We start from the raw sequence: 144,179 nt of genomic DNA on the forward strand, positions 1-144,179 counted from the left end.
GGGGGGAGGGATTGCATTGGGAGTTATACCTGATGTAAATGACGAGTTGATGGGTGCAGCACACCAACATGGCACAAGTATACATATGTAACAAACCTGCACGTTATGCACATGTAACCTACAACTTAAAGTATAATAATAATAAATAAATTAAAAAAAAAAAAAGAACTAGCATTAAAAAAAAAAAAAAAGAAAAGAAAACTCTAGGACACACTACACATATGGGAATAAATCTCAGCACTGTGCTAAGAATGATCCCAGAGCCCTCTAGATCCACCATGAAAAGCTATTCATGGGTGCCCAAACACTGCAACTAAGGATGAATTGAAGTGGGGAGCTAGCTCATCGTGGAAAAGGGAAATAGTAGTAGCTAACATTTATTGAGCTTAATACCATCCAGGCACACTTTACCGATGCTAGTTAGTTTAATCCCAAACAACCCTTTGAGGCAAATACTATTTTAATCTCCGATTTAGAAAAGAGGAAGTTGAGGCTCCCATAGATCATATAACTTGCCCAATATTGCTTCAACAATAGGAAACTGAGCCAGAATTTGAATCCAGTCGTACTGGACCCTAAAGCCCCTGCTCCCAATGGCAGCTTGAGAGAAAAGCTCTTGGTAAGACCAGAGATCTCACCAAGGTATCTTTCTTTAGGAATCAGAGGCACAATTCAGCCCGCCGTGCAGCAAGAGTGGGAATCATAGCTCTGATGTGACAAGCACAGGGGTTTGGCATCCAGCTCTCACAGCTGCCAAAAAGAATTAAACAAAGTCAATGAAAGCAAAGGAAAGGCAATAACAAAAATGCCAGCAGCAGCAGCAGGAGGGAGGGAGGGCCCAATTACTACTGGTTGAAGTGTGAAGAAAATTAAAGTTGGTGATGGTTCAAGGTTATGTTGAAATTCCAAGTCAGTGGGCTTGCATAACCATGAAACATGGAAATTAAAGCATTACTGATGTTCACACTGTTTATTTCAGGACTTCACTCTGTCTCATTTTGTCTCAACAAGTTTCAGTTCAATCATGTGCTAACCAGCACAGAGGAAGAAAAAAAGATGGAGATCTCTCTCTCTCTCTCTGTGTTTGTGTGTGTGTGTATTAAAAGTGTAAATAAATTAGAAATAGGAAAAAGTATAATAGAATATTGTTTGCTTCTGGTGATGCCCATTTATATTAAGTGAAGTGTAATAAATTGTGACTATAATTATGCCACCACAACTCTAAAACATTTTTCAGCCAAAAGCTTTCTGAATCCCCCTACCTCCTTGGCAATAACCATCACTAGATTGTTTGAGTATTTCCTATGTCCCAGACGCAGTTACAGTCAAGCCTCATCACAGTCTTATAAAATAAATTTGACGATTTCCATTTTGGAGAGGTAGAAACTGAGCTTCCAAAAGTGGCATAATTGTTCCCAGCTAACAAAGCTACTCAGAGGAAAGGACAAGATTTGAGCTGCTGTTTGTCAGACTTGAAAGCCACATCTCTGGGTTCCTGCATTATTTTTCCCCTGTGTACTCCACCCCTCTAGCTGATGATGTCTGCCCCGCCCTGCTCAATGCCTTTCCTCCCACTTAGTGCTTGTTACTGCTCTTTAGATGTAGTTTCAATGTATTGAGGACTAGCTGCATACATTTATTTTTCTCAGATTAAATATTTTTAAAGAATCAAATCACAAAATGCAACCCAGGCTTAATCTCACACACATTGGATTTCAATGCTTTCTCCAGTGGGATTGTACTTACAGCAAACAATGGTTTTTCCTGCAGCCTTTTCAGAGCAGAGTGATTACACAAACTCTCCACTAAGGCTCCTGTTCAATCTGCAGCACACAGTTCTCATTTGCTAACTATGGATTTACCAACTATAGTTTAAAGACAAAACTTTTTGTATCTGTATATTAAAATTTGATTTTATTCTGTTTACTTAAAAGAACGGGGAAAGAATGATTGCTGCACATCCTTCCCTTCTTTGTCGCCGAACTCGAGTAAGTCCCTGGAAGAATTGCAAACACAGAGTGGATAGTTTTTGTGCCTCATTCTTTCAGAATATAGATACAAGACTAGAACTTCAAACTCAGCCAAATTGCCTTTAAGTAATATGATTTATTTTTAATGATCAGACATTTTGTAGAGACTTACAAAAGTAATAACAATAAGAAGGCTAACTGGAAAACAATATACAAATTTCAGAGTCCAATCCAAATAAATTTGTTTTTATAAAAAAAGTTGGTTTCACCTATTATGATACTTTCTGACCATCTGACAAAAATGATAATAGAAAAGAGCTCTTTGTAAGCAGCAGTGCTAAATGTTCACCAAATCCTGTTTCATAGTCCTCACTCCTAGAAATATATTTTTTAAAAAGCTACATTTTTCAATTTTTAAAGGTAAGTGAAGTCAAATGATGAGTTCTAGCCAATAAACTGTGCATAAGAGTGATGAATCACTTCCAGAATGAGACTATGAAAAAGAAATTCAATTTTTTTTCCCTACCTCAGTGATCCAGGGGGTCTCTTATTGAGATGGTAGAGACATAAAATAGGCTGCATTGTTGAGTCACGGAAAAAGTCATCCTGGAGGGTCACCTAAACCTACAGCAGGTTTTGTGTGAGTGAGGAATATAATTCGATAGGAAAGCCATTTGGTCTTGTTATTTTCTTTGTCAAAAGGACTTGGTCAGATATACGATGAACTTGGTCAGATATAGGAGTATCTTGAAATTAAAGTATTACTGATGTTCACACTGTGTATTTCAGGACTTCATTCTCTGGCTCACTTTGTCTCAACAAGTGTTAATTCAGTCAGTCACTAACAAATAGGTTTATACAGGAACTTTGTTAATTTATCTGTTTTCAGTCCTTCATATTTTTCATTGATTTTTACTCATATTTATCATGTTTTCCTTACTACTTATTTTGGATTTGGAATTTTTTTCCCCCAGATTGCTGAATTGGAAAAGCTTTTAAGGACTATTCTGGTCATTGATTTTAGGCCTTTTTTTGAATATAAACATTTAATGTTCCATGTGCACTGGAAAAGAAAATGCACCTTCTAGTTGTTGGCTGGAGCACCTTATGAATACCAATTAGGTCAAAATGGTTAATGGCGTTGTTCATTGAAATATTCCATATCTTTAATATTTTTTTTTCTCAAGTTGTTCTATTGATTGCTTAGAGAGGGCTCTAAAATCTCTCACTACAGTTTTGGATTTTTCTATTTCTCCCTTTAATTCTATCAATTTTCATTTCATGTGTTTTGAAGTTCTATGATTAGGTAAATATTAATATATATCTGTGATTTTGTTGTTGTTGTTGTTGTTTTTTTTTGTTTTTGGATGAAGTCTTGCTCTGTCGCCCAGGCTGGAGTGCAATGGCCCAGTCTCGGCTCACTGCAACCTTCCACTCCCAGGTTCAAGCGATTCTCCTGTCTCAGTCTCCCAAGCAACTGGGACAACAGGTGTGTGCCACCACGCCCAGCTAATTTTTTGTATTTTTAGTAGAGATGGAGTTTCACCATGTTAGCCAGAATGATCTTGATCTCTTGACCTCGTGATCCATCCGCCTCAGCTTCCCAAAGTGCTGGGATTACAGGCGTGAGCCACTGTGCCCGGCCTATATCTATGATTTTTGTGTTGGTGTATTATGCAGAGGAAGTGACCCTTGCATCATTATGAAATATCCCTCTCTCTGGTTATCTCTTTGTCTTGAAATATTCTTTGTCTGATCTTGATATAGTCATTTTGGCCTTTTTGTGTGCTTTCAACGTATCTGTGTATTTATATTTAAAATATATGTCTTATTGATAGAATGTAGTTGAGTCTTCCTTTTAAAAATTTATTCGAACAATCTCTGCCTTTTGCTTGGAGTGTTAGAGCATTTATACTTAATAGCATTTTCGAGATAGTTGGTTTTAGATCTGACTTTTTTGTATAGTTGTCCTTTCAATTTTTGTTCCTCAGTTTCTTTTGTCCTGGCTTATTTTAGTTTAACTGATTGTTTTTAAAATTCTTTTCTAACATACCTATCGGCATTTTGGCTATACTCCTTTTCATTAATTTTAATGGTTAAGAGATTACAATATATATCTTTCAGTTTCAGAGTCTAGTATTAATATTGCATCATTTACTATAAAATATAACAAACTTGCAACCATATAAGGCTATTTACCTCTTTTCTTCTCTTATATACACATATATTACATCTACATACATTATAAAATGCCATAATAAATTATTGTTTTGCTTTAAAAAATTGTATTAAAAAATTAAGAGTAAAATGTAGAGCTTTATATTTATGATTTCTGTGGCTCCTTATTCTTTTTTAAAGGTCTGACTTTTTATCTGGAATCATTTTTCTTTAGCCTGAAGTATCCCCTTTATTACTTTTTATAGTATAGGTTTGCTGGTGACAAATTCTCTTATTTTCTTATAAAAAATTTTAATATATATTTTTAATAAAAATTTTCTTATATAAAAATTTCTGGGTTGAGAGGTTGTTGGGATTTTTTTCTATTTTGCCATTAAAGATGTTGTTCCAATATTTTCTGGCCTCCATTGTGACTGATGAGAAGTTACAAATAGCTTTAATCAAATATTTGCTCTCTTGTATGTAATGTGCCTTTTTTCCTCTGCCGGTTTTCAAGATTTTTTCTTTATAGTTGGTTTTGAGCAGTTTGACTATAATGTGCCTAGTCAATTTTATTTACATATATATCTGTCTTAAACATAGAACTTTTTGAATCTGAAATTAATTTATTTTAATTTTTATTAACTTATGTAATTTCAGTAAGTATTTCCTCAAAAACTTATTCTTTGCTATTATCTGTCTTCTCTTATAGAGCTATAATTACCTCTTGAAATTTGTTCAAAAGGTATCCTAAGACTTTTTTTGTTTTTTAAAACATGTTGTTTTCCACTGATTTCAAGTTTGGATAATTTCTATTAATCTATTTTCATGCTTACTACCTTTTTGCTCTATCATTTCCAAACTGCTGTTAGGCCCAGCCAGTGAACGTTTTTTTCTCCGATATTGTATTTTTTAGTTCTAGAAGTTCTATTTGTTTTTTCTTTTCTTTTCTTTTTTTTTTTTTTGTACTTTCTATTTCTAGGTTAGAATTTTGCACATTTTAATTGATTCTGAACCTATTTTTCTTTATATTCTTAAGCATAGTTGTAATCGCTATTTTAAAATGTTTGCCTGCTAATTTTAAATTTGGATTGTTTTCTGGTTTTTATTTGACTGTAAAATAATTTTGTATCTTTTCTGGATATTGTGAATGTTTTGTTGTGGAGACACTCAATTGTTATTTCCTTCACAGAGTATTCATTTGTTTATGGAAGACAGTTAAGTTGGCTGAACTCAAAATACAAGCTCTGTCTCCCCTGTACTTAACAATAGCAGACTCATTTCTGTTCTTTTAGCCTTTGCTATGCTGCTTGGAGCCTGGTTCTTGAAGCTACTTAGATGAATGCTTTTTCTATCTGTTTTCTTAGCCCTGAGAGATCAGGTTGGGGCCTGCCATCGGGTTACAGTTCTTTTACAATTCAGAAACTTACCAGTGCTGTTCCCTTCTCCTACCATTGACTTTTCTCGGGTACTTGCCTGGTTTGGTCACTTTCAAGTGCCTCCAGGTAGTTATTCTTTATATTTTGTGTTTGCAAATATTACCTGCTGGAGGATTAGTCCAATAAGAGCGATTACTAGAACCAAACCCTACCATAATTGAGGAATAAGCTTTGTGTGGTTAGCCACTGGTATTTGGAAGTGATTTGTTACTACAGCATGATTTAGCCTATCATGATTAACATTAGCTACCGACTGAAGCATTTGTTTTGATTTTAAAATACTCTGTTTGTTTCAGAAGCAGAGCCTCTTGAGCTTTTATGACAGTGTGTAAAAATACAATGCCATTTTTGTTGACTTTCATAAATTTTCTGTAGGGCATTGATCTTAAAAAAATAAATTTTTTCAGTTATGGTACTTTTTAGAAAAGTAAGCCCTGCAAAGTGTGAAAAATTATATAATTCATCACTGGTTTTCCTAGTATTAGTACCATACCCTCCTGCCTATGAAGATCCCTTGAGACATCCTAAAGAAAATTTTTTCCTCACAATTTAAATTACTCTAGACATTTTATATTTCCCCATACTGTGCTTTTAAGACTTAAATATTGTATCTAAACTAATTAATTCTTTGTATACAGGTTTTATTTTATTATAGAATATTGTGTGCCTTTTCTCCCCGGTGTTTTTATAATCGATGTGCATTTACTCCTTCCCGTTGCAGGAGTCTGGATTGAGAAAGCTAATTTTATTTCAAATCATGCAATAGAATTAGAATAATAATGAAATTGCTTTTGCTTTGAATTTTATTTAATTAACATTCACTGAGAAATCATTGAACTCCTACTATTTACAAACCCCTGAGGCTCACATATTCCAAACTATGAATAGAGAAAACACACATTGAGTTTAGAAAATTATATAAAATTGTTCAACTATGCAGATTGGCATTATATACTTCCCAATAGGAGAACTTACACAAAATTCTTACAACAAAAGAATAATGCTTATAACAAAAACGTTTTGATACAAGAATTTTGTGTAAGTTCTCCAATTGGGAAGTATACAACAAAATTCTTATAGCAAAATTATAACAAATATGTAACAAAATAGAACAAAATTCTCAAGACAATTTGGGGATTTGGGTAACTGATCAGATTCTTTTATGTATTCAGAGCCTCAGTCCTCCATCCTCAAAGGCCTTCTCGTCATTTAAGGTACAGAGAAGCTTTGTTCCCGTTCATCTCCTATCTCTTCCTCTATTCTTTCACCTACTCTAGGTCCTTTTTGTTTCTCACCCCTGAGTTCCCATGTTCTTCTCTGCGTGGTTATCAGTTCTGCCCCCAAGACTCCCCTACTGCGATGGCCCAGATTATGATAGGTTCTTTTTTGGAGAAGAAGAATATAAGGGAAAAGTAAGCTATTCTACTCTCAGCATGTGGGATAAATGAGAAAAAGTTCACACTACGCGGATTATTTGATAGGCATTATGCAACAGAGTCTGCACCCTTCTCATATCCTCCCCTTGGTATGTGTTCGAACCTGATAGACGAAAGGAGAGGGAAGAAAACCCCAAAACACTTTGTGACACATATTGCCATAGGTACAGTAAATCAACGGTGAATGAAAACTCAGCCTAGTGATAAATCAGGCTTCTACACAAATAATTCAACATAATGTGGAATGACCCAAAGCAGCATGATTTATGATGTAATCAAGTACCAGGAAAGGAACACTCATTCTGCTGCTTTGCCTGGAGGGTTTCAGGGGAGCTTTTTTTTTTTTTTTTTAAATTTATATTTTAAGTTCAGGGGTACAAGTGCAGGTTTGTGACATAGGTAAACTTGTGTCATGGGGGTTTGTTGTACAGATTATCTTATCACCCAGGTATTAAGCATAGTGTCAATTAGTTTTTTTTCCCCTGATCCTCTCCCTCCTCCCCCTTCCACCTTCCGATAGGCTGCAGTGTGGGTTGTTCCCCTCTATGTGTTCATGTGCTCTCATCATTTAGTTCCCACTTAGAAGTGAGAACGTGTGGTATTTGGTTTCCTGTTTCTGTGTTAGTTTGCTAGAATAATGGCCTCCAGCTCCATCTATGTCCCTAGGATGTGACATTTGGATAGAATTACACCTATAACCCTTAGCACTAGCAATTATTTCTTCCAGGGGCATCTCTCCCGAAATCTTTTGCATGACTGGTATCTCTTCTTCAGGTATGAGTTTGAGTTTTACGCAGTTAGAGGGGGCTTCATCATCACATCTCTGTGATGGTAAACTCTGTGACGGTAAACTCTCTGTGACGGTAAACTCTCTGTGACGGTCAACTCTCTGTGACGGTAAACTCTCTGTGATGGTAAACTCTCTGTGATGGTAAACCCTCTGTGATGGTAAACTCTCTGTGATGGTGGTAAACTCTCTGTGACGGTAAACTCTCTGTGATGGTAAACCCTCTGTGATGGTAAACTCTCTGTGATGGTGGTAAACTCTCTGTGATGGTAAACCCTCTGTGATGGTAAACTCTCTGTGACGGTAAACTCTCTGTGATGGTAAACTCTCTGTGATGGTAAACCCTCTGTGATGGTAAACTCTCTGTGACGGTAAACTCTCTGTGACGGTAAACTCTCTGTGATGGTAAACCCTCTGTGATGGTAAACTCTCTGTGATGGTGGTAAACTCTCTGTGATGGTAAACCCTCTGTGACGGTAAACTCTCTGTGACGGTCAACTCTCTGTGACGGTCAACTCTCTGTGACGGTAAACTCTCTGTGATGGTAAACCCTCTGTGATGGTAAACTCTCTGTGATGGTGGTAAACTCTCTGTGACGGTAAACTCTCTGTGATGGTAAACCCTCTGTGATGGTAAACTGTCTGTGATGGTGGTAAACTCTCTGTGATGGTAAACCCTCTGTGATGGTAAACTCTCTGTGACGGTAAACTCTCTGTGATGGTAAACCCTCTGTGATGGTAAACTCTCTGTGACGGTCAACTCTCTGTGACGGTAAACTCTCTGTGATGGTAAACTCTCTGTGATGGTAAACCCTCTGTGATGGTAAACTCTCTGTGATGGTGGTAAACTCTCTGTGACGGTAAACTCTCTGTGATGGTAAACCCTCTGTGATGGTAAACTCTCTGTGATGGTGGTAAACTCTCTGTGACGGTAAACCCTCTGTGACGGTAAACTCTCTGTGACGGTAAACTCTCTGTGACGGTAAACTCTCTGTGACGGTCAACTCTCTGTGATGGTAAACCCTCTGTGATGGTAAACTCTCTGTGATGGTGGTAAACTCTCTGTGACGGTAAACTCTCTGTGATGGTAAACCCTCTGTGATGGTAAACTGTCTGTGATGGTGGTAAACTCTCTGTGATGGTAAACCCTCTGTGATGGTAAACTCTCTGTGACGGTAAACTCTCTGTGATGGTAAACCCTCTGTGACGGTAAACTCTCTGTGACGGTCAACTCTCTGTGACGGTAAACTCTCTGTGATGGTAAACTCTCTGTGATGGTAAACCCTCTGTGATGGTAAACTCTCTGTGATGGTGGTAAACTCTCTATGACGGTAAACTCTCTGTGATGGTAAACCCTCTGTGATGGTAAACTCTCTGTGATGGTGGTAAACTCTCTGTGATGGTAAACCCTCTGTGACGGTAAACCCTCTGTGACGGTAAACCCTCTGTGACGGTAAACTCTCTGTGACGGTAAACTCTCTGTGACGGTAAACTCTCTGTGATGGTAAACCCTCTGTGATGGTAAACTCTCTGTGATGGTGGTAAACTCTCTGTGACGGTAAACTCTCTGTGATGTTAAACCCTCTGTGATGGTAAACTGTCTGTGATGGTGGTAAACTCTCTGTGATGGTAAACCCTCTGTGATGGTAAACTCTCTGTGACGGTAAACTCTCTGTGACGGTAAACTCTCTGTGACGGTAAACCCTCTGTGACGGTAAACTCTCTGTGACGGTCAACTCTCTGTGACGGTAAACTCTCTGTGATGGTAAACTCTCTGTGATGGTAAACCCTCTGTGATGGTAAACTCTCTGTGATGGTGGTAAACTCTCTATGACGGTAAACTCTCTGTGATGGTAAACCCTCTGTGATGGTAAACTCTCTGTGATGGTGGTAAACTCTCTGTGATGGTAAACCCTCTGTGACGGTAAACCCTCTGTGACGGTAAACTCTCTGTGACGGTAAACTCTCTGTGACGGTAAACTCTCTGTGATGGTAAACCCTCTGTGATGGTAAACTCTCTGTGATGGTGGTAAACTCTCTGTGACGGTAAACTCTCTGTGACGGTAAACCCTCTGTGATGGTAAACTCTCTGTGACGGTAAACCCTCTGTGATGGTAAACTCTCTGTGACGGTAAACCCTCTGTGACGGTAAACTCTCTGTGACGGTAAACTCTCTGTGACGGTAAACTCTCTGTGATGGTAAACTCTCTGTGACGGTAAACTCTCTGTGATGGTAAACCCTCTGTGACGGTAAACTCTCTGTGATGGTAAACTCTCTGTGACGGTAAACTCTCTGTGACGGTAAACTCTCTGTGATGGTAAACTCCTCTCTGTGATGGTAAACTCTCTGTGATGGTAAACTCTCTGTGACGGTAAACTCTCTGTGACGGTCAACTCTCTGTGACGGTAAACTCTCTGTGATGGTAAACTCCTCTCTGTGATGGTAAACTCTCTGTGATGGTAAACTCTCTGTGACGGTAAACTCTCTGTGATGGTAAACCCTCTGTGATGGTAGACTCTCTGTGATGGTAAACTCTCTGTGATGGTAAACTCTCTGTGACGGTCAACTCTCTGTGACGGTAAACTCTCTGTGATGGTAAACTCGGCCATTTTCTATCACAGCACCCTTTTCTTTCCTTTTTAGAGCAAATCATCTTCTTTATTGTTGTAGATATTTTATTATTTAATGTATTCATTCATTTATTGTCTGTTTCCCCTCTTGAATGCCAGCTCCATGAGGGTAGTAAGCTGAGTCTTGTTCACTATCACATTCCTGGTGCCTAGCCTCATGTCTAGCAGAGTAGATGCTGAATAAATAATTATTGACTAAATGAATTGCAGCATAGCTACTTAGAATAACCGTAATCATTTGTTATTACAAATAATATTGCAATATAACATTTGCCTGTATATCATCTTGATTATATTGTGAGCCTCTTAAAAAAGATTCCTGTTTTATTCATTTTAGATTCTTTTTTACTATGGCAATTCTTCCTGCTCTCTCATAACTAGTATGTATTCAATCAGTTCTTTCTTCATAAATAAATATATAAATTATTATTTATTCTTCCTTTGTCCATTGACTTTACTTGAAGGAAGGTAAGGCCATTACAAAGGAGACTTTTTAAAAAACCTATCAAAAAGTTTAAGGAAAAAAATAAGTTGTGCTGCTCCAAGTTGAGCAAAAATAATTCTGCCACTTTGCAGAAAGAAAAAAAAAAAACAAAGAAAACTTTTGAGATCATTTTCTAGATATAATGTGGATAAAAATTGTGACAAGATGAAATATTCAAGAATGTGACCACTAAATGGAGCCCTGTTGGAAACGGTTTTGATTTTTATCCTTGGACATATCTTGAGAGGTCAGTAGTCTACAAGGTGACCAGAAACGGCATTTCCTCCCTGCCAATGCTTGGTACATTCACTTTGCCTCAAATGTGGCAAACATCTCAGATTTATTCCTTGATGTCTCAATTTTAGCATGAACTCCTGAGGCCCTTTGAGTTACAAGTTGACAAGCATGAAGATTAAGCAATATCTGTTTTAAAAAAGAAAAACATAGACTTCATGGTACTAAAATTCCTTTTAATGTTATGCCCTAGCAGGACTTTTTAATGTAGTACCACCCCTTGTCAAAATAACCTTGGAGTCCAATTTATCCCTTTCTTTATCATGATTAAGTAAATTGCCATATAGGTTGATGGAATGATAATTAAACACTTGGCTGGAACTTGTGCCTGTGAATCAATTCAAAATGAAAAAATATTGAGTGTCTACTATGCACGCAGCCAGAACCAGGTATCGCTGGACCATCATTGTTTGTACTCTAGCTGGAGACACAGACATCGAAGCAGGGAATTTCAGTGTCATGTGGTATTAGTCTAAGGTATACATGTGGTGCCCCAATAGCTCTTAGAAGGAGTATCTCATCCAGACATGATCAGGGAGATCTTTGTACAGCTACATATCAAATGCCATAAAAGCAATCTTAATCTTGTTTTATTTTTCCATAAGAGTGTGTATCTTCAGAATAGCTTTTATTTAAGCATTGTCATCACACTTGCTGATTTTTGTTTGTTTAAAATATTCATTCTTGCTTGCATCAATATATCTTATGTCTAATTTATACTGGTGCTCACATAACAAAACCATCTCTGGGCTCCAGATTATGAGAGTTACATGCTGCTAAAAACATATCTGTAAAGATCAGTTTTGTCCTTTAATAACTAAACTTTAGTGTATGAGAACCAAGATTGAACTACTTTAATCTCCAGAGTAATTATGATAGCAAGTATCTGGTGCATCACAATTTTTGAACTGGCAAACTCTGAATTTATGCAGTGAATTAAATTTGACATAGACAAACAACTAATTTTCATAGTGCAGATTTTGTAAAGCATAGGTAAACATATAAGAAAAGGGAGGTCACATCTAGTTGATGCCAACTTCTGATATGGTAGGTCTAGGGAAAATATTGGCTATTGGAGATTAAAAAAAACCCACTGACTACCAAAATTACATGGCCCACTAGTATTGAACATTCGCTCTATTGTGGTTCACCAGGACAATTATAGTAATTTACCATATGTATTGCCTTAGACGTCTTTCTCCACTGCTAGATTGAGAGCTCCTTGAGAATTAGGATCAAGTCTTTGTGTCCTAATGCCTAATAGAGTAACATAACTTTGGTACATAATTCAGGTTTAATCAATATCATATAATTAATTGGTTGGCTCAACAATTAAAACCACTAAACCTTATGCAAATGTGAATAGCTGAGTGAAGGCAGCTGTCTTTGATTTGTACACTCTTTGTATTCAGAGCACCTAAAACATTAAATATGCTTCTATTAAATGAATGAGTATGGTCACTCATGTCTATATGGAAAAGACATAGTCTTTACAGATAAAACTCTGTTGGCAGAGTGAGCATCCTGTAGCTATCTTCAAGATGCTCAGGACCTACGGAGACTGCTTGATTCATATGTTCATATATTGGTTAGAAGAGAACAGAGGCCTGGTGTAGTGGATTGCACTTGTAATCCCAACAGTTTGGGAGGTCAAGGTAGGAGGATCACTTGAGGCCAGGAGTTCAAGAACAGCCTGAGTGACATAGTGAGAACTTCTCTTTCGAAAAACGGAAAGAAACTCCCCCACTTCCCCAATTTCAGAAATTAGGTGAGCATGGTGGTGCAAACCTATAGTCCCACCTACTCAGGGGGCTACGGTGGGAGGATCACTTGAACGTAGAAGGTCGAGGTTACAGAGAGCCATGATCACGCCACTACACTCTAGCCTGAGTGACACAGCAAGGCTCTGTCCCAAAACAAAAAGAGAATGGAAGCTTGTTTTCTTTTCTGGGTATTCTCTTTGCTTGCTCGCTCTGGTGGTGAGGAATGATCTTCAGTAATAAGCAGTGAAAAGTACATCTTGCATGAGCAGAAGAATAAGAAAAAGATTTTTTTCCAGACTCCAAACCAATTTTACTTATTTATTCCAACTGTAGTTTACTTATTTATAATGGAATTTTATTTGTACATCAAGATCTATCCTGCCAGGAATAGAGCTATGTAAGAAAGAAAGAAAAAGAAAATCCCAACCACCACACTGGCAAAAAAAAAAAAAAAAAAAAAAAAAAAAAATTTCACAGGTTAGCAACAAAGCAAAATATTTTTCATTCTCGCCTCAAATTTTTGGCACAACCAAGGGACAATTTTCTTGAGTAAAAGGGAAGAACAAAAAAGAGAATGGCGATTTGAAAGTGGACTGGTCTTAAACACTGGAAAGGGATGAATAGTGAAAACACTAGATGCTGCTCAGAGGCCTGATTTTTCTTTTTCACTGAAATGTGTGCTTTTTCTTTTTCACTGAAAGGCGTATTTTTCTATCCATCAAGTTTTATAGTTTTCTGCCAACTATTTCATTGGAACAAGTTTTCCCTTTAATTTAACAGTGCACATATTACTGTCCTATACCCACAAAAACTTATTCTGAGATAGTGCTTATAAATGCATGTCTCCAAGACTCAAGATGAACAGAAATACAATATATGCAATTTGGAACCAAAACATAGCTCTCATTTATTTATTAGCAAGTACATTGGTGGCATAGTTGTTTCACCAGAAGGTCATATTCAGTGAATTAAACATCACCAGGTTCTGACAACCATATAAACTAAGGGTTACTGAGAAAAATAAAATGTCACTGATTTTTCTGGCTCATTGGATCTTCTGTATGGCTTTACCCATTAGCTAGGGCTCGAAGAAGTATTCATCTTCATTTTCCCATCATTGCCAAACCCATGGATGTTGTGGCATTTGCCATAGCACACACACAAAAATGAAGGTTTAAAGGGGATTTAAAAAGAGAGAAAAATTCTTAATCATGCTTTCATAACTTTTGGTGAAGAGTTGGTTTAAATTTCCAAATAACTCATTTCAAAAGGATAATATCAAAACACATGCAAAAAATAAAAGTCTAAATAAAGCACAATAAATTATTTCACTGCTAAGGTATTAGATTTCAAAGAGAGAAGAGAGTACACATAAGGATATTAGAGTAGACTATATTGGATCTTTGGGAATTGCTGTCAGATATTGATGAAAACAGAGAGACTGTAGGAGATCAGATAAAAGAGAGAAATGATTACATTTGGAAGAACAATGTGAAATACGTGGCCAACAGAGATTTCAAATGTAAGCTAATAGCAATCCACGAAAGAACAAAGTTGGAGCAAGTCCCACATCTCTAACCACATTTACAATCATTCAGCATCTGTAAAAATTTTTATGTAGCATTTTTCCTCATTTCAAAATTTGCAAAATACATATTTAATAGGTTTAGCATGTCAGTCAGTAATTTTGTCCACAGGCAGTGAAACGGATTTGTGTTTTTCTAAAATGAGCTGGTTTTCTGGTGATGCTACCCTTCAGTCTGCCCCAGCCAGCTGCAATCACGGCGGCTTCACAGCCCAGAGATACTGTAAACAATGGTGTTCTGTGCATTTCACTATGCATGCTGGTGAGAAAACACAGCATCTTAGGCTTTCATCTCCTTTCTTCTGAGTTTCACACCCCCTCAATCTGGAACAGAGAGAGTCCATGTTCAAATTGCTTGCTTTCTTCTTTTCCTTACCAATCACCAAAGAGAGTGTGATGTGAGAAAGGTGTTCCCAAAACATATTTTCCTGTCCGATAGGAACACTTTAAACGGTATATTGTAAATGATCAAAGATTACTCAAACTGAAACAAAATTTGGCAAGAAAAATTTAAAAGCCAGCTGAGACAGTAATTGAGAAGTTGAGCTGGGTCAGCCAGTTCTCTACAATCAAGGTCGTCGGGTATACCTGGTACTGAAAGACCCCTTTGCAATCTCATTTTATTAAGATAACCTGAAGTGGTCACAGCACAAGTAGCCGTCTGGTTTATTTCAATCATACAGATGTCACTTCATGACATGACGAAAGACTTTTAAATGACCTCAGTTGTATTCTCTACTTTGTTCCTGTTTATAGTTGTCTGTACTTGCCTAGGGGAGTGATTAAAAAAACTGAAAGAGAGAGAAAAAAAGATACTAGATGTCAAAGGCATGCTAGTGGGGAATCCTGAATCAATTAATTAATACCATAGATCCTATCCCTTTTATATCTTGGGATCTATTACAGCAGTGATTTGCTTTCAGGTTGGGGCATGAGCACCTCAATTAGTAGCTGCTTTCACATTGGAAACCTTTCCTATCTTTGTGGGCAATGTCAATTTAAAAGAGAATTTGTAGGCGAAAACTTCTCAGAGCTACCCAAACTCCATTCTCATTCATGAGCTCTAAAGTGGTTTGGTTTCACAACTTTATTTGGTGGTGTGTACACAGGGGTTCAGAAAGGTTTTCTACCCAGCTCATTCATCTGACATCTGTAACAGCTCTGTATTTCTATGTATGTGATTCTCTATTCCAGAGGTTTATAACAGAACACTAGGCCTTGCAGCTGAATTACAAAAAGAATTCAATATAGTTGGTATTCCATGGAGAGTTCTCTTAGTGGAGATAGCTCAGGAAGGGGTTTATTTTCTTAATTTGCTTTCTCAGTTATAAAATCTTCCCAATTTCACTGGAAGTAGAAAACATATCTAACAGTAGTCCTGCATTATCAGAGAATTCACATCTGTTGGCACTTTTGAACAATATCCCTGGGACAGATTTTTGAATTTGTTTCAATCTTGATTATAGTCTACACAATGAACAAAACATATTTCTATACAATGGCAAATCCTAAGTGATAATATTGTTTTAGTTTGGGAAAAATTATTTTTCAAGTAAAGCTATCCACTTGGTATTGTGAAGGAAAAAAATGGTACTAGAGAGAATTAATTTCTTCCTCATAACAAGTTACATTTTCATCTGAAATGATTTACGTGGCATAATGGTAAAGATAAGAGCAAAATAACTTTAAATTACAATTTCTTGCAGTTCTATAATGGCTTGATGTCACAGCTCATGGGGCGTTTTCTTCCCTATGTCTTTCATTGTATTTTAGTTTCTAAGGCATGTAATACATTTAGTATTGTAGTTAAACGAATATGCTCTGAAGTTAGATAGCCTGGGTTTCAGTCCTTGAGTAATCCCTTGGTAACTTGTATGAACTTAGCAAGTCACTCAACTTTCTTGAGCCTCAGTTTACTTATCTATAAAATTGTGACAATATTTTTGGCATAAAATCAATGTAAAATGGAGATAATATGTCCAAAGTGTTTTACTCACTTCCAATGATAAGGTAATTGCATTATATTTATGAGTATATTGGCAGCATTTTTAATGTTTTTATAATAAGAGAGTGATTTTTTCTGCTGCCTTTAGTAATCAGGCTAAGAAAACCTATAAAACTTTGTAAAATGTGGGCACCCCTTTTTTCTTCCCCTCAGGACAAGACCCTTAACTTTCCAGCACATGGTTGCTGCTCATAAACTCTTCAAATCTAAGTTTGTTATTAGGAAACTATTATTGTAATAAGTCAAATTCCAAAGAAAAACAATGTCAGTAGATTTCACTCAATATATTATCAAACAATATAAAACATAGGCCTAACCAAACAAGTGTCCTCAGTCTCTGAAGAAATGCCTGTAGGTTGACCTGTAAAGTTAATTTCTTATCACTGACTCCTCTAAGGAAAATAAAAATAGAGAAACAGTGTCCCTGCTGATTACTTTTGATGGACCTCAAGGGATGAAGATGTTTCAGCTGTAAGAGGATTTTCAAGTGGGTGTTTCTAGTTGGTTTCTTAAGATTAAATTATACGTTTTTATTCACTTTGAAGATGTAACAGATGAAAATATTTGGCTTTCATAAACTCATAGGTATCAGTTATCTACTGTTATAAAAAAAACTACCCCAAAATTTAATGACTTAAAGTAGTAACCATTTTATTTGCTCATATTTGGGCTGGGCTCAGCTGGGAAGTTCTTCTGCTTATATCATGTAGGGTCACTTCTAAAGCTGCAGTTAGCAGTTATCCAATGGCTAAATTGGGACTTTACAGGCTAACTTGACTTCAAAGATGTCTCTAGAGTTGTGGTCACTATCAGCTGGGCCACATGTCTCCAACAGAATAGTCAGGACAGGTAGCCAGTTTCCAAGAGTGCAGGAGAAAAGCTGCAAGGCCTCTTGAGACTTAGATCACATCCCATCACTTCTGCTGCATTCTATTGGTCAATGAAAGTCAGCTGGATAAGCCCAGAGTTATGCATACTTAGAGGAGAATCATAGTAGCAATGCTGCAAATAATCTACCATACCACATAAAAACTTTATAAAAATAAATCATGTCATGTATAATTTCTACTTACCATCCTGATTCTTTTAGATTTTTTCTTTTAAACTATATACTGTATGACAGGTGCTAGAGATAGAAAAGAAAAAAGATACAGTTCTTACTCTAGGGAATTTTATATCTGATAGAAAAGATAGAAACTAAATAGACTTCCTAGATGGTTAGTGACTCAATGACCATGTGATGTGGTTAGTTGTGTTCAGCTGAACTGCTGAATCTGGTGAGGCATTCCAGAAATGTGTGCCATTCATCACAAAATGGACTGAGGAAGAAAGTTTATGTGTATTGTCTGTAAACCCAACCCCATTGCAACAAAATAATAGAATCAAGTAAGTCAAGATACATTTCTCACTGAAATTGAATCAGTGACAATGTCATCATACTTGAATCACAGTACAGTTTTTAGATCCCTTTTTAGAGGCAGATTAGGGTAGTAGTTAAGAGTTTGGCTGTCTAAAAATAGCACAGTATCTCAGTATCCTTACTGTAAAATAAAGGCTGTATAATCTAACTCATTTACTTATACTTTAGAACAGAGAACAACATGCAAAGTATGAAAAAATCATCATCTTCAGATATAAAAGCATTATTTTATAACTAATGAAAAACATAAACCCTCTTTAGAAATCTTTGAGTGAAGATTCAGAATTTGAACGTACTCAGGTACCCAGAGTTTCCCTCTTTTGCCTTCTAATGTTCAAGAATCTTGAACAAACAAACAAGAAGGTTGTAGAGATAGTATACTGATTCAAATTAGGAATCCATTTTCTCTTCCTGTAACTTGATTCACTGAACACAATATGAGGAAAAAGTGTGTATTTGTTATGTATGTATTTACTACTGATGACAGCAAATGACTCTTGATTTTGTTTCTTTCTGATAGAAACTCTGTTTTCTTATAATGGACATTTTTTAAATTCCTAACTCTCCAAGAGGTATTGAGCATGGAAGAAAGATATCAATTCGATGTGCCCTATGGTGCAGCTCTGTCAATCCAGAGGTAGGCACCAAAATTTGTGACATTAGAAAAAAGGTAATATTTCAGTGTCTTCAGCAAAGATATGCCAACAGCCTTGTATTTAGGGACATATTTCCAATTTAAGAAGTAAGTTTTTATCTATTCAAAAGTTATGATGTAGCACCAATTAAATAATGAAACACCTCTCTTCATTTATAGACACTACCAGCCAATGCCACAAAATTCTTGCAGCTCACAATGCCTGACTCTAGGTTGTGATTTTTGGACTTTAGTTGTTTATGTCATCACTTGAGCATTATTTAAATATGTTTCTCCTTTTAATTCAATTTCCTGTTTTGTTTTCTCAAAACCATAAATCGTCTCTTTAGAAATTTTACAAAATGCATATTGTTCTCCCGTGAGACCTGTGCTGCTCCTCAGCTGGGCATCGCCTGCCAAGCGACATTTTTTTTTTTTTTTTGAAAAGTTTTCCTTTTATTGGGTTCGCATAATGGTTGCAACAATTCTCAAGTAATGAAAAAAGAATGAAGAATGCATGTCCTTTCCAGTACATAGCCACAATGTTAATGTTAAGGCGAAGCAAAACAAAACAAAACAAAAACCCACCCTAAAAGTGGTCTTGGACACCCAACCCTCCTCTCAGCTCTCTTATTTGGATTCAAGATGTTTCCTATCTTCCTCCTCTTTTTCAAAATAAACTATTTATGCTCAAAGAAAATCTGTCATCTAGGGTATCTGTGATAATGTTCTTGTGGTCTGGGTTGGATCTTTGCTTCACTACTAACTAGTATAAAATTAATGGGGGACATGACTTAACCTTTCTGGGCCTATATTTGTCTCATTGGTAAACCAGGAATAATGGAGTTTACTTCACTATATTGTTTTGAAGATTAACTTAGAGAAGGCATGTAACAGTGCCTCACACACTGTGAATTGAAGCTACACATATTAATACATCTATTGTCTAATATAAGAATAAAAACACCATCCTCTGCCCCCATTGCATAGCTGATAGACAATGTATATGAATAAAACTGAGTCTTAACTCATTTTGGTATCTACTGCAGCACATAAGAGACACTAATTATTGTCTGCAGAATTTTTTACTGTCAACACACATGTAACATTGTACATAGCAGCAGATTATGTAAGTCAGTAAACTACAGCCTGTGGGCCAAATTTGGACCACTGTCTGTAAGTAAAGTTTTATTATGAAAGAGTCACTCCCTTTTATTTAAGCATTGTTTGTGCTATTTTTGTGCTACAATGAAGAGCTAAGTATTTTCAACAGAGACCCTTTTATTGCCCTCAAGGCCAAAAATAGCTACTATCTGGTCTTGGCCCTTCATAGAAAAATTTGCCATCCTTTGACCTACAGAATTGAGTACCTGTTTACTCCTGCCTCAGGACACAGTTTCCTGAAGAACTCCTTAGTTCCAGTGTTACAGACTTCTTTGAGGATTATGTTTTAATATAATTGCTTCATTTTCCCCCAGATGACATTAGTGTACTGCTTCTTTAAAAAAAAAGAAGAAAAAGAAACTGATTTCATTAAAAACGAAAAAGAATGGGGGCTTATGAGGTACAGAGACACGTTGCTAGCCACAGTGGGAACTTTGAAAAGATCAGCAAAGGATACTATAACAGAGGCGATGAACCAGGGGCTCTGGTCTCAGCCCCTCCATGCTGACTTGCAGTATACTGGCAGCATGTTATCACCACAAGCTGATGAATGCATACTACAGCTTTTGTTTTCATCTCTAGCCTTTCCCTGGGTCTGTGTGTCTACTTTAGCCTCACGAATAATGCTACCACTTACAGATACTAGACAACAATGTGACAAGAACAGACAGATTCATGGAAACATGAATTAGAGACTAGTTCCATTATTCATTTCACACCATGGCTAACACCCTTGCTTTTGCAGAATAGTATATACATGTGCCCCTAATTCTCCACGGTCACACTCTAGGTGCTGTAGCACATTGCGCAGCTGCGATTTGCTGACCCTAAGGGGAACTAAAGTAATGAATAATTGACTTGGGGTTCTCTCTTCTCTATCTGGCAGCTACTCACACTGTACTTACTGCACAAAAGAGGCCAAATTGGCATGGCTTTCGACTATCTCTGCAAAATCCATTTGGATCCATTTCTACAACTGTGATCTACTATCAACCTGGGGGGCAAAAGAGAAGTCAGCCCCAGGAGCGTGGAAACCACTATACTTAAAACTATATCCTTTGCTTATTTATTTCAAGTAAAAGGCCACACAGACACAGAAAATTAGAAGGCTTGTGAAATAAGATTTAAGTTCCATTCTGGTTACAGGGTCCTCCCTGATGTTCAATCCTAGAGGCTATACCTCCCACTCTTGAAGAATTTCCAAACCTTCCAGGCCCAGGAGAGTTTTCCATGTTGAAAGATTGCAGGATGGGACCCCATAACAATCCCCCAAAAGTTCAGGCTGAAATTACATGCAGGCCAAGTTTGTATGGTGCAGCCCTCTGTAATTGTTGGGTCTCTTCCAGAAGGCTCTCAACACATGGGACTCCGATGAAGTTCAGCATGTGGAAAGGGCTGAAGCTTGAAGCCTGTGTATTTGTAATGGAAACACAGCAGTGACCCCATGATCCAGGTCTGTATCTGTGCTGCCATAAAATGTGTTTCTCTAAACAGAGCAGCAGGAGTGCCAGTGAGGAGTGGAAGTAGGGAGGTTCTGGAAAGACTCCCTCAGGTAGGGAGGTAGCAGGGCCTCCTAATAAAAAACCATGCACTTAGGGAGTGCTATGTAGTTTGCAAAGTACTTTCACATTTAAGATTCTCAGGATAAGCCTCTGAAGTGGGTAAAACATTCTTTTCCTTCTTCAACACATGAAGCCACTGAAACAGAAAAGCCAGATGACTTTCTGAAAGTTTATTAGAGACTTTGCCAGAATCAGATCGAACATCCTTTGACATCCAGCTCAATATTGATCTATGTACCTATGTGACTATCTAAACTGGGGTAAATATTCTGACACACTATAAAAGATGAGCAGCTATCATTAGAACAGAGAATTTATCATGAATCAGGTTCGCCTCTGATATGGTTAGGCTTTGTGTCTTCACCCAAATCTCATCTTAAGCGGCAATTGCCATAATACATAGGTGTTGAGGGAGAAACCTAGTGTGAGGTGATTGGATCATGGGGGCGATTTCCCACATGCTGTTCTTGTGATAGTGAGTTCTCATGAGTTCTAATGGTTTTATAAGTGTTTGACACTTTTCCTTTGCTCATTCCTCTCTCCCCTGCTGCCATGTGAAGATGGTGCCTGCTTTCCCTTCCTGCTTTCCCTTCTTCCATGATTTTAAGTTTCCTGAGACCTTCCCAGCCATGAGAAACCATTAGTCAATTAAACTTCTTTCCTTTATAAATTACCCGGTCTTTTGAAGTATCTTTATAGCAATGTGAAATTGTACTTATACAGAAAATTGGTACTGAGGTAGTGGGGCACTGCTATAAAGATACTTGAAAATGTGGAAGCAACTTTGGAACTGGGTAATGGGCAGATGTTGCAAGTTTGGAGGGCTCAGAAGAAGACAGGAAGATGTGGAAAAGTTTGGAACTTCCTAGAGACTCGTTTGAATGGTTTTGACCAAAATGCTGATAGTGATGTGGACAATGAAGTCCAGGCTAAGGAGGTATCACATGAAAATAAAGAACTTATTGGCAACTGGAGCAAAGGTCCCTCTTGCTATGTTTTAGCAAGGAGACTAGTGGCATTTTGCCCCTGTCCTAGAGATCTGTGGAAGTTTAAACTTGAGAAGATGATCTGAAAATGGAACTTAGGTTTACAAGAGAAGCAGATCATAAAAGTTTGGAAAACTTGTATTCTGACAATGTGATAGAAAAGAAAAACCAATTTTTCTGGGGGGAAATTCAAGCCAACTGCAGAAATTTGCATAAGTAATGAAGAGACGAACGTTAATCATCAAGACAATGGGGAAAATGTCTCCAGGGAATGTCAGAGAGTTTGGTGGTAGCCCCTCCCATCACAGGCCCAGAGGCCTGGGAGGAAAAATGGTTTTGTGGGCCAGGCCCAGGGACTCTGCTGCTATGTACAGCCTCTGGACTTGGTGTCCTGTGTCCCAGCCATGGCTAAAGGTGTCAAGGTACAGCTTGGACCCTTGCTTCAGAGGGTGTAAGCCCCAAGCTTTGATGACGTCCACATGGTATTGGGTCTGCGGGTACACAGAAGTCAAGAATTGAGGTTTGGGAACCTCTGCCTAGATTTCAGAAGATGTATGGAAATGCCGGGATGTCCAGGCAGAGGTGTGCTACAGGGGCAGAGCCCTCATGGAGAACCTCTGCTAGGGCAGCACAGAAGGGAAATGTGGGGTTGGAACCCCCACACAGAGTCCCCACTGGGGCACTGCCTAATGGACCTGTGAGAAGAAAGCCACTATCCTCCAGACTCCAGAATGGTAGATCTACTGACAGGTTGCACCATGCACCTGGAAAAGTCACATGCACTCAATGCTAGCCTGTGAAGAAGCTGTCCAAGGTTGTGGGAGCCCAGCCATTGCATCAGTATGCCCCAGATGTGAGACACAGACTCATTGAAGATCATTTTGGAATTTGAAGATTTAATGACTACCATGCTGCGTTTTGGACTTATATAGCCCCTTTGCTTTGGCCAATGTCTCCTATTTGGAATAAGAACATTACCCAGTGCTGGTACCCCCATTTTATCTTGAAAGTAACTAGCTTGCTTTTGATTTTACAGGCTCAAAGGAAGAAGGGACTTGCCTTGTCTCAGATAAGACTTTGGACTTGGACTTTGGATTAATGCTGGGGTGAATTAAGACTTCGGGGGACTCTAGGGAAGGCATGATTGGTTTTGAAATGTAAAAGGGACATGAGATTTGGGAGGGGCCTCGGACAGAATGATATGATTAGGCTTTGTGTCCCCACCCAAATCACATCTTGAATTGTAATCCCCATAATCCCTAGGTGTTGAAGAATGAACCTGATTGGAGGTGACTAGATCATGGGGTCAGTTTCTCCCATGTTGTTCTTATGATAGCGATTGAGTTCTCAGGAGATCTGATGGTTTTATAAGTGTTTGGCAAGTTCCTCCTTCACTCATTCTTCTTTCTCCTAGTGCCTTATGAAGAAGGTGACTGCTTCCCTTTCTGCCATGATTGAAAGTTTCCTGAGGCCTCCCCAGGCTTGCAGAACTGTGAGTCAATTAAACCTCCTGCCTCTATAAATTACCCAGTCTCCATAAATTACCCAGTCTCAGATAGCATCTTTATAGCAGTGTGATATTGGACTAATACACTCTTCCCACCCAAACCCAAACCTCAAACAAAGAAAATAAGTTTGGAGATGCAGATGCATTACATTGTTTTTAAAACTGAAGATCAGGACCCACTAATAGACCATGACATACTCATGATGACAGAGTGAGAGGAGTACAGATAATACTTGTCAATCTTAAGGATTATATTAATAAATACCTTGAGAACATAAAGCTTCTTTCAGGAAATACAATCTAGTATAACTAAATGTTTTAAATGGTCCCTTCAAACCTTGTATGGGAATGATTTTATCTTTACTGATGAGTCTGGAGCAGAGCTAATTAGGCACTGCTAACCAGAAGTTCTGCCATAGCCATCAGTCAGGGTTCAAAAAGCTGTGAGTTGCCTAAGAGGACTCACACACTTCCATTAAGACATCAGTGAATAGGATAAAGTTCACACTAAAAGTGAAGCCCAAGAGAAAAGTTATTTGGTTAGAGGCACAGATGTGGCTCGTCCTGGCACACACACCTGCAGAGTCCTTCCATCACTCATGAAAGAAATTTCCTTGTGACTGAGTTCATCAAATGTGCAGCACGTCCCACTGCCAGCTCCTCCCACTGCTCCCAGGCAGCCTATACCTCACAGTTGTGCTTGGTGCCTCACCCACCTGTCTCCAATTTCTCTCTGCCACATCAACCTGCTCCAAAATATTAAAGACAAAATTGTAGTATTGCAGAATATCTTCATTCCATGAAGACTTACCTAGCGTTTTTGGACTATATGGCCCTAAAACACAAAGTCTATCCAAATCGCAAGCAAAAGACATGTGACAAGAGTCAGGCATCAAAGAAATTCATCCCAAAATAATGGACTTCAGTAACCAGACCCTGGTTCCTGCTTAGCTAGATGTTTCTACTAGTCTTAGGAGCATTGCTTCCACAGATACTGGCATTAATTATGATGCACCATGCATCTCCCTTAGAAAGTAAAAATATAAACATCTTTAACGGACTTTCTTTTTGTACATTTTAGTATGAGTAGAGCTCCAATTCATGTAATATTCACCAAAAATAAATGTCAACTCTTTCAGTCTCTCAATATAAAGGCACATCACGGGCAAAATAAAACCAAAGTTGTACTACATTCACCAGAAACTTCTGTTTTGTTTTGTTTTGCTTTTAATTACATGTTGAGGAAAAGAGGCACCTAAATGGCACCACTAGTTTTTAAAGATAATTGAATTTCTTCAAAGTATCTGCCTTCTATGGAAGTGTCCCAAATTGTTCCTCAGAGCCATGGTTCATCCAGCTCAAGATCTTGGCATAGGAACTTCATGAAGGAATATGGAGGCTGTCCTCCATGTTGCCACTTTTCAATTGTATGCCATACATATTAATAAAAGGGATCAAAGACCCTGCCACTCTATGCAATTGTATAGGTTGTGCCCTGCCTAAGAGGGACAGGCTGAAGACCACCTTGAGGCTGAAATCTGTCCTACACACAGGAGTTCACCTGGCACTCACCTGGAAGAAGAGCACTTTTTTGTTTCGTTAGATCAAAGGAGCTGCATGAGCTTGCTGGGGCCTGGCCCACCTCTGACTAAACTCACCCTGAGCACAATGAAATCAGGGAAGCTTATAAATCAATCAATAAACTTATCGTGTAGCATTTCCTTTGGGGAAAGGGTCATAGTGACACTGTAAGAGAATCAGAGTTAAAGAGACTTTAGCTAATGATTTAACAAGCAAAACTGATGAGCTTTGCCATTTTTATCATAGATGGCATTAAATGGCCATTACCTTCTGTGTAAGAATAGTAGCTTTTACTTTGTGGTGGCACTGAAAATTATTACTGGATCAATATCTGCAGATTTCCTTCTTCCAAACTTCTCCAAAAAGAAGAGTTTTGGGTTACTATGTCATAATTGATGCTTTTCTGTCACACTGAGTTCTGGCTAACAGAAAGATTCTCCAGATTGTCAGTGAGCGGCAGAGTGGAAAGTTGGCTCTCTGGCACCCAGTCTCAAAGGAACAGGGATAGAGCAGATATAGGGGGCTATTTGAGTAAGAACAACTGCGATAGCTGCTTTTAGCTATCACTATGAGTATGGAATTTCGGGGAAAGAGAAAACTATTTGGAGTATTTATAGGAAGTTTTTCCCATATTGCACAGAGTAAAACCCCTGGCTTACAAACTATAGGAAAAAAATCAACATTATTTTTTAAGACTTTTTTGAAGTAACTCCATTCAAGGAGGAAGTCATGCAGGATCCCAGTAATAATAAGCGGCATTATTCTTCTTCAGCATTTGGGACCAATAAGAAGATCTTCCAGTACTGAATGCTCATCATCACGATATTTGCAGATTGGCAAGCTTGAAATTTTAAAAAATAAAGCCACAAAAATTTTGACAAGCATTAGAGAAAGGCTTTCTAAGTATAAAGCAAAAAGCATTGAGGAAAACATTCATATATTTTAGAACAAAATTAAAATTCTCTGTATATTAAAAACATTATAAATAAGAAACTAGGGATGCAATATTTGCAACGTATATGGTAGACAAAGAGTTACTATCTGATACATTAAAAAAAAGTTCTTTTACATCAACAGGAAAAGCAGGAATTCTTTCATTGAAAAATAGGCAAGGAATACAAAGAGGCAAATTACAAAAGGAAAATAAACATAGAAGTTTAAATTCAGCTGTACCAGTGTCACACAATAAGTTCCATTTTTGGCTATTCAAATTGGCAAAGGTTAAAAACGGAAATGAATTCCCTGTGATGGAAGATTATGGGAAAGCAGACACTCTTCTGTTCTGCTGGTTCATCAGTATTTCTGTGTAGAGGATACAATAGTAAATGAGAAAGACAGACCCAGCCCCCACGGAACTCAAGGTCTGTGGCGAAAGCATCACAAACACAGATAGAAATAAAATAGGGTGGATTTTGGGTGTAGCTATCAGGTAGAACCCATATTCATTACCCAACTCTTCATCTGAACCCTGTGGTGTAGACATGGGCTAGAAATGCCAGAATCCAGTCTTTTGGAATGCATGCGGCATACAAGATATGTTTCCATAGTAGGGCTTCTCATTAAAACCAACCTACAGGTGGGGCCAGAACCAGGATTAGAGAATGGAGGAACACGTTTACTCTTTCTTAGCATTGAAAATAAAGAAACAAACAAGTGTAAAACTATTTCCACTTCTTGTTAAGAAGAGGAAACTGTAAATATTTATAATGTGATATGAAGATTAACCTGATGTGTTAGATGTTTTTAATTCCATGATCTCAAGCCAATTCTTCTCTTTAAAAATGACCTTCCTGCCATTTAAAGTAGTTTTAAACTGTCTACATCTTAACCCATTTACTCTAATTTTGGACTATATTCTAAAAAGTAATAATTAAAGAGAGGCTCAAAGTTGTATGTTTCTCTCAGTATTGTTTGTAATAGAAAAATAAAAATTAGAATACTCTACAACAACCTGAAAACTATTTAATAAAAGATTACTAGAAATAGTTAATACTTTTGTTTGCTAAGACTTTTTAATGAAGAAAAATGCTCTGAGCATATTTTACATAAATAAATGATTTATAAAATGGTATGTTTACTGCATCCAAATAGTTTTAAAATATATATATAATGATGAGAAAGACCAAATGTATGCATTAAAATGTTAATAGTCATTTCCCTGGATGGCTGAAATGCAAATATTCAAATATTTTGGCTTATATTTTCAAATTTCCTATACTTTCTAAAGTTTCTACAGAAATAATTGGGGAGGAAATGTATAATCCTTTCAAATTTTCCTTTTTGGAGTTATGCATGTCATTTAATTTCTCGAAATGATGAGGTACATAAATGATTACAATTTTTCTTTTTATAACCATGAATCATCAGGAAATCACGGTTAGAATTTTACTCTTTAATTTTAGTTTCTTGGTAGAAAAGTACAACCTGACTCCAGTAGTATCTGTTATGTTCATTTAGGAAACATCAAAGAGTACAATTACATCTCAGAACTGTGAGAAACTATCCACATTTCAGTGTTTAAGTGAGTTATTCCCAGGGGTGGTTTTGTGATGCCCCATGCTGTCATTTCCAATGACTATTTCTGATGTTATTTCATATTCCTCAAAGGATTATCACAATCTATGAACCATCTTTTGCCTCACCCACTCTTTAATCTTTCATATGTAATCTGTTGAAAGTTCTCTTTGATGCTTCTTTTCAAACCTATATGGTTATTTTGAATATTTTTTTGGAACATTTAAACTGCATTTTTAAATTTAATTCTTTTTAATGGCAAAATCAATTTCTGATCAATGTGGAAAAGTTAGAAAACACAGGTGAATCAAAAAAGAAAATATGTCTCATAATCCCACAGCCCAGAGAGGATGACTTTAAATCCCATGGTATATTTATGCCTTTTCTCATGCATAAATTTTCACTATACATCACACAAACACACATATTTTCACCAAATAGGATATTACGTATACATTTTGTCTTTCCACTTAGCAATATACAGTGAACATTTTTCCAAGTCAACAAAAATGTATCTACAGTATCATTTTGAAATGTTAAATGTATTCAACTATGTAATGTTTATCATTTATTTAATTCTCTAATAATAAAATTTTTAATTTTCGATTTTTAAATGTTTTTAATCATTATTGTCATAAAGTGCACTGCAATGAACAACCTTGTAGTTAAATTTGCATGTCATCTAGCTTGAGCTACATTTTTTATATATATATGTTGGATGCCAACAAATTTATCAAAGCATAGTCACAATTCTCTCCTCTACATGTGATATACAATAAAAATCAGTATTTCTTTCTTTTTTTTTTTTTTTTGAGATGGAGTTTCACTCTTGTTGCCCAGGCTGGAGTGCAATGGTGCGATCTTGGCTCACCGCAACATCTGCCTCCCGGGTTCAAGCGATTCTCCTGCCTCAGCCTCCCGAGTAGCTGTGATTACAGGCATGTGCCAACACACCTAGCTAATTTTGTATTTTTAGTAGAGACAGGGTTTCTCCATGTTGGTCAGGCTGGTCTTGAACTCCTGACCTCAGGTGATCCACCTGCCTCGGCCTCCCAAAGTGCTGAGACAACAGGCATGAACCACTGCGCCTAGCACAGTATTTCTTAAATTAAAAAAATATATATATGAGAATCTCTTTTAAAGAAAACATTTCTGCAGACCCCAATTTGTATTTAATTTTTTAATCAAGTGCCTTCTTAATATTTAGTAACATAAAGTAGGTATAAATTATTAATGTTTTACAGCTCTCTACAACTATAAAACCAAAATCAATTTACAAAATGGGTAAAACTTCAGGACCAATGCAATTCAAACAAACAGTTATTTAATATGCCAACTGGTGTTGTTTCGCTAAAAGTGAATTGCTGCTTGTAGAATGATGGCCAAGTTCACCTTCTACTAGGCAGACATGGAAGACTGTGTGTATCCTGTGACGGCTTTGTTCTCCACAAGCTTTTTTCAGCTTGAAGTATTGAAAAACATTCATTCCTAAGGCCACCTAAACACTGCTTAGCCTTCATTTTGCTGGTGTTCATCACTTGAGTGCTGACTGCCACTCACTCCCCAACCTCCATTAACCCAACAAAATAGTAGCACAACTTGACTTGGATTCCATCACCATCCTAAATATAAACGCAAATGTAGGCACTGAATTCACCAGGTTGTTCCTGGGTCTAAGGAGGTCATATAACCCAGGATATAGTTAGTTTTTAAAAAGTAGCACAAAAGCAAAATGTAAACTTTTAAAGTTTTGTTAACAAACTCCCTGATGTTGTTTGGATCTGTGTCCTCACCCAAATCTCATGTTGAATTGTAATCTTCAATGTCGGCGGTGGGGCCTGGTGGGAGGTAATTGGATCGTGAGGGGTGGATCCTTTATGAATGGTTTAACCCCATTCATTTGGTGCTGTTTTGTGATAGAGTTCTCATAAGATCTGGCTGTTTAAAAGTGTGTGGCGCCTCCCTGTTCTCTCTTCCTTCTGCTCCCGCCATGTAAGACGCCTGCTCCCACTTTGCCTTCCACCATGAGTAAAAGCTCCCTGAGGCCTTCCCAGAAGCAGATGCCACCATGCTTCCTGTACAGCCTGCAGAACCATGAGCCAATTAAACCTCTTGTCTTTGTAAATTACCCAGTCTCAGGCATTTCTGTATAGTAATGTGAGAACAGACTAATACACCCCTAAACCCCCGTATGCCCCAGTGAAAAAGGCAAAGAAATTGGGTGTCATTGATTCACAGCAGATTCCTTCCACCTTGTGTGGAGGAGAAACTTTTTTTTTTTTTTTTAGGCGGAATCTCGCTCTGTATTCCAGGCTGGAGTGCAGTGGCGTGATCTAGGCTCACTACAAGCTCCACCTCCTGGGTTCACGCCATTCTCCTGCCTCAGCCTCCCGAGTGGCTGGGACTACAGGCGCCCGCCACCACGCCCAGCTAATTTTTTGTATTTTTTAGTAGGAACTTTTGACTTTCCTCAAGGAAGAATAAATGTTTAGAGTACCAGAGAGATTTAGAAGGGGATTGCTCACAATCTTGACTATGTGAGGTACTGTATAACATACACTTATATACATCAAAAGGCTTAGCCAAATTCTGGAGGCAGTATTTCTTAGCAGTTATTTGAACAACAGGCTTTGGAGCCAATCAGGTTTGGTATATAATCCAGATTCTGTTTCTCATTTATTTTGTTCTTTGGAGTGTGTTACTTAAATTCTCCTACCTTCTTTTTATTTGAAACTGTAACCTGAAACTTTCAGGTGTGTTGTAACAATCAAATGAGGTTTTATGTGTAAAGAAACTCTAACACTGCTTAGTATTTGTATAAAGTCTAAACTTCTTGATATGGCCCACGAGTCACTGTCTCTCTGATATCATCTCCTCCCATTCTTTTCGTAACTTACGGTCAAACTTATTCTACTACGAGCATTTTTAGCTTCTTCCTGCCTGGAGAACTTTACACCAGCTGCTCCATCTGCCTGAGACATTCTTCTCCCAAAATTCACAAGACATACTCCTTTATCACTCTTCAGTCTCTGCTCAGACATCACTTCTGCCTAAAATAAAATGGTCCTCATCACTCACCCAGAATTCTTCTGCGCCCTGACTTTGCTTTATTTTTCTTTCCTATAGATGTTATTGCTCCCTGAAATTATGCTATCTGTTTGTTTGTCTGTCCTTTTTCTGTCTCCTCATTGAATGTTAAGTTTTCTGACATTAGGAACATTGTTTTGTTCCCTATCATATCTCCAGTGCCACAACTGTACTTTTCCAAAGTGAGCACTCAACATTTGTTAGTTGAAACTTTATCATCCCTGAAACAAAGTTTTGATATATTTCGGTATCAAGTTGTAAAAATTGTAAGTCTTTCATACAGACAATTATAAGATAAATTAACATCAATTACTAAACTCCTACCACATATTTAGCACCGTGGTAAGAGCTCTAAAGAATGGGAAACACATATAACAAGAAGTTCAAGCACAGAACAATTGAGATGATATAAAATAAATATAGTTTATTACCATATGCAAGACTCTAGACTTTTTCACTTAAATTACTAATAAAAGGAACTATGGAATATAGAGAACAAATGGAAAGAAGAAAAGCATAAAAACCCCCCCACAACCATGACACCTTGGTATCTTACTTTTATTGATTTTTTTTCAGGTGTTTGTATTTATAAGAATAAACGAAAACTTTAACAAGTAATTCCATAATTTCAGTGGCTTAACTTTCAACAATTTACAGTCGAATGAGGGACTCTGTTCTACACAGTCATTCAGTGACAAAGTTTCTTTACATCTTGAGGCTCTGTCATCTTCTATATGCTTAGATTCCTCTCAATTCAGCCAGTAGGTGAGTAAAGAAAGTGAGGACTGCATGTTCTATATAGGTCAGACATGGAACTGCTGTATACCAGTACAGGCTCCAGAATATTCTATTTATTCTGGAACCCAGTCATGTGGCAATACCTAAAGCAAGGAACCTGGAAACTACAGTCTTGCTGTGAGACTAAGAAAAGGTTATCATGGATTTCCTGAGCAAAACAGTCTCTATTACAGCACTAAAAAAATAGATAGTTGTAATATTATTTAATAATATTATTTAGTAGAAATCATAAATCTGGAGATACAGTTTAACAGAGACATTTCTGTTACATTGGGAATAACCGCACCAAATCACCAGTTTATTTCAATAATAAATTTAAAAACTTACAATTGTGTTTTAATTTTTATCCTGGTACCACTATGAAAGCCATTACCATGCTATATACTTTCCTAAAATTCATTTTGGTAGTCATTTAAAACATTTGTGACTCTGAGGTACAAATCGTTACAACTTTTGTGATAACAGTGCATCATAGCTGGCGATAGTCTTGTAGGTTCATCTATCACCTTTTATAATATTACTGTCATGGGATCCTTGGGGTGTTGCTTTGCCAACTGGAAACCTCTGTGGCTGGCAGTGCTTTCTGCCTGAGTATTGTTCACACCTGCTGGGCTCCTTCTGCCCACTCAGCCCGGCAGGCTGCAGTTGGCTCATGCTTCTGGTCCAGATCCCACACCTGCCAAGGGCAAGCAGGCACAAAGTGGTGAGGGGTGTGTGGGTGAGGCAGTGGAGGTCCTGCCACTACACACAACCAGGCACACTAGTGACTGCAATGGGGTGGGCAGTTCCAGGTGCCAGCACAGGTGCCAGCTCCATTCAAGGCTGTGGCTGGACTAGAGGTACTGCATGCAGCTTCTGCTGTGGGCACCCACATCTGGATGAGGGGAATGCAGTAGTGCCTGGAAACTTGGAGATGCCAGGAACCACAAAGCCCCAAAGGGGGTGTCAAAACCCTTACCTGAAGAGCCCCTAAGGTCTGGGATCCCTAAAGGGCTACAGCTCTTCTCTTCTCTCCTTATCATCTGCAGCCTGTCCCACATCCAGGAAGAATAAGTTCTGCAGACAACTGGAGGGTGAGCAAGGCAGAGAGGAGCTTCATTGAGGAACAGAACAGCTCTCAGGAGACCTGAAGTGGGTAGCTTCTTTCCACAGGCAGGTTGTCCCAAAGAGTGTCCAGCTCTGAGCAGACAGGAGACCTCTAGTCAGTAGCTTCTAGCACCTTTCCACAGGCAGTTGGTCCTGATGAGTCAAGGAAACCCAAAGTAGGTAACTCCTTCCCCCAGCTGGTAGTCCTGATCTCTGTCCAAGTCTGGCTAAGTCTGGGGTTTTTATAGGCTCAGAAGGGAGAAAATGCATGCTGATTGGTTCCTGGGCAGCTATGGGCAGCCCGGAAAAAGCACCATAAGCTCTCACTCCAGTCCATGAAACTGGCAGTCTGGCCACTTGGCTTCAGGTCATTCCTGGCTTGAAGGTGGGGTTTGACTAGGGACTTGCCCCTTTCTGCCCAGGAGCCTGCCTGCCTCCTGTTGCCATCAACCTGCCATCCATGATGCACATGGCACCCAGGCTGTTTGTGGTGAGGGGCACCTGTAGGCCCACGCTGAGCTGCCCTCAGCACCCCCTCAGCCTTCCTCCCATGCTTATCAGTGCCCAAAGTCCAGAGGGGTCCCAGGTGGAAGGGGGCTGGCATGTCAGCACTGCCCTAAGCACAGGTACACCTGGTCAGATCATGATAGCACCTGGACTGACCTCAATTTTGCTCCAAAATTGGAGTGGGTGCCAAGAGCAGGGAGAGGCCAGAGAGTGGAAGCAGGCACTATTGAGCCTGAGGGGATGGGGGCCTTTCTGGGTCCCTGGGAGTACACAGATGCCCAGTCTGCAGCTGTGGCTGGGTGGCTGCAGCTGCAGCTGGGAGGGCAGGGTTCTCGCCCCAACAATTCAGTTGTTTCTGGCCTGCCAGCTCCACTGAGTATGCAGCCCTGGCCCACACCTCCCCTGCTGCAGCTGGTGTTCCTGTAGCGGCTTCTTCAGATGGACCACCTGCTGTCATTACTCATCCTATTTTGAGCATTTATTTTCATTCATAGCACAGTTAAGGTGAACTACATCTTCAGGACATTTTTTTCAAAATGTTTATAACATATTTTCTGAACCCTTGCCTATCTGATGATAGTTTTCTATTGCTTTCACATAGGAAAAACTAGTTTGTGAAAAAACCCTTGCCTATCTGATGATAGTTTTCTATTGCTTTCACATAGGAAAAACTAGTTTGTGAAAAAAATGCTTATATCTCAACATTTCTCCTTGAAAAAGTATAATTATGGCAGAAAAATGAAAATCCAGCCTGTTTTTTGTTTCTTCTTGCTGTCTTATATTTTTACCCAAATAACATGCAAATTCTTTTTTATTAGTATTGCCAAGAATTTGCTGAGGTTTTCCAGTTTCATAAGTAAACATTTTTCAGCTCCACAAAATTTTCTGTAATTATGTTATTTCTTCTCTTCCTGTTATTTTGATTTCTTGTCCAGAAGAAAAGCCCAGAATCCTTATATTAGATGTGTATCTTCTGTCCTCTATATCTTTTATATTTTCTTTCATCACTTTCATCTATTTGTTTTATTTTATATTCTTGGAAAACTTCTCAAGTTGATTTAATTCCTGTTTTCATGAAACTATGGGAAATAAAATCATGAAAGGAGCAATGAAAATACAATGGAAGGGAAATTAATATAACTACATAAAATATTTTGTGAAACCACAATTGCAAGAATATTTAATTCTTCCTGAAGTATAGATCTGGGAAGATATCAGGCAGGAGGAACATGTGGCATACCGCTGGAGAGACAAGTATGTTTCCGTCAGTTGAACAAGTCAGCAAATGTTATTTTAGGCAGAAAAAAATAATGTATTTAAGGACATCATGTGTCATTACAAAATGTGCTGTTTTCAGGGGCCAGAGAGATGTTCTGGGGGACTGAATCTTAAACTCTCATGAGAGGAGTAGTGGTAGAAAGCTGATGTGGTTTGAGGCCAGATGGTGATCCTTGTGATATACAGGTGGGTTAGAGTAAGGCAGTGGATAAAAGGAACAGAGGAGAGAAGGAAGCCTCTACCATTCTAGCTTGGAAGAATGGCTAGATTATTTTTACATTTATTAAGAGAAATAAAGATAAAGGTGCATATTTGCTAGAAGATAACCAGCACAATTTAAAAATACGATATTTGAATGTCTATAAGGTTTTTGGATCACACTGTCAGTATGTGTTTATTACTATGAGCCTTGAACTAAGAAGAGATATTAGGATTCTGTGGAGATTTGAAAAGATATAAGGGAGTTACATTTCAGTGCTTGAGATTTCCCAGAGTAAGTATCTACAATGGAAAAAGAACTGGTATTGGACCACTTGGGAATACTTCTCTGTAATTTTCAAAAAAGTAAATATAATGAATGAGAAAGTGGTCAGTGGTACCAAATTATTCAGAGTGATCCAATAAGATTAATAATTTAAAATTGCCATTTTCCCGACTTGAAAATTAGAGGTGATTGAGACCAGGATGAGATCAGCTGCAGCTGAGTGATGTTTGGGGAAGCCAGAAGCCAGAGTGCATTGGGCAGAGCAGTGAAGACAAGGTGACAAAGGTGAGGCAATGAAGGTCTTGCTTAGCAATAATGAAGCGCATTGCATCTTTCCTGATTCACAACTACAAACATTTAGCATTTTTACTGTCACGAAAGTGTTTGCATAAGGGCAACTTTGCTGCCCATGAGGGAATTAGGCTGCCAATTTCCTCCTGCCTGAATATCATGTTATAAATAAAGCTATAATAGAGAAGAGAAGCACAAAGGTATGCATTACTCTGGAGTGCCTGAAATTTTGGAAAAGCATATATAATATATCTCTCTGTAATATTATATATATATGTGTGTGTGTATATATATATATATTAGGTCTTCTTGTTGAATTGACCCTTTATTATTATATAACGGCCTTCTTTGTCTTTTTATGTTTATTGTTTTAAAGTTTGTTTTGTCTGAAATTAGAATAGCAGTTCCAGCTTTTTCTGTTTTCCATTTCCTTCGTATATTTTTGTCCATCTCTTTCTTTGAGCTTATGAATGCCACTGCATGTGAGATGGGTCTCTTGAAGACAACAAACCATCGGATTTTGCTTCTTTATCCAACTTGCCACACTGTGCCTTTTAACTGGGGCTAGCCCATTCAAGGTTTGTATTGATATATGAAGACTAGATTCTGTCATTGTATTATTATTAATAATAATATTAATAGCTGGTTATTATGTAGACCTGTTTGTGTGGTTACTATACAGTTTCACTGGTTTATGTTTTTAAGTGTGCTATTGTAATGGTTGGTAATGGTCTTTCCTTTCTATATTTAGTACTTCATTTAGTTCTTCCTTCAGGACATCTTTTAAAGCAGATCTAGTGGTAATAACTTTCCTTAGCATTTGCTTGTCTGAAAGGGATCATATTGTTGCTTCACTTATGAAGCTTAGTTTCAATGCATATGAAATTATTTGTTGGAAATTATTTTATTTAAGATATAATTTAAGAATGCACAATATAGACCCCCAATCTCTTCTGGTTTATAGGGTTTCTGCCAATAGACCTGCCATTTGCCTGCTGGGGTTACCTTTGTAGGTGACCTGCCCCGTTTAGCTGCCTTTAATATTTTTTATTTCATTTTGACCTTGGAGGATCTGATGACTATGTGTCTTGGAGGTGATCTTCTTGTGTAGTGTTTTTCAGGGGTTCTCTGCATTTCCTGAATTTTAATGTTAGCCTTTCTAGTGAGATTGAGGAAATTTTCATGGATGATATCTTAATAATATCTTAAATATGTTTTCCAAGTTGCTTGTTTTCTCTCCCTCTTTCAGAGACACTAATGAGTCATAGATTTAGTCTCTTTAGATAATCCCATGTTCCTCAGATTTTTTTTTTCCTTTTTCTTTACTTTTTTTTCTTCATTTTTGCCTCAGTGAGTTATTTTTGAGACCCAGTGTTTGATCTCTCAGATTCTTGCCTCAGCTTGGTCAATTCTGCTATTAATTCTTGTGATTATATTCTGAAATCTTTGGAGTAAGTTTTTCAGCTCTATCAGATCAGGTTGGTTCTTTCTTAAAATGATAATTTTGTCTTTCGTCTCCTGTATCATTTTATTTTTATTCCTTAGAATCCTTGGATTGGGTTTCAACTTTCTCCTGAATCCCGATGATCTTCATTCCTATTCATATTTCCAATTCTATTTCTGTCCTTCCAGTCCCTTTAGCCTGGTTAAGAACCATTGCTGGGAAACCAGTACAGTTATTTAAAGGTAAGAAGACATTCTGGCATTTTGAGTTGCCAGAGTTCTTGTGCTGGTTCTTTCTCATCTTTGTGGGCTGATGTTATTTTTTGAAGTTGTTGTCCTTTGGATGGGTTCTTTTTTTTTTTTTTTTTTTTTTTTTTTTCCCTTTTAACCTCTTTTATGTTGTTGGGGGTTTGACTGTGTTATAAGGTGAGTTGGTTGACTGGGTTTGTTTATGGAATGGTTTAGGGGGCTAAGCCCCAGCTCAGGATTCCTGGGCTGCAGGCTTTAACTCTGGGGAGCTGGTATTGGGCCCCTGGCTTTGTTCTCTGTCCCCTTGAGGTTAGGGAGCTACCGTACTGTAGAGGCTGAGGTGTTCCCAGACCACTGGTCACAACACTGATGGGTGGTGCCAGCCAAAGTGCATCACTGGGTGATGGTAGTGGGATCTGTGATCATTTGCAAGTACCACCAACAGCAGCAGCATGGCAGGGTGTACCCTTGTTGACTGAGGCAGGCACATTGGTGCTGGCCTCCATCAGGGTGTTTGCAGTGGTGGTGGTGACAAACTGGCATGGGAGTGGGATGTGGGGTTTCTGGCATCCATGGGTATGTTTGTACCAGCAGTGGTGGTGGCACGGGGGCAGAGCACTGGCAGGTGTGGGGCTGGCACCCTCCATGCATGTGTTCATACCAGGCAGCCACTGGTTTTGACACTTGGGATACTGCTGTGAACAAGACAGAAGAAAGTTTCTGCCTCTGTAACAGGAATCCCTAGTTGGTCATTTTGGGCTGTTTCCAATTTTACACATTGTAACTATGAATCTTTCATGTGCCTATAATTATTTCTTAGTTATATATTCCTAGAAATGCTTGTATTTTATCAAACAGTACAAACATTTGTCAGGCTTTCGGACAAATATGCCAAATTACCTTCCAAAAGGTTTACATTTATATCACACACCACAAATGAACAGCGTGACTATTTCAACAGTCCCTGACAAACAGTATCCTCCTTTCTCCTTCCACTAAGACAATGAAATCAATCCTTGACTAAGCTACCAAAATAAGAGTACACAGGTTGAATTCAGATGTGCAACCAAAAATAAGCTCTTGTTTTCAGCCTCAGTACATTTATATTTAATGTAGGAAATTTAAATATACTCTTAATCATTATTTCTAAAACAGTATATCTAAAAACTTTAGATAGTCGTTATATACAAAGATTTCATTTAAAAACAGTGCAACTGCAATAATAATAAGAAGAAGAAAACAAAATCTCTTGGGCAAAATTAAGTCATTCTCATATGTTGGGGAAACTAGAAACCTGGCTGCCTTATGCAAGCAGTGATTCATTAATACTAATTGGTGCTTTTTTTTTTCCATGCAAGAGAGAAAATTGTTCTAGATCCTAATCATTCCTTATTACAGTAACAGCAGGCTGTATTTAATCTGCTACTCAACTTTTCAGTTACAGAATCAGCTAACCAATAATTAAAAGACATTTAGGTCTTAGAGGGAAAGAAAAACAAATCCTAATGACAAACAGATAGCAGAAATTGCCAACCATGCTTCCCTCACCTTGGGTGCTCCCACTTCTGCAATCCTGCTGTCAACTTCACTCAATTCTTTCCAGGGAAATGGAAAAACTGCTCCTTCTCCACTCTAAGATTAAAGAATAAGAATGAGCATGTGACATTCACAATTACACAAATGTCTAAATATGTTAGGATGGAATTATAATTTTCTCTTTATATTTAATGTTGTGTCTTTGAATATAAAGTTAATACCTATTTTTGTGAGAATTTTGAAAAATATAAAATATGTATGAAGAAGTAAAAAGCTTTGCTGCAGAGAGGTATACACTATTAATAGTAAGTATACTGTGTTTTCTTTCACTCTTTTTTCTATATTTACATACTTTTTTTTTTTTTTTTTTTTGATGGAGTTTTGCTCTTGTTTGCCCAGGCTGCAGTGCAATGGCACGATCTTGGCTCACCACAACCTCCGCCTCCCGGTTCAAGCGATTCTCCCGCTTCAGCCTCCTAAGTAGCTGGGATTACAGGCATGCGCCACTGTTCCCAGCTAATTTTGAGTTTTTAGTAGAGACGGAGTTTCTCCATGTCGGTCAGGCTGGTCTCGAACTCCTGACCTCAGGTGATCCGCCTGCCTCTGCCTCCCAAAGTGCTGGGATTACAGGTGTGAGCCACCATGCCCGGCCCATACTTTTGTATTAAACGTATACATACAATTTTGTTAATGATTAGAAAATTGAGGCAAGACTGTGAGTTGAAAAGCACTCAGGTTCTACAGTTGGACTGCATGGGGAAAAATTCTGATTATGTCTCTTTTTACATGTGTGTCTTTGGGCCAGTCACTTAACCTCTCTGAGCTTCTGTTTCCTCACCTGTAAACTGGTAGTAAAAATAGCAAATATCACATGAGGATATTTTACAGAATGAATAAGATAAATATCTGTCATGTAATAAACAATCAGCAGATGTCAGCTACAGTAAAGCTTTTTAATCTGATTTTTTCCAGTTGAACACATATCACCGTCATTGTCTCTGTAACTAAAAAATGTTGAGAACATCACTTTAAATAGGTCTATAATATCCTATTACATGGGTGTTCTGTCTTGAAAATTTCCCTTATTGGACATTTTAGATTTCATTTTTTCACTTCTATAAATAGTATTGTTGTGAACCTCCACTGATTATTATCTCTGATTATAAGGAGACTTATTATATTTTGAAATACTGAATTAAAAGGATTAAACTTTTAAAGCTCCTTGACACATATTACTCAAGTGACTTTCAAAAGTAAGTTCTCCTTCCCTCCAGTAAGCTGTACAGTCTCTGGTTTACCACATTTAACAATGCTGGTGATAATCATATGTCAACGTGTTTGATTGATTGGATATGTGAAAAATGTATTGTACTGATCATTCAATTAGAAATTACTTTATTATTAAAGAATCTACACATGTTAAATCACTTCAGAGTGTATTTCTATCACATATTTTTTTGTGAATTGTGCAGTCATTCATGTTCCTTGCTCATTTTTCTGTTGTAGTGTTGTTTTATTGATTGTTCAGTGAGATTTATTAAGCAAGCATATTTCTATTTTCCAATTAAATACTACAAAATATTTTTAGTGCTTTTTGTCTTTAAACCCTTGATTTTGATCTTTTTTTTAGGTAGTGAGTTTTGGATTTTCAGGTAGTTAAAACTATTCTTTTTTTTCTTTCCTTTGTGGTTTTTTCCTGTTTTCCATGTTGCAATGGCCTTTTTCATCAAACTTATTTTAGCCACCTCTCAGAAACAACCAACACAATTCATCAGTGTCATGAAGAGTTGTTTCTCATGCAACAAATATAAAACAAGAAATTCTCATTTTCATACAAATAAAAAAGTATATATTTCCATTAGTAAGTTCATATTTGTCAAGACAGTTCCAGGATTTCTTTCATCTTGCTAGTACCTTCATGCTATTTACTAGTTATGGTGGCCAATTAGAGTAAACTATGTCAACTTCCAAATATGAATTTCTTTGTAGAATTTCTCCTTTGAAAATTTTTATAATAAAGAAAGACCCCAATTTGTTTTTCTAATAATGTTAGGGATGAAGTTGATAATGGTGTGTCTAAGAATAGTTCTTGAATAAAAGAATGGCCTAGATTAAAAACAAAAGTGCACTTGTTAGTGCCATAATAACTTTATGGAATGAGACATTGTAAATAACGTTGAGGCTCAGCAAGAGTTCAATGGTGAAAACAGCTGTGACTGACTTGTCAAGGTTATCCTGGGAATGTGAAGCAAGGGAGAGGCATGTGTGCCCAGTGGATAGCCTCTTATTGGTTCCTTTTAGAATCTATTCTATTTCTATAGTTTTATAAAGAAAAGTTGTTTTTGTTTGTTTTGTTTTATAATGAACTAATGCTTTTAAAAATCCTAGACAAAAACAGACAATCCAAAAGTTCCCATGAGCTATACTCTTCTCCAACCAGCACTGGGGTACTCAATATGTGGCTTTTTGAGACTAATACACTTCCCTAAGCCTCCTTCTGGATTAGTTTCAGGTCTTATTAAAATAAGGACTCCCTTACTTGAAGTGTTAACTTCTCTGTCAAAATGGCAAATGCAGTTCTCAAATGAATTTTAGTAGCTGTTTACTGGGTTGTCAGATTACAGATCATATGTCAGAATGATGCTATGTGAGTCTAGACCACACTTAAAAAAAAAATTATAGACACATCCCTGGGTGAAGGAGTCAGAAAGGAATAGACTGGTGTTGGAAAATGCCTTGAAATCAAGTATGATACCCAGATGATGCTAAAACCATCTTTACAATATCTCCTTCAGGTAGTGATCTTGACCAGGCTTGAATACCACCAGATACTATGAGCTCTCATGCTATGAGAACTTGCATTTCTAAAACACCTGCCTTTACACAGAAACCCAGAAAAGGATTTTTTTTTCCTATTTAAAGATGGGAAAATTAGCTCAGAGTAGTTAAATGGCTGAACCAGTATTTGAAATCAAGTATGTACAACTTTTTAAACTGATGCTGTAACTCCCAGTGTTACCACCAACCTGAACCCCCAAATTTATGAAAGAATAAATTTCTTCTCTATTTGCTTAAGAACCTTGTTTAATGAATCAAAATTTATTTTACTGATTTGAATAAACTGAAAGATAAATCAATTATGCTTCATAAAAGGCAGTTTTTTTATTTTCAAACAGTTCAGGAAGTGTTTCTCCTTTACCCTCCAATATACTCATTTGACCTGTTAATATTGCTGCAAAATCAGTCTTAGCTTGCTTTAATGACTAGTCAAGACTAATATGAGTTGCTGTATTGATTGCCTATGTAAAATCTGCTAAAAGACTTGAGAAGTATTTTGAGCTTTTAAATAAGTGAAGCATCTCTAAGTTGCCTCAATCTTATTCATTTATTGAATTAGCATGGAAAACTCTATGAAGACATGGAATAATTTAGTTCCTTAATGTTTCCACACAAACTAGAATTTAAATACTATTCATTCCATGTTAGCTGATAGGTGCATTCTATAATATGCCCACACGGTTTGTATGTAATTCTATACTTCCAAAAAACTATAGTTTGGCCCACAGCTAGATACTAGCAAAAGGAAATTGAGCAGTAAGGCTTGTAATGACCAGTTTGCTCATGAAACTCCCTTTTTGTAGTTATCAAATGAAGATTTCCTAACAAGTGATTTAGAGCAACATTTGCCAAGTTTAGAACCTACTCAAACCTTGTTGATTTCAAGTTCTGGCCCAAACTGTAGTCATTGGTTTTGTTGGCAAAATGGAACTTTCTGTTTCTTAGAAAATCAGCAGTAAAAATCTTCTTGGACATTTAAATTACTTTACAAAACATTTTGATGAGTTAAGTATAAATGAAATAGAAACATAAGGCTTACATTTCCCTTAAACACACAAGAGATTGTAAATAAAGGGAAAATGTTCATGAAAACATGTTTGGGAATATGCTAAAACTTTGAAAAATACTTATGGACATTTGATGAGCCCAAGTGCAGCTGGATCTTGCTCAGCCATGACTTTTTTTTTAAGATAATGGATTATAAAGAAAAACATATATTAATAATTCACGTAAGAGATGATAGCAATGGAAGAAAAAATCCCTCTGCATTACTTATCCAGATGGAAAAATTCTGACAAACTTGAAAAAATAAAACATGAGAAAACGGAAAGTTTTATCTCTCACATAACACAGTTGCTTTTCCTGCAAAACACAACAGAATTACAAAATCCAGATGATTAAAACTGTGGAGGAATAACTGAGTATCAGGTATGGCTGTCAAATTGAATTGGTTTCTATTCTCAAACTGATCTAAAAACTAGAACTTTTCACATTGATATACATGGGAGATTATATACATATGCATACACGTAGAGAGGGAGAGAAAGAGTGAGAATCTAGAATTTAAAATCTTTAAAGAAAATACAATTAAAAACACTTAAAATGTCCACTGGGTGCAGTGACAAGTCTGTTATAGAGGAGGCTGAGTCAGGAGGATTGTTGGAGCCTAGGAGTTGGAGTCCAACCTGGGCAACATATTGATGCCCCTATCTCTAAAATAATAAAAATAATAAAATAAAATAGAAATTAAAAACCCTCTTAATCTGTACCTGTGTAAGAAAATCTGATGTTTGGACCTCTCCCGAATGTCTTCTTACTTGAATCAGTGCAAGGTTCATGCTTTCAAATACCTGTAGACTTGATAAGTTACAATGAAAACTTTGATGAAAAGCCTTTGGTGATTCTTAAATCAGGATTGAAAGTCCTGGGATTTCAGTAACCTGTTCTTTGGGAAACTCTTAAAGGACATTCAACAAATTAACATTCCCAAATATCATGTACATAGAGCAAGTTCAAATTTCCTCCCTGAAATAAACCACAGCTTAGTTGAAACTAATATAGCTCATTCACTCTTATATTCACTCATTTAATACATAATTATTTGCACCCACTACTGGTGCTAGTCACTATATTGGCTAGCCACTAAAAAAAATACACAGTATGATCTCTGTGGTACAATAAAAAATATATATTTGGTCTTTGTTTCTAGTTCTTGGCACAGAGCTTCTAAACCACTTGGAATTTTCTGGGTGATAAAAGTGTCTTCTGTTATTCATAGTGAGCCTGTTTTTAACATACCTGAGCTTAGGCTAACAAGGTGACTCGCAGTGGGGTCTTTGACAGTTTCCAGGGAGAAACTGGCCACTCCAGAAATAATGCCAAGCACTTGAATATAGAGTTGAAACTTTTAGCACCACTTTCTGGCCTCCGGGAAAGAGAAGGGGGCTGGTGATTGATTTCAAATCCCATGGCCAGTGATTTAGCCAATCATGCCTATGTAACAAACATCCAGATAAAACTCTGAAACAAGTAAGTTCAGGAAACTTCTGGGTTGGTAAAAATAATGATGCTCTAGGAAGGTGGTATGCCTACAGAAGACATGGAAGCTGTGTATCCCCTTTACTTCCTCAACAAATATCTTGCCCCATCTGTATCTTCCATTTAGTTATACGATACAGTGCTTTCGGTGACTTCTGTAAGTTCTGTGAGTGATTCTAGAAAATCATCAAAAGCGAAGGTAGGTCATGGGATCCCCTGAATATGGTCAGAATGACAAGTAACCTAAAGATGCTGGACTTGCTGCTAGTATTTGAAGTGAGGACAGTCTTATGGTGGACTGAGCCCCTTAACTTGTGGAGTCTGTGCTGACTCCAGGTAGTTGGTGTTAGAAATGAATAGAATTGTTGGACACTCAGCCTGTATAAGAAAATTGCTGTTGAACATACCCTCAAGAGCTTCCAGCTTAGTAAAGGTGACAGACACATTCCTTGAGGAAGAGAAAACTACAAACCAGTCTCACATGTGAATATCAATTTGAAAATCTTAAATGAAATATCAGCAAACAACTAGCAGCACATCAAGAATCCCACATTCTATTTAAGAAGGGTTCACTCCAGGAAAGCAACGGTGATATTAACTAAGGAAATTCATTAATGCAATCAATTTTATTAGCAGAGACAAGGATAAAGATCATATGATATATTCGTAAATGTGAACAGACATTTAACAAAAATTCAATACACATTCATGTTAAAAAAATTCAATCATATATATTAATGCAATATATATTTTACATTTCATTGTAAAATGAGTTTAACATGAATATTCATTAATGTTAAAAGGGCATATAGTTCGATTATATATCATTTTTTTAACATGCTGAGTCAATTTGTGTGTATACATATATTATGTATGTATGCACATATGTAGATATATGCACGACTAATATATATCAATAACAAAGAAAATTACCAGTCATGGAAAAAGGTACAAAACTACAACAATTTAATGAGGATACACATCAATACATCAAATGGATCCAGAAAAAAATTTTTGTTAAATTTGTAAATTAATTTAGGAAGAATTTTTGTCTTTATGATGTTGAGTATTACCATGCAAGAATATATTTAACCTTTCTATTTCTTCAAGCCTACTTTGTGCCATTCAGTGTGTCTTATGTAAATGTATGTATTTATGTATTTTTCAACCACAAGACCAACATCTTCCTTAATAGACAGACATTGGATTTTTTTCCAATAATGTCAAAGAAAATAAGGATGTTCTTTATTTTTCCTTTTATTTAATATTGTATAGATGTAATAGCCAATGCAAATAGCCAAAAGAAAGTAAAGGCAAAAAGTTAGAAAAAGGTAAAATTATCTCTACTTGCAGATAATATGATAGCATATATAGAAAAACCTGAAAGTATGAATTCAATACTAACATAAGCAAAATAATATAGTAAAATAAGGAGTTATGAAATTATAAAAATTAATAGTCTTCAATATATTAAAACCATTAAAGAAGATATAATGGAAGAAATGCTCCATTCGCTCTTGTCACCCAGGCTGGAGTGCAATGGCACGATCTTGGCTCACCGCAACCTCCACCTCCCCGGTTCAAGTGATTCTCCTGCCTCAGGCTTCTGAGTAGCTGGGATTACAGGCATGCGCCACCACGCCCGGCTAATTTTGTATTTTTAGTAGAGGTGGCATTTCTCCATATTGGTCAGGGTGGTCTTCCTAATTTACAAATTTAATGAAATATTTTTTCTCTATCAGTTTGATTTATTGATGTTTATCTTCATTAAATGTTGTAATTTTGTGCCTTTTCCCATGACTGGTAGTTTTTTTGTATTCATATATATTAGGTGTGAATATTTTGGGGGTACACATGATATTTTTATACTTATATAGGATGTGTAATTATCAAATTAGGGTAATTGGGATATTGTTGTCTCAAATATTTACTTTAGTTTTGGGAACACTACAAATCTCTTCTTGCTAGTTTGAAATATACAGCAAATTGCTGTTAACACAATCTTAAACATACCACTGGGCTTATTTTTCCCCTTTGGGGCTAGACAAATAAACTATGAAGTTCATTAGAGCGAATAAAAAAGCAAGAATAGCTAGGAAATCCCAGAAAAATAAAAGCGAGAAATGAAGAATAACTTAACCAGATATTAAAGCATATCACAAAGCCTTTATGGTTAAAATAGTGCAGTATCAGTACATAAATACACAGACCATTGTAACAGAAAAAACAATACATTGATCCACTTATGCAATCAAGAAAGGCATTATTGCAAACCACTGATGACAAGGTGTATTATATATATGATATATATAACTGGATAGCATAAGAGAAAGAAAATTAGATTCTTTTTTTTTTAAAGAAGGGAAGCACACTTTATTTGTAGTGAACAATAATTCTAATTGAGTTGAATTATATTACTGTTGATCTTAGAAACTATAAAGGCTTTACATATTTCTCAGATGCATAATGTAATCTGTAAGATGATTACTATATGGAGAAAGAAAAGGATGAAAGAAACCAAAATTGGAAATGGTGTATGATAAAGGAAACTAGAAGTGAGTATATTCCCACTAATTTTGAAATTAGAATAAAAAAATTAACTTCAGTTTGTTTAGCATAAGAGCATTTGCATTGCAGGTTTTTTTGATATGTAAGATAATGCCTGCAAAGTTCTAGTATTGTGCTCAATAAAAGTAATATTACTGTTGGATTTCATATCCCCTGAAATTCCCAAAATGATATGTATATATAACTCCTAACAGATTATATATACATGTATTTAAATTTTTATTTTTAAAAATCAATTTACTCCAGATAGTGAGATCCTGTTATAATTTATTTTCACTTTTATATAAACTTTTTATTTTGTAATACATTGGAACTTATAGAAGCATTGTGAAGATAGGACAGAGGGTTCAATGTACTCCACATGCCATTCCCCTAATTATTAACATCTTATGTTAGAATGGTAGATTTGTTACAATTAACAAACCAATATTAATATATTTTTATTAACTAAAGTCTGCATTTTATTCAGCTTTCTTTAATTTTTACCTAGTATTCTTCCTTCTTTTCCAACATCCCATATAGGATGCCACATTACATTTAGACAGTTATCGTGTCTCTTTAGGCTTCTAGAGTGTTTCAGACTTACCTTGTTTTTGATGACCTTGATAGTTTTGAGAAGGCATTTGAAGAATGTCCCTCAATCAAGATTTAAATTGTTTTTCTCATGCTGTGACTGAGGCTATGTGATTTGTCAGGAATGATTAAAAAGCTAAAGTATATCTTTTAATTACATCATATAAAGTGTATATGCTAATGTGAATTATCACTGTTAATGTTAATCTTGACCACCTGGCTGATGTAAAGTTTGCGTTTTCCACTGTAAAGTTAACATTTTTCCCCCTTTCCATACTAGACTATTCAGGAGAAAGTATCTACGTACAGCCCATACTGTAGGAGTGGGGAGTTAAGCTCCACCTCCTTGAGGTCACAGTAACTACTTTATATAAATTATTTGGACTTATTCTGCATAGCAGGTTTGTTTAATCTCCTTATTAATAATTAAATAATTTAAAAAATAATTAAAATAATGCCTTATTTTTCAATTATGTATTCATATTAGTATAGACTCATAGATATTTATCTTATACTTTTGTTGATAATTCAATACTCTTTCATTTATTTCATTGCTTCAATTGTTCCTCCATTGGAGCTCTTTCAATTGGCTTCTGCGGTCCATTGACATATCTACATCATTGTGGGATTTTCTTTTGTTTAGCACTTTTTTGTTTTCTGGCAATACAAAATGCTACAGGCTTACCTTGCATATTTTTCTTCCCCAGTTCTATGAATAACCAATGTAAATGAATCACCAATGTAAACAGTAAAATGACTTTTTCCAAAAAAATTTCCTTTTTACTGGAAAATGTTATTAAAAAACAAGATCTGGGTACTAGGTGGTATGCTTATCTCTACTGGGGTGTCATTGCTTCTAAGTCCTCTTAGCTGAAAAAGTAAGAGAAACGTGTATACCAACCCATATATATTTCTTCTTTTTTTTGAGACAGAGTCCCACTCTGTCACCAGGTTGGAGTGCAGTGGTGGAATCTCAGCTCACTGCAACCTCCGCCTCCTTGGTTCAAGCAATTCTCCTGAGTTAGCCTCCCGAGTAGCTAGGACTACAGGCACGGGCCACAACGTCCAGCTATTTTTTGTATTTTTAGTAGAGATGGAGTTTCACCATGTTGGCCAGGATGGTCTCGATCTCTTGACCTCGTGATCCACCTGCCTCAGCCTCCCAAAGTGCTGAGATTACAGGTGTGAGCCACTGTAGCTAATTAGGAGTTCATACTGCTGTCTCCAACTGTAATGCATTACCACAGGGATGATTATATCCTCATCCTCTTGCTTATATTTAAGGTTGCACTCCAACAGCAAGAAGCCTGGCTCCTACTCTCTTCTATCCATTTACTTACTTGTTCAATTACAATGTGTATGTATAAAAGTATCAGAACTCTTCATTTATATTCCCTAGGAAACCATTTCATCAGCTAGAGTACAATGCTTTATGTACTGCTCTTTAGTTCTTTAGCTCTTATTCTCACACACTACTCAGTTCCAAAATTACTTAGGTCAGCACCTTTTTGCTTACCCACTTCAGTAAGTTTGTTTTATACATTTATGATAGAGTTAGATTGTTTTGTCACATTCTGCATTTCATTCTGGTATCCTCCAACCCATCAAATGATTCTTTGAAAGTTTGCACGGATTAAGATGATATGCGTTTTGACAATGCATATTGCTATTTATTCATCATTATAGTATTACACAGAAGAGTTTCACTACCCTTAAAAATCTATACTTCACCCATGTGTTTTGCCTATCATTAGTTTTGAAAAGTTATCATCTATTTTTACTTCAAATACATATTCTGCTGCTTCTCTCTTGTTTTGGTATTTCAACTATGCATATGTTATACTTTTAAAAATTGCCTCATAATTTTTGGATATGCTGCTCTGGTTTTCTTTTCTTTCTTTTCTTCTTTTCAATTTAGGAAGTGTTTATTAACATTAATATATCTTCAAACTCCTTGAGTTTTTCTTTGCCCGTGTGCAGTCTATTAAGGAGCCTATCAAAGACATTCTTTTAAAAAAAATTTTTAAAGTTTTTTTACTTTTTTAAATTTATTTTTTATTTGTAAAGATGGTGTCTTTCTATGTTGTCCATGCTGGTCTCAAATTTCTGGCCTCAAGTAATCCTCCAGCCTCAGCCTCGCTTATTTCTGTTACAGCGTTTTTTATTTCTAGCATTTTAAAAAATTCTTTCTTTGAGTTTACACATTTCTGCTTACATTACCCATCTGTTCTTACGTGTTGTATACTTTTTTCACTAGATCCTTTATTATATTAACTGTAGTTATTTTGTTCCCTCCCTGAAAATTGCAACATCTGTGTCATAATAAAGCATGGTTCTGATATTTGATTTCTCTTCAGACCGTTTTATTTATTCCCATTTGTCATGCTTATAATTTTTTAAAACTAGATATGTTGTTTCATTTAATAGGGACTGAGGTTAATAAGGTTTTAGTGTGAGGATTTTATTTCCTTCTTTCTACTTACTCTGAGTTTAAGTTGCTCCTTTTTTCCAAGCTTCATAAATTGGAAGCTTATATTATTGATTTCAAACATTTGTTTTTTCAAACATACACATTTCAACTTACACACTTTTTCTAAGTAATGTTTTAGCTTCATCTTGCAAATTTTGATATATTTGTATTATTCAATTAATCATGTTTTAACTTTCTTAATTGTTTCTTTTTTATCTGTAAATTGTTCAGAAGTGTGTTGACTAATCTGCAAATACTTGAAGATTTCTATATATCTTACTGTTATTAAATTCTAAGTTAATTCTATTAACTTAGGGAACTCACTTTCTATGATTTGAGTCTTTTGAATTTTATTGAAACAGCTAAATACAGTCTTTCTTGCCAAATGTTCTGTATCTACATAAAAAGAAAGTTGCAATAGTGTTCTGGAATTATCAATTAGTTGATAATATTGCTCAAATCTTATATATTCCTACCACTTTTTTCTTCTTCTAGTTCTACTAATTATTTAGAGAAGGGTGCTAAAGCCTTTAATAGATACAATTGATTTGTTTAACTTTAGATATGTAAACTTTTGTTTTATATATATTTAAGTTCTATTATTTTGTTACACAGTTGACCCTTGAACAATATGAAGGTTGGGACACTGACTCCTAGTGTAGGTGAATATCCATGTATACATTTTGCCTCCTCCAAAACTTTACTAATGGCTTACTATTGACTGGAAGCCTTGCCAATAACATGAAAAGTCTATTAACATATATTTTGTCTGTTATATGTATTATAAAGTGTATTCTTACAATAAAGTAATGTAGAAAAAGGAAAATTATATTAAGAAAATCATTGGGAAGAGAAAGCGCATTTACTGTTCATTAAGTGGAAGTGGATTCTCATAGAGGTTTTCATCCTCATCATCTTCGTATTGAGTCGGCTGAGGAAAAGAAGGATTTTGTCCTGCTGTCTCAAAGATGGCAGAGGAGAGAAAAAAGTCTGCATAGAAGTGGACCCACACAGCTTAAACCCATGTCTTTCAAGTTAAAATTGCAATAATTTTGTTGATTTGATCTTTTCAATATTGTGAAATGACTCTCTTTATCTTTGATAATACTTTTGTATTAATGTCTCCTTTCTTGATATTTGTATGGAAATTATTTTACTATCTTTTTACTTTCAAACTATATATGTCTTTATATAAAAAGGACATCTGTTTTAGACAACTTACAGCTGAATATTGCTCCCATATCCAGACTGACATCTCTTTTAATTGTAACAATTTATTTACATTAGTTATTAATTTACCTTGGTTATTAGTTAGCTATTGATATGATTGGGATTAAATCTACATCTTGTCTTTGGTTTTCAATTTGTCCCTCTCTTTTTAAATCTTTTTTTCTTTTCTTTTCTTAGGGTAATCAAGCATCTTTTAGAATCCCACTTTTCTATCTATTGACTTTTTAGATATATCACTGTGTACTATATTTTCAGTTGTTTCTCTTGGAGAGCAATATGCATACTTAAATTATCATAGTCTACCCAGTATTAATATTGTAATACCTTATAAATACATAAAAACATTAAAACAATATAAATCAATTTATAGTCCCTTTTATAATTCTCACTGTTATTGTTATATATTTTGCTACTATATACAAATATAAATATACAGATATATGTGTTACATATATACATATTTTTCTGTTTATATATTATTAGAAATACACTGTTATTATTTTTGCTTTAATAAGCCAATCAACTTTTAAGAAATTAAACAAAAAATGATAGTTTAAAAATGTTTTATTTCTTTTCAGTGTTCACTTTTTTGGTACATTTATCTGACATAATTTCCTTTTAACCTAAAGTTTCCTTTTAGCCCTTCTTATAGTACAAGTATGCAACAATTCTTTATTTTTTTTTCTTTTAATCCAAACATGGTACTTCATCCTCTCTTCATTTTTGAAGGATATTTTTGCTGGATATAAAATTATAGGTTGACAGGGATTTTTATTGTTTTGGGTTTTTGTTTGTTTGTTTTTTGGAGGGTGGTAGCTTAAAAATATAGTTCTGTTTTATTCTGAAAGGAATGTTTCTCATGAGACATAGCCAACTTTTTACCATTGTTCCCTTGCAGGTAGGATGTAATAAGTACCTACCACTATCTCTGGCTACTTTCTTTTCTATTCTTTTTGAATTTACATATAATAACTCTACATATTTATGGGGTACATAGTGAGGTTTTGCTACATATTTTGTATAGTGATCAGATCCAGGTAATTAGCATATCCATCATCTCAAACATTTATCATTTCCTTGTGTTGGTAACATTTAATATCTTCTTTCTCATTATTTGAAACTAGATAGATGGATGGATAGATAGATAGATAGATAGCACAGTCATCCTCCAGTGCTATATATCATTACAACTTATTCCTTGTATCTAGCTGTAATTTTGCATACTTTAACAAATTTCTCCCCATTTCCCCTTCTCTGGGCACTTCCCAGCCTCTAGTATTCTCTGCTCTACTTTTTACTTCTATGAGATCCACATACTTGAGCTTCTGCATATGAATAAAAATATACAGTGTTTAGCTTTCTGTTAACATGCTTGCTTCACTTAACATAATGTCCTCCAGTTCCATTTAGGCTGCTACAAATGACATAATTCTATCTTTTTTTATGGCTGAATAGTATTCCATGATGTATATATCATGTTTTTAAAAATCTATTCATCTGTCGTTGGACACATAGGTTGATTCCATATCTTGACTATTGTGAATAACACTGCAATGAACATGGGGTTGTGCAGGTGTCTCTTTGGTATATTGACTTCCTTTCCTTTATGTTAATGGATTTTTTTTTTGTCTTTTTGATGGTAGCCATCTGAACTGGGGTGATATGATACCTTATTGTGGTTTTGATTTGCATTTCCCTGATTATTCGTGATGTTAAGCATTTTTTGCATATATTTGTTTACCATTTGTACGTGTTCTTTCAAAAATGTCTGTTCAAATCATTTCCCCATTTTTAAACCAGATTTTTTTTTTTTTTTTTACTGATAGGATGTTTGAGTTTATTCTGTATTCTGGGTGTTAATTTCCCGTTGGATGAATAGTTTGCAAATATTTTCTCCCATTCTATAGTTGCCTTTTCACTCTGTTTTTGATTGTTTTTTTTTTTTTTTTGCCGTACAGAAGCTCTTTAGTTTGATACAATCTCATTTGTTTATTTTTACTTTTGTTGCCTGTAGTTGTGACGTCTTCTTTAAATGTATTCCCCAAATCAATACCCTAAAGTGTTTCTCCTATATTTTTTTCTAATAGTTTTATAGTTTTTGGGTCTTACATTTAGGTCTTTGTCCATTTTGAGTTTATTTTTGTATAGGATGACAGGTGCAGGCCTAGTTTCATTCTTCTGCATGAAATATCCAGTTTTCTCAGTACCATTTATTGAAGAGATAATCCTTTCCCCAACGACTGTTCTTGTCACCTTTGTCAAAAATCAGTTAGCTGTAGACACATAGATTAATTTATCCACCCAATGCTCATAAACCAGAAAAATGAATATTGTTAAAATGACCATACTACCCAATCTACAGATTCAATGCACCCCTATCAAAATACCAATGGCCTTCTTCACAGAAATAGATAAAAATCTTAAAATTTGTATGGAACCAGAAAAGACCTCAAAGGTCAAAGTACTCCTGAGCAAAAAGAAAAAAAACTTGATCCATCATACTATCAGACTTTAAAATATACTAAAAAGTTGTATTAACTAAAACAGCACAGTACTGGCATAAAAACTGACACATACCTTCCTCTGCCTCTAGGACTTCAATCAAGTGTTTTTAGAACATTTGATACTGTCACACGGGTGATAAAGTGCTGTTCATTTATAAATTTTCTTTCTTTATGCTTCAATTTGAATGCTTTCTCTTTAACTGTTTTAAAGTTCACTGGTCCTTTCTTCTTCATTTTTTAATCTAATGCAAATTTAATGTATCTATATTGTATTAGTCCATTTTCATGCTGCTGATAAAGACATACCTGAGACTGGGTAATTTATAAGGAAAAAGATTTTTAATGGACTCACAGTTCCACGTGGCTGGGGAAGCCTCAAATCATGGCAGAAGGTGAATTCACATCTTACATGGCAGCAGAGAGGAGAGGAGAATGAAAGCCAAGTGAAAGGGGATTCCCTTTATAAAACCATCAGGTCTCATGAGGCTTATTTACTACCATGAGAACAGTATGGGGGAAACTGCCCCCAAGATTCAATTATCTCCCACTGGGACCCTCACATGACATGTGGGAATTATGGGAGCTACAATTCAAGATGAGATTTGGGTGGGGACACAGATAAATCACATCATATACATATTTGGGTCCTATGATTTCCACGTCATTCATTTTGAGTTTTTTATCTCTACTGATATTAACCATCACTTCAGCCATGTTATTCATTTTTTCCCTGCAGAACCCCTAGCAATTATAGTTATTTAAAATTCTTTGTCACCTAATAATTTTAATATTTACTGATTAATTGTCCTTGTGATTACTGGTTACATTTTTCTGTTTCTTCATGTATCTACTAAGTTTTGATTGTATATTAAGTAAATGTACCTTAACTTGTCTTTTGTTTTATTTTCATATAATGTATCCATTTTAATATTTTCCTTACTTATAGGACAAAACTTTAAAAGTGAGCATGACATAATTCTTGCTCCTAACACATATCAGTTTGCAAAAGTGTGATGTGTTTTCCAAGTCCCTCTAACTTGGTTGGAATTAATTCCAAACCCTTTGTGGTATGTGACTGTGACTACTAATTGTCTGCTCACCTCTATTAACCTTATTAACCTTCCAGCTGTTTTTTTTTTTTTTTTTTTTTTTAGTGTAGGCTTCTTGGTCTTCTAAAGTGCATTCACTATTATTGGTCAAAATGAAACTTGGAAAAATTTGCTTGCAGATTTTTCAGCCTCACAACATTATGAATCCCTCTTTTCAGGGATTTTTTTGTTTTTGTTTTGTTTTGTTTTGCTTTGTTTTGTTTCCAGACATTCTGGAAGCACCATATTCCAATCTCTGGCTTGTCAGCCAATAAGAATGACACTTTTTCCTTTAGCTTTATCTTCCGCACATGGAATAGACCAGGCGAGTCCTCACTGACAAGCTGGTTAAACGTGGATCTCACCTAGTGTAACTCCCCTTCTTCAAGTTTCTGCCTTTTATTGTTTTGTTTTGTTTTTGTTTTGAGACAGAGTTTCACTCTCATTGTCCAGGCTGGAGTGCAATGGCGCGATCTGGGCTCACCACAACCTCCGCCTCCTGGGTTCAAGTGATTCTCCTGCCTCAGCTTCCCAAGCAGCTGGGATTATAGGCATGTTTCATCACACTTGGCTAATTTTTGTATTTTTGGTAGAGACAGGGTTTCTCCATGTTGGACAGGCTGGTCTTGAACACCTGACCTCATGTTATCCACCTGCCTTGGCCTCCCAAAGTCCTGGGATTGAACCTGTGAACCACCATGCCTGGCCAAGTTTCTGCCTTTTTATTCACTCTTCCATTCCTTCAAAGAGTTTTGTTTTGTTTCACTTTGTCTAGAATCTGTAATTGTTATTAGCAAGGTTACTAGAAGCTAAAGATCTTTTTAAAAAAACTTTTATAGTGCCTACCATGGTTCTTGGTACATATTAGATGTTAGTAAATGAATAAGTGAATGGAGAATGGAATACTTACAAACTCTTAGAGGAATATCTACATGGAATATGACACAGGCTTTCTGTTGTTAGCCATTTGTTTTTCTAAAGTAAGTAAAAAATTCATGCTTTTGGCTCACATATAAAATTTGTCAACTCTCCTTTGCTATAGACATTAACCTCTCAAGCTAGAGTTGACATTAATCCAATTTTTTTGCTTGTTTCGTTGCCACTTCAGAGATGCAAATAGTGATTCATTATTACCTTCATTTGAGAATCAAAGAAAGTGTTTATACACATTTACTTTATCATATATTTGAAGAATATGACAATTTCAAGTATAATAAATTTTGCTTTGAGATTTTACTGTTTTATAACTAATCCACAACTTTATGTAAAATGAGGAAAGTCTGTCTGCATCATTAGAATATGGTACATATAGAATATATCAATGTAAATTTTCAAAGTTAAGTTTTTGGCTGAACCTTACATCACCTAAAAGAAGTACTGACTGTTTTATAATTTTTAAATAATTCCAGTGATAATTAGCTATTTGAACAAATTGGAAAATATACAAACATACCTGAAAAAAACAAAAACTTTTCCTATAATTAGAATTGTGGCGCATGTAAAATATACCAGTTTGCTTTTCTATAGTAATTTAAATATAAATGTCTTATACATGTCAGTTAGAACTTACTATTGCTTTCTTCGTGTAGTAAATATGACAGATTTATTGCCATGAGAGGGTTGTTGTAATCGTATACACAGAAAATGACTATATTTTATTTGAAACAAAATGTATTGTGCTTACTACAACTGTGAAATGTATAAATGAAGTATCAGCATAGTTTACAAGTTACCATAATATATTGATTAGGTAGTTACTTTTGTATTTGACGAGAGTTGCAGAGTTAAGAAAATAATTCTGAAACTATATAAATGCCTATTCACCATACTTTAATGAGAAGTTGGGGAGAGAAATTGAAAACCGATTTATAACTTGCTACAGGCTGTGTTTTTAAAAGTTTCTCAAAATGTATTGTAATGTAAAACAACAGAGCATCTTAACATGTGAAGCAAACTTATAGAATTACAAGGAGAAACAGTTGAATTCACTATTATAGTTGGAGACATCAACATCCCTATGTCAGAAATGACAGATCCAGCAGGCATTAAATCAGTAAAGACATAGTTGACCTAATGAACATAATCAATCAGTGGGATATAATGGATATCTCTAGACTACTTTATCCAACAACAGCAGAATATGCATTTTTCTCAAGTTCACCTGGAACATTCAACGAGATAGCCCACAATCTGGGCCATAAAACATATCTTACCAAATTTGAAAGAATGGTCATACAATGAAAGTCATACAATGTTTGCCCTCAGACCACAATGAAATTAAGCTAAAAGTCAACAACAGAAAGATAACTGGAAATTCCCCAAACAGTTAGAGATTAAGCAACATGTCTCAATAATCCATGGGTCAAAAAACTGTCAAGAAAAATTTAAAAACATTTTGAACTCAATTAAAATTAAAATGTAACATCAAAATTTGGGGGATGCAGCAAAAGCAATGTTTAGAGGGAAATTTATAGTATTGAATGCATATATTGCAAAAGAAAAAGAATGTAAAATCAATAATCTAAGCTCCCATCTTAAGAAACTAGATAAAAAGAGCAATGTAAATCAAAAGTAAGCAGAAGAAAAGAAAGATTTACAGCATAAGTTAATAAAATTGAAAACAGGACATCGAGAGAGAGAAAACTAACAAAACCAAAAGCTAGCTCCTAAAAGGTTTTTAGGAGTAAGGCTTTTACGAGTAAGGTTTTTTGTCCCCTGGAATCTTTTAATATATTTTCTTTATCTTTGATTTTCTGTAGTTTGAAAATGATATGCCTAGAATTTTCTTTTCGTTTCCTTTTTTCTTTCTTTTTGCTGTTTTTCCTACAAAAATAACAGGTGTACTCTGAGCTTCCTGCATCTGTGATTCAGTTTCTGAATTTATTTGGGGAACATTCTCAGTCATGGTTGTTTTAAATATTTTTTCTGTTTCTTTTTCTCTTTCTTCTTCTTCTGGTATTCCCATTATCCATAAGTTACACCTTTTCTAGTTTTCTCACAGTTTTTGTCTTTTTTTCTCTTTGCTTTTCAGTTTGTAAGTTCCAATTGATACATTCTCAGAGAGCTTTTCCTTAGCCATATCCAGAAACCTGAGTTCATCAAAGGCATGCTTCATTCGTGTAATGTTGTTTTTTCATCTCTAGTATTTCTTTTCAGTTCTTCCTTAGAATTTTTATCTCTTTCCTCATATTGCCCATCTCTTCATGCATGTTGTCTACTTATCCTTTAGAGTCCTTAGCATATTAACCATAGTTGCTTAGATTCCTGATCTGATCATTTCAACATTCCTTCCATATTTGTTTCTGATTATTTCTCTGTCTCTTTACACTGGGCTTTTTCTCCTTTCTCTATGCTTTTTAATATTTTAAAAGCTGGGCATGATGTACTGGGTAAAAAGAACTGTGCTAAATAGGTCTTTAGTAACGTGTGGTAAGTTTGGGGGAGAATTTGGTTATTCTATAGCCCTATGACTAAGTCTCAGTCTATTGGTGAGCCTGTACCCAAGGACTGTGAACTTCAGCAGTGCTTCAATTTATTTGCCTCACCTTAGGTGGAACAGGATGACTAGAATGGGTTGGAGTTGGGTACTGCCCTTCCTTCAGGTCAGTTAGGCTCCGAAAAAACCCTAGTAGGTTAAGTTTTGGTAAAACAGTTTCTCTTGAAGACAGGCCTTGTGAAAAACAGAGTGATCTGAAGTCTTTCAAATTGGGCACTTTCTCCTTCTCTCTGCCTGTGCTATAAGGGGATTTTTCTCCCAAATATTCTGCAAGAATCTGATCAAGCTTGCCGAGGTAAGACTCACAGAAGTGTGAAGGCACCCCTGTGACTGGAAGTCCTTCTCTTGAAGTTTTTAACTCAAACTTGTCCACACTCAGTCTAGAAATTCATCATTTACCATTTAGGAGCTCTTAACTCTGGCCCTGGTCCGTGGAGATTTCTGCTTATAGGTTTCTGTTGCAGTACCTTGTGACTCTCTACATTCACCTGACGCTCCCATTCCGGGGGCAGTAGTTTGCCCTGTGACCTCACTTCTCTGAGGGATCTACGAAAAGTTGATTTTTTTGCAGTTTGTTCAGCTTTTTACTTATTAGCACAAAGAGAGACTTTCAAGTTCCTTACATGCTTGACTGGAAACCGAAAATGGTAATCTATTTTATGTCACTCTCTTTCCTTTTTATCTTTTTCTGTTGTCTTCAGCCTCTGTTGATTAATCATGCAGATCATTACTTTTAAAATAAGTTTATCTGTTTCCTAGTAAAGGCTTTTCAGACTAGTTCTTTTCAGGAGTGACATTCATTTTCTACATTTTTCACCATTTTCCACCTTGAGCCAATTTGGTTTTCTTCTCACTTATCTAAAACTAAAGAGAGACCCTTCCAGATTCAATGTTTACCAACACCCAGTGTGGGGTTGACCTTGTCTTCATGCTCTGTGTAATGTGGTACTAGCAGAACCTCTTCTCCTGGTATATGTGAACAACACAGAACACACTTGCTTGATTGAACAAATTTTCAATTTGTGTAATTTTTCTAGACTAAGCCTCTTCCTGTACTCATTGTCTACTTCTTAAAAATAGAATTACTAATATTTATTGATACTTGAATTTCTGCTATCTTACAAAATATTTTATTTGTGAAATTTTTCCCATTCCCACCTTAATCTTCAGAATGTGATTTGCTCAAATTTGTGTCTTCCCAATTGTTCTCTGACAGGTAAATACTGAAACAGAGGAGGCAGGGAGAAGGTACTCTAGTTGGCAGAAAAAAAAATACTTCTTCTTTAGAGAAATTGCTGTCCATTTTTCTGTTTAGTAGAGACCTAAAGCCTCCATAGAAAGATACAAATGGAAAAAACAGAATATTATTCCAGGGTCACAGAAGATAATATAGGTGAGAATTATTTATTAGAAAACAGAGGAATTTTTTTAAGTTCACCATCATGAATGAAATTGAAGAAGACATGGTATCTCGAAAGAGAAAAAGAAACTTCATCAGAAAAAAAATGAGATGCCAGCAGGAAGATGTTTGGAGAATGAAAACAGTCCCCTCCCAAAGGACCTTTCACAGCTGGCAATTAAAACTGTTCCCAGCAAAAGAGCATGAAAGAAGTCTTCTGGCAAGCAGAAATTTCTCTCAGATCCTAGAAATAGATTTATGGTCAGTCCAACTGTTTGATGTTGAGGAACTGTTATATTTTTCACTGTCTGCATAATAATTTTAGTGGGAAATTAGGAGAGGCTGAGTTAGGGACTGCTGGCCAGTTGAGTTTGTGTCCATAAACTTTCTCTCTTAGTTCTAAACCATATCTTCAGGCAAAAGCAAATGTTTTTGCCAGTGGGAAACATGGATAAGACTCCAAAAGTTGCAGGGTTAGTGGTATATGCTTCTGGCCTCTTTCTTGACACTATTACTGTCTACTGATGCCAGATCAGTGTACTGATTCTGCAAATTCTCACAACTTGGATAATTAAGAATTGATTTCTTTTCCTCTTTGGATTAGTGGAAAGAGCCCTGAGGAGTAGGAACTTTGGGCCAGCTACTTTGGGTCTTGGTTATTGCATCTATGAAATTACAGTAACCCAAACTTTGCCATACCTATTGTCAAGGGTGTTATAAGCACAAACTAAGTTACTACTGATTTTGAAATTAAAAAACATAATTTAAGAACAGATTATCATTTTCTGGAACCCAGAATGTGGTATAAAAGTCAATTCTAAGAAGATGATTGGCCTATGATCTCATAGTCATAGATTGAGCAATTTGGTAAACAATCACACCTCAAGAATAAATGGGATGTCAGGGAACATTTTCTTTCTCATAAATATAAGTAATTCAAATATTAAAATTCTGATCACTAAATGAGCAAAATACATGTTGATTCAATTGTATTCACTCATCAATGAGAAAAAAATTAAACCCAGATGAAAATGTCTTGTTTAATAAAAAGTCCTCTAGGGTTGATTGTATTTTCCTATCACTTAAATAAGTGCTAATTTTTAGGATCTGGTTGTGTTTTGAATTTAATTATTATAGAAAATACTATGAGAAAAGAATGAAACACAAGATTATTAGACCATAGTACACAGCTTAAACATTCACATATTACGAAATTGTCTTGGACTGAGAACAGCTGCCAATATCAGTAAAAATGATATCTGATGTCTCAGAATAAGGTTTATTATTCTCACACCTGTGATTTTATAACATATTTGCCAAATTACATAAAACTGGCTGTTTTAGTTTATTTTCATATTAAAAGTATTATAATTATTTTCATGCTTTGATTGAAAAAAATTTTTAAAGTATGAGTAAATTCAACTATTCTCATCATTCTCAAACAAATTGCAGTACTAATAATTCACACACATTCACAAAAAAGATTTCTTTGTTAATTTTTTCTGACTTTTTCAGACAACATAATTGACATTAGGAGTACTGCCTATCATCACAATGAAAATCTAAGTTTCAGGCATCTATTTCCACTATATTTACTCATTATTTACTCAATAATGAAGCTAAATAAATGTTCAGGCAAGAAGATAACATATATTTTCAATGTAAAACTTCAAGGCTAGAGGAGTTTTTTTCAAGGTAACATCATTTCCTGCAAAATTATGACTGAGATTTTTATTGTGATTAATTCTTCAGTCCTTTACACATTTGCAATCACCACATCTAAACCTAAGACAAGACCAATATTCAATCATATAACCATATTATTTGTCTTTCTTTTTCTCCCCTCTTGATTTTCTCTTTTAGAATCTTGACATAAACACACACACACACACACATATATGATATATATATACACTATATATATATATACACACACACACACACACGATTACATCCCATAGTTTTCTCTTGAATGAGATTTTTCAATATTTCTAATTTCTAGATTTACATATTAAAGTAAGACTTTTAAACTTTTCCTGTGGTATATTATGTTTTAGCTGGACTTAGCTGTTTTTTCATATATACAAAGAACATTCTTTCATAATCTGCTTTTTAGTTTTTGTTTGTGTTTGCTCTGTGTGTGTGTGTGTGCGCGCACACACAAAACAGTCCTAGTACAAAAAAGGAAAAGAGATGTAATATTAAAGTACAGGTTATGAAGACTCAGTTTAGGAAGATGTAAAGAGAAGCTAATCATTAATCAGGAGAGTTGATAATTATTAATCAGAAGAGATGCTATACTCTTTTTGTAAGGAATCCTGTAAGCAGGCCCTTGTATTTTTAAAACTACAACATAAGGCCAATGTTATCCAGATAAAAAGTGGCAGGGACAAGATTAAATTCTCATTTATCAAAATAATACACAATCTGAGCTCTCAACTACTTTGCTGTGCTACCTCCCAGGCTTGGGGTAACAAGGTTAAAGGACTACTACTGATGCCCGGTGGCCTATTTGTCTTTCTCTGGTCCCTTATGTGATGGGTTTTCAGAGCAAAAGCCAATCTTATTCTTGGTTATAAGGTAAACATTTTCTTCACTTACATTCAACCTGTCTTATTAGAAATGAGCATCCGCAAACATGAGAGTGAGTGTGAAGATAAAATAAATCAGGATAATCATGTAAAAAAAAAATCATAACACCAAAGTTCAGAACATCAGAGACCTGCACAGAAGCAAACATCCTGTATCAACAATGAAGCTGTTTAGATTCTACCTTTTCTTCCTGGATAAGTAAAATTATTACTGTAATACCTATCTCAATGAGAAGCAACATAAATATTAAGTACTGAGTAGAAAACCTGAAGATATATAATCAGCATGTTTTCTTATCACACATATAGCTATATAAAATTATATAATTATATGATACATATATATTATATATGTACTACCTATATACACACACGTGCACACACACACACACACCCCCCAGCATATATAAACTGTAAGGAGACCTCTAGGGAAATGACTACTGTGGTATTAATGAAATTCAAGAGCTTACAATATGGGGGTATAATAACAGTGACAATGAACATTCTCTGCTGGATTGATATATCTTCAACTTCAGTAGGGAATATAAACAACATTTTGAAAAATTAAAGAAAATGATACAAACATATGAAGAATCCAGTCATCTTCTTACATTTTTGGATATTTAAAAAGTATTTATCCATAATTTATTTGACAATCCTACTAGGTGCTTTACAAAAATAACTAAATAAAACTTCCATTCTCCATGCCTAAAATAGCAATGACACAGATAACCTACAAGAGGGCATGAAAACATAAAATTATCTTCAAAATAGATGAACAAAAATAACATGGAATACTAAAATGTCCAGTTCTTCTGTATAATCTCTCTTGGTGCAAAATCTACTCCCTGGCTCCTCTTAACAGTAGAAAGGAGTTGAAACCACCTTGCCTTCAAAAAAATCCCTTTCCTGGTGTGCAAATACTTCATTTGCCAATTCACAAAGAGTTTGTTTAATGTTCCTGCTCAAATTAGAACAACCCTGACTTTTTTTTACTGTGATGTTATCATGCTAAGGATATGCAGCATATCTTCATGGTGAAATGACACTAGACTGAAACAAAACCAGAATTCATTGACAAACTAGAAATTTAATTTTATTTCTTGTCCTTTACCAAAAGTGATAGTTATAAAATTTAGAAGTTCCCTTACTGAATAAGATTTCCTTTTAGTCATTGTTTTGCACATAATCCAGAAAAGTTTGTTGGCTGCAATTCTTGCGGTGTTACTAAAATATTTCTTTAACATCCCAAGCTAATATTATGTGTATGAATAGAAGACTAAGACAGAAGCTGAATTTTTCTATTGTGCTTCATCACAGGTTATACAGGGATTCAAAATTTGGCAGGTTTTAGTAAATACTGCATACGCTGAAAGAGTTTAGAGTTTTGGTTCTTCTTATTGCCCCACACATAATTTCCCCACAGCCTCATATTTAATTAAATTTTCTTATTCAAGTTTATGCTTGTTCCAAACCATAGAATTCCACTAATAATTTACATGTTTTGGTAAGAAAATAGAACAAGCATATTTTCCATCAATTATTTTTGTCAACAGGAAAAGATGCAATTGAATAATATTGACTGATCTGAAAATCAAACTCATTCCTATGAAGCTCTTAGAAACTGAAGAGCTCTTATTCCTTTTTTATTTTTTGTCTAAGTCTACACCTTTAAGAGGCTTCAAAATATTTCTGAAGTAAAAGAATGACAGAAAATTCAGGTGGGAATTAGTCACTGCAGGTTTTTACCCAGGTTAAGGTGATACGTTTCATGAATGAAGATAAGGCTTGAACACATGTCTAGAGTTTTGCTTCTGAGCTTAAAGTAGCTATGACAATAATTTTCTATCGCCCACCCTCAAAGTTGACTGTCCTTGAGTTGACACAATGGAGTTCTCTTGAAAACCTAAAGCAAACACAGAGAACTTCAGCATAAATAACTTAAGGAATTACCTTTGTAAGAAAATACTTGTTTCTTATGATAATTTTAAATAAAAGTTCAATAATTGTGCCTGATTTGTAATCTATAAATGTACATCTTTTTACCTTAAACTATTTATAGACTTTACTAATTTAGAATTTAATAGGCCCTTTATATTTATGAAGAGTTAAAAAAAAAGGGTGTTTTAATGATTTACAGTCTTATAATGTTTGTATTTAAAGTAGATCCCCATTTAGCAGTGTTCCACCTAATACATTAAAAAGCCATATTCTATGTGTTCATTCAACAAATGCCAGACAGTGACTGAAAAACAGAACTTTCATGGAAATGCCCTCTATACAGCTTACCTTCTAATAGGGGGATAAGTTCATACCAGTCAATAGACCAGCCAATAACCAGCAAATAAATTAAGTATGCATTTTAAGGAATGTTCCCAAGGAACCTAACATTCTAAGGTAAATAATAATAATAATAATGGGGAAGAAGAGGAGGACCCACTTGTATTTAATAATCAGGGACTGCCTCTCTGGCAAGGCGACTTGAGCTATGACCTGGGAAATGAGATGCCAGCCATGGAACAAAGTTGAATATGAGTGTTTTAGGTCGAGAAAACTGTATATTTAGACCTTGAGATGAAGAAGAGCTTGACATATTGAATATATTCAATGATTTTTTTAAAAAAATAAAAACATATGGAAGAGCATGATGAACCAGAGGTTAAGGAGTAAAAGAATGTGTTAGATAACTAGTCAAAAGGTGTCTTAGAAATACGATGTCTTGAATTCATGTTTGACTCACTTCCTTCAACCCAAATGCAAAGCAGTAGATAATGAAGTAGGAAAAAATGGGAGAAAAAAGACATAGAGTGGCTCAAAGTATTAACATCTTTATGGAGTTGGTGAGTTTAGATAATACTATATAGATAATAGAATCAACTTATAGAAGTTGGGAATAATAAGGCTTACTACTTGGATCAAAGGACTGAGCTATGTGCCCTATCTCAAGAAAAGTAGACTAAAACAAAAAGTGTTAACAACTGCCTGAGGCTACAGCTTTTAATAAGCTGCATATCTAAAAATGTAGAAGACATGCACAGCCTCCTGCTCAGGAACTGAACAGTGCCCACTGGCAGAGTAATTGAATTTTTTAATATATTTAATATCATAAAGTAAGTGTCCTGAGTGTTTTTAGTTTGGACTTGCAGCACTGGTAAGCTAGGAAGGTGACCAAAAAGTTGTTAGAAAGTACACACAGAGAAGTTAAGACAATCAAAAGATATCTTCCACAAAAAATAAACCTGCAAACAAAAATTCCAAAATACATGAAGAATTGAACAAAATTTAAAGTTAAAAAGTATTAAAATCAATAATTAAAAGATATTTCACTTCGAATGAAATTGATTTTATAGATGTCTGGCAAATAATTTGAGACAAATTAATTAGTATCCTCACAGACAAATAATTAAAGAATAATTTCTGTTCAAAACAAGTAAACATTTATTATACAGCATAGGAATAATTGAGCAAAAACTTGGAAAAAAATAAAAAAACAAGCAAGGGATTATGAAAATGATAATTTGAATCATTGAAATAAAAAGAGAGAGTTTCGTTTCCAGATTGGCATGTAAGGAACTTGGAAGCTTTCTCTCCATTCTAACAAGTAAAAATCTGAACAAACTGCAAAATCAGTAACTCTTCCTCTAAGAGCTATCTACACCTCACAGAAATGAGGTCATAGGGTCAACTACTGCCCCCAAAACTGGTGAGACAGACAGGAGGTTACAGAGAATCATAACTGACCAGAGCTGGAACCTCACGGGAAGGAGAACTGAAGTAGGAAAATAAGAACTGTAATTGAAAAATAGAGATTTCATGAGGACAATTCTAGGAGTTAAAATCTCCAGGAAGATCTGGTAATGGGGGAGGGGGACAACACATTTTTGAGAGCTTTATCACAGGAAGCTCTGCTAGGTTTTCATCGTAAATACCAGAGAAAAATTCCATGTTTCCAAAAAGGGAAGGGTAAAAGTATTTTGAGATATGGCAGAGTATTCTGTTCTTTTTAATAAGGCCTGACCGCAAGACAAATTATTTTATCTGAGCCTACCTACTGCATTTTTATCAGTGCCTAACTGACTTGGAGGAAGGAAAATATTCAACTTTAGCCCAGTATCACCTTCCTTCCATCTGGGGGATGTAAAATACTCAAGTCCAGCTTACACCAGCCTTCCACATAAAGGAATAAAACTACCCAACTTCTGCCCCTACTAGCCATCCTTTCTCACCTAAGGGATGTGGGTTGGGGTGGGAAAATGAGAAGAACTGGTGAAGTTCTCAGTTTACCAGCTAACTAAAAGAATAAGACTTAATCATAAGACTATAAAATGCTTCCCCTACTCCCAAAGCTTACCATCACATTACTAAAGGCCTATTTACCACAGATCCCTTTACCCAGTACATTATGCTCAGCTTTTACCAAAAAATTAAAACCATACCCAAGAGGGAAAATACAATTTGAAGAGACAAAGAAAATATCAGAAACAGACACAGGAGAAATGCTGGAATTATCAGATTGGGAATTAAAACAACTATGACTAATATGATAAAGACTCTAATTGATAAAGTAGACAGCATGCAAAACCAAATGGGTAATGTAAGCAGAGGGATGAAAAATTAGAAAGAAACCAAAATTGCTATAGGGGAAAAACACTGTTTCAGAAATTAAGAATGCCTTTTGTAGACTTCTGAGATGACTGGGCATGGCTGAGGAAAGAATCTCTGAGAATATGTCAATAGAAACATACAAACTGAAATGCAAAGGAAAAAAGGCTAAGGGGAAAAAATAACAGAACATCTAAGGACTTCTGTAGTGGGACAACTACAGAATGTGTAACTTATACGTAATGAGACTACCAGAAGAAAAGAAACAGAGAAAGAAACAGAAGAAAAGTTTGAAACAGTAATGACTGAAAATGTCCTCCAAAGTAATGTCAGACACCAAACCACAAGTTCAGGATGCTTACAGGACAACAAGGAGGATAAATGCCAAACACACCCACACCCACACCTAGGCATATCATTTTTAAACTATATAAAATCAAACATTAAGAAAAAGTTTTGAAGGAGGTCAGAGGGAAAAAAAAAACACCTTACCTATAGGGAAACAAAGATAAGAAATGCATGATTTTCCTCAGAAACCATGTAAGCAAGAGAGTGGAAGGAATTATTTACAGTGTTGACAGAAAAACTGCCAACCTATAATTCTATATCATGTAAAATTATTCTTCAAAAGTGAAAGAGAAATAAAGTCTTTCTTAGACAAACTTGAAAGAGAAAAATTGTTGGCAGTAGACATGCTTTGCAAGAAATGTTAAAAACAAAATTCTTTAGAGAGAAGGAAAATCTTATAGGTCAGAAACTTGGTCTACATAAATTAAAGAAGAAATAAGTTAAGGTAAAATAAAACCTTTTTTTATTCTTAATTGATCTAACAGTTAACAACTTATTCAAAAGAGTCATAGCAACAGTGTATTCAATTAGGTATGCTTATGTATATGTCGTATACATATATATGCACATTTATATGTAAATGAAATGAATAATAGGAATAATACAAAGAATAGGAAGTATTAAGTGCAGCTGGTTAATATAAAGCACTCACACTACCTGTGAATGGTATACTGTCATTTAAAAGTGGGCTTGGATTGTGTTTTTTTTTCTTTTTTTTTTTTTTTTTTACAAATTATAGAGCAAGCATAAAACAAGTAAACAATGAATATAACTGATATGTTAAAACAGGAGAGAAAACAAAATTATATAAAATGCTCAATTAAAACCACAAAAAGCAAAGAAAAAATAATAGAAGACAAAGGCAGAAAAGTAGTAGCAAAGAATAAGAGTAACAAAGGGAAAAGAGTAATAGTATGATAGATATTAGTCCAAATATGTCGGTAGTCACTTTGAACATCAATAGCTTAAATACATCAATTAAAAGGCAGAGATGGTCAGAAGAGAACAAAAAATAAGATGCTACTATGTGCTGTCTACAAGAAGGCCACTTTAAATACAAAGACATATCGAATAAAAGTGAATAAATGTGGAAATATGTCATGCTAACACTAATCAAAAGAAAACAAGAGAATATTAATATTAATTTGAGACAGAGCAGACTTCACCACAATGTAAGTTATCAAAAGTAAAGACTATTACATAAAGGGTTCAATTATTCCATAAGACATAATAATCCTAAATGTATATATGCCTAATGACAGAACACCAAACTAAATGAAACAAAAACTGATAGAACTGCAAAGAGAAATAGATTAATTCATTGTGATAGTTGGAGATCTCAAAATGTCTATCAAAAATGAACAGATCCAGTATGGAGAAAATCAGTAAGATCACAGTTGAACTGAAAAACACCATCAATCAACTAAATATAATGGACATCTACAGAGTATTTTATCCAAGAGCAGCAGAATACACATTCTTCTTAAGCTCACATGAAACTTTTACCAATATAGATCACATTCTGGGCTATAAAGCACACATTAACCAATTTAAAGAAAAAGAAATCATAAAGTATCTGCTCACGGAACTCAATGGAATTAAGCTAGAAGTCTGTAATAGAAATATAACAGAAAATTTCCAAAATAGTTGGAGATTACACAACACACTTCTCAATAATACATGGGTCAAAGAAGAAATATTCAGTAAAACAAGATATTATTTAACTAAATGGAAATAAAAGCACAAATTAATACACTTTTTAGGATGCAATGAAAACAGTGTTTAGAGGGAAGTGCATAGCATTGAATGTACATATTAGAAAAGAAAAAAAATCACACTTTGGAAGAAGACAATAATTTAATAAAAATATGCCAAAATGATATTAGTGAAGATAGTGAAATAATGATCTCTAAAATTTGCCATTCTATAAAAGCAATGAAAACACTGGAAGAAACCATCAGAATACTAACTGGATACTAACTCTGGATAACTAACTCTGGATACTAACCAAAGGCTTATAGCATCCTTTGGAACATTTAGTCAAGAAATATTGCTGAATCTCAGTAAGAGCATCAAGATTTGTAGTACTCTAACTAACCTTCCTCCCATTTCTGCTACCAAACTCATCTGTCATCCTGAAAATTACACTCCAGATTCCTAAAAACTGAGGGAGTAAAACAAAGTTAGAGCCCTTTAAAAGACTCTTTTTTTCTTTTCTTTTTTTTTAGACAGTCTCGCTCTGTCACCCAGGCTGGAGTGGGCGATCTCGGCTCACTGCAAGCTCCACCTCCTGGGTTCACGCCATTTTCCTGCCTCAGCCTCCCGAGTAGCTGAGACAACAGCATGCACCACCATGCCCAGGTAATTTTTGTATTTTTAGTAGAGACGGGGTTTCACTGTGTTAGCCAGGATGGTCTCGATCTCCTGACCTCATGATCAGCCTGCCTCAGCCTCCCAAAGTGCTGGGATTACAGGCGTGAGCCACTGCACCCAGCCAAAAGACTCTTTTTTCAAAGAATGATTATCAGGTCTCTCTGGTGGTTCTTAGGATGACCCCAATCAAGACATGTCTTTATTTGACCCAATTCAAACCTGTGAGGTACTGAAGCCTCTCTTTGGAAAATGTTTGTTGAATGTTTTGACACCCATTTTTGCTTGGGACAATAGATACCAGTTCGGAAAAACTATAGAGTAGCCAAAAACTTTAAAGGAAAAGCTTATGTGTGAGATGTATATAAGAGTTTTGAAAAGCTCTGACTTATACCTGGGAATGTAGAAAACTGTGAATATGTAGCACTGTGCCAAGCTCATTAGAAATCTGAGAAGGCCCTAAGCCCTCACATTCTAATTGGCCTTGAGTCTCTGAGCAAAGGAAGTGGTGACTAAGGCAGAGTTGTAAACTGTCTGTCTGAGTGTTGAAAGCATACTTCATCATATATATAGGGCCCCTTAGCAAAGACTGCAAGATTGATTGGTTCCAAGGCATTCTAAGCAAACCTCTTCTAATGATTAGCTAACCATCAAACTTACTGAGTAGAGACTACAGTGCCTACAAATGAGAAAGATACAGACTTTATAGAATTAGTCCAGAAGTCACTATACAAACCAACAGTAACAATTAAACAAGTAGCTATAAAAAACTCTGCGGAAGAGGGTGAATCTGGTTTCCAGAGTTGCCACATTATATTATTTAAACTACTCAGTTTTTAACAACAGCAACAACAAAGTGAGACTTGCCAAAAACACAAGAAAATATGAACCATAGACAGGAAAAAAAAAGGCAATTCTTAGAAACTGTGTCTGAGGAGGCCCAGATTATTGACCTACTGGAAAAATAAGGTCCTCAAGTCAGCATTTATAATTATATTCAAAGACCCAGAGAAAACTAGTTCTAAAGAATTTTTTTTAAGTATAAGACTGATATCATACTAAATAGAAAATATCAATACAGAGATGGAAATTTTTTTGAAAAAATAAACACTTGGAGTTGCAAAGTACAATATATACCACTATGAAAAACTCAGGTGCAGAGATGGAGCAAAATGACCAAATATAACTCTCCAGTGATCATCCCTGTACAGGAACAACAAATAAAACCACTTTCCACGTAAGAAAGCACCTTCATAAGAACCAAAAATCAGGTGAATGATCACAGTACCTAGTTTCAACGTCCTATCAATGGGAGAGTCACCAAGGAGGGTAGAAAAGAAAGCCTTGAATTGCTGACACCACTTCTCCCCCATCCCTTAGCAATGGCTGCATGGCATGGAGAGACAATCGGTCTGTCTAGAGGAGGAAAAGCACAGAAATTGTGGGACTTTGCATTGGAACTCAGTGCTGCCTGTCACAGTAGAAAGCAACGCAGGGCAAAATTCAGCTAGCACCCAGAAAAGAGCATTTTGACTGGATCAAGCCAGAGGAGAACTGTCCATCCCAATGGTCAGAACCCGAGTTCCTGTTAATCCCACGATCACCGGCTACATTGTTCTGGGGACATATATAAACTTCAAAGGTCGTCTAGGCAACAAGAGCTGTAATTCCTAGGCAAGTCTTGAAGTTGTGCTGGGTTGGGATCCAATAAACTTGGGTTACACAGGACCTAGTGAGATGCAAGCTAAAGTGGCCAACAAAGTGCTTGCATCATGCCTCTCCCAACCACAGGCAATGCAGCTTTGGGAGAGATACCTTCTTTGGACTTGAGAGAGAATAGGGAAGAGTAAAGAGGAATTTATCTTTGCAACCAGGATACCAGCTCAGCCACAGTAGAATAGGGCATAATGTGGATTCTGAGGCCCCCATTCCAGGCACTAGCTCCTGAATGACATTTCTGCACATACTGTGGGCCAAGAGAGAACATACTGCCTTGAAGGGAAGAACAAAGCTCTGGTGGGATCCATCATCTGCTAACCAAAGAGCTCTTGGGCCTTAAATAAACACCAGTAGTAGCCAAGCAGTATTCACTGTGAGCCTTGTTTAAGACCTAGTGCTGTGCTGGCTTCAGGTGTGACCAGCTCTTTCCCAGCTGCAGTGGCCATGGGGAAAGCCTCCTTCTGCTCGAGAAAAGGAGAGGAAAGAGTAAAGGGGACTTTGCTTTGCAGTTAAGGCACCAGATCAGCCACAGTGAGACAGAGTACCAAGTGGGCTCCTGGCAACCCCGATTACAAGCAATGGCTCCAGGATAACATTTCTGGGCTTGACCTAGGCCAGAAGGGAGCCCACTTCTCTGAAGGGAGAGACCGAGGCCTGGCAGCATTTACAAGCTGACCGAAGAGCTGCTGGGTCCTGAGTAAACATCAGTGGTGGCCAGGCAGTACTAACCATGGGCCTGAATGGCAGTGCACATGGAAACAGAGTTCTTCTGCTTGAGAAAAGGAAAGGAAAGAGAGGAAAGGACTTTATCCTATGGCTTGGATGCCAGCTCAGCTGCAACAGAATAGAACACCAAGGAGATTTCTAAGGTTCTGCACTCCAGGCCTTGGCTCCTGGATGGCAATTCTGGATCTGTGCTGAACCGGGGAAAAGCTTGCCTTTTGGATGGGGAAGGACACAAGCCTGGCTAGGTTTGCCACATACTGATTGAAGAGCCTTGGGCCTTGAGTGAATATTGGTGGTAGCCAGGGAGTGATTCCTATGGGCCACGGTTGAAACTCAGTGCTATAGTGGATTCAGGTTGAACCAAGCACTGTTCCACTAGTAGTGACCATAGGGTTACTTGTGTCACCCCTCTTCCAGATCCAGGCCACTCATCACGAAGAGACAGACTTCATTTGTTTGGAGGAAAATAAGGGAGGAGAACAAGAATCCCTGTCTGGTAATCCAAGGAATTATCTTAGATTATATCCAAGACCCCCAAGGTGATACCTAATTGAGACTGCAAGAACCACAACATTACTAAGTTTGGGGTGCTCCCTAATGCATACATAGCTGCAGTGACCAAAAACTTAAGATTACCACACTCAATTCCCTTTGAATACTTGGAAACTCTTCCCAAGAAGGACAGGTACACACAAGCCCAGACTGCAAAAACTACAATAAATACCTAACTCTTCAATGCCCAGACATTGATGAACATCAACAAGCATCAGGACAATCCAGGAAAACAGACCCTCACCAAACAAACTAAATTAAACACCAGTGACCAATCCTGGAGTTACAGATAAATGTGACCTTTTAGAGAGAGAATTCAAATGAATTGTTTTGAAAAAGCTCAGTGAAATTCAAGATAACACAGAGAATGAATTCAGCATCCTATCATATAAATTTAACAAAGAGATTGAAACAATGTTTAAAAATCAAGCAGAAATGTCAGGGGCTGAAAAATTCAACTGGCACACTGAAGAATGCATCAGAGACTCTCAACAGCAGAATGGACCACACAGAAAAATTAAAGATCTTGAAGACAGGCTATTTGAAAATACACAGTCAAAGGAGACAAATGAAAAACAAAAAATGTAATGAAGCATGCCAATAAGATATAGAAAATAGCTTCAAAAGGACAAATATGAGACCTTAAAGAGGAGGTAGAGAGAGAGAGATCAGGGTAGAAGTTTTATTCAAAGAAATACTAACAGAGAACTTCCCAAAGCTAGAGAAAGATATCAAGATTCAAATACAAGATTATAGTATACCAAGCAGATTGAGCCCAAACAAGACTATCTAAAGACATTGAATAATCAAACTCCCAAAGGTTAAAGATAATGAAAGGATCCTAAAAGCAGCAAGAGAAAAGAAATAAATTATGTACAAAGGAACTCAAATGCATGTGGTAGCAGACTTCTCAGTGGAAACCTAACAGGTCGAGAGAGAGGCATTACATATTTAAAGTGCTAAAGAAATAAAACTTTTTATACTAGAATAGTACATCCAATAAAATTATCCTTCAAACATGAAGGAGAAATAAAGACTTTCCTAGAAAAAAATATGCTGAAGGATTTTGTTGACACCAGACCTGTCTTACAGAAAATGCTAAAACAAGTTCTTCAATCTGAACGGACATTAATGAGCAATGAGAAATCACCTGACAGTATAAAATTCACCAGTAATAGTAAGTATAGTAAACACAGACAAACACAGAATATTATAACATTGTAATTGTGGTATATAAATTATTTCTTGAGCAGAAAGACTAAACTATGAGCCTACCAAAAATAACAACAACAACAACTTCAAGGCATAGTATAAGATATAAACAGAAGCAACAAAAAGTTGAAAAGCGGGAGCATGAACTTAAAAGGTGGATTTTTTATTAGTTTTCACTTTCCCTGTTGTTAGTTTGTTTGTGCAATGTGGTAAGTGGACAAGAATTTAAAACAACAGGTTTTAAGATGTTATTTGCAAGCCTTGTGGTTACCTTAAATCATAAAACCTACAACATACACATAAAAAAATAAAAAGCCAGAAATTAAAACATACCACCAGAGAAAATCACCTTCCCTAAAAGGAAGACAAGAAGAAAGAATGGAAGGAAGAGAAAAACACAAACAATCAGAAAACAAATAACAAAATGGAAAGAGTAAGTCCTTACTTATCAAAAATAACATTGAATGTAAATGCGCTAAACTCTCCAACCAAAAGACATAGAGTGACTGAATGGATTAAAAATGTAATAGTCAATGATCTATTTCATATAAGATTAGTAACCAGAATATATATGCAGCTTAAACAATTCAATAGGAAAAAATCTAATAATCCTATCAAAAATAGGCAAAAGATCAGAATAGATATTTCTCAAAAGAAGACATACAAATGGCAAATACATATATGAAAAGGTGCTCAACATCATTGATCATCGGAAAAATATAAATAAGAACAACAATGAGATACTGTCTCACCCTAGTTAAAATGACTTTTATCCAAAAGAAAGGCAATAACAAATTCTGGGGAGGATGTGGATAAAAGGGAAACCTCTAACACTGTTGGTGAGAATGTATATTGGTACAACCACAGTGGACAATGGTATGGAGGAGCCTCAAAAATTAAAAATAAAACTACCATATGCTCAAGTAATCCATTGATAGGTATATACCTAAATGAAAGGAGATCAGTATATTGAAGAGATATCTGCACTTTCATATTTATTGCAGCACTGTTCACCAATACTGCAGGAAAGCAAGATTTGGAAGCAACCTAAGTGTCCATCAACAGACAAATGGATAAAGAAAATGTAGTATATGTACACAATGAAGTAGTATTCAACCATAAAAAAGATCCTGTCATTTGCACCGTTATAGATGGAACTGTAAATCAACTATGTTAAGTGAAATAAACCAGGCATAGAAAGACAAACTTCACACACTCTCACACATTTGTGAAATCTAAAAATTAAGTCACTTGAACTGATGGAGATAGAGAGCAGAATGATGGTTACCAGAGGCTGACAAGAGTAGCGGGAGGCAGAGAAAAAAAGGGGATGATTAATGACGACAAAATATAGTTAGATAGAATAATAAGATCTAGTATTTGATAGTATAACAGGGTGATCACAATCACGAATATGTACTTTTGCAAATAACTAAAAAAGGCCGAGAGCAGTGGCTCACACCTGTAATCCCAACACTTTGGGAGACCTCAGGTGGGTGGATCACCTGAGGTTAGGAGTTTGAGACCAGCCTGACCAACATGGTGAAGCTCCGTCTCTACTAAAAATACAACAATTAGCTGGGCGAGGTGGCAGGTGCCTGTAATCCCAGCTACTTGGGAAGCAGAGGCAGGAATATTGCTTGAACCTGGGAGGTGGAGGTTGCAGTGAGACGAGATCAAGCCACTGGACTCCAGCCTGGGCAACAGAGTGAGACTCTGTCTCAAAATAAATAAATAAATAAATAAATAATTAAAAGAGTATAATTTGAATGTTTGTAACACAAGGAAATGATAAATGTTTGAGGTGATATATATCCCACTTACCCTGATGTAATTGTTACATATTGTATGCCTTTATCAAAATGTCTCACTTACCCCATAAATTATACACCTACTATTTATCCATAAATATTAAAAATAAAAGTAAAAGAAAACGAGAAAAGTTTAATAAAGGGCCTGAGCAGCATATTTGATCAGGCAAAAAAGTCAGTGAATTTAAATATAGGTCAATTAAGATTAGGATAAGAGACAACGACAACAACAAAAAGAATTGAAGGAAAAAAGGAAGAACAAAAGGGGGGGAGCAATAAAGAAAGAGCATACCTTCAGAGAACTATGGGACATTATAAAAAGTATGTAAATATACATAATATGCATCCCAGAAGAACAGAAAGAGAAAAATGTTTGAGGTAGTAGAGGTCAAGCAGTAGAGACTCCATAGAATTAGTCTAGAGTTTGAGGAAATAATGGCTAAAAATTTCCCAGTTTTGGTAGAAATAAACAAACATTGGTCTACACATCCAAAAAACTCAACAAACTCTATGTAAGACAAACTAAAGCAAATCCACACCTGCATACATCACAATCAAACTGTGGAAAGTGAAAAAAAACAAAGATAAAAATCTTTTTTTTTGAGACAGAGTTTCACTTTATTGTCCAGGCTGGAGTCCAGTGGTATGATCTCAGCTTACTGCCACCTCTGCCTCCCAGGTTAAAGTGATTCTTCTGCCTCAGCTTCACAAGTAGCTGAGACTGCAGGCATGTGTTACCACGCCTGGCTAAATTTTTGTATTTTTAGTAGAGATGGGGTTTCACCAGGTTGGCTAGGGTGGTCTCGAACTCCTGACCTCAAGTGATCTGCCCGCTTTGGCCTCCCCAGATGCTTGAATTACAGGCATAAGCCACTGTACCCGGCCAAAGATAAAATCTTGAAGGTCACAAATAATTTATTATGGACAGGGATCTTTCATAAGATTGACCAGTTTTTTTCTCTTCTGGAACCTTGGAGGTCAGAAAGCAGAGAGATGACATATTCTAAGTGATGAAAGAGAAAGCTGACAATCATGAATTCTGTATCTAGCAAAACTATCCTTCCAAAATGAAGAAGAAATGAATACATTCCCAGATAAATATAAACTGATATATGTCCCTAGCAGTCCTGTCTTATAAAAAGTACTAAAGAGTGTCTTTCAGACTGAAATGACACAGCACATTGTATTAGTCAGCATTCTGCACAGAAACAGAACCAGTAGAAGACCTGAGTGCATGCGTGTGTGTGTGTGTGTGTGTGTGTGTGTGTGTGTGTGTGTGTGTGTTTAATTTATTATAGAATATGACGTTTGTGATTAGGAGGCTGAGAAGTCCCACCATCTGCTCTCTATAAGCTGAAAGCCAGTGGTGTGATTCAGTCTGTTTGAAGCCCTGAGAACTGGGGCAGCCAATGGTGCAATTCCCAGTCCAAATCCAAAGGCCTGAGAATCAAGGGGCAGAGTGGTGCACTCATGTAAATCCTGGAGCTTAAAGCCCTAAGAATGAGGAGCTCTGACGTCTGAGGGCAGGAGAAAGATGGATGTCCCAGCTCTAGAAGACAGAAAATTTGCTCCATCTCCACTTTTTTATTCTGTTAGGGCCCTCAATATACATTAGATGATGACCACTCACTTTTGGTGAGGGCAGAACATTTGTACTCAGTTTACTGATCCAAATGCTAATGTCTTGTAGAAGCACCCTCACAGACACACACAGAACTAATGTTTTACAGTTTATCTGGTCATTGTTTAGCCCAGTCAAGTTGACACAAAATTAATCATCACACATATTAAATGGTAACTCAAAACCACCTGAAAAACTAAAAAGCACAGTAAATGTAAAGACATAAATATCAAAGAATATAGAAATATATCTTCTGTTTGAAGAATGTATAAATATATCCTTTGTAACTTTTGCTTCCTATCTTAATAATACATGTTAAGTTGATGGACATACAATGTATATAGATGTAATTTGAAACAGTAAAGCATTAAGGTGGGGTGAAACATAAAAGCAAAATATTTGTATGCCATATTTGTTTGCTAAGGCTACCATAATAAAGCATCACAGACTGGGTGGTTTAAATAAATAAAATTTATTTTCTTACAGGTCTAGAAGCTAGAAGTCCAAGATCAAGGTGTCAGCAGGGCTGGTATCTTCTAAGGCCTCTCTCTTTGGCTTGTGAATTGCCATCTTCTCCCTGTGTGTTCACATGTTCCTTCCTCTATACGTATCTGTGTCTACATTTATTCTTCTAATAGTAAAATGTGACATCTTAATTTAGAGTCCACCCTAATGACTCCATTTTAACCTAATAACCCCTTTAAAGACCCTATCTCCAAATATAGTCATATTCTGAAAGACTGCGTGTTAGGACTTCAACATATTAATTTTGGGGAACATAAGCCCATAATATGTACTATTGAACTTAAATTGGTATTCATAAAAACTAGATTATTGTAAGTTAAGATCCTTAATGAAATTCCAAGGACAACCGCTAAGAAAACAACTGAGAAATATTTAGTAAAAGATGATAAGAGAATTAAATGTCAAAAAAAAATTAATTTAACAAAAAAATGGCAGTAATGAAGAAATTAAGGAACAAAAAAGACATGGCAGGTTGAAAGCATATAGCAAAATGGCAGATATAAATCCTACCATGTCAGTTATTACATTAAACGTAAATTGATCAAATACTACAATTAAAGTTAGAGATTGAAAGAATGGCTAAAACAATGATCCATCTATGTGCTGTTGATACTTTAGATTTAAAGATATAAACAGATTGAAAATAAAAGGCCAGAAAAAATACATATCAAGTAAACAGTAACAACAAGAGAGTTTGGAGTGGTTATGCTAATATCAAAAATAAAAAACAGATTTGAAGACAAAAAACATTGTTACCAGAGAAAACAAAGGATATTTTATAATGATAAAAAGTCAGTCCATCAAGAGGATATAACAATTATAAACAGAACAATGGAGCCCCCAAAATCCATGAAGTAAATAATGATAGAATTGAACAAAGAAAGAGACATCTCAGTAATCAGTATTGCTGACTTCAATACCCCACTTTCAATGCTAGATAAACAACTAGACAGGAGGTCCCAGGATGTAGAGAACTTGAATAAATGAACTGTAAATGAACTAAACCTGAAAGACATCTGTAGAACACTCCATCAACAACAGCACGATACACATTCTTCTCAAGTGCACATGGAACATTCTCCAAGACAGGCCATATGTTTGGCCACAAAACCCATCCTAACAAATTCAAAAGAATTGAAAACATACAAATTATGCTCTCTGACTCCAAAGAAAGGAAACTTAAAGTAAATAACAAGAAACTGAGAAATTCATAAATGCAGGGAAATTAAATAACATTTCTAAGCAACCAATGGGTCAAAGAAGAAATCATAAAGTAAATTAGAAAATGCTCTGTGATGAATAAAACAGAAACACCGCATACCAAAACTTAGGGAATTAAGTGAAAGTAGGACACAGAAGGACATTTCTCATTGTCTTAACACCTATATTAAAAAGAAGTTCACAAATCAGTCACTTATACTTCTACTTTATGAAACAAACAAACAAAAAAAGAAAGAAACAAAAGTCTAAACCCAATTAAAGCAGACGGAAGAAAACATCAAAGATTAGATTCTGAATACACAAAATTGACAATAAGAAAACTAGACAAATAATCAATGAAACCAAATGCTGATTATTTTGAAAAGATCAATAAACTGACAAAATGTTAGCTATAGAAACCAAGAAGAAAAGAGAGAAGGGAAATTACTACCACCAGGAATGAAAGAAAAGACATCACTAAAAACATCACAGAAATAAGGGAATATTATGAACAATTATATGCCAACAAATTAGATAATCAAGATGAAACAAATGAATTCATCAGCACATATAAATTATATACCATGAGTGAGATTTATTTTAGAATATATGCATAGTTCAATATATGAATATTGATCAATATAATGTAACATAATAAAATAAAGGGGAAAAACACATGATCATCTCAACAGACAGAAAAACTTTTGACAAAATTCAACACTCCTCATGATGAAACACTTAAAAAAATAGAAAAAGAGGGAAAGTATTGTAACCTAATAAATGGCGTCTATGAAAAATCCACAGTTAACTTCACCCTTAACCATGAAAAAACTGAACATTTGTCACTTAAGATCAGGAGAAAAGGGAAAGATATTAATTCTTGCCGCTTTCATTCAGTATTGTGCTGGAGGTTAGACAAAAAAAAAGAACTGAAAAACATCCAGATTGGAGAGAAAAAACAAAATTATCTCTATTTGCTATAGACATGTTATATAAAAATCTTAAATAATGCACATGCATACACTCACACATAAAACTGTTAGAGTAATAAATATTTACAGCAAGGTTGTAATATACAAGTCCAACATACAAAGTCAATTGTATATACACTAGCAATGAATGATATGAAAATAAAATTTAGAAAACAATTTCATATATAAATATCATTAAAACAAGTAAAATGCTTATGAATAATTTTAAAAAAGAATTACAAAACTAATACTTTGAAAACCCCAATTCATTGTTGAAATTCACGTTGGAAAAAAATGAAAAGTATCTAATAAACAGAAGGACATCACATGTTCATGGATTTGAAGACAAAATGTTGTTAAGATGGTGATACTTCTCAAATTAATCTACAGATTCAATGCAGTCCCTATCAAAATTCCATCTGTATTATTCACTGAAATGGAAAAGTTGATCCTAATCCATATGGAACTACAAGAGTCCCAAAATAGCCAAAACATCTTGGGGAAAGATAGACATATCCTATCTTTATGACAGTATCACACTATCAACCAAAGCTACAGTAATTAAGACAGTGTGATACTGACATAAAGATAGACATATCACTTCATGGAATGGAACTCAAAGTCTGTAAATAAACCTGTACAATTTAGTTTTGAAAAGGGCACTAAGGTCATTTAATCAGAAGAGAATAATTTTTCAACAAATTGTTTGGGGACAACAGAATATCCAGATGAAAAGAAATGAATTTGGGCACATAGCTCACAATGTATACAAAAATTAACTTCATATAAATCAGAGTCTTAAGACTATTAATTAAAACTGTACAACTCTTAGGAGAAAACAATGAGGAAAATATTCATGTCATTGGATTTGGCAATGATTTCATGGGCATAACACCAACAGCACAGCCAACAAAATAAAATATAGATAAATTGGACTTCAAATCCAAAACTTTGTTCTTCAAATGTCACTATTAAGAAAGTACAAAAACCCACAAAGTAGGATAATATATTTGTAAATCATATGTCTGATAAGGGATTAATATCCAGAATATAAAAAAGAACTCTATACAACTCAACAATTTAAAAAAACAAATAATCCAGTTTAAAATGGGCAAAGGATCTGAATAAACACTTCTCTAAACATGTAAAAATAATAAATAACCATATAAAAAGATAATCAATATCATTATTCATTAGGAAAATGAAAATCAAAGCCATAATGAAATACTACTTTACACACAGTAAAATGTCTATAATAATTTTTTTAAATGCTGAAATGGTGATTAAATTAGAACCCTCATGCATTGTGAGTAGGAATCAAAAATGGTTCGACCTTTGGAGAACAGTTTGGCAGTTCCTCAAAATGTTAAATGTAGAGTTACCATATAAACCAGGAAGTTCACTTCTTAGGTATATATTCAAGAAAACTCAAAAACATATATTAATACACAAACTTATACATGAATGTTTATAGCAGCAGTATTTGTAATAGACAAAAAGTAGAAATAATTCCATTGTCTATCAATTAATGAATAGATAAATAAAAGTGACACAGTCATGAAACATCTAATGCTCCTGTCAATGACAGACCACATATATGAGAGTAGTCGCATAAGATTACAATGGAGCTGAAAAATTCCCATTGCCTAGTGACACTGTAGCTGTTGTAGTATCATAGTACAATGCATTACTCATGCATTTGTGGTGATACTGGTGTAAACAAACCTATTGTGCTTCCAGTCATATAAAAGTCTAGCATATATAATTATGTACTTTATATATAACATTTGATAATGATAACAAACAACTATGTTACTGGTTTATATATTTACTATCTTATACTTGTATCATTATTTTAAAGTGTACTCCTTCTCCTTATTAAAAAAAACAGTCCAATATAAAATAGGCTCAGGTAGGTCCTTCAGGAGGTATCCTTTGGATACCTCTCCTTTGGATACCTCTCCATTGTTATCATAGGAGATGACAGCTCCATATTTGTTACTGCCCCTGAAGACCTGCCAGTGGGACAAGATGTAGAGGTGGAAGACAGTAATATTGATGATCCTGACCCTGTGTAGGCCTAGGCAAATGTGTGTGCTTGTGTCTTCATTTTCAACAAAAAGTTTGAAAGTAAAACATAATAATAATAATTTAAAAATAGAAAAAGCTTACAGAATAAAATATAAATAAATAATATAAATAGATATACAATGTTTTCAAGCTAACTGTAATTACAAAGGAGTCAAAAAGTTTTAAGAAATTAGCTTATAAAGTTAAAAAGTTATAGCAAGCTAAGGTTAATTCACTATTGAAGAAAGAAAAAATTTTAAATAAATTTAGTGGAGCCTAAGTGTACAGTGTTTCTAAAGTCTACAGTGATGTTTATTAATAGACCTTCACACTCACCACTCGCTCACTCACTCACCTAGAGCAACTTCCAGTCCTGCAAGCTCCGTTCATGGTAAGTGCCTTATACAGATATCATTTTTTATCTTTTATGCTGTAGTTTCACTATACCTTTTTTATATTTAGATACACAAATACTTAGCAATGTGTTACATTTGCCTACAGTATTAACTTCAGTAACATGCTGTATGAATTTGTAGCTTAGAAGCAATGGGCTATACCACATAACCTAGGTATATAGTAAGCTATACCATCTAGGTTTGTGAAACTACACTCTACAATGTTGAGTGCAGGACAACAAAATCACATAATGATGCATTTTCAATGCATCCCATTAGTAAATGATGCTTGACTGTTTATCCATCCAATGGGACATTACTTGATCACAAAAAAGAAATACAGTACTAATATATGCTACAACTTGGATGAACCTCAAAAATATTAGTTTAGGTGAAAAAATGGCCATATTTTGTATGATTCTGTTGATAAAAAATCTATAGAATAGAAAAACTTACAGAGACAGGAGATTATTTGCCAGCAACTCAGGAAGTAGTCACCATTCGGGTGTGACTGATAACACAAGGTTTCTTTTTGGGTTCATGAAAAATCTTCTGGAGTTAGTAATGTTTGCACAATCTTGTCACTATACTAGAAACCATTGAATTGTACAATTTTAAGTGGTGAATTTTATGGTATGTGAATTATTAATACATATTAATTTTTAAAATAGAGGCTCTGAAGCATAAATAAATTCTCAGGGAGATAAGGGAAATACATAGTATTCAGAGAAAGCATAAAAAATAAGTGAATATAAAAAGGAACTGTCAAAGAACAAAATATTGAAAACTTTTAGAAAATAAAATTTGATAGTAAATTAGGAAAAATGTCTCAAAACAGAGGACAGATATAAGTGAAGATATTCACAAAAAGTGGAGCAAAAGGACACAAATGGAAAATAAGAGAAAATTTAAAGACCAGATAAGAGTACACCAGCCAGAGACAATGAATAGAGAAAACTGCTTGGTAACCTCACTATCAATGAAATAATTCTAGAAATTTTTCCAAAGTCAGTGAATAAAATTTCAAATCAAAAGGCCTATGCTCAGGCACATTATAATTTTTCAGGACACTGGGAGCAAAGAGAAGATTCTCTGAGATTATGTATTGAAAATGCATAATATAGTTCTCAAAATACTAGGAATCTAATTTTTTAAAAATTTTCATCAACATTACTAAAACTAGAGATGTACTGAGTGAGATTTTCAAAACTCTGAAGGAAAATCATTTCTAATCTAGAAATCTAGACTCAGTTTAGCTAAAAATTACATGTGATGTTAAAATAAAGTTTTTTTAATTGTTTTTATTATACTTTAAGTTTTGGGATACATGTGCAGAACATACAGGTTTGTTACATAAGTATACAGGTGCCATGGTGGTTTGCTGCACCCATCAACCTGTCATCCACATTAGGTATTTCTCCTAATGCTATCCCTCCCCTAGCCACCCATCCCCTGACAGGCCCCAGTGTGTGATGTTCCCCTCCCTGTGTCCATGTGTTCTCATTATTCAACTCCCACTTATGAGTGAGAACATATGGTGTTTTCTTTTCTGTTCTTGTGTTTGTTTGCTGAGAATGATGATTTCCAGCTTTATTTGAGTCCCTGCAAAGAACATGAACTCATCCTTTTTTATGGCTGCACAGTATTCCATTGTGTATATTTGCCACATTTTCTTTCCAAATTCCTGAGAAAAGGTGCAGTGGAGATGCACTTTTGAGACCCAACTTGTTTAAAAAGATCTTTACCTTCTTTTTCTTTTCTTTATTTTCTTTTTCTATATAAAGATATTTTTAAACAAGTTGGGTCTTAAAAGTGCATCTCTATTGCACCTTTTCTCAGGAATTTACCAGAGAATGTTATCTACTAAAATGATAGTGTAAACCAAGAAGGAGGAATGCATGGATACAAGAAACAGAAGATCCACTTCAGAAGAAAGAGTCAAAGAAAATCCTAGGGGAGTGTTGAAGATCGTAGGTGACAGCTGGTGTACCAGAACAGATTGAGGACAACTGCAGATCAGAAAACTCTAAGATTACATTGGTAGAATAATTGATTTATCTGAATGTACTGCAAAAAGATATGGACAATTTGTGGGGTGTATGAGAATGATTTAGCAATTTAACAATACACAAAAAGTAAATTAAAAATATAGTAATTAATTACAAAAGAAAACAATCTGTACACAAAAGAGAGTACTCCAAGTATACTAAGTGGTATAGCTACGAAACATTCACTACATTTACACAGTCACAAAAATATAAGTAACACTGGTCTCACTAAAATTATTTTAGCATAATGATAACAAGAGGATAGGGAAATTGAGAGTGTTTGGTGAGGCCAGTGTGTATGTATTCTGGCAGGGAGGGTCTTCTGCAGTAGATGATTTACTTACTTTTCTTGTTGCCTGGCTCCTTTGATGAAGACTTGACCATATCATGTGCTTTGGCCAATGCAACATGTATAGAAGCAATGTGAGCAGAGGCTTTCTAATTGCCTGTGTGGTTTGACTTGACTGTCACATGTTTTCCCTCATAAGCAGAGCATGCCCTGGGTAGTTTACTAGCTCCAGAATGACACACGCAGCAGATCTGAAAATAACTCCACATCTTGAAGCAGAGCTCCTCACCCAATCTGTAGACTTATAATCAAGAAGCAAACATTTGTTTATATAACCGGTGATATTTAGGGGGTCCTTTGTCATGCAGTATTATTTCAGCAATCTGAAAAAATAGTCATCCATACTCAGCTCCTTGATTTTTAATTTTTTTAAATCATGGGAATACAACTGGTGATTAAATAATTTAAAAATCAAGAGTGTGTAGATTCATTAAAGATATAGTGCCGGCCGGGAGTAGTGGCTCACACCTGTAATTTCAGCACTTTGGGAGGCTGAGGCAGGAGAATCACTTGAGCCCACGAGTTCAAGACAAGCCTGGGCAACAAAACAAGACTCCATCTCCGCAAACAGTTTAAAATTAGCTCGGCACAGTGGCATGTACTTATAGTCCCAGCTACAAAAAAGGATATAGGCTAAATGACAAAATAATTATCTAAAAAAAATGAAGGTGTTTATTTTTGGAAAGGGAAAAAGACAGCAAGGAGAGTGAGTTTGGGTAGCTGCTTCTTTTTTCTTAACAAAGCTAAGTAAAATTATTTGATCCTTCATATTATGTGAATGTATAACTGACAAATTAATGACTTAAAACAATAAAATATGTACATATAATAGTAGTAATTGCTACAGCTAAAAGATAAAGCAAGATATTGTATCAGAATTTTGCAAAATTGAGTTGAAAATTGACCTGAGTGCTCCTTTTGGAAATTTGAATGTCAAGCAGGTAGCTTTCTGGGGGTTTGTTTAGAGTTATTTCAACTAGTTTTTACATTATTCTCTCTCCTTCAAATGATCCCTATTTGTCTTCTTAAATTTTGTAGACCACCTAATTTTCTATCACTTTTCATCCTTTAAGCACATTTTAGCTGTATATAACTGCATTATAGAAATAATAACTAAATAGATTAGTTATTTAAAGGAAGAATTGGGAGAGTATAGTTTATATTAAAATATTTCTCATAAATATTATCAATAACAACTATGCTTCATTGCTGATTATGACAGTGCCATCTAACTGGGAAGACATCAGAGTATCTGTAGTAATTTAGAAGAAATATGAAGCTGAGACTTTTGGCTAAGCATTAGGTTCTATTCTTCATTTATATTGGTGATCTTCTCCTACTCTTTAATCCTCAGAGATGTATGCTCAGGAAAATCAAAGAACAAGGTCATGATTTAATACAGCTGTATAACTACTCAAAGTGCAGTTTTAACAGCAAGCTTCTTGTCATTGCTCAAAGATGTTTAAAGCCTCAACACAAATGCTCACAAATTAATTGTTTGTAATGTCCTCAATCCCCTTCTTGAATCTCTAGAGCTCTCACACTTTTTTAACCTTCACTTCCTAATAAGTGCTTAAAAAAAGAATCATAGAAAAATGTCGTTAATTAGATGAATTCACAGCCTTATTTTCTTTGCGTAGTTGATTTCCACAGCTTCCTGTTTGCAGCCTTTTCTTTTCCACATTTTCTCTTAACATTTCCTGTTAAATTCTCTTTCCCTAAGATGTTTTGAGATGAAAAGTTCACTAGAACAGTGAGGAAGTGGAGCATTAGCCATTCCCTGACCTCTCATGGACAAACCAAAATGTACTAAAGGCTCTTCCGTTAGAACAGAATCATGCCATTGTCTGTAATCCTAATTGCTTAATTTGTGACAAAATTATTTGAAATGAGCTTTTTCGGAACTAAGATAAAAAGCTTCCTAAAGGCCAGGTGCAGTGGCTCATGCCTGTAATCTCAGCACTTTGGGAAGCCGAGGCGGGAGGATCACCTGAGGTTGGGAGTTTGAGACCACCCTCGCCAACATGGCGAAACACCATCTCTACTAAAAATACAAAAACATTTAGCTTGGCATGGTGGCAGGCGCCTGTAATCCCAGATATTTGGGAGGCTGAGGCAAGAGAATTGCTTGAACCCGGGAGCTGGAGGTTGCAGTGAGCTGAGATCGCATCACTGCACTCCAGCCTGGGCAACAGAGTGGGGCTCCATCTAAAAAAAAAAGCTGCCTAGAGACTAGAGAAAAAAATAGTGTAGCACTGTTTTGAAAGACATCTTTTTTAGGTTTGTGTTTCTGCCAGAGGTCCCTTCTATAGGTAACATATTTCAGTTCAAGATAGAAGAGTGTTACTTAGAGCATAATGCCCTAGTCATCAATTTAGGTTTGAACATTTCATACATTTAGAGCTTAAGGTTTCAGTTTGGGGTATTCCTTATGAGAGTCACTTTTTAAGAAAGTTTGGATCTGTTGGCTTTCTGAAGATTGAAAAGATTTCATGAAGCATGAATAGATTTCATGAAGCATGATGATGAGTTAGCTATAAAAGCATAAGGATTTATGGATTATATGTCCTATTAAAAATACACATAAGTTTAAAAGAAAGGAGAGAATAATATGCATTTCAGATTTTGCTGAATATAGAAATTTGGAAATGGCTTAAAGTGTTAGCCAAACCAAAATTCAGTTAAATTTATGCAGTTCTGGTTTATACCATGGATTTAAGTCCTCTTCACATTGGGTTGCTTCCCAGAGTATGCATTATTTGTTGATTGCTTTGAAATATAGATCAATTTTAGCAAAAAAATGATATAAACAGAAAGGAGTATTTTGTTCTCCTGCATCAAAACTGAATGCAATCTAACATATAATTTATGCTCTATATCATTGGGCTTGTTTTTTGTGTAGGCAAAAAAAAAAAATGTTTTTTTAAGTACTTAAAAAGCTATTACAAGCTATTGTTTTGTATTATAATAAAAACCCTATTGATGTGCACCTGTAAGAGTTTTAAATTTATTCTCAGTGTCATTTGTCCTAATGCCTTTGATCTTACTTTCAAATTTCACTTATATTACAGCTAATGAAATGTTACTTTAAAACTAAAAACTATACAAACATGTTGGCTTGTTAAATATCAGGCACACAGATTAATGTGATTTATTTAATTTCACCTCTAATAACTATAACAATAGTAAAAATCCTATGTATTTTCTCCATTTCAACTATAGTATGTAGAGCATATATTAAAGGTTCATAACTACACATTTGATGTGACTACCATTATGGTCAGTGCTCTCAAATAAATTTTTATCTTTAGGAGATAGACTGTAGTATATTGTATTGTTTGGTTTTAATAACTCCCATCAAAATTCAGATAAGTATCTGAACTTTGTTAACTGAACTTTACTCGAACTATCCAAACTTCCTTTAATTTGTGATTCACGTCTGAAAATCTCATGAGAACAGATGCTCTTGTAACTTTTCTTTACTTCCTGCTTCCATTGTGGGAAACAGGTTTCCACAGAAATTCTTACACACATTAAGTCTGAATGCATGATGCCTAAAGACTTTTATCCATTCAAATTCAAATTTGATATTTTTTTTTACCCAGTTGAAATTTCAGTTCTTATCTGAACTTATCTTCTCATCTGAAGAAAGCTTAGTATCTCTATTATGTTCTAGTAGTTTTGGTCGCTGTTTTCCCCTTGAAACTCTTTATTTGTTAATCCTCTGTGGCATTGGTTTTTCTCAATATTCCATCCAGAAATATTTCATCTCTTAGTGCTCCAGTTGCAGTTACATCTTCTGAATTTTTGCTTTGACCTTTTCTTACTCTGAATGATCCTGCATTACTTGGTATTTTCCAGACTTTTCATCCACATAGTACGTATACATTGAGCACATTTTGTGTGTCTGGCACTGTTACATGCACCGAATTTAAAGCAATAAACAAAGGAAAAAAAACCCAAATCCTGCTCTCATGGAACACAACTCATATTGGGAGTAAGCAGATAAGCAATACAAATAATTACAAGATTCAACATATTAGATAGCTGTAAGTGCTATGGGGAAAACTAAAGCAGAGTGATGAAAGAAAGTCCTGGGAAGGGGCATGATATTAGTAAGATTGGCAGGTAATTAAGACTTAAGGAAGCGAGGGTACCAAAAAGAGCGATCTGGAGGAAGGCCACTGAGGCAAAGGGAAAGGATCTGAAAATACTTGGAGACTGGTGTATGCCTTGTATATCATTTGGCTTACTTTTCTTCTCTCTCTACATCTTGTCTGTTGCTCTGAACTAAGTTGTCAACAAATATGCTCATAACTCTTGTTAAATAAAATGCATAGGAAGCCACTGGTTTGGACTGAGTTCCTGCACTTAGTCCCAACAGACCAAACCAAAATGGAAGCACTCATGCTAAAGTTCCACACCCCAAGCCAAAACTGACCTCACATCTGATGTTCTGAGAAACCAGAAGCATGAGAGATAATAGTCAAAACCCCAAACCAACCAGTTTTAACTGGCATGATGAGAAAGCCCTCCCTGCTTTTAATCTCTACAAGCAAAGTAACTTTGAAACAACCAATCTACTTTTTGTTTCTGATGAAAGCAGAAACATTTACATTACCTTACATTTCTCTCACAAAACCAATCTCCTCTACTAAACCCATTGTAACACTCATTCTATTTTATAGAATAAGGTGTTTTTAACTCTAGAATCACAAAAGCCAACTAAGATCTTGAAACTAAATTTATTGTCATTTTATCTATTATAGTTCTGGCAACCACGAAGGGACCCCAATGACATGTCCCTTGAGGAACACAACAGAGGCACTGCTGACCCCTTTTGAGGTTCTCTGTCTTCACAGAGTCTGGGGATTGCAAGTTTCTCTCAGGTCAAACTCTGCTCTTTTTTCACTGAGCCATTTGATCTTATGGCTTTCAAATCCAGGGTTAGCTTATGTTGTGAGAGGGTACTTGACCTTTGGGTTTGCAGGAGCTGATGAGTTACTGGCAAGAACTGCAGTTTTAAAGGTAAGCGACAGCAATTGCAGTAAGTGGTTTTTACTTCAGGAGGCACAAGCTCCAGCTCTTGGAATTTGCAGGCATTTGCAGGCTGATATGGTTTGGCTCCGTGTCCCCACTCAAATCTTATCCCAAATTGTAATCTCTGTGTGTCAAGGGAGGAACCTGGTTGGAGGTGATTGGTTCATGGTTTCCACCATGCTGTTCTCATGATAGTGAGGGAATTCTCATTAGATAAGATGGTTTTAAAAGTGGCACTCCTCACCTCCACTGCAGCGCGTGCTTTGTTTCCTGCTGCCATTTAAGAAGGTGCTTGCCTCTCCTTCACCTTATGCTATGATTGTAAGTTTCCTGAGGCTTCCCCGGCCACGTGGAACTGTGAGTCAATTAAACCTCTTTTGTAATTAAATTAGCCAGTCTCAGGTAGTATTTTTATAGCACTGTGAAAACGGACTAATACAGGTTTATCCTGTTTGCTTCTTTTTATTGCACACTTAGGTAAGGGAGTCTTCAGGTGTCTGACTGGGTCAGATGGAAACTGAAAAATTACTGGCTAAGTGGATTAAGGGGGTCTCAGAGCCAAAACCACAACTTAACTGGTAGGCATGAGTTGGGCACTTAATAGCTATAGAGTGCTTACCACCAAAAAATAAATCTCCCGTTTTAGGATAAACTGACACAGAATGGGGTACTGCCTGTGAGGCTCAAGAAAATGCCCTTGAAACAAACTACATTGTGAAAGCATTACACAACTCAACCCAGTGGGGTTTTCCTCTCAGATTTTTATCTTGGCTTTGACAGATCCAAGATTCAATGAAAAATTAGGATCCTTAATTTCTAAAGAACTGAGTACTACACTTTCCAGCTATTCCTGCCTTTACATATATAAGTATTAGGCATGAGAAGGTGCAAATACTTACAAAAATGATGAAATTTTACTAAAGATAATTTAAAATTTCAATGGACATTAGGTGGAATGTTCCAGATGAAGAACATTGCACTTAAAGAAGTGCCTCTAAAAATTGGGGTTCCCAAATTAGGTCCATCTGGGGTCATGCCTATTGATGAGCAGAAGCTTCTGAAAAGATTTCCAAATATTTTATTGCCTCTTTTAAAGGATACTTTTCAAAAGCAAATGAAAAGCTTAAGTGATTGATTGATAACAAAAATGGAATTGGCTAATCTTTTGCTTAGTTACTATCCTATCGAAGAAGGAGGCCAAAAGAATGCTAAAGTGTTTATAAAGGTTAGGCTGTCAGGTCAAGTGGGTTTGCTTCTTTATCAGAGCTAACCATGCTGAGTCCAGGCATAAAGAATGCTTTCTTTGTCCTTTTTATTAATGGGCTCCTCCCTGGAGTCATTAATCTAGTCAAGAAATAAACGAAATTGAAAAGACCACTCATGAAACTAAGTCAGTCTCCAAAATACACCTTTTTGGCATTTGGCTGGCTGTTTTGAAGGTTTTTGTAAAAATTTGCATCTATAAAGGAAAATTCTTGGAAATTTTTATATTAAAGAGAGAGTCTGGATCTAAACAAGCCTCAATTTTGACCATTTTGCCTTAACCAGGCTTTCTACCTACACCTTCCTTTGCTTAGGATAAATGGGCTCTTCAAAGAATAGATGATAATTTTTAACAAGTCTTGTGTGAGTATGATTAAGTCTCCTGTCCTGTGATAAAAGTTACTCTTCTCTGGTTCCTGTTACTCTCTGGGGAAAGGGTTGATGACAATGGACACCCTTTGGGAAAATCTGTCTTTAGGCAGATATGGGAAATTCAGAAAGACCCATCTTGCATTGTACTATTTTCAAGCATGTTTAGCTCAAAATAATATATCAAAGAAATATATTTTGGGATGGCATGTCCTGTGCCCTGAGCTCCTTCAATGGCTAGTTTTGTTTAAGAATCAATTCAAGTATAATTGTTAAGAATGAGGAAATTAGGTGGACATTATGGGATACATCAGTCCTCCTTTAGCCAAGGTTTTGCTTTCTGTGGTTTTAGTTACCCAAGGTCAACTGCAATCTGAAAATATTAAATAAAAGATTCCAAAAATAAACAAATTATACATTTTAAACAGCCTGCCATTTTGAGTAGCATGATGAAACCTCATGCTGTTCTGTTCCAGCCCACCCAGGATGTAAATCACCCCTCTGTTCAGCATAAACAGGCTGTATGCATTACCTACTGGTGAGTCACTTTGTAGTCATTTCAACGATCAAATCAACTGTTCTCATATCATAGTGCCTGTGTTCAAGTAACCATTATTTTACTTAATAGTGGCCCCAAAGTGCAAGACTAGTGATGTCGGCAATTCAGGTATGCCAATGAGAAGCATATCTCTTTGAAAGATCAGAAGGTAAAAGTTTTTTACTTAAAAAAGGAAAAAAAAAATGAGTGCGAGGTTGCTAAGACCTATGAGAATAATAAATCTCCTATTTATGAAATTGTGAAGAAGAAAAAAGAAATGTATGTATAGTGTACATAGGGTTCAGTACTATCTGTGGTTTCAAGCATCTACTGGGGGTCTTAAAACATATCTCTTGTGGATAAGTGGGGGCTACTGAAACAACCCTTACAAAGATTATAACACTGAGAGAGAGAGGTCTAGCATAGCTGACTCTATCTTGATATCAGCCTCACAGACTGGCTGTCCTTTCTCATTCCTGGACATAGGCCAAGCTAACCATGGGAGGAATTTAGCTTATAGTTTAACTTTGAAACAAGGATGATCATAGTCCCTCCCTAAAACTGATCTCATTGTCTGGGGACTGAAACTGCCTTTGTAAGACTAATGAAAGGCCACAAGATTAAGATTATGCAAGGAGCCTGAATTCTGATAAAATGTAGGTGTGTGTAGTCAAATGATAACCAGCCATTGTTCCATGCCCTGCTTTCCTATAATCCTTTACTGCTCAAGAGTCATGAAGCCTGAGGTCACAGATTTGTAACTTCCCCACTTGCTCCTATAGATAACGTTGCTATTGTAAAACCTAAGATTGGTCTTCTGAGATGTTTTCCAGACTTTTGCATTCCAAGACCTACAACTGACTCCACCTGGACAGTTGACTCATAACTTAACAGGTCCTGTGACCCCCATCCAGAGGCTGACTCAGCACACAAGGACCATTTTCCACATTTTTATAATTTCATCCCCAATCAATTAGCAGCACCCATTCCCTAGCCCCCTGCCCACTAAATTATCCATAAAAACCCAAGCCTCTGAGTTCTCAGAGAAGCTGATTTTAATAATAATAAATTCTTGTTCTTCCACTGAACCAGCACTGAAATTATTAAACTCATTCTTGGCTGCAAAAATCTGCTGTTCTCAGTGCATCGGCTTTTCTGGGCAGTGGGCAAGATGAACCCATCAGACAATTACACTATTGTAAAAGTTTATAGATGAACTTGTAGTAATTTCAAAAATATTTTTCAGTCACTTGAAATCTTAATATCATGTCATGCAAAATAAAAAACATACATGAAATTTCTGGGTCATTTCTAAGTAAAATACTGAAACACTAATTCCTGAATATAAATTTTGGCATCTTGTTTTTATATGATATAGCAAAGCTAAGTATTTTTAATTCTGTTAATAAACATTTAAAAATAGTATTATAAGAAAACATATTTGTAAAAATTATGAAATGGTGCCCATCTAAAAAAATCCTGATATAAAATGTTCAAATTTGCTTATTCACTAGTTTTCACTGAAATTAAGGTCACTGAGTGTTAAAAATTTTAGTTAGTATATGGTAAGTAAACCTAGGGATAATAAGGAAACCACTCTGTGAGGAAAGTAAGGCATGTTTATACAGCATGTTATAAAGTATAAGAATGTGTTCTTGTTAAGGGAGAAAGAGAGTAGTTTTTTTTTCCTAAAGTAGAGTAACTGTTTCAAAACTTAAAAAGGGGAAAGGTCAAGAACAAAAATTGAATGAATCAGAATGCTGTAGATTTTTAGAAGATTAATCCTGTAAAATGAATTTTATTTGGGATCAAGCTGGCAAAAATTACAAAGACATGTATGTAAGTTTTTCTAAAAATTGACCATTAGTATCAAATGCTAATGCAAAACTAGAATTTCACTCTCTGAGTTAAAACAATAAAGTTTTCTTGGAGTATTGATGTGTTCTTAATAGGAAACAGCAGAAGGTCTTTCTTTACTTTTTAGATAATTGGCCTAGGAAAAAGATTCTGTGTTTTATCAAGATGATTCCTCATTCTTCATGTTGAATTTATTGAGCCTTTGATTATTTAAGAAAACTGAGTCTTCTTTATTAAAGAGCTAAGGTTTTCTACAACCATCTAACTTTTTTAATTTGCCTTTAGAAGCTTTTAAAATTGTCACTATGGTTAAATGAATGATTGTTATTTCACATTAACCTGTAATCCTGTTTTGATCAACTGTTGTAAAGCGTTTGATATTTTTGACAAATCTCCCAAAATCAAATTCTAACTTAGGTCTTTTAAATCTTGAATAACTTTGGAATTTTCTAATTGTACCCCTGAAAAACCTTAAAGGATGTTTATCTCACTTTGCAAAAGAGAGATATTGGACTAATTAGGTTTGTTTGATATGAAAAGCACTGTAAAATAATACATGATGCTAAACCTTAGGTTATATTTATGGATGCATTATTGATATGACTGTCTCAAAAGTTGTATGAAATTCCTAAATATGTGATATATAAATCTAAAGTACTATATTTTCAAATAGATTCATGAAAAGGTTAGAATGGAATTATAAGTGCAGGTTTCTGATAACTTTAAGATCATACCATTGGACTGGGTAAGAATTTCTAGAACTCTAGTGAAGAAACTAGTAAGTTTGGGAAACTGCTAAGATCAAGCAGAACAAAAATTAATTACATGAGATTGAATGAGAAAATGAAGAATTATGGGGTTTTATGTTGTTAATTTGAAACATTGCTCATTCTTGCTGGAAAATAAAAAAATTTCCAGATCTAAATAAACATTTTTTTTTCTCTTATCTATCTATACCTTAGAATAATTTGGCAAATTATACTTCTGTAAACGGAATAAAACATTTACTTTTCCCTCTCCTTTTGACCCTTCCTTCCAAGATTTGGAAACAATCAGTGAGTATTTTACTTTTATGGCAATATAGTTATTTGCATAAGTTCAATAAGAATATGTTCTCTTTTTAACAGGATAAAATTGGAAATATTGATTATATTAAAGCTTAGGCTGAAATGATATATTTGTGAATGTGGCTAGAATGAATTTACAGATACTACAGGTGAAGTCTGAAGTTTGGCTTCCTAACCTCTAGAGTCCTAATTGGACTAAATCCTAGTCCTAATTGGACTTCTCAATTATGTAATCAGGCCAAGTTTAGCCAACTAGATATATTTTGTAAACAAATTTGTCTTATTCTGATTATCTTTGGCAGAAATGGGGGTGACTACAGAGAAAAAAATATTTTTCTAAATAAAAATTATAGTTCACCTTTAAAAATTCTAGCTATTAATTGTTTGCAGGTTTTTAACATCTACCTATAGGATGAACTAGATTCTGAATTATTTTTGTTTTCTCTACTGTCTGGCTACAACTCTTCAACTAAGAACAAGAACTGCTCTGTTCCTGAAGCCCTGTAAGCGGAAGCTGGACAACTCAATGTAAATTTCAAGGAACTAGTCTCATGCCTGATGTATGGGATACACAGATAGTTCATCAAAATGCCTGATGCCCTAACCGGAGACATTTAAACTGCAACCCAGAATGAGAAGTTGATGACTTCATGCAGTGGACAGCTTTTCTCAAGATGTTGAACTAAGACTTCCTATCAATAATGAAACCCTTACCTCTCTTAATTTTGCCTTGCTTATGCCTACCTTTCTCACTTGGAAGTATAATGCTGTGATTAAAATTTTGAAATCAGTAGTTTATGCAGGCAATTTGACAAAATGTCAGATCTATCATGCCAAACCCAGATCTGTACATGACCTAAGTGACTTTTTATCCCACTCAGTGGGTAAACTGTAGCAATATCTCTAATGCAATTATCATTTGACTTGTACCAATGGCCCCATTTCATAGAGTCAGACCTCTAGACCCACTTGTTCTGACTCCCTGCTTTAATGTAACCCAGTCGTGGGATACTAGATAATGGAATCGCTACCTATTGACTGAAAAGGAAGGAATCTGCACAACAGCTGACACTTCTTGTTGCACGTGAATAAGCAGAACAGACAGGCTGCTTGACTAAAATGGGTAGATTCCTCATCTGGTTCATTCTTTCACCTATTTGATTTTTGTTGGTTTAGTTTATGGGGATCCTAGCTAAGTTACAAACTCCAAACTCCTAGTATTATTACCCAGACAGTCATAATAGTATTCTCCCTGTTGTTCTGTATTCTCTCAAATATTTTAAATGTTTGTATGAAGTCATATGTCTAATGTCAAATGATCTCTCTTTAGCAGGAACAACAAAAATTCTAAGAAATGCATGATCATACAGATACCATAATCTATAGGCATGTTGAGTATGGAAACTCAGAATTTTGAAAACTGAGAGTAGCAATAATGCCCTAAGTTTTGGTCACACTCTCACCTAGGCCCAACAGACCAAACCAAAATGGAGGCACTCATGCTAAAGTTCTACATCTCCATGCCAAAACCAAGTTGTTTATCTGACCTGAGAAATCAGAAGAATGAGAGAAAATAGCCAAATCCCCAAACAGGCCATTTTAGCCAGTGTGATAAAGAAGCCCCTCTGCTTTAATCTTTACAAGGAAAGTAACATTGAAACAACCAATCTACTTTTTGTTATCGGTTTCTGCTTTCCTCAGCCTTTTTCTGTCTATAAACCAATCTCTGGTCAGCTCATTGGAACACTCATTCTAAATGAGGTGTTTTATGATTCTGGAATTGCATAAAAAAAGCCAATTAAGATCTTTAAACCAAATTTGTAGTAATTGTTGTAATTATTGTTACAACAATTCTTGCAATTGTTTCTTTTCACACTCCCACATTTATATCTCCATTTTGAGTGCCATATCTCAAACTCTCTGCCTAACATCTAAACGTGAATGTCTTAGGAGCATTTCAAACTAAATATAACCTCAAATCTCATGTGTTTCTTCCCCCTGAAATACATGATTCCTTGTATACCTCTTTTTTTTTTTTTTTTTTTTTTGAGACAGGGTCTCACTCTGTCACTTAGGCTGGAGTGCAATGACATGACCACAGCTCATTGTAGACTCAGCATCCTGGGCTCAAGCAATCTCCCTGCCTCAACCTCCAAAATGGAGCTGGAACCAAAGGCAGGTGCCATCACGTTCAACTAATTTAAAAAAAAAGATTGTCGAGATGGTGTACTAGCCCATTCTCACACTGCTATAAGACCTACCCGAGATTGGGTAATTTATAAAGAAAAGAGATTTAATTGGCTCATGGTTCCACAGGCTGTACAGGAAGCATGGCTGGGTAGGCCTCAGGAAACTTCCAATCATGGCAGAAGGTGAAGGAGAAGCAGGCACAATCTTCACATGGCAGAGCAGGAGACAGAGAGAGTAAAGGGGGAAATGCTACATACTTTTAAACCACCAGATCTTGTAAGAACTCACTCACTATCATGAGAACAGCAAGGGGAAAATCCACCCCCACAGTCCAGTCACCTTCCACCAGGCTCCTCCCTCCAACATTGAGGATTACAATTCGATATGAGATTTGGGTGATGACACAGAACCAAACTGTATGAGATGGGTTTCACCATGTTGCCCAGGCTGGTCTTGAATTCCTGGGCTCAAGTGATCCTCCTGCCTCCTCCCAAAGTGTTATGACAGAAACATCAACTTAGTGATTCAAGCCAGAAAACTGGGAATCTTTTTAAGTTTCTTATTTTCCTATCTCTCTACATCTACTTTGCTTTTCCATTTAACACTAATTATTGAGAAAACACTTTGTGCCAGGCTCTGTGTTTCATGCTGTGGATGAAAGATTAATCACATGTTGAATATTGGTTCCTTTATATTTGTCTGTATTCCCCCTGTTACACCCTAAGCATCTTGTTGAGATTATAATAATAGTCTTCTAACTGTGAAGTGGATTCAACCAAACTTTATTTATTCATGTGTGTTCTCCAACCACTTATATCGGCAGAAGATAATCACAATAGCCATGACTTACTAAATTCCAAACACCGTTCTAAGCACTTTACCTGTGTTATCTCATTTAATCCTTATTTATTACCTTCTGGTAGGCATTAGGATTATTACCTCTATCGTACAGGTGGGGAAATTGTGCCAAGAGATGTTAAATGACTTGTCCAATGTCACATGGTGCAGTAAGTGGGAGAGCTGCTGCAGGGCGTGGTCATTTCAAAAAAAAGAGCAGGTTCAAGTGATTCTCCTGCCTCAGCCTCCCGAGTAGCTGGAACTACAGGCATGTGCCATCATGCCCAGTTAATTTTTGTATTTTTAGTAGAGATGGGATTTCACTGTGTTGGCCAGGATGGTCAATCTCTTGACCTTGTGATTCGCCTGCCTTGGCCTCCCAAAGTGTTGGGATTATAGGTGTGAGCCACTGCGCCCAACCCGATAGTTATTTTCTAACTATAGTATTGTATTTTTTATTCCTATAGTATTATAGTTTTATTTTACTGGAGAATGTTCCAGAATGTCTCAAAATATAAAGTCACAAATATGGTTAAAGAACTAATAGGGGGGAAAAAAACAGAATTGAAAACAATGAGGCTCTGGGCAAGTTATAAAATGCCCATATTAACTGAGAAATCATATCAGATGATTCTACTGGAGAGCTTAAAGACCAGAGAAATACACAAATAAATAGCAGCCTTAAAAGGAAAGCACCCCTATCCCAATATTCCAGCAAAATTACTAAACATTTGCTGAAAAGAAAGAGAATTGCTGAACGGTTAGAAAAGCCCTGGGAAAATTTAAGCCACATTTCTCCTTCTAGTATCATTAAGGAATTTATTGACGTTCTGTAGTAGCCATAGGAATATTTAGAAATCATTTGTCTAATTATCTGCCACAAATAAAAGAATTACAGATTCTCCAATTTATCTCTCTATATAACCTTGCTCCTAAACTCCATCTGTACTCCAATGTCTACTATGCATGCTAAAGTTAAGGTATCAACACAGTTTTTGATTCCACTTACCCTTTCCCCCAACTTGCTCCTCTTCTTGTTTCCTCCATCTCTCTGAATGATACCTCTGAGTACTGAATTTCTCATGCAAAAATGGTGGCATCATTCTAGATTACTCTCCTTCCCTTGCTTCCCATGTGCAGTGCCAGAGAAAATCCACTAGCTCTACCTTCTTGATATATATACTAAATACAGATTCTTTTCAGTCTCCATTGCCATCCCATAACCCAATCCACTTCCATCTTTTCCCTGGACTACCTCGACAGCTCACTATGTCAGAAGGACATGGTCTTTGGTATTTCTGTTGCTGGTAAAGAGAATGGTTTGCACCAATCCACCTTTTCTTTTCAATACAGGACTGAGAGCCTTCCCTTCGAAAGATGTTGAGCTGGAAGAGGAGCGATGTCCGTGGCTGTGGGAGAGAGAAAAGTTTTTCACTCTGTATAGGAGGTGGCCAGTATGAGACCGAACTTTTGGCTGCATTGGAAAATGTCCTGTTTTAGCCAGCTGAACAAGCTTCTGGAAGGAAGGTTGCACTCATAGAGACCACAATAGGTAGGCTGCAGTTCAGGAGGATTTCAGATTTTTTTTTTTTTTTTTTTCTGTTGTTTGGGTTGTGGCAGAAAGTGTGCAGGAAGATGCAGCACTGGAGAAAGAAGAATGAGGAGGCTGGCACAATGGAAGAGCAGCATTCCCATCCTCCAAATGTAGAGAAATAGAGGAAAAAATTACATGTTAGCTGAGAAAGAAAAATAGAACAAAAATGAAAAAGTAGAAAGCCTAACTTCCATTTTATCAAATTTCCACACTGTTGATGTCCATTAACCTCTTCATCTCTCATCATGTGATCCAAATTCCCTTCCAGAGCTAGAAGTAACTGACTATTCTGTGGACGCCGAGCAGACAACATAAAGTTTGCCTGAAAACGTGGTGCTGTTTGCTGATCCATTGCTTGGAAGTAATTGTTTCATAAGGACAGCTTGCTTCTGGCATTCTATGCTAAAATTGAGATGCTTGACTTTTCACCCTCCAAAGCCTAAATGTATGGCATGAATATACAAATCTGGCATTTTTCAATGATCATATGGCCCAAAGCTGGAGAGCTGAAAATCACTAGGAGTACCAAACTGGTGTCCACTTTGGAATACTTGGCCCAAGAAAATGTATATTCTCATGCTTTAGGAAGTTGGTTTTGCAAAACGAAGGCTGAATTGGGGCCAAAAAGAAAGCACCATTTGCCAGAGTGCAGATGAAATGTGATAGTTTGCTGCACAAAGTTTCTTTTTAATAGTTATTTGCAGCTGCCATGACACATCTTTAACGTTGTAATATGCAGAACTGTTATTTAGAAATTCCAACAGAGAGAAACAAATCTCAATTGTTTACATTTAAACATGATGTAGTAAGATACCAAAGGATAAATGTAAACATTATAGTTTGGACAAAGAAATGCATGTGAAACATGGCTCAAATCACGGCATAGACTGAAATGGTCTAGGGTGAAAAAATTGTTATTTTCATGGAAAAGCTATATTTACAACTATCTTAGTTAACAGACCTGCTTATGATGTGTGTGAGAAAACATATTATTTTAGAAAGTATTTAAGTATTTTTAATTAATATGATGAAGGAACTCCATTGCTTTTAATAGAAGGGTTTAATTCTTCACAGATAATAGTAACTTTAATTATACTTGTTATTCCTTCTGAAGACATAAACACAATTATAAAAACTCATTATGTGGGATTTACAGGTTTGACAAAATTCATTAAAGATTTGATTTAAAAGTCAGAAACTATGTGCAATCAACAGTAGACTATTAAAATAGACTAAAATTTGGCAAGCACATAGGAAACACAGTGTTAGCAAAAATGAAGACTTCAGGGAAAGGAAGAAAGGAAAGGAAGGAGGCAGGGAAGGAGGGAAGGAGGAAAGAAGGGAGGAAAGAAGGGAGAGAAGGAGGAAGGAAGGAAGGAAGGAAGGAAGGAAGGAAGGAAGGAAGGAAGGAGGGAAGGAAGGAAGGAAAGACGGGAGGGAAGGAGGGAGAGTAGGAAGAAGGAAGGGAGGGAAGAAAGAAGGAAGGAAGAAGAAGAGGGAGGGGGAGGGGGAGATGGAGGGAGGAAGGAAAGAAAACAAAGAGAGGAGGAAGGAAGAAAGGAGAGGGGAGGAAAGGAGAAGGGAGGGAAGGGAAGGGGAGAAAGGGGAGTGGAAAAAAGGGAGGGGAGGGGAGCAGAGAGAAGGGGAAGGAAAAGAAGGGGAGGGAAAGGAAGGAAGAAAAAGATCACTGAATAAAGAGTGAAATACAGAGGACCAAAGGCAGAGGTTTTTAACTTTATTTTCATTTTGTTTTATTCAACAGTAACTTTGAGAGTGTCAAGATGCAGTTTCTGATGCTAAATTTTTATTCTCTAATGACATTGGAAATAATTTAAGGTGTAATGCATACAGGTAAAGTGTGTACAAAAAGTTGTTTCTGAGTTCCTAGTTCTTATTTGGAGAGATGACAGTTAATGGTGGAGACAGTTGCAATGTGTTCTTCATTCCCTTTTTACCATCCACAAAACTTGTCCACTGATTTGCTGCTGTTTTTATAAGATGCTGTTAATTGCAGAAATGGCAAGTTTTTAGTGAGAATAAAGTCACTGACCTGGGCTGATTTGCTTTTTGGTGGCTCTCTATTACTCTTCACCTTAAAACACAAAAAGCAAAACACCTAGCTCAGGAACCAGACTTCCTGAATTCAAAATTGGCTCTCCCACTTATTCCACCATGTGACATTGGATAAATCATTTAACATCTCCTGGTGCAATTTCCCCACCTGTACGATAGAGATAATAATCCTAATGCCTACCAGAAGGTAATAAATAAGGATTAAATGAGATAACACAGGTAAAGTGCTTAGAACGGTGTTTGGAATTTAGTAAGTCATGGCTATTGTTATGATTATCTTCTTCCATAGAAGTGGTTGGAGAACACATATGAATAAATAAAGTTTGTTTGAATCTGCTTCCCCGGTACCCATATTAATAAAGCACAACATTGTCTTACTATCTAATTGCAGTCTGTATGCCAGAGATGTTTCATGCAATAGACCAAATGTATTCCCTGTATTTCCCAGCCTCCCTTCCAGTTAGATTGAGACCATGTAGCTGTGATCTGGTCACTGCACAAAAGGAAGTGATGAATGACACTTGTAGGCTAACCTGTAAAACCTTCAGCTCTCTCTTCCTCAGCCACCGCAGCCCTGAAGGCAATGTGTAGCAAGTGATGAAGTGACCATATGAAGGAGAGCCCTCCACCCTGCATCAGAATTCTCATAAATGCGAAATAAAGTCTTTCTTCTGTTAAGCCACTGATAATGTGTAGTTTGTTATTGTAATATTGCCTAGCATCATCCTCATTACTGCAGTAACCAAAGTGATGCATAGCTCCTTGGTAATGGGAATAAAATCATGTTATTCCAATTCCTTAACATGGCAGTGAGGTCTGCTCTCTCAATTAAAAAATATTTCATTCCTCTTTTGTCTTAATTTTCCAGCCTGGCACCATGGTTGTTTCTTAGCCATAGTACTTGTATTTTATGTCCAATTTGGCATTATTTATTTTAATCTGAAGGGTATATTCACTATATGGTCTTAACACTCTGGACTGCTTGCTGGAGCTAAACATTTAAATATAAACACAATGAGTATATTTCTGTTGATTCTTCTCTTTAGAGGATGCAGAACACAAAACGACCCTTTGAAATAACAACTACGATGCAGGTAGGAATGGCGACGCCACCATGTGACACCTGCACACTTCAGGGGTCTTCTCTTAGTGATGCCACAACGTTTAATATTTATCTCAGTATTGTTTTTCCTTTTATAATTATTATGCAATATATGATCCTATTATTTCATGTTTACTTGAGTCACTAGTGGTTTTAAGTTGAGTGGAAAGATAAATGCACTGTGATTAGGTTATATTGTTAATTTTATTTGAAAAATTATTTAAGGATGTTTTACACTTTAGACATCTAAAAGGTAGTGATAAAATCCAAATACAAAATTATCAAAAGAACCGAAGACCTTCATTGTCCTATCCAAATGCCTGAGCACATATTTAAAATCAAAACAAAACACTGGACTAGAAAATGAGAAGTCAAGGACTAAAGTCATAATGATGACATACAAATTGATTTGTATATCTTGAGGTTTTTAGGAGCAGACATTGAAATATCAAAGATCCGCATTAGGGACTACAATGGTCCTATAATCTAAAGTACAGAAACGCCTTTGGGGGAAGAGAAATATAAAAGAATTGATGCTGAAAGTCTCAATGGATAAGGTGATTTTAGTGTTCAAGACTAAACTTTTTGAAAACAAGTATCTGCTGCCAGGTGTATTTTTATGACACTATTCAATTAAAGTTTTAAGAGCCATATTTGCAAAGTTATTTATATACTATAACAGGACTCCAGGAAGCTAAGAGTCCTGGCCCTGATATTTTAGTGAAAAGCTCAAGGTACCATTATTTATGTAAAATTTGGATTTTATAGACAGAAATAAAAAACAAAGGACAAAACATATTAATACTTTAGAGAGTAACACATTTTGAATAATAAAAACACTGCTCCATGCTAAGTATTTATACTGCTCAATAGAAGTAGGAAAACATGCCACTAAAGAATTTTTGTAGTCCTTTTCTACCTGAATAACAATGATCTACTTAAAAAAAAAAAGTGTGTAAAAGGAATTGCTACTTTGTTTAAAGTTAAATATGCTTTGGTATAATAACAACAAGAGATATATTAGCAAATGATGTGAAGGAGTTGTGTGATTGTGTACATAATTTTGTGTTTATAATAACTATTTTCACCTAAAATATTAAAGTAATTCAGTCTCAAATATTTTAAAAATACCTTTGCAAAATGAATTGCAGAGCTAAGTTCAGCTGTTACCTGGACAGAAGAGATCTGTGTGATAAGCTATCACAAAACTTAGGATGGGGGTGCTGGTAAATTATCTAGTTTGCCTGCTGACAGTTTCTTTTCATTTTATCTCTGACAATGCAAGTTACAGAAAATTATAGCTCTTTGGAGATTTTCTCACTACTGTGATTTACTCATGAGGTATACTTCTCTTATGAGTTCTCTCCATTTAGGAATTTCTTATCCTTGAAATCCCCCAGAAGAATATTCTATACTAGAGCACTCTTTGTAAAGTAAGTAATTCATTTTACATTTGATTTGTCTTCTGAATGTGTATCTGGCAAAGAAAATTATTCTGAAGTTTTCTTGGGCATGGTGATGGTTAACTTTATGTGTTACTTGCCTGGGCCACACGATGCCTAGTTATTGGGTTAAACATTATTCTGGATGTTTCTGTGAGGGTGTTTTTGTATAAGATTAATACTTAAATTGGGGGACTTTGAGTAAAGCAGATTGCCCTCCACAACATGAGTGGGCCTCCTCCAATCAGTTGAAGGTCGTAAGAAAACAAAGGGACTGGCGTCTCTCAAGCAAGAGAGAATTCTACAACTGACAGTATTTAGACTTGAACCTCAGCATTGGCTTTCCTGGGTCTCCAGCCTACCAGTCCACCTGCACATTTTGGACTTGCCAGCCTCCATAATCATGTGAGCAATTTTTTTTCTTCAGGTCTCACAATTTGTTCTCAAGTAATGTCTTATAATAAATATTTTTATAATGAGTATGTGTGTATATATACATATATACACATTACAGATATATATGCCATTATTTTCAATGGCAAAAACCACAATTAATTTTGAACCAACCTAATATATATACATATGTGTATATATGTGTGTATATATACATACGTGTGTATATATGTCTATATGTGTATACACACATACTCATACATCATTGTAAAGTTACATAGATATCATGGAATCATGACAGGCCCATGTTATCTTGAAAGACTTCACAATGGCAACCCAGGGAATATTATAAATATCTTACTGGTCCTGTTTCCCTGAGAACCCTGACTAATATAAGCACTAAATACAAACCTACAGACAGGTTGTTCTGATTTATCCCTTGAAAAGAATATATTAACAAGATAATTCAGATGAGCATGAATTATGCTCAGCAGCCTCCCTATGGCATTATTATATTTTTATAAGGAAAGCCAGGTAGTCTAAATTGTCTGTGATTCTTTTTTTTTGTTTGTTTTTTTGAGACAGAGTCTTGCTCTGTCACCCAGGCTAGGGTGCAGTGGCACGATCTCAGCTCACTGCAACCTCTGCCTCCTGGGTTCAAGCGATTCTCCTGCCTCAGCCTCCAGGGTAGCTGGGATTACAGGCACGTGCCACCATGCCCAGCTAATTTTTTTGTATTTTTAGTAAAGACTGGGTTGTCTGTCATTCTTAAAAAGTGCCATGAGGTCTTCTTACAAGGTTATGTTCTCTTAGGTTATGTTCTTTCCTGGCCATGGAGAGCATTTTCTTAATTTGCTTATAATTCCAGAACTGAGGAAAACGGTAAGAAAATAAGATTTCATCCTAAATTTCTGATTAATCATCAAAGAATATATTGCTAGAAGATGAGTCTAACTCTATTTAGCTCTTGGTAATGAGCCCCATCTACAACTGACATGAGAGCAGGTCCTTAATAGATCCTCCCGAGGACACAAAGTTGAGAGTAAAAAAGCAATCAACTAAATGTTCATCTTCACAGCATGCATTTTCCCTTCTGTGGAGTTAAGAAAAGTCGGGAGAAGACAGGAGACAGAGTTAGAAGGCTGTGTTCTATAGTATTCGTTGAAGAAACATTGTAAAAATACATAGAGATCATGGAATTGTGACAGGCCCATGTTATCTTGACAAGCTTCACAATGCCAACCCAAGGAATATTTCAAAGGTGGGACTCAAACCAACAAAAATCTTTAGGACGTGAGATAAAATGAATGGGGTAGCCGAATATTCTAGAAATGGAAGAAAAATTCTAGAGTTAAAAGTTATATGTATTCTCTCAATAGATGTTTATTAGACATGGACTATGTGTCAACTACTATGTTAAATGATAAACTATACCAGTTTTGAGCTTAGATTGGCAAGCCTGATGGTAGGCAAAATAAATACCAACAACATATATATTAGCAAATGATGTAAAGGAATTAAGTGATTGTATGGATAATTTTGTGTTTATAACAACTGTTTTTACCTAAAATATTAAAGTAAAATATCAACAAAAGATATATTTAGAGTTTATCTTCATTTGCTACCAGCATATTCTCTAGTCACTACCATTTAAACATTTAAAAGCATATATTTTGTTCAGATTTGTACAAGTAACAGTGAGTGACATATGTTTTAAAAGTATTTTTTTTTTGCATCTGATTTTTTGTTTTTAAGTGAACAGCAACTTATGCCACAGAGAATAATTAGAAAAGAATCAGAACAATGGAGGAAGGAAAAAGTAAGTGGAGAAGTGAGAAAAAGATACGGAAAAAGAGGGAAGAGAGAAAGATTATGGAAGAATATTTAGATCTTCCAATTCTCCTTAAACATATGCAGTGCATACTCAGCAATTCTACCCAAAAAGGCCAGAAGTCACTCGGATAAGCATCCTATATTTACTATGAAACATTTGCCTAAGCAATTGTTTTTGTTTTTTGTTTATTTTTCCATTTTATGTGTGCATGTGTGTCTAAGTTTTGACTTTGTTTAAAGCGATCTAGCCAGACAAACTAAATTTTAGTAAGACATTTCTTTTAAAAAATGACCAGTTTCCCTATTTTAACTGTTTACAGGTAAATAAAGATGTGATAATTACTCAATTGACTGAGCATCATTCAATTTGCTAAGGACTCAAATAGAACAAAAGGCGGGGGAATGAGAACTTAATCTTGATATTGAGCTGGGACATCCATCTTCAGACATCAGTGCTCTGGAACTGAACACCATTGCCCCATCCCCCTACCCTAGGTATCAGGCCTTCAGACTTGAAATAAATTACAATGCAGGCTTTCCTCTTTCTCCAGCTTGCAACTTCTCAGCCACCATAATTCCATGAACCAATTCCATATATATAATTCAAACATATATGAAGCATACACACACACACACACTACATATATATAGATAAACAGATAGATAGATAGATAGATAGATAGATAGATAGATAGATAGATAGATCCTACTGGTTCAGTTATTCTGGAGAACCATGACTAACTCAGATTTTGGTACTAAGAGTGGTTTTAGAGGAACAGAATTTTAAAGATGACTTTTCTGAATTGCTTCTAGGGTTTCTGGAATTGGCACTCTAATTTGATTCAATTTAAATATGCTAATGACTCTGAGAAATAGAAGTATAAATAACATGACAAATAATTCAAAACAACTGCCATAAAAATGTTCAATGATCTCATGAAAGCAATTAATCAGAAAATGAGAAATTAACATGAGAAAACATTGAAACAAATTTTGGGGTAGACAAATACAATAACTGAATTGAAATATTTACTAGAGAGGTTCAACACAGACTCAGTTATGCAGAAGAAAGAATCAGAAACCTTGAAGACAGGTCACTTGAAATTAGCCAGTAAGAGAAGCAAAGGGAAAAACAAAAAACAACCATAAATAAAGCCTAAGGGACTTACAGAATACAGTCAAGTGAACCGTTAGAGGATTCTACTTAACATTTAAAGAAGAATTAACATCAGTGTTTTTTAAATTATTCAAAAAATTGAAGAAGAGGGAAGACAAAACTTATGAGGCCAATTTAGAATTCTGATTCCAAAGCCAACAAATATTACAAGAAAATGAAATTATGGACCAATATCCTTGATAAATATAGATGCAAAAATAATCAAAAAACAGTAGCAAACCAAATTTAATATCAAATGTAATGGCACATTAAGAGGATATACACCATGGCCAAGTGGAATTTATCCTTGGAATGCAAGGATAGTTTGCCATATGAAAACCAAACAATATGAAATGTCACATTATCAGAAAAAGTGATAAAAATCAGATGATCCTATCAGTAGATGCAGAAAAAGCACTTGAAAAAATTTAATACCTCTTTAAGACAAAAACACTGAACAAACTAGGAATAGAAAGAAATTACCTCAACATAAAAAAGCCATATTTGAAAAACTCACAGCTAATATCATAATCAATGCTTCAAAAAATACCTGGAAGCTTTTTTACTAAGATCAGGAATAAGTCAAGGATACCCACTCACACCACTTCTATTCAGTACTATTTCTAGTACTGAAAGTCATAGCCAGAGCAATTACGCAAGACAAACAAACAAAATGCACCCAAATTGTAAAAGAAGAAACAAAATTGTCCTTATTAACAGATGATATGATCTTATATATATAAACCATGAAGAAGTCCACCAAAACAAACCTGTTAGAGCTAATGAACACATTCAGCAAAGTTGCAGAATACAAACTTGGTATACAAAAATCAGCTGCATTTCTATTCATTAATAATAAACATCCAAAAAGAACATAAGGAAAACAATCTCATTTATAATATTGTTAAGAAGAATAAAATACTTAGGTAAAACTAAGGAATACTTAGGTAAAACAAAGAAATGAAAGATGTGTACACTGAAAAATACAATTTATTGATGAAAAAATTAAAGAAGATTCAGATAAGGGAAAAGATATCCCATGTTCATGGAATAAAAAATTTAAAGTTTTAAAATTGCCCATTGTACCCAAAGTGATCTATAGACTCAAAGCAACTACCAAAAAAATCCCAATAGTATTTTTTGCAGAAATAGAAAAAATAATTATAAAATTTATATGAAACCATAAAAAAAGAAAACCCAGATAGCTAAAAACACCTCACACTTTCTGACTTCAAAACATATTACAAAGGTAGAGTAATCATAATAGGATGGTACTGGCATAAAGACAAACCTATAGACAACAGAGGAAAATAGAGAGTAAAGAAATAAACCCTTACACACTGGGTCAAATGATCTTTGGTAAGGATACCAAGACCATAGATGGGAAAATGATAGTCTGTTTTACAAATGAGTTTAGGAAACCCGGATGCCCACATGCAAATGAATGAAATTGGACTCATCTTTCACATTACACAAAAATCAACTCAAAATGTATTAAATCCTTAAGTGTAATACCTAAAACTATAAAATTCAGAGAAAACAATATAGGAAGAAAGCTTCATAACCTTGGTCTTAGAAATGATTTCCTGGATATAACACTAAAAGCAGAGGTAACAAAAGCAAAAACACACAAGCCAGATTAAATCAAACTAAAAAGCTTGCATAAAGCAAAGGAAACAACAGAATGAAAAGGGAACATACAGAATGGGAGAAAATATCTATAGACCATATATCTGATGAGGGGTTAATATCCAGTCATGTGAGGAACTCCTACAACTAAATAATAAGAAAAAAATGAAATTTTTGATTTTTAAAATAAAGAACTCAAATAGACCTTTCTCCAAAGAAGACATACAAGTAGTCAACATGTACATGAAAAGACTCTCAATATCACTAATATTCAGGAAAATGCAAATTAAAACCAAAATGAGATATTATCTCATACTTCTTAACAGGACCATTATCAAAGAAAGGACAAAAACGAAACAGAGAGCAGCAAGAAATAACAAGTTTAGGCAAGGGTGTGAAGAAAAGGGAACCCTTGTACACTATTGGTACAGATGCAACTTGTGTAATCGTTATGAAAAACAATATGGAAGTTTCTCATCATTGAAAGTAGAACTATCATATGATCCAGCAATCCCACTTCAAGTATTTATTTAAATAATTCAAAACAGGATCTTGAAATAACATGTGCACTTTCACATTCATGTTCACTTTGGCACTATTCACAATAGCCTAGATGTAAAAACAACTAAAATCGTTTGATGGATGAATGGATAAAGAAAATTTGGCATAATCAAGCAATGGGATACTTTCAGCCTTGAAAAAGAAAAAAAATTATCCTATGCCATAATATGGATGAACTATGAGAACATTATGTTAAGTGAAATCAGCTAGTTATAGAAGAACAAATGCCACATGATTCTATTTATATGAGGTAACAGAGGTAGTAAAAACTCATAGAAATGGAAAGTTTAATTTTAGCTGCCAGTGACTCAGGGTGGGGGAAATGGAGATTTGCTATGCAATGAATCTATAGTTTCAGTCATGCAAGATGAAAGCTCTAGAGATGTGTTGTACAACAGTGCACATGAAAATGTGTTAACAGAGTAGGTGTCATCCTATGTGTTTTTTTTTACCACAGTAAAGAAAAAAAATAAATCATATAAAGTATGACTTTGGCCACAACAAAATTAAACTAAAATTAAATAATGTGAATTCATCCTGAAAATACTAAAATATATGAAAATAAAGCAACATCTTTTCTTTTTGAGACGAGTTTCACTCTTGTTGCCCAGGCTGGAATGCAATGGTGCGATCTCGGCTCACCACAACCTCCGCCTCCCAGGTTCAAGCGATTCTCCTGCCTCAGCCTCCTGAGTAGCTGGGATTACAGGCATGCAACACCACACCTAGCTAATTTTGTATTTTTCAGTACAGACAGGGTTTCTCCCTATTAGTCAGGCTGGTCTCAAACTCCTGACCTCAGGTGATCCACCCTCCTTGGCCTCCTAAATTGCTGGGATTACAGGTGTGAGCCACCACGCCTGGTCCAACATATTTCTTAATAACCTCTGGGTCAAAGAAGGACTCATAAGGGAAATTAGAAAATATTTTGAACTAAAAGTAAACAAAAACACAAGTTAGTCGGGTTCCAATCAGCAGACAGAAACCACAGCAAAATGTTCAACATGAATATTTTAGGGTGAAGAACTATTAACTAGTAAAGGGTTAATAAAATAGGTAACTAGTGGAATATAGGAGTAATAAATGCAAAAATAATCTATTATTTCTGGTGAGTAAGAATACAGATGAAAGGAGTTTAGAAGTTGGAAGATATTCCCCTCCCCTTGCTTGCCTAAGTTACAGACTTTATTAGAGAGAGTATAACTACTACAAGCAACTACACCTTACCTATGGCCAACAAACTTGCCAGAGGTTGCAGCCAGAGCTCATTCATAAGAGGAATCCACTGGGTATCTGGAAAATTCAGTAGAGGGTCGGGTCGGCTGGAGCTGTTCTATGGAAACTCCCTGCAGGGTGTCCATGAAGTGACAGGCTGGTCAAAGGTGGTCCGAAGAAACAATCCATTGCTGAAATAATGGAGGGCCACGGCCACTAAGCAGAAAGAGGCCCTCATGGTGGGTGCCTGTAATCCCAGCTATTTGGAAACTGAGATAGGAGAATCGCTTCAACCCGGAAGGCGGAGGTTGCAGTGAGCCGAGATCAAACCATTGCACTCCAGCCTGGGCAACAGAACCAGACTCTGTTTCAAAACAAACAAACAAACAAAGAAACAAAAATTACTAACATTTCCCTATCATCCTCATGTAGTGCTGTCTTCCTGGAGCTCTTCCACCAGAAGCAGCCCTCTGAACTGCTGGAGAAACTCACTGATGACTGAGTATTGTGGAGCCGCCTGCACATCACTGGTTACTGCGGGAGAAAACGAAAAATCACACCAGAAAGAAACCTCTTCCTTTGCTTTGTCTTGCAGTGATCCCCCAGCACCCACTAAAGCTAACATTGAGCAGCTGTCTAAAGGGAAATTTTTACAGGGTTTGTTTTCAGTTTCCCAAAGCAGGACAAAAATGGATGGCTGTGAGATGAGAATCAATTAATAACTAGCATAATAACATACCAAAATTCATAGACTGAAGCAAGAAAGTAGGATTTAGAGTAAAATTTATAGCATAAAATGCTTGTATCAGGAAGAAAACAAGGTCTCAAATCTGTAATATGTCATCCTTAAGTTCTCAAAAAAAACCTGTGATATATTCTTCCACCTTAGGAAAAAAAGAGGAAATTTAACCAAAATATGCAATAAAATAGAAAAAAATAAAAATAAGTATATGAATAATTGAAAATGGAATCAGAAAAACAAGTGAAAAATGGATAAAACCAAAAGATGTTTCTTTGAGAGGGTCAATAAAATTGATAAACAACTAGTCAGTCTGAACATACCAAAAAAGGCTATCAGGAATGAAAGAGGGAACATTAATACTGATCCTACAGGAATTAAAAAGATAATAGAGAAATGTTAGTAATATAGTCCTATGCTAGTAATGACATTAAATTCATGGATAAAAATCTTTCCACAAGGAAAACTCTAGGTCCAAATGATTTCATTGGGGAATTTAAAGAAATATATTTAAGTATATTTAAGTAGAAAATTGATACTAGGAGTTCTCAAACTTCCGGAAAATAGATGAGAAAGACAAGCTTCCCAACTCCTTTTATGAGGCAAGCAGTACCCTGATGTCAAAAATGTCAAAGATATTACAAAAAAATAATAAATTGTTGACCAGTATCCCTCGTTAACACAGACACAACAATTGTTACTTTCGAAAAATTAAATTAAGGAAAATATTTTAAAAAGATAACACATCGTTACCAACTGGCTTTATCTCAAGAATGCAAGGTTGATTTTACATTTGAAAATCAATCCATGTAACTCATTGTTTATTACAATAAAGGAGAAAAGCCATGTTAAATCAAGGTTGGCCTAAAGCTGCCTCCTTACATATTTTAAGTTCGGCCTAAAGACTTCTCTGTACATCTTGAACTGTAACAAGTGGAGGTGTAAACAGACCCTAGCCTACCCTTGTGCCAGTCACTGAGTTTTGGCCAATCAAATGTAGCCACCTGTTTGAACCATTTTCAAATAAGGCAAACTCTGAGTTGTAACCAACCCAGCTGCTTCTGTACCTCACTTTCCTTTTTCTTTCCATAAAATCTTCTTTTGCCACATGGTTGCACTAGAGTCTCTGAGTCTACTCTGATGCAGGAGGCTGCCAATTTGTTAATCATTCACTGCTCAATTAAACTTTTTAAAATTTAATTTGGCTGAAGTTTTTCTTTTATCAGCCATAATAGATGCAGGGAGAGTATCTGACAAATTTTATTTATCCATTTATGCTAAAAACTCTCAGCAAACTAAAAGAAGAAGGAAATTTCCTCAATTTAAACAAATTTTATATATATATTTTTTGTTTTTTTGGGAGTGTGTGTGTGTGTGTTCATACAAGTAACACAATAGTTAATGGTGAAAAAATGAAAGCTTCCCCTCAAAAATCAACACTCATTCATAATATAAAAATTCTCAGCAAACCAAAAATTGAAGGCAACTTATATATTCTGGAAAAAAAAATCTACAAAAAAACTGACTACTGACATCATATTTAGGGGTGGAACACTGAGTGATCATGAATACGGCAAGAATAACTGTTCGCACCAGCTCTTTTTGACATTATCCTGACAGTTGTAGCCAAAGCAAAAGGCAAGTAAAAGAAAGGCAAGGCATACAAATTGGAAAGGGAAAAATAAATCTCTTTATGAATAGATGCCATGGCTGTTTATGGTGAAAATCTTAAGTCTAACAAAAACCTACTAGAACTAATAAGTGAGCTAAAACTTGTATCTTAAAAATTAAATTAGGACATTAACAATAGCATAAAATATGAATTATGGATAAACTCAACCAAATATATGCAATTCTTCTACACTTAAAACTATAAATAAATACTAAGACAAATTAAAGAAGACTTAATAAATGGTGGTATATGCCATATTTGTTGATTGGAAAACATGATATTGTTGAGATGGCTCTCCAAATTCTCTCCTCAAATTCATCTCCTCAAATTGATCAATGAACTTATTCATTAAAATTGGCAATCACAAAATTCTAACAAGCTTATTTGTTGAGACTGACAAGTTGATGTTAATTGTATGTGGAAATGCAAAAGACTTAGAATAGTTAAAACAATTTTGAAAAAGGAGAACAAATTTGGAAGAGTTACGCTATCTTATTTCAGACTTTAAAGCTACAGGTATCAAGATATTGGTTATTGGTATGAACAAAGATATACAGATCAATGGGCCAGAATACAGAAAAGAGATACAGACACACAAATATGGCCAATTAATTTCAACGAAGGTGTCAAGGCAGTTCAAAGGGGAAAAGATAGTCTTTTCAATGAATGTTTCAGGACAACTGTGGATATTCATATGCAAGAAAATAAATAAACCTCCCTTACCTAATACTATATACAAAAATTAATTTCAAACATATGCTAGATCTAAATAGAACAGCTAAAATTTTAAAACTTTTAGAATAAGGCAGAAAATTCCTCTAAGCAGGGAATAGAAAAGATTTCTCAGATAGGAATGAAAAGCACAAATCATGAAATGATAAACTGAACTTCATCAAAATATTTATAAATTGTTATTTAGGGAGTACTGTTTCAAAAATGAAAGGGTAAGTTACATGCTAAGAGGTAGTATGTTCATGACATAATAAGATAAAGGAGGTATATATTAAATATATAAAGAACTCTCACAACTCTGTAATAAAAAATATGCAATTTAAAAAGGGAGAAATATATGGACATGTTACCAAAGAAGACATACAAATAGCAAATAAGCACACAAAAAATACTTAATATCAGTAATGTTTAGAAAAATGAAAGTTAAAAGAACAATGACATATCTCTACATGACCACTAAAATGGTTACAGTTTTAAAAGCTGATAATCCCCAGGGCTGAAAAGGATATGAAGTGACTGGAGATTGCATATATGCATATATTGCTAGTATACTACAGAATATTGCATCCACTTTAGAAAGCAATATGGCAGTTTTTTAGAAAGGTATTATAAGTTCTAGCAATTCTACTTCTACTTATTACTTTTTTTAAAAAAGGAAAGCATATAGCCACAAAAAATGTGTGCTTGGAATTTTCATAGAGCTTTATTCTTAATATAGGTCCAAACCAGAAACAAACAAAATGTCCATCGTATGGTGAACAGATAAACTCATTTTGTTATAATCATATAATAGGCTCAAGAATTAAAAAAAAAAAAAAAAAGTTTAAAAGAAGTTAAACTTTTAATACATGAATCTCAAAAGCATTATGCTAAATGAAAGGAACCCAGTACCAAAGACTGCCTAGTGACATATTACATGACCTATGAACCTCCATTTATATGAAATTCTGACAGAACTGGAGTAAAAGGAGGAGACCAGTGTTTGCTGAAAAAGGATTGAGGGTGTAAAGATTGACTGCAAGGGTCATGAAGGAAAATTTGGATTGATGGAAATGTTTTATGTCATGATTGTGATGGTGGTTACACAACTTAATTTGTCAAAATTAATCAAATGTTACCTTTTAAGGTTGGTACATTCTTTGTATACATATTATACTTCAATAAAAGTTAGTTACATGAACAAATTAGGGTAAAATCACTACTCTGTCATGTCCTGTTTACTTTAAAATCCCCCAAAATAACCAAGTAAGAGGAGTATTTTAATACTCTTCTTGGAAAGGAAGTCTTATGTGTGTGCTCTGGAGTTGAGTTAAAATCTTGAGGTGTTTCTGATAACTTTTGACTGCACAATCTCCCTTCAACCCTCAGAATGCAGCCTTCAAAAAATAAGAGGAGCTGCTAGGGTACAAATAGATTCCTAATATGGTTATGTATAGGGTAATTTCACAAAATGATTCCCAATATTACAATTTTGTAGATAGAAAATATATTGTCACACATAATGTTTAAAAATATAATATCAATTGTTTTTTGTTGATATACTTAATTTTTGGTCTCTGGTTTCCCTGAAAAAACATTTGGTTTTCCAGTTATTTTAAATCTTTTTCACTGGGGATACTTGAAAATTATTCAGTTGGTTAACACTAAGAAGTCTAATCTCTGTATCTATCTACTGTAGCTTAGAATTTTTCATATTATAAAATGTTACATATCATAGATATTTTGCCTGCCATGCTGATTAAGCATTATATTTTAATCTGTTTTGTGGTTAGTATGAAATTTCAAATCATATACCACACTGGTTTTAGATTTTGTGACTTAAAAATCTGTAATTAAATTCCATTTTTTGTGTTTTTAAAAATGATCTGCAAGACATTTAAGCTGTATAGGCTTTAGTTTCTAAATTGGTGTTAAAATTTAAATAGAACTCATCAAAAACCATTTAGAGTAATTTAATTTAAATTACATCAGAGTTTCTGTTTCTTTAATTTTATTTTTCTAATACAAGAAGGGAAGTGTTCTAAGGCTCTAGATGAAAACACGTACTGAAAGAAAACCTCTATACAATTAGGCAAGTATACTTAATTAAAATTGCTACTTGGCTAATATGATTTCCATAATCCCATACACTGTAATATTGTAAATATTATTTATGCCCAAAGTGTGCATCTTTGTGAAGAAAATTAATGGGTTATGAGGAGAAATAAAACAGATTTTATTATTCTTTGGTGTTTTAACCATCTACCCATATCTTCCTCTTAAACATCTGACAGCACTTTAGTACAGGAAGTCTGATATAAAGGGAATATCTGTGGCTAAAGCTATATACAGAGGCTCAAATTATGAAATTAAAACATGAGGACAGTTTTGTTCCCATAATTAAGGTCTGTCCCTCACTTTCCTGCTTAGAAATTGAATTGCTCAAGTTCTCTCTTTTAGGCAGAGTCGTCTACATTCATCACATTTACAGATCTCTGACTGAGAAAAGTTTTAGCATTATATTCAGCTTTGTTGCAAAAATGTCAGCATTGTCTTGTACTTGGGATGGCTGGTTCTGTGTATTGGCCAAGGTCTATTCAGGGAAGGGTACTCTTTGTTGACTGAATCACCTGAGACCACAGAGAAAAGGTGCCCTGGGAATAATTAGAACTGGCTGATCAGAGGAGGAGCAGAAATGTGGAGCTGTCCAAAAGAGAGAGGTGGAGAACTAGTTTGAAGCCAAAAGAACTGATGAGGTTAAGAAATCAGCAGGAAGGCATACTTGAAGTGTAAGCAAGTGATGCTTAAGACTGAAGGTGTGGAATTGGGCTCAAGCTGCCCAAAACAACAGTGATACTTTCTTTGCTTCTCTTGGTGAAAGAGCCCTGTCAAGACTTAAACATTGTATAAGAACCATTTTGCCATTTTAAACAAATCAACATTTGCAAACCATGTCCCTCCCTGCCCTGTGGTTGCTCTGTGTAAGCTTTTGGTTACAAAAAGCCCTCAGAACAAAAAATGCAGGCCAGTTGTAAAGCCTTCATTCACGAAGGCCCAGCCTCAGGGCTAAATGGGAGAGTTCTGCCAGCCATCAAACTTAACAGCCTTTAAACATGTGCAACATTTCTCTAAGCAAATTGGTTCCTTAATATGGTAAAATGCACAGCACCCAGGGGGAAATACTGGTGATCTCATTGCCCAAAACTGATGGAGTCACAGCACTGTATTCCTGAAAAGCACTCATATTTTCCACTTTGATAAAACCAGAAGCAAATATGAGAGTCAGTAGGTTTTGACATCCATTGTTCATTCTCACTTAACTTTTCCTCCTATATAGCAGAGCACAGTGGTTTAATTCATAGCTTATGGGATTTTTTTAATATAAACCATTCAAATTTTTAATATATTAATCAGTGGTTTCTAAAGATCCACAGGGATAAATAAACCCTGCAAGCTGGCAGGGGTTTCTTGTGGCACAACCACTGGTAGTTATAAACAGTAAACAAAACATAGTAACCATTTTAAGCACAAGAGATTGCTGTATCACACAGGGCATAAATCATTAGCTTAATAATTTCAGCAGCAGTGTCTCCAAAGCAAAATTAAGCCAACAGTTCCCCCTGTGGCAATAATGAAGTACTGTAATGGTAAAAGAAAAAAACAAAACAAAACAAGAGAAGGCATGATTATACCTCAGAAATGATTGAAAATTCAAGTTCAGTAAATAACTATAGGACTCTCATCTCTGTGCTGCTCTTTGGAGAGGTGGGAGAGGGCTTGTCTCCAACCCCTATATCCATTCTTGTAGGCAGTTTGACACACACAAGTGCACTTTCCCTTAAGCCCCCACAATTCACATGCGCTGTAGGTAGGGCATGAAAGTGATGACATATAACAACTGAGAAGATGACAAACTTCTCTCAGCTGTATAGGCAGATATTATTCAGATATTGAGAGAGCCAAAAGAGTGCTAGGCCCAAGACAGTTCAATGTTGAGCTGGGCCATAAAGACCTGGATACATGTCTTCCTCAAAAATTTGCCAAGTGTCAAAGTTCATTTTTTAAAAGCTTGCTAACAATTTGGTGATTTGGGGTAAGTGCTGTGGAACGTTATCAGATAAAAGGAGTTCAGGGAGACCATCTTGATTCCTCTGCTGTGTCAAGTCAATACTATAAAATCTTCATTTTTTACTCTTTATTCATCCATTTTATTAAATCAGTATAGTCTTATTATTGTTGCCAATAATTTTTTTTAAAAAAAAGCTTTGAGTGGACACAGTATCTCTTTGAATTTTCTCAATAATACTATGTATTTAAAGTAACATTTTACCCTTAAAAACATACTCTATGTTTTTGACTACCTATTATGAACACATCTATCTCCTCAGAATGTATTTCGTCTAAAAATTCTATGATTTAGTCAAGCAAAAAAATATATTATTTGCACAAAGCTAACTACCAGCTTGACTATCTTATTAGTGGATTGAGAGATGATTTGATTTGATAATACAGGGATAGAAATCAAACTAGAGTGTGTAGAGTCAGTGCCACTTTTACACGATGGGCAGACCACAGGTACCTAAGAAATAATAAACAAATGTCAATAAATGTCAATTTCCCCTTCCTTCCTTCCTTCCTTCCTTCCTTCCTTCCTTCCTTCCTTCCTTCCTTCCTTCCTTCCTTCCTTCCTTCCTTTCTTTCTTTCTTTCTTTCTTTCTTTCTTTCTTTCTTTCTTTCTCTCCTTCCTTCCTTCCTTCCTTCCTTCCTTCCTTCCTTCCTTCCTTCCTTCCTTCCTTCCTTCCTTCCTTCCTTCTCTCTTCTTTCTCCTTCCTTCCTTCCTTCCTTTTTTCTTTGTTTTTGACACAGTCTCACTCTGTTACAGGATGGGCAGACCCCAGGTACCTAAGAAATAATCACCAAATGTCAACAAATGTCAGTTTCTCTCTTTCTCTCTTTCTTTCTTTCTTCTTTCTTTCTTTCTTTCCTTCTTTCTTTCTTTCCTTCTTTCTTTCTTTCTTTTTTCTCTCTTTCTTCCTTTCTTTCTTTCTTCCTCTCTCTCTTTCTTCCCTTCCTTCCCTTCCCTTCCCTTCCCTCCCTCCCTCCCTCCCTCCCTCCCTCCCTCCCTCCCTTCCTTCTTTCTTTTTGACACAGTCTCACTCTGTTACACGATGGGCAGACCCCACGTACCTAAGAAATAATCAACAAATGTCAACGAATGTCAATTTCCTCATTTTCCTTCCTTCCTTCCTTTTCTTTTCTCTTCTGACAGAGTCTCACCCTTCCCTTTCCTTTCTTTTTTCCTTTCCTTTCCTTTTTCCTTTCCTTTTTCCTTTCCTTCCCTTTCTGACAGAGTCTCACTCTGTTACCCAGGCCAGAGTGCAGTGGGGTGATCTTGGCTCACTGCAACTTCTGCAGCCTTTCTTTCAGCGATTCTTCTGCCTCAGCCTCCTGCATAGCTGGGATTATAGGTGCCTTCCACCACGCCTGGCTAATTTTCGTAGTTTTAGTAGAGATGAGGTTTTACTCTTTTTGCCAGGCTGGTCTTGAACTCTCGACCTCGTGATCCACCTGCCTTGGCCTCCCAAAGTGCTGGGATTATAGGCATGAGCCACCGTGCCTGGCCCATTTCCCCATTTTCGTTGTGCTTTGTTTTTAACTATGACACTCAGGCAAAATCGTCTTAAAGACTCTAATGCCTATGTTTATTAGGTTAAATTGTAGATACATATTTGGATATACATACTCTGCTTTATTAATCTGAAATAAGAATATTAGATGGGAAATGAAAACCATTTCCCATTCTCTGCACCTATAAGAAAATACTTTTCTCCATGAAAGAAATAAGTTATTTCAGCTCTCTGTAAAAAAAGACATATCTAGCATTACATATAATCATAATACCATACATTTTAAGTGTGGCATGGAAGTAATTTTGCAAACAAAGTCGTGAATAGTGGATCTAATTTATGGTCAAAGAAAGGTCAAAGCTGCATCCTAAGTAAACGTATAAGGGAAATATGGTTTGTCTTTATTGCTGCTCTTTCCTCCCTTCGCTTTGCCCTGTTCTGTCTTTAACTCCTTTCTGCTCCACCTTACCTGTCCAAAATGCTATTTATTAATGTCATCATTCACATTTAAATTTGGTGGCCTCCAAAGTTTCCTCACACTTGTGATCAGGACAAAGCCAACGATAATAGAATATATGCAGTCATGTGTTATTTAATGATGGAGAAAATCCTGTGAAATGCATTGTTAGGCGATTTCGTCCTCCTGCAAACATCATAAAGTGTACTTAAACAAACCTAGATTATACAGTCTGCTACATACTTAGGCTGTATTGTATAGCCTATTGCTCTGAGTCTACAAACTTGTACAGCATGTTATTGCACTGAATACTTCAGGCAACTGTGACACAATAGTATTTGTGTATCTAAACATAGAAAGGGTACAGTAAAAATACAGTATTATGATCTTATGGGACCACTGTCTTATATGTGGTTAGTCAATGAATGAAATGTCCTTATTTGGTGCATGACAGTATTTGGATATGGCTTATCAGACATATGAATTGAAATATGTTCTGGCATTCTATGTGTGCAACTAGTGAATTTTGATGAGGATTCAGCTTGGGAAATCCTTTTGACCTGTTAGAGTACAGCACTGACAATCTATCCTGACTAATTGACTTTAGGTAGATTCATTCTTAGCCTATTCTTCCACTTTGTGCCAATTATATCTTGTATATATTTGTACCTCTGGGTACTTGGAGTGGGGATTTTTATAATCATGATTTTTAAAAATATATATATGATATATATACATATAAAATATACATGTATACATACATCTTATATATATTTTATATGTATAGTACATATAAAGAAATCTTATAATGCATTAATAAAAAGATAACCAATTCAAAAATGGACAAGGAATTTGAATAGACATTTTTACAAAGATATACAAATAGCCAACATGTACATGAAAATGTGTTCCACATCATTAGTCATTAAGCATATTAAAAACCACTATCAGATGCACTTCACACCTACTAGGAAGGCTATAATCAAGAGACAAACAATAAACTCCAAGGTTTGAGGAGGATGTGGAGAAATTTCAACTTCAATACATTGCAGTCGGGATTGTAAATGTTGCACCTGCTTTTGGAAAAGTTTGGCAAATCTTCAAAAAGTTAAACATGAGAGTTACCATATGACCCAACAATTCCATTCCTAGCAATATACCTAAGAGAATTGAAAACATATATACGGCAAAAACTTGTACACGGATTTTCATTCCAGCATTCTTCATAATAACCAAAAAGTTAAAACAAACTTCCATCAACTGCTGAATGGATAAACAAAATATGATACATCCATATAATGGAATAAAATCCATAAAAAGAAATGTAGCACTAATACATGCTGCAATAAGAATGGACTTTGAAAACATTATTAATATGGTTTGGCTGTGTCCCCACCCAAATTTCATCTTGAATTCCCACATGTTGTGGGAGGAACCCTTTGGGAGGTAATTGAATCATGGGGACAGGTCTTCCCGTGCCGTTCTCATGATAGCAGATAGATCCCATGAGATCTGATGGTATTATAAGGTGGAGTGTCCCTGAACAAGCTCTCTCTTTTGCCTACTGCCATCCATGTAAGACGTGACTGCTCCTCCTTGCCTTCTGCCATGATTGTGAGGCCTCCCCAGTCACTTGGAATTATAACTCCATAAAACCTCTTTCTTTTTTAAATTGTCCAGTCTCAGGTATGTCTTTATCAGCAGCATGAAACTGACTAATGCTGTAAATTGGTACCAGTAGAGTGGGGCACTGCTGAAAAGATAACAAAAAATGTGGAAGTGACTTTGGAACTGGGTAACAGGCAGAGGTTGGAACAGTTTGGAGGGCTCAGAAGAAGAAAGAAAAATGTGGGAAAGTTTAGAACACCCTGGAGACTTGTTGAATGGCTTTGACCAAAACATTGCTAATGATATGGACAATTAAATCCAAGCTGAGATGGTCTCAGATGGAGGTGAGGAACTTGTTGGGAACTGGAGCAAAGGTGACTCTTCTTATGTTTTAGCAAAGAAACTGATGGCATTTTCCCTTGACCTAGAGATTTGTGGAACCTTGAACTTGAGAGAGATGATTTAGGGTATCTGGCAGAAAAACTTTCCAAGCAGTAAAGCATTCAAGAGGTGACTGGGGTGCTGTTAAAGGCATTCAGTTTTATAAGGGAAGGAGAGCATAAAAGTTTGGAAAATTTGTATCCCAACAATGTGATAGAAAAGAAAATCCCATTTTATGAGGAGAAATTCAAGCTTGCTACAGAAATTTACATAAGTAACAAGGAGCCAAATATTAATCCCCAAGACAATGGGGGAAATGTCTCCAGGCATGACAGAGGTCTTCATGGCAGCCTCTCCCATCACAGGCCCAGTAGCCTAGGTGGAAAGAATGGTTTCATGGGCTTGGCCCAGGGTCCCCATGCTGTGTGCAGCCTAGGGACTTGGTGCTCTTTGTCTCAGCTGCTCCAGCCATGGCTGAAAAGGCCAATATAGAGCTTGGGCTGTGGCTTCAGAGCATGCAAGCCTTAAGCCTTGGCAGCTTCCATGTGGTGTTGAGCCTTCCAATGCACAGAAGTCAAGAATTGGGGTTTAGGAACCTCATCCTAGATTTCAGAGGATGTATGGAAATGCCTGGATATTCAGACAGAAGTTTGCTGCAGGGGAGGGGCCCTCATGGAGAACCTCTGCTAGGGCAGTGCAGAAGGGAAATGTGGGGTTGCAGTCCCAACACAAAGTCCAGACTAGAGTACCACCTAGTGGAGCTATGAGAAGAGGGCCACCGTCCTCCAGACCCCAGAATGGTAGATTCACCAACAGCTTCCACCGTGCACCTGGAAAAGCCACAGACACTCAATGCCAGCTTGTGAAAGTAGCCAGGAAGCAGGCTGTACCCTGCAAAGCCACAAAGGTGGAGCTGCCCAAGACCATGGGAACCCACCTTTTGCATCAGCATGACCTGGATGTGAGACATGGAGTCAGAGGAGATCATTTTGGCACTTTAAAATTTGACTGCCCTGCTGGATTTTGGACTTGAATGGGGCCTGTAGTCCCTTAGTTTTGGCCAATTTCTCCCATTTGGAATGGCTGTATTTACCCAATGCCTGTACCCCCATTGCATATAGGAAGTAACTATCTTGCTTTTGATTTTACAGACTCGTAGCCAGAAGGGACTTGCCTTGTCTCAGATGAGATTTTGGACTATGGACTTTTAAGTGAATGCTAAAACGAGTTAAGACTTTTGGGGACTGTTGGAAAGGCATGTTTTGAAATGTGAGGACATGAGATTTGGAGGGGTCAAGTGTGGAATGATATGGTTAGACCATGTCCCCACCCAAATCTCATCTTGAATTCCCATATATTGTGGGATGGATCCAGTGGGAGGTAACTGAATCATGGAGGCAGATCTTTCCTGTGCTGTTCTCATAATAGCAAATGAGTCTCATGAGATCTGATGGTATTATAAGGGGGAGTTTCCCTAAACAAGCTCTGTCTTTTTGCCTGTTGCCATCCATGTAAGGCATGACTTGCTCCTCCTTGCTTTCTACCATGATGGCAAGGCCTACCCAGCCACTTGGAACTGCAGGTTCATTAAACCTCTTTCTTCTTTAAATTGCCCAGTCTCGGGTATGTCTTCATCAGAAATTTGAAAACTCACTAATACAATTATACTAAACGAAAAAAGCCATACATAGAAGGCCAAATAATGTATAATTCCATTGATATGAGAAAAATATATACAGAAAGAAAGTAGATTAGTAGTTGCTAGGAGATGAGGGGAGAGGATGTTGGAGTGTGACTGCTAATGAGTATAGAATTTTCATAGAGGTACTGGAATTAGTAATGATCATTGCACAACTTTGTAAATATGCTTAAAACCAAAGCAATGTACACATTTTATGATATGTGAATTAAGAATTTTATTTTATTTCAATAGCTTTTAATGTATAAGTGGTTTTTGGTTACAGGGATGAATTATGTAGTGGTGAATTCTGAGATTTTAGTGCATCTGTCACCTGAGCAGTGTACGTTGTACCCAATATGTAGTTTTTTTACCCCTTGCCCAAATCCCACCTTCCCCCTTCCAAGTCTCCGAAGTCCATTTTATCACTCTTATGGCTTTGCATACACATAGCTTAGCTCCCATTTATAAGTAAGAATATACGATATTCTGTTTTCCATTCCTGAGTTATTTGAGTTACTTCACTTTGAATAATGGCCTCCAGCTCCATCCAAGTTGTTGCAAAGGACATGTTCATTCCTTTTTATGGCTGAGTAGTATATATATATATATATATATATATATATATATATATATATATATCTCACATTTGCTTTATCCACTCATTGGTCAATGGCATTTAGGTTGGTTCCATATCTATGCAATTGCAAATTGGGCTGCAATAAACATGTGTGTCCATGTGTCTTTTTCATATAGTGGCTTCTTATCCTCTGGGTAGATACCCAGTAGTGGGATTGCTGGATTGAATGGTAGGGTGTACTTATTTTCCCTGTGTTTGACTGTAAGATTTATTTTTAATTATCACATTGTATAGGCCTATGTTGAACTATTACAAATAATTCCATTCATTTATAGCTGCTTTCCTGTATTTCTGCTGACATTATATATTGGATAAACCTATTTGTCTTTCAGACAATAGGCTTAAAGTACTAGATAACATTCATATTTAAAAATGAATTATTCAACCATTTCTAATGTACCATATCTGATTCTATCACTAGAATCTAACAATTTGAAACCCTGATATGGTTATTAGGGCCCCTAAGGTACTAAGAGGAATTACTACTCCCCACCTTTACATAAGCTCTTTGTAGATTGAATATGCAGAGCTCTTTGATGCCTTAGTTTTATTTAAGCCTCCATTTCAGGATGATTTCAACTGAATACAAATATCTGGGCTGGGGGGAGTGTGGAAAGACTATGTGCCTTAACCCCAAATACCCCTAGTGATGGCCCTGATGACAACACACATCGGGATGCTTTGAATCATCCTGATGATTGATTTGATTTTTCCACTCCTCACCTAGACTTTTGGCATTGCCTAGACAGAGCTATAGCACTTTGGGCTGTAGTCAGCCACTTGCTTCCAGCTGCATGTTTTGTTCCACACTCTGCTTCACCTTTCTTTTTGGCTACACACACCCTTGACTCCATATGTTTTTCTCCATGTGTCATCCCAGCCTAACTGAGCAAAAAGTCTCTAGCTGTTCCCTGTCCAAGACACACATCTTCCTTGAATCTCGCTCAGTAACAAGTCAGTGTGTTTAATCAATCCTTTATAGTTTTACAAGATATAGCAATGGGTAAAATTGATGTGGTTAGAAAACCCCATCCTCCTAGTTCAGAAATCAATAAACCTTTACTCTGTGTTTCCTTTATGTTTAGCATGCAACCAGATCTGGAGAACCTAAATTAGGAATTTCCACTCTCTAATCTTATGTCTGACCAGGGCAAAGTAACTGTGGATGAAATCAATTCCATTTAGCAAATGCTGTATTTCTTGAGAGGCAGAGTGCTAAGATGCCTCAGGGATTACAAAGATAAATAGCATACATTCCGTATGCTCAGACCATTTTCACGATACATAGAAGTAAGATTGTAAATTATGAAACTGTGGGATTAAAGAAATGTTGATGCCAAATTTGAACTGATGAGAAATCCAATTTATGTAATTCTTGCAAAATAGCATAATTTGAAAACATAGTTAATTGCAAACTGTGTTTATGTTGTTGTCATCACCCACCCCACTAGGAAAATGAAACACAAACTCTCCTTTGTCAATATTAGGAGAACCATTATTGATTACTTCTTGCATCAGAATTTCTACAAGTAAGTCTTGGTTTTAGAATCTAAGCAAGCACTGTTATTATCATTTCTAATCTTGTTTTTCATATCCTTGCACAATGTTACTCAAGCTCACTAAACGGTGTTACTAGAGTTAGTGCTGAGAAAAAAAGAGTAAAGTTAATAACTCTGGAATAGACATATGATGTGGTAAAGCACTATGATGGAATGCAAACCACCACCAATACTAATGTAGGAAAGAGTCCTCAGCAAAATAATAAAGAAAATGTAAAAAGCAATTTCAAAGCAAATATATACTAAATATATAAATTAGAAATTCGTAAGTTCCAAAAATGCATTCCCCCTTTGGGAAAATTTGTTTTGAATTATTTGAGTTTTAAGTTATGCAAAGTATCCAGGAATAACACTTCTCTCATATGAAAAGCAAGTACCCTGCACTTAAATTTTATTTCCCACAGCTTTACCTTACAATCCCTGCAGTTTAGTTAGAAAAGTCTCTTTATTATTCCACACATCCTCTGCCAAGGAAATCAGTATTATTCCTTTCACTATTTCTTTTATTATGCTCTTCTTCCTGTTTTAAATATCTTCACTCTTCCTACCCACTAATCCAAATATATGGCCTAGTTTCAAAGGCCCACTCAAGCGCCACTTCATCTGCAAAGCTGTACCTGACTTAGTAGAGTCACAGGATTTTATACTTGGAATAGCTCTTAGAGATTATCTAGTTCAAATATTTTCCAACTGTGTGACATAGAGACACTTAGAAGGCTTTTGAAAAAGAAGTAGAAATGGGAAGGGAAGTAAAGTGGGCAACAGAGTTCTGGAGCTCTCACCTACTTTAATCCAGCACTGCTTTCATCATTTTAATTATTTACCTTTCCCAGAAAGACATTATTTGAACAAAAGTTTCCAGAGCTTTAGATCATAAAAATTCACAGTTCAACATGATGAATGAAGAAACTAAGGCTGAGTTGAATATTTTATCCTGATTACAAACAATCTAGCAAACTAAGCTAAAACCCTAGGATCTCTGGACTGCCAGCCCAGCTACACTGATCTCCCTATTTTGTTTATCAACAAAATACTTACAATTTCCCATTTATGATTCTATAGTGTCTTTTGTTATTTACACGTATGTGTCTTGTCTAATACACTGAGTGTGGCTGTTCCATGGCTGGGTGTAATTTACGCTCTTCCACTCTTCTCTGAGCAGAGAACTGGGTTCACAGTATGATTGCTGACTTTTCTTCTCAGGATAGACATTGATTCGTATACAAAATTAGACAAGCCAGTACTTAGACAATCAACTCCATGTATTGACTGAAATAACATAAACTGCATCCTTCACAGAAACTATTTATTAATGTTGACATTAATGGTAGTCAGTACAGCTACATTTTTCATAAAAATTAATATTTCTGCCTCATTTGTACTCTTTCCCTCACGTATACAAATCTAGGCTTAATCAATTAAACTCCTTGCTCTAAATGACACCTGGTTTTTAACCCTTTAATCTCATTTTTGGGTAGCTGTCACTATTGCAACAGACATTCTAACAAGAAAAACTAACCCTTTATTATTATTTTTTAAAAATCCCTAATTCTTGATTCTTTGTAAGTTCTTCCTGCAGCTGCTTCTTTCTTCTGATACATTTCTTGTAAGGGTACACTGAACTTGCTATCTTTGTTCCCTCCCCTCCCAGCTCCATCTTTGTGTACTACATAATCTATTTCTTAAAAGTGGTAATGTCAACCATTGTGGAAGACAGTATGGCAATTCCTCAAAGGTCTAGAATAAAAAATACCATTTGACCCAGCAATCCCATTACTGGGTATATACCCAAAGGAATATAAATCATTCTATTACAAAGATACATGCACATGTGTGTTCATTGCAGCACTGTTCACAATAGCAAACACATGAAATCAACCCAAATGCCCATCAATGATATACTAGATAAAGAAAATGTGGTACAGCTACATCACGGAATACTATGAAGCCATAAAAAGGAGTGAGATCATTTCCTTTGCAGGGACATGGATGGAGCTGGAAGCCATTATCCTCAGCAAACAAATAAAGGAACAGAAAAACCAAACACCACATGTTCTCACTCATAAGTGGGAGCTGAACAATGAGATCACATGGACACAGGGAGGGGAACAACACATACTGGGGCCTGCTAGGGGAAAGTGGGAGGAAGAGCATTAGGAAAAATAGCTAATGCATGCTGGGCTTAATACCTAGGTGGTAGGTAATAGGTACAGCAAATCACCATGGCACATGTATACCTATGAAACAAACCTGCACATCCTGCACCTGCACATGTACCCCAGAACTTAAAACAAGTGGTAATGATCTTTTATTTGTAATTTAAATTAACTTTTAATACTCTATCTTTTCTATTCCCCTATGCTTGCTTTATTTCATTCACTCCCATAAATATTTGATTGTCAAATCTACTTTTCTAGGAGTGTCTTCTCATCAACCCTTTTGGACTAGGGCGAGAGAAGTTCCCTTCTAGACTCCAAGCTTTAGACACCTGCTCTATCTCCCATCCTCCCCTTCCAGGGCTAGTTGTCTCCCAGCCCACATCCTCTCTTCTGATTCAGACGCTGGGTACCTGGGACCACCATAATTCCTATTCACATTCTCTATCTCGTTGAATCTACTTCCAGGGCCGAGTGGCTTCTTGACTTCAGGACTATATTTCTAAACCTCCAGTGTATCCCAAGATCCAAGTGGTGACTAAGGAGTGGTTGTCTGTGAGAAGTGGGGATGAAGTGGAGGTATTATCATGTTCACATTCCTTCCCTGCCCCTATCCCTGCCCCATTTTCTATAGAATAGAAAACAAATTTCTTCTCATAGTTTCAAGATCTTCACAATGGCTTCGCATAGCTCCTAAGCCTGAGATTTCCCATGATTGACCCTGAGGCCTGTGCATGGATAGGGCTAGTGGGAAGGGGGGTAAAGTGGGAGGAGAAGAGGTCCTTTCTGAGTTACTGCCACCATATTTTATCATGGAACTGTAATTCAAACTTGGTCTTTGAGGTTGATATGAAAGCATATTTGTCATGGTAGGAGGTTAGATATTTTATTTAACAGTTTGTGGCTTGATTTATAACTTTTAAATATTTAACATATGGTACACAGTCCTCCATTTGCAGTCTTGCCTTAGGACCTACAAATCTTAGAGAAAGAGCTGGGTCTTTTCTCTCTGAGGCCAGATTAATTTCTGAGTTCCTACTGGTCTTCTCTTTAAGGGGGCCTCATTTGCATATCTAACTTAAAATATCAAAAACTGAGTTGATATTCTCCTCCTCATCTTAAACCTACTCGCCTATGTTTGTGTCTTCTCTTAGTTAACGCCATCACTATCCACTCAGTCCCTAGCTATAGGTCTTGGAGTCATTCTTAACTTTTCTCTTCCCCAAACCTCAGTATTTAATCAGAGATAAAATATACTCTATGTCTGAAATATCTTGAGTCCATCTTCTCCTTTCAAGTCCCATCTGTCAGCTGATTCATTTTAATAGCCATTTTACTAGCCTCTTCCTTCCCCTCCTTAATTCACTATCCACATTTCCACCAGAATTATTATGTTCACATTCCTCTCCTATACCTGATCCCTGCCCCATTTTCTATAGAAAACACATTCCTATTCATAGTTTCAAAGTCTTCACAATGTGACCATAGCCTACCCCGACAATCATGCTTACTTCCCATATTCTTATCTCTTCTTTTTCACACTCATCTACACAGCCATACATGCATGCACTATAATCTAGATGACACAGACTTATTTGATACTTGTTAATCTCAGACTATTTGAACATTTATAAACTTGTCATAAACATTCACATGCATATACTTTTACCTAAGCCACTGCTTCTATTTGGACCATTCTTTCCTTATTTACACTTCTGTAAAAACGTGATTAACTATACTATTGTCATTTACTCTGTGAAAGTCTTCCACAATTACTCCACCAAAATCACTGTCTTCCATGATTACTTAACATTTGTTTATGCCAGTATTATTCTACTTAAAAATGTTGGCCCATAGTCATGTTATAAATGAATGCCTCTCTAGCCCTTAAATATAAATTTATTATATGCAGGGACTAATCTCTACTCATTTTGTATATTACTTGTGACTTGTGTATTTTCCCAGAGTAGTGCAATGTAAATGTTTGTTTAATTTCTGAGCGAAATTTTAAAAGAGATCAGTTTTAATTAAAAAAAAGAAAAAGAAAAAGAAAAAAAGAAACCATACAATGTATTTCCTTAAAGGGGGCTATCAGGATTTCTTTGTTCTATTCTAGCCCACTCTGCAACCTTCATTTACTTTATCATAGAATTCTAAGATTTCTCTCTCCAAAATGGGTTTAACATCCCGTCTAAAAGCTGTAGTGGTATGTCTGCAAAACCTGTCAAGAAGCCCTGATGAAAGGCAGTGCAGAATTACAAGCATTATTACAAAGACAGGTGTGGTGTTCAATTCAAAACCAGCCACCTGTGCATCCTCCGTTTTCAGAGGTGATTCGCACATGTTCATCACAGGTTCCCCAAGTCACTTATTGCCTGTGCACTCCTTAGAGGGAGACCATCTGGAATTACAGAGTTTTCTAGCAGAGTTTTCTCTCCTTAAGCTCTTTTAATTTTTCAATCACGTTCCCTGACATAAGACGGGTTCATTTTCTGTTTATAGTATGTCTCACGGGCAGTTTATGGATCTGTTTCTGTCATTTTCCCTCCAATCATCTTGGGAATCACAGCATGAAGTTGGTGGGCAGTGGGGTAGGTGGAATCCAGGTTAGACTATTTAATTTTCTGTTACGGGAATTCTGTATTCTTTTGGGTTTTGGAACTGGTAATGCCAAAATGCTGCTTCTTTACTCAGTATACAGGCAAAGGCAAATCACTTAAGTCTACCAAACATAATAGTGACAGTATTAACAAATTACTTGACAGTTCAGAAGTGATTATCATGTATATCATCTAATTTAATTCTCATTACAACCCTGTGAAGTACATTTCGTGTTTCATAGATAAAAAAAAAAAAAAAAAAAACAATAGTTCACATGTTTTTTTTCTTTTGCAAGATCACAGAAATAATAAGAGCTAGGAAGTAAGTTTTCTGAATCTACGTCCCATGATCTTTAGTAGAGTATAACATATAGGGAATAGCCAAGTAATGAAGAAACAAATACCAGCTATATTTCAGATAAGCAATATATTATTTACAGAATTAAGAGTTATCTATAACATAGTAAAGTCTCATTCATACGTAATAACGTGTGCTTGTAAAAACATAAAGTTCCATTAGAAAGAGGGTCAAAATTGTAATATTGTAAGACAGTTTTAGTACTAGTAAACATGGTGTGTAGGATAAACTAAAAAGTAAATGTACAATAACTAAAATACCAGTGAGATTATGCTGGGTCAAATCCAAAGCCAGCACAGCACTGGCTCTCTTGCCTAAGGTCCATGGTGACCACTCCTTGGCTATTGCCAAAGTTCATTCAACGCCTAAGCACTCTTTATTCAGCTGGTGGCAAATTCAGCCAGGCTTGTGTTTTTCCCTTCAGGATGACGAGCTTCCCCTAGCCCAGGGCAGGTCCTAAAATGTCATCTGGGAGCCAGGGCCTGGAATCAGGATCCTTAGGAATTTACTTGGTGCTGTATTCTACTATGGCTGAGTTGGCAATCAAGTGCAAGGTTAAGCCCTTTACTTCCTTCGTTCTCCTTTTCTCAAGCAGATGGATGATCTCCCTGTGGTCACCCACGCCCCAGGCCTGAGGCAAGAACTGAGACAAGTACTGTCTGGCTACCACCAATGTCCACTCAAGGCCCAGTCGCTGCTCAGTCAGCTTATGGTAAATGCTGCCAGTCCTGTGTTTCTGTCTTCAAAGAAGTGGGCTCCCCTCCGGCCCAGGGTGGGTTCAAAAACGCCATCCAGGAGGCAAGGCCTGGAACAAAAGAAGCCCGTTGTTTTTTTGTTTGTTTGTTTGTTTACTGACCTGATACCCAAACTGCAAGACAAACTCGTCTTTACTCTTCCCTCTCCTTTCCTGAAGCAGGAGTCTCTCTGCATGGCCACCACAGCTGGGAATATACTAGGTCACACCTGAAGCCAGCATGGCATTGGGTATCACCCAAGGCCTGTGGTGAGTACTGCCTGGTTACCACCCATGTTTTTTCAAGGCTCAAATGCTGTTTAGTCAGCAGGTGATGTATCCTGCAAGTACAGGGTCTTTCCTTTCAATGCAGCGGGTTCCCTTCTGGCCCAGGGTGTGTCTAGAAATGTCATTTGGAAGTTAGCGCCTAAAATAGGGGCCTCAGGAATTTGTCCGATGCCCTATTCTACTGTAGCTGAGCTGATATCCAAGTTGCAAGACAATGTCCTCTTTACTCTCTTCCCTCTTCTTTCTTCAAGTGGAAAGAAGGAGCTGTGAGCTGCGCTTCCTGGGGTTGTGGGAGGGTGACACAAGCACTCCCTTAGCCACCCTCGCTGGTGTCTCACTAGGTTGTGTGCATCCCAAGTTCACTGGCTCTGAGCCAAGCACAGCACCAAAACTTGCACAGGAATTGCAGTCATTGTGGCCTAGATTGCTTTTCAAGTTTATTTAGTACCCCAGAGAGCGTTAGCCTGTAGTGGTGGTAATAGCAGGAACTCAGGTTCCAAACGTTGGCATGGATTATTTTCTTTTGGCTAGGGCTAGTCTAAATGTTCTCTCTGTGGTTGCTGGTTGAGTTCTGCATGTGTTGCTTTCCATAGTGGCAGGCAGCACTGAATTCCAATGCAAAGTCCCACAATCACTGAGCTCTCTCTCCTGCAAGCACACATACTCTCTCTCCATTCCATGTAGCTGCTGCTGATGGATGGAGTTGGGGTGGTGTTGGCCATTCGAAATTGTCTTTCCTACCCTCTTCAGCGCCTCTTTCCTTGATAAGATGTCAAAATTACGTACAATGATCACTCATCTGATTTTTCTTTCTTATGAAGATGTTTTCTTGTGCAGATAGTTGTTTCATTTGGTGTTCCTGTGGGGAAGACAACTGCTGGAGGGACCCATTCGGCCATCTGGCTCCACCTCCTCCCCAGGGTTTTGTTTTAGCAATGACTATATTACTTTTATTTCTAATAGTTCCATTTTGTTCTTTAGTGTTTTTGCTCTGTCATTACATTAGGTTATTATTTCTTCTTCAAATATTTTGATAATTTTATACTTTGTTAAATAACTATGAACACACTTATTAATCTCTTCCAAATTGTTCTATTATCACTGTTTTTAGCATGTGATTTTTATGCTTTTCTCTGTCTAATCTCTCTCTCAAAATTGTGTCTCTAAAAAAAATGTGTGTGTCTGTATATGTATACATATGATATATTATCTTTAGTTTGTGACTGCTTTCCTCTGTTAATTCTCTGTACAGATTGTGTCTTTGTAAAAAATAAGTAAGTTGTATATGCACAAAGAGAGATCACTTTCAGTGGGTGATTTACTTTTTCCTTTGTGTGTCCCATACATCCAGGGATGCAGAATTTTCTTTACAGGGTTATTGAGGTTTTATTGCTTATGCCTCAGTATAGAAGATTCCCCTGGTATCAGACCAGTTTTTTAAAATGAATTTCAAAGCTTATTATTCCTGCTTTATGTATTACTACAAATTTTGACCACATACTTTTGGTGCAGCTTGGGTTCTTGACTTTTCTCTCAGGAGATGATTTATAGCTACTTCCAGAGCCTGGGAAGCCAGTAAGATTGTTTTTGCATTTAGCTAGGGCTGTCTTCAAAATCTTCAAAGATATTTTTTCTAATCCCCTATCCTGGAGAAACTCAAGGCTGTATCTGACAGTCTTATGAACTGCTAGGGTATCACGTCAAGGTTCCTTTTGGAACTGAGTTCTTTATTTGTTTCTGGCACTTAGTGATTTCCTTCCTTTCTTTTGAGAGTCACTATATTTTTTCTTAATTAATTTACATGGTATTATATGAGGCATTCTTCTGTGTTTATATTTGAAGAGTGATCATACAAAAGGCTTCATGCAAAAATAAATTCTGCTTGTAATTAGTAGTGATTTAGGTTAGAACATTAAATAAGAGGACTGGCTTGAGTAATTATTTGACTGTCTGATTTTATATTTTAAGATACATTTTCTAGAGTGCCTAACTCCCTATTATACCAAAATATGCAGAGATACATACACCACTTTTTTCCCCATGGCAGACAGACATAGTGATTCTCTTAAAATTTAAATCAGATCATGTCACTCTCAATGGCTTTCCATCTCATTAAGTACAGAACCCAGTTCTTCACATGAACCTAAAAGGGCCTGCAAATCTGACCCCCTGATAACTCTTTGTCCTCATCTCTTACTATTAATACTTTCCACTTAGCTCACTTCACTCCAGTCATATTAGGCTGCTTATTGTTCCTTGGTATAGTAAGCAAGATATTACCACAGACACTTCACTCTTGCTATTTCCTCCATTTTCAGTGCATTACATGAACCATTCACTCTCTAATTTGCCTTAGTACTCTGTTACCTTCCATGGCAACCCAGCAAAACAGAAAAAACAAAAGAAAAGAAAACAAAAAAAACACATACACATTCCCTATTCCTCTAACCCTGCTGGGTTCTCCTGCTCTCACAGTACTCATTAGCATCTGACATAATATCCATATACTTGTTTATTTATTTCTCAGACTGCCCCATTTGTCATAGACTTCCAGGAGAACAGATATTTAACATGCTCTTGGTTTTTTATCTGCTGATGTATCCCAGTATGAGAAAATTACCTGGTACATAAAAAGCATTCGTCTGAGAGACTAAAATAATACTATAATATAATTTATACTTTAAAAACCTGTATAAATGTAAACAAAATTTTTATTGAAATTATTTAAGGAATATATACATAAACCATACTTTATTTTATTTTTTAATTTTAATTATTTAATTTTAATTTTAAAAATTTTGAATTTAAAGTATGCAAACTTTTAAGAAAGTTTTGAAATATGGGCTTTAAAATCCAACTGATAAAAATTTCTGTTAAGTTAAATAGTATTGGAGAAAACTGTGTTCTTTCTTCCTCACAATTTCTCCAAAGAACATTCCATCTTTACCCAATCCACAGACGATACAAAAATAGCCCCAATAAAGTTTCTTTATCTGAACCATGCCTGATACTCTATTAAAATACAGAAGACTATGACTCAGGGCAGTGATCTCAATATAATTAATCCTAGAAAAGATAATCTAGAGGAAGAAAATGTTACTGCAGTGATTACCCTGTAAATTCTGTTCATGCTGTCTGTGACTCAGAATAAGAATTAAAATGATGATAAGGCACTAAATATTCCAAAGATTTAATGTGAAGTGTTGAAGGTTGAGAAAAACGTTTTCTCTTTATATGCATGTGCTCAAGCTTTTAATACATATTTCAGTTACGAGTTAGGATTAAGCATTAGAGGAAAGTGCTGTTGAAATACCAGCTGTACTCTCAAAGCACTAAAACTTAAATAATAATAAATAGTAGAAAATCCAGGAAGAAAATGAAGAAATGAAGTTATTTATAAATCTCTGGTTAGCTAAGTGTACGTCTTATTTATTTAGCATTAATTCGGAAATAGTAATTTAAAATAAATAGTATTTGAATAAGAAAGAAGATGGAAACAAATAGGCACTTTTGGATAATTAATTTCCCTAATTCAGGTGGAATATCAGTGGTACAGGATGGAAAGAACAAAGAACTTGGAGATGTAGGCAAACCATTTGCTAACTTAGGGACTTTAATTACTAATATTATCACATAATATATCAGATAAATATATTCGGCCTCAACCACGAAACAAATCAGGTGGACAATGGGCCTTTTTTTTTTTAAGTTACTTTCATATAAACATATCAGCAACTTCCCACAGTTTGATTAATTTGGCTGCTGACATTAGCCAAAGAATGGCCAATCAGTCTACCATTTCATTTATCTGTCACAAATAGAGCATAAGACAGAGTGAAATAAAGTGTAAACATTCAGGTTCCCTTCAGAGGGCAATTTTAAGAAAAATAATTGAAGGAAGGTTATTTCAGCTTCCTCTTCTGCAATATCAACTCCTCATCCTTCCCTACTTCACTTTCTACATTTTAGGGATAGATAAAGGACACCACAGGCAAGTCTAACAATTTGCTCTAGCCTCTGAGTGAGTAATAACAGAAGCAGTCCAAATGAGGAATTCCTGTTGTTCATCCCCAAATGGATTTCCCTAGGCCACTCCTGTCACACATCTCCCCTGATTTCTACAGATTTTTATGTTGTATGCTAATTTCCATGACTCTTACTCACCTGGAAAACAACAGTATCACTATCAGAATTGTTCAACTGGTATGTGACAGCTAAAATCAACACTTCTTCCTTAACTCTATTTTACTCTACTCCTCCCAAAAAGCAAACTCCTATTCACAGAGATAGCTTAATTTCATTTGTGTATCTGGCTACTACTTGTGAGACCCTAATTATTTCCCTTTTTTGGCAGATTTTGATCTGCTACGGCACAAGAAATTATCACAATCAGCAAGAAGATAGATGAATGCAACAGTTAGTACTTATCTAGATCACTTCCCCCAAAATGTTCTCACAGCTCTATTTCACTTAAGTTTGGATGTACCACTTAAGACATCAAAGTGTTCTGCAAGTGGGGAAAAAAAACAAACAAACAAGAAATATCTTAAAATGTCAGCTATGTGTGATTTAAAACAAAAAATATTTAAGATGAGGTTAAAAGTTATAAACATTTATGTACATTATTAGCTCTACATCAACAAAAGAGCACAGTTTTTCCACTGCAAATTAATAGATTATAAAATCAATAGGTTTTTCATGAAAGTAATTAAGAAAAATGGGGGTAGAAACAAATTCAATCTTTTAAGAATGTTTTGCCTTTAAAACAACTTTCTCTAAAATCGCCTAAAATGAAATATAAGTTAACTCTCATTCTATGAGTTCAGTGGAGTTAAATTTAACTTGAAAACATCTTTCATTTCTATAGCTACTTTATTATATTTATACAAGACTGCAAAAAGTTAATTGGGTGATTTAAGTGAGTCAACTGTCACATATATTATGAGCTCTGCATGTGTGTATTATGAAGCAATACTGACTATGAGTTCAGCCTTTTACCAACTTATTTAGCCAAGGTTGCTAGAAGTTACTTAATGAGCATGAACACACAAACTTTCAATAAACTACAAGAAGAAAAGTGGCCCATGACCTAAAAGAACCCCTCTGTTATGCCAGGGGGATGACAAAGTACGTTAAGTCACCAGCCCCTCTGTGTTATGGTGGTTCATGTTGCCAAAGCACGTGTAGCAAATTTGCAGAGTTGGGGCAGTGAATAAGAAAAGGTCAGTTTCTAAAAATTCATCTCACAGAGTGTATAAAGTAAAAAGCCTAAGAGAAGTACTTTTCCCAATTAAAACTTAAGAATATATGAATATTTGTGACTTCTAGAGTTTGACCTCTCAGTACCTAAGCTATTCCTGATTTACACTTGGCAATCTGTATTTATTCTTCAGTTCATAGAATATTAGAGTCAGAAAGAAAGGTTTAAAATCACCCATTGAATATCTGGAAGGCTTAAAGAGTAGCAGTTCAAGAATCAGGCAGAGCTGGCTTGAATTCTGGTTTCACAGTTTACAGGCTGTGTGGTATTGAATAAAGTGATTCAAATATTGAATCCCTAGTTTTCCTATCTGTTAAATGAGGATAACAAATAACACTTACTGAGGAGAGAACAGAAGACTAAATAAAACAAAGCAAAAAGTAATATACTGTAATTCCCTCAGAAGCATTGTGTTTCACACTTGTCAGAATTCTGAGTTCTAAGCAACAGAAACTGACTTTGGTTACATTAATCAGAAAAGGAATGTATTGGCAAGATATCAATAACTTAGAGAATTAATCAAGAGTTGAGAATGAGATTCTGGCAGAAAAACAAGGAAAGCAGGTTATGAGCCTGAAGTCTGCTCAGGACACAGGAATTGATACTGCTGCTACTGGATTCTTGCTGCCACAGCAATGGTCTCTCAAACCTTCCACGCTGGCTGGGAAAAATCTCTAACCCTCATTATTCAAAGCTACAGGCAAGAGAATCTTACTAAGTAAACTTGACACATGTATCTATATGCTATTGTCTAGAGGATAAATAAGAACCCTTGTGCTATACATTGAAAGAGAGGATCTGTCCCTCACCTTTTGATTCCTCCACATAGGAATAGAATGGGATATTAGGCATATCACTAGGCTTTAAAGCAAATCTCAATAAATTTCAACGACTTAGTGTCAAAACTAATACATTCTCTGACCAGTTTCAATTCTGTTAAATTAGAACTCAGTAAATAAAGGATAAATTTTAACTCCCCTAACATTTCTATAAAGTGTAAAAAGTAAATTTGAATGTAACTCAGTCAAAAAGAAACTATAGGGGAAGACACAGAGCAGTTTGGCCTAATAGAACTCTCCAACAATAGTCCTCCTACAGGAACACTAAATTGAACAACTCTCCACACAAGAAAGCACTTTTATGAGAACCGCAAATCGAGTGATCACAGTACCTGGTTCTAACATCATATCAAAGAAAGAGGCATTGAAGAGGTTAGGAAAGATAGTCTTGAATTGCTGATGCTGCAGAGAGGATCTGTGTGCTTGTAGGGGAGACAGGGCAGTGATGTGGGACTTTGCACTGGAACTCAGTGCAGCCCAGCCACAGTAGAAAACAACATATGGCAGGACACAGCCAGTGCCCATGGAGGGAGCCCTTATATCAGTCCCAGCAAGAGAGGAATTGTCCTTCCCAGTGGTTGGAACCAGAGTTCTGGCTAGCCCATCACCACAGGCCAGAGCACTCTGGGATCCTACATAAACTTCAAAGGCAGTCTAGGCCACAAGGATGGCAATTCCTGGGCAAGTGTTGGTGCTGTGCTGGGCTAGGAAGCAGTAGACTTGGGTTGACCTAATGAGACACCAGCCAGGTAGACAAGGGAGTGCTTGCACCACCCCTCCCCCAACCCAGGCAGTGCGGCTCAGTAACCTGGGGGAGGCTCCTTCCTTCTACTGGCAGTAACCAGGCAGTGGCTACCATGGGTCTTGAGCAAGACCCAGTGCTGTGCTATCTTTGGGTGTAACCCAGCACAGTCTCAGTGTGGTAGTCACAGTGGAGCTTGCATCACCCCTCTACAAGAGAAGTACAAGCAAATGCAGACTGCAAATATTATAATAAATATCTAACTATTCAATGCCCACACACTGACACACATCCAGAAGCATCAGGACCATTCAGGAAATCATGACCTCACCAAACAAACTGAAAAAGTCACCACTGATCAATCCAAGAGTGACAGAAAATTCAAAATATATATTTTGAGGAAGCTCAATGAAATGTAAGATAACACAGAGAAAGAATTCAGATTCCTATCAGACAAATTTAGCAAAGATACTGAAATAATTTTTGAAACATGCAGAAATTCTGAGCTGAAAAATTCAACTGACATACAGAATAATGCATCAGAGTCTCCCAACAGCAGAACTGATCAAGCAGAAGAAAGAATCAAGCTATTTGAAAATACACAGTCAGAAGAAACAAAAGAATAAAAAAGCATGAAGCTTGCCTATAAGTTCTAGAAAATATCTCAAAAGGGCAAATTAACAGTTACTGGCCTTAAAGAAGAGGTACAGAGATCAAGGTATAAATTTTTTTCAAGGGGATAATAACAGATAACTTTTCAAACCTAGAGAAATATCTCAAAATTCAAGTATGGGTAGGTTGTAGAACAGCAAGTAGATTTCATCCAAATAAAACTACCTCAAGACATTTAATAATCAAACTTCCAAAGGTCAAGGATAAAGAAAGGATTCTAAAAGCAGCAAGAGAAAAGAAACAAATAACATACCTTACAATCTAGGAGAGAGTGGCATTACATACTTAAAGTGCTGAAGGAAAAATGACTTTTATCATAGAAGAGTATATCCAGTGAAAATATCCATCAAACATGAAGAAGAAACAGGCTTTCCCAAACAAAAGCTGAGGGATTTCATCAACACCAGAACTGCCCTACAAGAAATGCTAAAGGGAGCTGTTCAGTCTAAAAAGAAAGGACACTAATGAGCCATAGGAAGTCATCTGAAGTTACAAAACTCATTGGTAATGGTAAGTACACAAACAAACACACAATATTATAACACTGTAATTGTGGTATGTGAACTATTGATATCTTGAATAGAAAGACTAAAAGACAAACCTATAAAAAATAATAACTACAACTTTTTAAGACATAGTATAATAAGATGTAGATGGAAGCAACAAAAAGTTAGAAAGCAGGGGGATTAAGTTAAAGTGTAGTTTTATTAGTTTTCTCCTTGCTTGTTGTTAGTTTGATTGCTTTTGTATCCAGGGCTAAGTTGTGATCAGTTTAAAATAATGGGTTCTAAGATGTTATTTCCAAGCCTCATAGTCACCTCGAACCATAAAACCTACAACAGATACACAAAAAACTAAAAATCAAGAAATTAAAACAACCCAACAAAGAAAATTAACCTCCCAAAAAGGAATACAGGGAAGAAGGAAGGAAGAAAGAGAAGAGCACACATAAAACACCCAGAAAACAACTAACAAAATGGCAGTAGTAAGTCCTTACTTACTAATAATAACATTGAATGTAAATGGACTAAACTCTCCAATCACAAGACATAGAGAGCCTGAGCAATAATAATAATAATAAAACAAGATCCAACAATCTGTTCCTTATAAGAAACACACTTCACTTATAAAGACTAACTTAGACTGAAAATACAGGAACTGAAAAATATTGCATGAAAATGGAAACAAAAAAAGCAGAAGTAGCTATATTTACATCAGACAAAATAGATTTCAAAACAAAAACTATAAACAGAGACAAAGAAGGTCATTATATAATGATAAAGAGGTCAACTTAGCAAGAGGTTATAACAATTGTAAATATGTATACACCCAACACTGGAACACTCAAATATATTAAGTAAATATTATTAGAGTTGAAGAGTAATACAATACAATAATAGCTGGAGACTTCAACACCCCACTTTCAGCACTGGACAGAAGCTCTAAACAGAAAACCACCACCAGCAACAAAATTGGACTTAATCTGCACTATAGACCAAATGGACCTAATACATATTTACACAACCTTTCATTTAAGAGCTGCAGAATAAACATTCTCCTCAGGGCATGGCTCATTCTTAAGGATAGATCATCTATTAGAACGAATAACAAGTCTTAAAAAAATTCTAAAATTGAAAAAATATCAAGTGTCTCATCTTTCTAGTTTTATTCTCAATGGAATAAAACTAGAAATAAATAATCCGAAAAATTTTGGAAACTATACAAATACATGCAAAATAAACAATATGCTCTAGAGTGACCAATGGGTCAATGAAGAAATTAAGAATAAAACTTAAAAATTCCTTGAAAGAAGCAAAAATGGAAACAGTATATCATAACTTATGGAATGCAGCAAAAGAAATACTAAGAAGAAAGCTTATAGCAATAAGCACTCCACATCAAAAAAGCAGAAAATCCTCAAATTAACAACCTAATGATGCATTTTAAAGAACTAGAAAACAAAGAGCAAACAAAAGCCAGTATTAGTAGGAGAAAAGAAATAACAAAAATCAAAGCAGAAATAAATGAAACTGAAACAAAACAAACAATACAAAATATCAATTAAACAAAAAGGTGGCTTATTTAAAAAAATAAACAAAATTGATAAACATTTAGCCAAAGACATAAAGATAGAAAATCCAAATAAATAAAATCAGAGATAAAAAGGAGATATTACAACCGATACTGCAGTTCAGAGAATCATTAGAGACTACTATGAGCAACTACATGCCAGTAAATTGGAAAACCTGGAAGAAATAGATTAAATCCTAGACACATACAACCTACCAAGACCGAATCATGATGATTTCCAAAATCTAAATAGATCAACAACAAGGAATGAGTTCAACACCATAATAAAAAGTATCCCAGCAAAGAAAAGTCAGAGACCCAAAGCCTTCGACTGCCAAATTTCACCCAAACTTTAAAGAACTAATATTAATATAATTCTATTCAAACAATTCCAAAAAAATAAAGAAGCAAATACTTCCCTACTCATTCTATGAGGCCAGTATTACCCTGATACCAAAATCAGACAAAGAGACATCAAAATAAGAAAACTACAAGCCAATATTCCAGATGAATACTGATGCAAAAATTCTCAACAAAATACTCACAAACCAAACTCAACAACACACTTAAAAGATAATTCATCATGACCAAGAGGGATTTATGCCAGTGATGCAAGAATGATTCAGCATATGCAAATAAATCAATGTGATATATCAAAAGAATGAAGGACAAAAACATGCAATCATTTCAATTGATGGTAAAAAGCATTAGATAAAATTCAACCTCCTTTCATAATAAAAGCTCTAAAAAATGAGGTATAGAAGTATATATCTCAAAACAATAAAAACCGTATATGACAGACACACAGCATCATACTGAATGCAGAAAAACTGAAAACTTTTTCTATAAGATCTGGAACAAACCAAAATGTCCACTTTCACCACTATTATTCAACATAGTACTGACATTCTAGTTAGAGCAATCAGATAAGAAAAAGATATAAAGAGTATCCAAATTGAAAAGAAGTCATCTTTGTTTGCAGATGATATGGTCTTATATCTGAAAAATATCTAAAGACTCTACCAAAAATCTATTACAACCAATAAACAAACTCAGCAAAGTAGAGGGATACAAAATCAACATACAAAAATCAATAGTATTTATATATTACAACAGTTAACAATCTTGAAAAGAAATCAAGAAGGTAATCCCAGTTACAATAGCTACAAACAAAACAACATACCTAGAAATGAATTTAACTAAAGAATTGAAAGATACATACAATGCATTCTATAAAACATTGGTGCAAGATATTGAGGAGAACACAAAAAAATGCAAAGATACTTTATGCTCATGGATTGGAAGAATCAATATTGTTAAAGTGTCTGCACTATTCAAAGCAATCTACAGATTCAACGCAATCATTATTAAAATACCAATACATTCTTCACATGAATAGAAAAAAATCATTCCAAAATTCATGTGAAACCACAAAAGACCCAGAATAGCCAAAGTCATTCTGAGCAAAAAGAACAAAATGAGAGGAAGCACATTCTCTGATTTTAAATTATTCTATAGAGCGATAGTAACCAAAACAGCACGGTACTGGCATAAAAACAGATGTGTAGACCAAAGAAACAGGATAAATCAGAAATAAATCCATACAGTTATGTTGAATTTATTTTTGACAAAGGTGCCAAGAACATACATTGGAGAAAGACAATCTCTTAAACAAATTGTGCTGGGAAAACCGGATGTCTATAGGCAGAAGAATGAAGCTAGAACCCTATTTTTCATCATCTACAAAAAATGATGTCAAAATGTATTAAAGAGTTAAATCTAATACCTCAGACTATGAAACTATTAAAAGAAAACATTGGGAAAACTCCACAGGACATTGGTCTGGGCAAAGGTTTCTTGAATAATACCTCAAAAACAGAGATAACCATAGCAAAAATGGGCAAATGTGATCACATCAAGTTAAAAAGCGTCTGCACAGAAAAAAAAAATTAACAAAGTGAAAAGACAACCCACAGAATGGGAGAAAAATTTTCAAACTATCCATATGTCAAGGGATTTACAACCAGAGTATATAAGGAGCTCAAACAATTGGGAAAAAGTCTAATAATCTAATTTAAAAATGGGCAAAATGTCCAAATAGTCATTTTTCAAAAGAAGACATATAAATGGCAAATAGATATGTGAAAAGATGCTCAACATCACTGATCATCAAATAAATGCAAATCAAATATCATCTCATTCTGCTTTTATCCAAAATAAAGGCAATAATGAATGTTGGCAACAATGTAGAGAAAAGGGAATCCTCAAACACTATTGGTGGGAATGTGCATGAGTTTAGCCACTATAGAGAACAGTATGGAGGTTCTTCAAAAAACTAAATATAGAACTACTAAATGATCCAGCAATTCCCCTACTGAATATTTATCCAAAGAAAATGAAACCAGTGTGTTGAAGATATTTCTGTAGTCCCATATGTATTGCTGCACTATTTGCAATATTCAAATTTAGAAGCAACCTAAGTTTCTATCAACAGGCAAATGGACATAGAAAATGTGGTACATACACACAATGAAGTATAATTCAGCTTTAAAAAAATAAGATCCTGTCATTTGCCATGATATGTATGGCACATTATGTTAAATGAAATAAGCCAGGCACCGAAAGACAAACTTCACATGTTCTCCCTTATTTTTGGTAGCTGAAACTTAAAACAATTGAACTCTTGGTAATGGAGAGTAGAATAATCGTTACCAGAGGCTGGGAAGGGTGGTAGGTAAG

At 35.8% G+C, this 144,179-nt stretch overlaps 1 long non-coding RNA gene across 2 annotated transcripts; it reads right to left on the bottom strand.

Annotated features, from left to right (window-relative positions):
• Nucleotides 1-13,842: 13,842 nt before the first annotated feature.
• On the bottom strand, nt 13,843-110,796 carry LOC100426640 (uncharacterized). Of its 2 annotated transcripts, XR_013412274.1 has the most exons (6): nt 110,663-110,796; nt 43,285-43,372; nt 38,690-38,773; nt 19,975-20,102; nt 17,624-17,676; nt 13,843-15,336 (listed from the first exon to the last, which is right to left on the bottom strand). It is a non-coding gene; the product is annotated as an uncharacterized LOC100426640 (long non-coding RNA). The 2 variants fall into 2 exon arrangements; XR_001439776.3 differs by lacking the exons at nt 13,843-15,336; nt 17,624-17,676; nt 19,975-20,102; nt 43,285-43,372; nt 110,663-110,796 and adding exons at nt 31,411-32,479; nt 32,762-33,042 and having other exon boundaries at nt 38,690-38,828.
• Nucleotides 110,797-144,179: the final 33,383 nt, after the last annotated feature.

Source organism: Macaca mulatta, chromosome 1 (assembly GCF_049350105.2).
Source record: "Macaca mulatta isolate MMU2019108-1 chromosome 1, T2T-MMU8v2.0, whole genome shotgun sequence".
NCBI lineage: Eukaryota > Metazoa > Chordata > Mammalia > Primates > Cercopithecidae > Macaca > Macaca mulatta.